Here is a 144,179-nt window from a genome sequence, read left to right as displayed (position 1 = left end):
GCCTGTCTTTCTGAGTTTGCACCTCAAAATTAAGTCTCTTAACAATTGAGTTCTAGCCCTGAGGGGGCACAAATAGTTTTTTTCTCCTGTCCTCACCTGCCTATTGTTAGGAAAAGTCTAAGAACTTAATGTCTCTGAGACCTCTATTCTGTCACATTTGGTTTAATTTGGTTAACTGATTCGAATGTAGTTTGTCGGGGAAGTCAGACCTATTCAGACTTTGGGTCCTGTTCCAGCAGTCACCATGCTCATGGTTTTCTTAGTGCTCTAGTTGTACCATAGACTGTGTCAAAAACTAGTGCAATTCTTTTAATCTCTCTTTGTATGCATCTTTCCTGTATGGAAAATCAGAAGAATGGTTTTCCATTCTCATGAAGTGTGAAAGAGCAGGAGGCGTGGTCAAGAAGTGAGTTTGAGGTCTTTGTAAATGAAAAGTAAAAGGAGTAGTTGTAAAATTTTGTCTAGCAACATTTCTTAAAAGGCTCTATTAGCACTGTACATTATGATGAGATTCAACAGTATGGTTTCTTGGGGATAAACCTGGTTTAAAGCTTTTCATCAGATTACCCCCCTCAGTAGTTTGTTGTGTGTATGTGCTATGCTAGGTTAGTGAAAATAACTGGCTTGAAATTAGCCTTCTAAAACACGGAACAGCAGCCTTGGCAACTCATTGTCTTTAACGTGCACTTGATGAGAGTGACTTGTCCTGCATCATAGAGGAATTCTTTAGTGGTAACAAGTCTTCTCTGAGTCCTAAGCTGCTTCCATTGCCATCTTTTTGTTTATTTTCCCCTTGCCCTGATTCAAGTCCTTTTATGTAAGAAAATTCTAATCCCTTTAATTTCTGGGAGAATTAAGACCAGGCTTAATTTGTTTCATACCTCCAATACCTTGATTATTTGTACATTATTTTGAGAATTGATTAATTTCCATATATAAATTCTTAATATATAAAATAAGGAAGTTACATCAGTAAATGCTTTACAGGCTGCTGTCTAGGCTGTTAAAAGTGGTAGCAGAAAATCTTATAAATGTGGGATCTCATAAACTCATTTTCATTGCTCCCTTCCTTGTGGTCTGTCATCGGTGCTAGACAAGATGTAACATGGCAATTGTGTTAATTACACTCTTTGAAATGTATAATAATAACTAAAGGACTGAAGTAAAGTATTGGAATATCTAAGGGTATCAGACATGGTGGTCATCTCAGACTAAATAAATAGATGTAAGAAGCAAACGATTTCCAGCTACTTTCATGATTCCTCCTAGGACACATACTTCTTCAGACTCTTTTCCCTTAAATGTTTTTAGCATGAATGGTTTGAAAAACTTTAAAAAAAGTAAAGAAAACTTTGGTATCATGTAGAGAAAACAAGCAAATAGAAAAAGGAAATTACTGCAGGTTTCATTAACTATATATATGTGTGTGTTTATATATGGTTGCACATATGTTTTGGGGGACTACCATATGGAGTCTAGGGAGGTTTATGGGTCACAGAGGTTTCAGAAATTTGGCAATTGGCAACTTCTATGTCAGAAGTGTCAATGAGTGTCTAAAGTCGCTATAAAGCATAAATGACCTGTATGGTATCTCGTCCAAAAGACCTGTAACAGATAGTGGCTCAACAAAGTGAAATCAGGAACTTTTTCTGCTGGAATTAGGATTTCTGGCTTTTTAGAAACAGTCCAACTGTCCTAGGATGTTAATATTTATGCAGTTTATGAAGATGTTGTTGTCACTGGGTTTGGATTTTAAGGGGGGTTAGGGGACTGCAGGGGCTGCCCATGACCATAGTGAGAGTACACTGGTTCCTATCTGTTCTTCACATGTTGCTACGGTCCCTAGTTTCATTGTGTATCTTTTGTGTGAAGGCTTTACAGTGTTCAGAAGGTCTTCCTCAGGGACAAGTTTAAAGCAGAGGTTTCAAAATTTTATTCAGGGAGGGCCACATAATGGATAGGACATTACAGTAGGGAGTAGACAACAGAACGTTTTCTGCAATGCAACTTGGGATGGCTAAAATTTAAAAAGTACCCTTCCCAGCTGCATGCAAAAGTTGTGCAGCCCATGTTTGGGAATCCCTGATCTAAGTCATCCTGAAGAAAGTGTTTACATTGCAACAGTTTTGACTCAAGGGCATCTGTGTCTAATTCATTAATCAGATAAAATACTTGCATGAATAGGGATTGCAGGATCAAGCATCAAATGAATATAACTATCTTCTGACAACTGGAAAAAATATTCAAGTTTTAACATTGGATGGGTGTTGTCATTTTTGACGGCAGCAGAGCTCTAGAATTTGCAATAATTGTCAAAAATGCAATGACTGTACTGTTTTACCAGTTGGCATAGGGGAGACCTCATTGAGAACAAATGAGTCATAGAAAGAACTACGTTTACACACAGTAATTAACTTCTCTTTGTCCTGGTCTATGATCTGTTAGATGCTGGCACTGGGCCATTATGATAAAGAAGATCAAGATACCTGTTAATAAAAAAATGCCTCCCCCTTCTTTTTTTTCCCCTTCTAAGTTCTCTACATACTCTTAAAGTGCAAAGTTTAGACATTTAGTAGCAGAATATTCTGTTAGTTAAAAAACTGTAATGAATAGAATAGCGGAAGCTGAGTGCATTATAAATACAAAATTGTGTGTATGTGGTACTATATATATGATTTTGTAAATCCTAACATATAAGCTAGTTCTGCAGTCAGTGGTTATCTTGAGTAGCCCTTCTGAGAGCAACTTCATTGACTTCTGTGAAATATCTGTATATGTAAGGAGTATTTAAGTTAAAAAGAGACTTGCAGAACTGCATTAGTAAATTACAGTTTGCACCATCAGACAATAAAACATCAAATTTAGATTTATACTTTATACTTATATTTTTTTCTGTTTCCTTATGGTTTATTTTAATATTAGATACAATATAAACCGTTTACTGTAGCTCTCACCTTTGAAAGTTACACAGATACAATGCCAAAGTTTTGTAGTGTTTTTTTTTAACTTACTGTGTTTCTTCATTTGAGTTGCAGTTGTGCTTGTCAGCACAAATTTTGTTTATTAATGGATAGCTCTGGCATTATTTTTTGACCAAAATGATTCATCTGACTCAATTTAGAAGAATTGGGGTGCCTTGTTTAGAAGAACTGGGGAGAGAGAGAAAAAAGAGAGAGGACAAACAAATTTCTATGAAATATCATATAGGTTTTCATATACAACTAAAATATTCATATATTTTTGTACCTGTGAAATGAAAATGGTTTAGAATTCCTGTTCACTAGTGGCAAGTGAAAACTAAAAACATGTTAGAATTAAACTGATGAGAACTTACATATCTAGTATATTTGCATTGTCTTGGATGAAATCTAAAAGAGAACAATTTCGTATTTAAATTGTAAACTTTTGTCTTAATTTTATATGCTGTACTTAGTGCCAAAAGCAATGTGTGTTTTAACACACATTTTTTTCCACATGCTGTGCCTTAACGTTTTCATTATAATTCTTTGTTTAGATCAAGAGAAATAACATATTCAAGTTAGTGATATTTTAGACAGTAAAGTATTATCAGGATACTTCTTGATTTGTATTTGTGACCTATCTGAACCACTCCGGGAAGAGGCAGGTTGAAATCAGGTGAAATCTTCTCAGGTCCCCATGGCCAAATGAAACATTGTACTGAGCACTAACAGTCCTGTGAGCTGAGGTTTGGCATTTCCTGGCAGGGATTCCTTTGAAGCAGGGCCTTGCTGCTGCTGCCAGCAGCTGTGGTTGTGCAGGTGCAGGATCTCGCTGAAGAATGATCATATCAAAAACAATCAGAATTTTCAGGACAGGGCATAAACTTAATACTTGGTTTGGAGAAAGCAAAAAGATAGCATTCTGTTCCCCACTGAGACGCAGTGCTTTGTTTTTTAATAAGGACCTCTACTGACCTTTGAAATATGGGTTGACTTGGTTTCTATGTGTAATTGTTTCTTTTTTTAACAAAGCGTCTCTGTATACTAGTGTAAAGAAATAAATGCTGTAATAACCTTTTTTGTGGGTACAGATTTTACAGTGTATGACTGAATTGTGTCCACCAAAGCCCTTAAGCACACCCCTACCTATGCATATTTCTGTTGTGGTGAATTGGACTACCATTGTCCTTAAAGTTATGAACATATTGAAGTGCTTTGCTGGATCAGGGCCTAATTTTGGAATCATTTTAAGTTCTTTATCTAATACTGTTGATAACACTGTGTATGAAAAGTAGCTCCATTTTGTTTACATGAAATGAGCCACATTGTAGGCATGAACTTTCTGGACCTGTCTGTACTCTTTTTTTCTAGATGGTAGTCTATATTTTTGCCTGTTTCTTACACGTGCTCTTTTCCAGTCAAAGTAACAGTAAAATGTTATTGCTTCACATGAATTTAGAAATCTTTTCCTAATCTCTGTAGCAGTCATGAACCTATCTAAATGACTGCTGTCTCTCTCTCTCTTCTTCTGAGGTAGTTTAAGTTGAACATTTCTGTTATTGGGTTTGGGTTTGGATTTTTTCTTTCTTTTGTCAGAAATACTCCTTTCTGATCACTAAAACTAATAGAATTGCTTTTAGTTAATTCTTTACTTTCTGCTCCTCTCAGTTTGGAGAATTAACTACTTAGAGACCAGGTCTAGGTTCTTCTCTAAAGTTTCTAGATTATTTACTTTTTTGCATTTGTGGCAATATTTGAATTATAAATGCTCTGACAGAATCTTTGCTTTTTAATCAGATTCTATTTTAAATTACAGACAGATTTTTACTAGTTTTAAGCACTTTAAAATTTTGTTTATACAAACTGTCAGTTATGTACTGACTTAACCAATTTTCCTACTTTAAGAATCACAGCAACTGAGTATACTGATCTTTTTGTTTCCCTGAAACAAAAAAAACCACCAAAAATATAAGACAAAAATATTTTTTAAAAGATTAGGAAGGGAAAATTTCAATATCTGAAATGAAGATGAAATAGATATAAAAAGAGTAGATTGGTGGAACTTATGAATGTAATTCCTATGAGGTAAAAATATATTTTTAAGCTGAAAGTTAGTGTATGGCTTTCAGATCTATGCTCTAAACTTCAACCACATGTAGGAAATATGATCTCACCAAAGTCAAGAGCGAAAGTGCTGCTGGCCTGACCGGGCTCAGGGCTCCCTGAAATAGGAAAACATTATGTAAGAGTTACTCTCCAGAGTGAACAATCTTCAGAGAACCCACCGACTGCTGTATCCTCTTTACCTTAAGCATATGAGGCATCTCACTGAAACTAATATTGTAAAATAACCTTGATAGTATCTCCTTATGTTTAAACTTAGTGTACATGTGAGACTTGAATCTGCATTTGTGCAGTATGCTTTAAAAAAAAAAAGTAAGATTGTTTTTGCCTCTGATTTTGTTGTTTAATTCTACATACTCAAGCCTAACAATGATAATAGTTTCATTGCAATAAAGCCATCTTGTGATTTGTTCTGTTCTCATAAAAGTAGGCACCTAGCAATGTAATGCAAAGTCAGGTATCCATTTCTTGAGAGCAGTTTCTATTCATCTCAGACTAGTTAAGACTAAAAAAATAGAAGCTCGTCAGCACAACTAATTGCTGACATGTAAACCAAGCTGTTTATACCAGACAGATTATTACCTTTTCCTGATGATTTGTTGATTCAATTTGTTGAACATCTCTGTTCTTTCACTGAATATAATAGTTTACTAAAATATAGGCAAAAATCATTTTTTGCATACAAGTAGCTTGAAAGCAGTTCCCTGTAGGTGTTCAGCACTGGAGATTCAGAATTGGCACCACCTTGCTGTGATGTTATTTCTCTTTGCTGACTCAAAGACATACATGGTAAACTGCTATTGCACAAAATGCAAAAGGAGAGAGTTGGATCCTGAGGTAAAAATGTTCTTATGGACTACAGAATTCAGCATTTTCTTTGTAGTTCACCCTTGTGCAGAGCAGGCCTACTTAATATGTTATCCCTCTTGTAGGAAGCTTACGTGGAGGTATACATATTGCAAAAATGAATTGCTGGACCCTGCTCAGGCTTGTATTTTACTCATAGTTAATATTCCAGCACTGGAGTTTAATATTTGCTTTTCTTGAATATTTGTGCCAAGAAAACACAACATCTCAGAAGTGAATGGATAGTTAAAAGACTTCTAACGTTGAAATGAGTAAAAGTGTTTGCTGTAACTCAGCCTTATCTCAATTCTTTTCTTTCTTCAGCAGAATTATGTTTTCTTTTGCAAAAAGCTTATTTTTGTGACATTATAGAACGTTTTTCAGAACTGTTTTGTTGTATGTTCCTGCCAAGTAAATGTGTGTTAGCAGTACTGTGTGGTGTAATAGAGATCCATGTTCCCAAATGCTATCTAATCTGCTCAAGAAAAACTGTGGATCTAAGTGTTTGACTTCAGTTAACAGGATTAATAAATTTCTGTGAGTTAAAAGAGAGTATGAAGAAGCTTCAAGGGCTGTTAATGTACAGTTTCTTTCCTCATTTGTCTATTCTTCAAGAAGTCAAATGGAGATTGTTTCTTTTTACAGGGATATATGTAGTAGAAAGTGTTTATGTCTAAATACATTGTAACTGTATGATAATTCACACCATTACTCAACTGTACTATTTTCCACACTTTGGGCTGCATCAATTAAGAGGATTTGATTTCAGCCATTGCCCTCAGTCCTCCAAGTCATCAGTAATTAATTTTAGAGACTTCAGAAACAATTGAAGGGCAGTGCCAGTTCAAAGCAGGGACACAACAGTTGTCCTGTGTTCTTCAGTGGAAAATATCATGAATGTGTTGTCCTTCCTATAGAAAATCCCCAGGAAGTTTTTGCTCAGGAACCTGCACTAAATGACATGAATCACAGCCACTGATACTTTCTACTGTCTCTCACTCTGAAAACCAAATTTCCTAAATATGTGAACATTGCATTTCCACACGATAGTTTTTCTGATAGTGATGGAAAATGAGAAGAATATTAAAAGTCAAGAAGGACTGGACATCAGTAAACTATCTGATGCTGTTATTCATCAAATGATTAATCTAATAGTGCTTGAACACATTAATTAAAAACACTGATATAGATCATTTTAACTGCTGAAGAATATTCTAACACAAATATTCAGTAACATCTGACTCTGAGCTGGGTGCCTTAAACCAAGGCAGGGTCTCACATATTCATTCCTAAATGTGAGAAGAAGATTCCTGAAGTGATTCCAGTTCTTCTTCTGTCTGTCTTTCTCAGCGTTCGTGTATTTAGCAGGAGGAGCAGGAGGTGATACTAAACAAGAACACCCACAGGCTCAGGCTATATGCAGGCAGCAGCAGCGTTTCTGAGAACAAAGGAGATGCAAGGGCTCGGTTTTTTTTCTCTGTACTCTTTTAATTGCAGTGCAACTTCACTGGGTAATGCAGCAGGGCTGTCCCATAGGGCTACTAGTCATTGTGCGCAGTGGTAATTTTGGAAAAGCGACACATGTTCAGACAAGGGGGTTGCATGGCAGCCTCTTGTTTGGTGCTGCACTTCTCCATAGGGCCAGTTGCAATCTGTCCTTAAATAAGGGCCAGTGGTCTGTTCTTTAACCAAGCTGCAGTGGGATGTAAACAGACAACTTTTCCTTTTGATTACAAGATCATAATTCATTAATTCTCCAGTTAATCCTCATCTGTTGGAAACTAGGAGAGGAAAGTGCTTACACTGATGATGGATGGTATAAATGTATAAAACTTTCTCTGTAAGGACTTGTGATGGCATTATTATATATATATTATTAATACAGCAGTCGGCAGGCCTAGGATACCTTGTACCAATGGAATTCAGGAGTTCAGGAGGATTTTTCCATTTTTCCTGAATATATTTTATATGTTGATTTTCTGGAAACTTTGGATTACTTTGAGTTATCTTTGGGCTCCTTCCTGAAGCTTTGAATTAAGAGCCATGTTGTCTAAGACCCTATCTACAGTCCATAGTGAGAGACACAAACCTTCAGAAAATGACTTAGATTTCTAGGTTACCAAATCTGAATTTTTAGTCCCTTCACCAATGACTTTATATCCATACTTTGCCACCCACAGATCTTCTAAATCTTCCTCTTCTCCATCTCTTCTTGCCAGATCACATCTCTGCACTAGAGTCCTTGATTTTCCCCTCCCTTCCCTCTGGGGGAAAATCTGTGTTTTCTCTGACTCACTGTCATGTTTAGCCCCCTCATGCTGTTGAGCATTTGACCTACAGATTCAAGGTGGTTTCCTCACTCCACCTCTTGATTTGTGACTGTAACCATTGTATTTCTTGCATTCAACCTCTCTCTCAAAGTTCTTCCTATACCTCTTTGAAGATTACCCATGATTAAAAGTCATAATTAACATAAATGATAAAATATGAGGGAGTAGGAGGCAAAGCACATACTCCTAAGTGCTATTTCATACTGACTATGTATCTCAGTTTTCAAGTTTCTCCTGCAAGTCCAAGCAAGCAACTCAGTAAGCTGAAAGTATTTAATATAGTATACGGAGTTCTTTGCCTTGGTTTGCATTATTTGACAACCAGTTTTCAGGTTCATTTATATGAATCTTTCAGTTGTGCCAAGTTCTCTTCAAAACTCAGTACACTTTAGTGAAGCATTTTCTGGTATTTGTCTGTGCATGTATGCATATATACATAAAAATATTACATATAGACTTACACATGTACTTATCCATCCAATATGTTCAGATTTTTTTTTTTTTTCAGATTTCCTTGTCTAAGCTAACTGGTGTAGATATTCAAGCCGTTGACAAAGTAAACTGAACAGTAGACAAAACCGTGCAGTTTCAGAGTAATTACTCATATATTTCTCAAACAGTTTATGTGGTAACTAGCTTTTTAGAATAAGGAATTATCAATTACCTAAGATATCTGTTGAGAAATGGGCAAAATTCACTGAATGAGGTCATGGTCTTTAAGTTGCAGGCTCCCATGTACCATACTGCTAGCAAGAGCTGTTCCTTTACAAACTGGAATACAGTTTTCTTTATAGAACTTCTCTTTTCTTCAAATAGTCTTTCTCAATTATTTTTTGGATAAAACATTTCATACTAGGAGGAAGCTCCATTGTTTCCCTTCTAAAAGGCACAATTTGGGACCTGCTTTTTTCACTCTGGATTTTCTGCTGTGCCTGTTGTGGGGGGAGAGCAAAGGAAGGTCCTTCTCCCAACGTAATTTGGGTTCAAGGAACTGTTCTGACTTACTGGTAATCTTTCCAAGCTGACTTATGGACTTCAGTTTTTTTGTGGTACCTGTATGTGATAGTGCTGCTTCCGACACATTTTTCAAAGCTTTTGCTAGGCCACTAATCTGGGCTTTTCAAGAAGGTCCTTAAGGTGGCTGGACAGAATTGTTCTTTTTTTCTTTACGGGGAGACAGTCTGTTTTTATAGTTGCTTCATGCTGTTCTGAACTTTTTACAGAAATGAGACTCTCATCTCAGCCTTTGTGTAGTAGCATCTTATTTTTAAGAAAGATTCTGTTGAACCAACCTCATTCTTTCTGTTTTCTGTCTCCAGTCTTTCACATCCCTCCCGAGAGTGTTGTGCTTGCATAACTCGGCATGAGTTAAGAGGATTCAGTTGAAACTCAGCTCTTTTTGTATATCTCCTTTTGTATATCTCCTTGCAATCTAAGGAAGAGACTTGTTTTAAAAGAATCAGTCTATTAGTTTTGGAGCCATGAACCGTGAACTTATTTTACCTACAGGCACAAAGTGAAGTTTTCTTTCTTCCTCTGATTGGTCTCTAGCTCAGAATATTTAGGTGCAATATTTTGGTGCTGCTTAATAATAGTCACCAGAATAAACGAAAGAAGCTATATGCTACAGAGTTTAACACCCACTGCCAATGGCCTCAAAGGAACTCCCCCAAAACCCTTGGCTGACTTGGACCCCCAGGATGTCCCAGGCACATTTCCTTTCACTGACCCTGCTCCTTACACGAACGACTGGGAGGCAATGCATAAAGTTTGACTTCTGGGGATTTCCTAGGCATCATTTGATGGGCAGCTGAGGTAGGTTTTGAACTGTAAAATACCACTGGAACTGGGGCAAAGCAGGTGGAACAGACCCAGGCTCAGCCCACAGACTTTAATTGCATGATGATTAAGATAATGCTTCTTAGAGTTATGCTTTTACTCCCTGCTACATACCTTTGAAAAAAATTGTGCTCCATATTTTTATTTACTTACCAAGCCTTAACTGCCCGTACTGGGCCATTTCAAGCTCTGCTTAATCTTGTTTAGATTTTTATTTGATTTTTACTTCTTTTTTTGCCAGGCAGATGTAAAAGGGGATATTGGTTATGAGGTGGGTTGGATGTGTATTGATGGAATTAAATGACTTAGGGCCTGGCTTCTCTTTTAGAAGATCTTCAACCTGATAGTGTCACTTGCAATGATACAAAAATTATATCTGTGTCTTTGGCCTTTAACAAGATCTACCTCCCACCATAATGTTTTCCAACAAGAGCATCAGGAATATATCTGGGAAATGAGATAGAATGCATTAAATTCCTCCAAAAAGTTAAACATATTGATTTATGTTGATAATGATGCTTGAAAAACAATGATTTTTTGTATCAGTTGAGATGCTTTAGTAGCATCAAAGCACTTCATATTGCTTTTGACCACTTAAATATAAAATAATTTTTAACTGGAAAAAATTGAGAGAATTTAAATTTTTTTTAGGAAATTCAGAGTAGTTTGACTTCTGAACAATATAGGTTTACTTTATTCCAATTTAGAGAAAAACTTTTTCAGTTACAAACTTTTAAATCAAAGGTTTTGGAAACTTCTTCTGAGTAGACAGTCCTCAAAACTTGCCTTTAATCTGGCAAATATTTGTTTTCAATAAACAGCATGTTCTGATGTAAAATACAGCATGTTGAAAAATTCCCAGCTTGGTCTCTTCCGGACCAACCTGCCGTATGAATCGACTGTCCACATTTTTGCAAGCCATTCTTTAATCTCCCGTAGCTCCAGATTCCCCTTCCTGCAGTCAACAAACATTGAGCTATGACATCACCTGCTCCATATCATGACACTTCTCCCCAGGATGCTTCTGATGTTTTCTCATCCCCTAACACCTTACAGTCTGCTGCTTATCATACTTGCATAATTTCACGCGACAATGGACTTCCCTCTCTTCATATAGGTGTTGCTTTTCCTACCTACCCTCCAACAGGTTTCTGACTTCCCAGTAGACTGCTTTTTTTTTTTTTCGTTCATCTGGCCTAGTTAACCAAATCAAGGTGAGCTATGGCTGCCTTTCTACTATGGAAAAAATCTAGTAAATCTCACCTCCTCTTCCTTCCCATGTTCACATGCTGCTACCCATGACCTTCTTGTCTCTTACACACCCTTCTGCAGGAATCTCAGCTCCCCCTTGGCTATGCCATGACCCAGCTCATTTGTAGATTTACTTAATAGATGTTGCATGCCAGGAATTTTCATGAATATGAGTCACCAGGAAATCTTGCAGCTACTGGACCTGTGGCCTTGTCAGCAGTGAGTACATGGCTTGGGACAGAAGAAGAAGGCTTGATGCATATCCAGATCTTCAGATTTAGATTTTGGACTGGCAAACACGCTGGTTCTGTTTTGACAAATCCGTTTATCTATCCCTAGTAATTACAGTTTTGAAGGGTTGTTTCTTATTTTTATATAATTCATCTGTTCTAAGACTGTCAGAGAATACATGCAATTGCACTGGAACTGCTGGTGTGTTATATGTTGCCAGTCAATAGTTGTCCCATCAGCTGTATGTCAGTGGTGGCAAGACAATGGCTTTATTTACTTACTGTGATTAAAAAGTGAATCTTCTCCAAAACAGTTCTGTCTCTATCTAGCATTTATTTATCAGTGGCGTAGTGCTGAGGTGCAGTGAGAAGGGCAGAACAATCTCTTTTTACAAGGAAGAAATTGCACTGCAGCCTGAAAGTATTAAAGACAAACCTTAGAATAACAGAAGTAATCTTATAAAAATCCCCAATATTTCCATCTGCTAACTGTTATTTGTTTATGGCTGTTGATAGAGGTAATGTTTAAGGAATCTCATTCTTTCCCTGTTCCTGCACTGCCATGCTTTTTCAAAGCAGAGTTGTCTGGCTGTCTTGGCCGAGAACAAGACATATCCAGAATATTCAGTACAAGGGAGAAAACCTTTATGCAGAAGAACCAGAGACTGCAGAGTTCTTCTGGGCACAGGGAAGGGTCCTTAACAAGGTGCTTTGAAAGCTAAGGTTTGGCTCTGTTGTTCTTTCCGTCCCTGGCCCCATAAATTTTTGCTGTTCACAGGAAAGACTTTATAAACTGACTTGGAGCACAGTTTAATCAGTAGGAATTACACCTGAATGCTTGTCAGGACCAAACTGAAAATATTCTTCAAAACTTGCAAGATTCAGCATCCAAGGAAGAGGTCTTAAGATTATGCTGTTCTCAGGTGATTTGAAAGAGACCTGGAAACAAGCATTCTTTCAGGTCACTCTGCACATAGGGGTTTTGAAGGCAACTTGTGGCCAGTTAGTCTAAGTGAGCCTGATGGCGTCCAAAAAGCATGAGGCCATCCGTGCAAGTCACATGCCAGGCAGAGTCTGGAAGGCGGTCCTTGACTGGATTTGGAGCTGCACTTACAGGTTTGCTATTTGGAGAGACAGCAAATCTGGCCTTGAAAGTGGACTTGGACCACCTCTGAAGGGACAGCCCGTATATATCCAGTAGGCCTAAATCAGAATTCATTCTGCTGCTTCACAGCTAGGGAGTTACATATGGCTGAGTGAAGTGGTTACAGCTCAGAAAGGACAGGCTGGGGAGTCTTGATGCTATTGTGAATCACAGAGACTGTGTTCCTGTGAAACAACTAATGCGACCTCTGCAAAATTTCCCAATGCCTTATGTGCACTGGCTTGACTTTCTGTGTGGGATGTGACTTCAGGTGCATTAAGCACTTACAGAATGATGAATGGATGCTGTGATGTTCTTTGGGTTGAAACATGATTTTTGTGGAGTGGAATCTATCCTCTGTGGTTTTTTTGGATTTTTTTTAACAGATTATTTTTTTAAGCAGTGGATGATCAGAAGAGCAATATTTGCAGTGCCTTTGGGTGTAAGGAGGTAATTCTCTGTTCTGTGAAAGAGAAGTCTCCAGAAGTCATTGCATATAGCAAATACACTTCTGAAACTCCAGCATGGGCAAAATTTCCCCTTTACTTTCTTCACAGAAGGGCTGCTAATCAGATGAGAAGAAAAAAAATTAATATAAAGCATACCCACACTTGGCTCCCTGCCATCATTTAGTAATGGATGGCCTTTATGGCAAAAAAAAAAAAGCAGAGGAAATATGAAGGATTTTCAAAAGCAAAGGCTTTTCAGTTTTAAGAGAAATTAAAAGAGGAGGTCCAAAGGAACAGATGTCTGCTTTTCCCAGTCACTGGAACGATACTAGTATTTTTGTCTCCTCAACCATGAAAAATTTAAGGTGAGAAAAGAGTACTAAGGACTGAAGGGACTATAAGAGAGAAATATATGTACATACATTAGACGAAGTAATGCGCCATGTCCAGTCCCCCTGCAGCCAGTGATATTTGCAGCTGTATAAGCAAACAGATACAACAGTATATAAATTGGGGGACAGTAAGCACAGAAGTGGTAAGCTAACTTTAAAAATATCTGCTTGTATAAATTCAAGCAGAGAAATGTGTCAGTATATGTTGGCAAAAAATGGTAATCTTTTGCAAAAATACATGGATGTCCCAGTTAGTTCTCCCAGGGTCTATACAAAAACTGTAGGAAGGAATTCCAGCCCCTAAGAGAGAGGGAGAGTCAAAAAGTGAGAGGGGAGAAGATACGCAAGAGCTTATTGATGAAGCACAGGATAAAATTCAGCTTTTGTGCCAGGGGTGTCTGTGGAGGGCCCTCACTGCTGTGCACTGGCTTTGGTTTCATGGTCAATTCCAGGTGCACCTCTGAACACTGTTGTACTGCAGCAGATTTTATCAAAGCAAAGAGCAACTTGGAGCCTTTCAGAATTCAGCTAAGTTTGATCACCTTGATGAGAGTATTGCTGAGGAATAAAAACATAATCTAGCCCTAAATGAAATATGCTGTGGTTAGAGCAAACCTCCTCACAGATGTGGCACCTCTGACAGGCAGCTGAGCACTCAGTTGGTGGTGACGCGCTGTCAGAAGCAGACGGTGCCTGGGGAGCAGCTGGGTTGTTCAGAACATGCTCTAAGGGCGAAGGGAGGCTTTTTTGCGGTAAAAGGGAAAGATTCTGTCCGAAGTTTTAGTTTAAGCTCTGGTCTAGTAATCTTTTTAAAAAATCCTATTAGTTTCCATAAGTCTCTCTTTCTAAATGAGGAGAGGTCAGGGAGTAGTTAGAATGATGTTTGGTGCTTATAACTAACATTCACCATCATGGACACACAAACCCAGCACTAATATTGTGTTCCTGAGGGACTGAAACACAGAAGAGAAATCAACTAATAGCCAGCAAGATTGTTTTTGGCAGCCCTGCTCTGATGGGCTGCCTTAATTTTAACCATTTGTAGTGGGGGAGCCTTATTCCTCAGTATCTTCCCTTAAGGATTCACCCCTTCCTAAGAGATGGCTCTCCCCGTGGAGCCTTTGTGTGAAGGTGATTGTATTATAGTCAGAGTTCATTTGCATCTTGATGAGTCTGGGTCCCTGCATGTTTAGGCTGAAGTCCTGGAGTTGGAGATGTTGACTGGAAAGATTATAGTTCACATCTTCACATTCAGCTGTACTGGGCTGGAAGCCTGTTATCTTGCTAATAGGTTAGTAATCACTGTGTCAGAAACATCGGTGGTTCTTAACTGTAGACTGAAGTACTGTGGAAGGAGAGCAGAACAAGTATGTACTCTGATGAATGAAAACTGGACCGGACTGTGCCTCAAAGGCATGACCACATTTGGGAGGTAATAGTGCCTGGTAAGGAGTCCAGGAAAGGAGCCATGGCTTCACCTGTCTCCAGAGAAGCATGAACACTGCCTGTCCCACCCCACACTGCTGCCCAGCACCAGCTCCTGGAGTCTGGGGCTCTTGAACAGGGACTAGGCTCCAGCTGTGCTACTCAAGAGAAAAGTGCCCAAGAAATTAATTTCAGCTTGGCTGCAAACTCAGAATATTTCCCTTAAGTTTGCTTTCCTGGGTTAAATTTCAACACTTAACCTTAGCACTAGTTTTCATCCTGTTCTTCCTGAAATCATTTTTCCCTGCAGGTCACCCTCTCCTCTGTTGTGTAGGGGCAAGGGAACGACCTGTGAAAACTAAGCCTCCCTCCCACAGGATATGTCAGCCTTGAACCTCTGTCACAGCAGTAGTGCAGGCACCTCCTGCCTTGTAACAACTGACTGTGGTATCCTGTAACTACTCTGCATCAAGTGTGCTCCAGAGAGACTTCTTCTCTTCAGCACATTTAGTGCAGTACCCACATGTGCTCCTGAGAAGCTGCTTTTACAGACTTCCTGTGACTGGGATCTGAAAATGGTTCAAAGTTCAGTTTCACCCCAAGGAAAGCTCTTGTATTATGCTGTGTGCATATGACTATGGCTTAAAGTTCGTGCAGTCATCAGGGCTGAAGCCAGTGCTGATTTTGAGGGACATGAAGAGATGCAAAGGTGGCAATGAGAAACAAATTTCGTGTTCTTACCACTTGAACAAGGTTCACGTCTTCTTTCCAAAAAGTCTAATTTTCTTCATGTGTAATTTTATCCTCTGCATTGTACTCACTTTTTACATTCTTTCTTCTTAGATTTGTCTATTATAATGTTGTTGTTTGGAAACTGTGACAACTCAGTTTATGCTGCTTCTGTGTGGTTATTGGTCTGCTATAATACGTTTCGATGATAAGGACATGTAGCTGCTCGGTGTTTGGCACTGCTTTTGCCTGGAACATCTATTAGCAGCAGGAGCACACTCCAGAACATAGTGTTCACATTCTCAGCAGGTCGGAACTGATTTTAATTTTCTTTTTATAGAATTGTATAAAGCACCATTTACAATTTAGTTCCTTGTAAACATTTTTGTATTTCCTCAACACTTTTAAAAGAGTTTTGCTAATTAAGGAGAAAATATATCAGTTGTAACTCTCAGTTGGTTTTGGTATCTTAAGAAGGCATTGAATGTCCCAAAGTAGAAAAAATAGCCACTTCACAGTCAGAAATTTGTTTTTTCTAAAGGATGCAAATATCATCTGATTTGAGAGTATCATTTGAATATCCACATTGTAGACTGGAACGGGCAAATAAAACAGGCCAATTCTGCGAACTTCTGGTTTTAGAGGAAAATGCATCTTTGGGATGGTACAACTCTGGCCCTTACATTTATAATTTGAGATAATTAAATAACATTCAATAAAAGGGCTATTTTTTCTATGAGTATTTTTAACCTCTGCCTACAGCATATATCAGAGAGATCTTAAAGTATCTCAGCACATCTGAGTATTTCTCAAATTTTATATACCCTATAGAAGATAGAGCTAAAGCACATAAGCAAGTATTACAGTCTACTTAGTAGTGACAATTGAAGATCTCATTCAGACCATCGTTCCTCTTGTTTTTGCATGTCAGTATCACTGGCATCATCATTTAGAGTGCATTTACAGAGCACATGGAGAGCAAGGACACCAAACTTGCCTGGGGGGATTTGACTGAGCTTTTTTTTTTTTTTTCCTGTATTTGTGCAAGCTAGAAATGGTGTCTCAGTGTTGAATTGTATTTCCTGTTGTTTATCAGTTTGTGAAAAAACATCCGTGCTATCTGTGTATTGCATAAAGCCTGCACTCCAACTGGCCATTGCGCCTGTGATAAAAAAGCCTATAGACCTTTTAATTTGTGTCACTATTGTTTTCAAAAGTGTGATACTACTATTTCAGTAATTCTGCAGTGTGTTATTTCTTTTTCCTTTACTTGTGTAGATCAAAACAGTACTGTCTTCTGTGAAAATTTTTACTTTCTTTGCTTTATGTTCTGTAGTCACTGATCTTTACCAAAGAATTTTGAAATCTTCTACAGCAGCTATCTACCAAAAGCTCCTGAGCTTTGCTGTTTATGCTGCTTCAATTTTCTCTCCTACCTCCTATTTCACAAAAAGTTTCCAGATGCATTTATTTTCAGGCAGTTAATTATCCTCAGAGATCAGATGTTTGGCTGATTCATAGAGAAACTTACAGCCTTCCTCACAGTCGTGATTCTTCGAGTAGGAGCTAGCTTCCAGATTTCACCTTCTCTCCTCTTATGATCTGATTCTCCTTATGTGTAAAAGGGCTTCATCTCACTCCATTCTTATACGACTGCAAGATTTTCAATGTAGGTAAGGCTGGGGTTTATTTTATATATATAGAAATGTATATATCTATATCTATATATATAGAGAGAGAAATTTCTGTAAAAATAGGTTGTTGACCTGAGTAGTTCTTTGTAGAATTTTTTTAATATAGTGTAATTTTTCTTTTAATGTGAGATGATACAAAAGAATTGTGATCCTTACAAGTAACTGTGACAGTTTTGTTTTAAGAGAATTCATTTTAACCATGGGCACTGTGGTCTTGTTAACAGTAAAACTTGAACATACTTAGCTAAAAACATAGAATTTTATAGCTGTTACCTAAGTAACTGCAGTTTTCAATTGTTTCATTTTTTCCTGTCTTTTGTATTCTTTCCTCATATTGCCCAAAGCTGACATTATACTGTTAGAAAAGTAAGCACACACTGCCTCCTCTTCAAAGCATACCTGGAGTAAAATAGATTGTGAGAAGATCATTGCCTGCACTGAAAGGATTTAGGATGAGTCCTCTGATCAGACCCTTTCCTAAATAACAAGTTTTCTGACTGATATCTGCAAAGGGGTATTTGCTTGTGTGAAAAATAGAGTGCTTTGTTCTCGGCTTGCACAACACCCATAACTGTGTAGCAAAGCACCGCAAAGACCCTGAAGTACACCGCTAAGCCTGTGGCAGGTACGTCCTTTCCGTCCCGCCTGGGCAAAACGAAGTGCAGTGTCTGACAGCATAACCCCTCAATGTCGTGTGCTCTCATGGTTAGCCATTTTAACTGGGGTTTTATCTTATTGCTGCCATTCAGAGAGTTCTGCCCTTCCTATCAGTGATTCAAAATTATTTCTAATTGGCAGATGCAGAATTCCCTACATTACTGTGAATCTATGCAAGCATTTTTAATATGATTCTGCGGAACATTCTTTTTTCTTTTCCTGAAAAACTGCAACAGACTTTTCAGACTTCAGCAGAACCATGAGTGAACACAGGCATATTGTTCTTGATAAGTGATATGCAGTGTGCTTGGAACATCCCTGTCTTCTGTAGGCGGCATAAATAGCTTTTGTTTTGGTGATTTTCATATTCAGAAACTCTCACTTTAAATAAGGGGTGGAGTGCTTTGTGGCAGCTTTGCATGTGTTGTAACAAGAAAACAACACATAAACTTTCTGTTTGGCACCTAGGATCAGCATTTTAAGTAACATTGATGTTTCTTTCTTCACCCAAAGCATTTCTTCTTATACTTTCTCTTAACACTCAAAGAACAACAGAGTGCCCAGTTCCCAAGGAGTCGTAGATCTCTTTTCTTTGGAGAGGTAGTCTAAACTGAATACGTCAAAATGAGCTTCACAGGCTCATTCTGGATATAAAAGTGACCACTGTTCTAGGAGGATTTATATTTGCTTGGCTCATTCAAATCGGCAGTAAGCAAACATCTGAAAGTTTTCTATTAGCAATAAAGTCTCGTCCAAAACTCAGTTTGAAGAATGACCATCTGATGGGTCTCCAAATTACATAACCATGTTTGTCTCCCACAGTCTCCCACTTGTTCTCCTTCTATCCAGTCCTTCCCTGGAACAAATCCTGTATCTCACCCACTTTCCTCCCTTCATCTCTTTTCCCTTCTATCGCCATCGTCTGCCATGAGTTACATATCTCTACAGCATGCTACCTGTTCCTGCAAGGATCTGCTCTTCCAGAGGGCCAAAAGCAAACCACTGCTCAATAGCCGCTCTGTGATTGCCTGACTTTTTTGCCCCTCTGGAAATGGTGGATAGAACTATTTTCCCTCTGTTGGCTAGGGTGAAAAGATTTTAGCCAGGACAATTGTAAGACAATTTTTTTTTTTTTTTTACGGTAATTTATCTTCTTCGGCCTACCCTGAAACAAAACTCTGTCAGGAAAATGTATTTTCCAAGAGTTTCAGAATTTCAGTCAGGTGTTCAGAAAGCAACCAGAAAGTTAGACACTGGGGGCGTTTTTTATGCCAGCATTAACAGTTTTCCCTCTCTACTCTTATATAAACATTTTTCCTCCAGTAGAGTTTTTTTCACATTTTCAGAAAATTAAATCTTTATAATACTGTGGGAGTTTTTCTCTTGTAGTTTTCACTTATTCTGTGGGGAGTTGAGCTTCCTGTGATAATATTCCTACTATTTTCTGCTCTATGCCATGGATGAAAATGTTAGATATCTACTGGTAGACAACAGTCAAAAGATTCACTTTTTTTCAATCTAAAATGGAAACTATTGGACATCTGTGGATTGGTACAGGCAGTATGAGAAAGTCAAATATAAAATTAATGTATTAATGATGTTTATAGTTTTACTACCCTGTAATTATATCATACCACTCGTTGTTTTTCTTTTCATCTCAGTCTATAAAATGTAGCTGCCTGAACCTGTTTTGAATGTCTACACTTCTAGGGTTAGACCTAGTGAAGTTTTGCCAGGTTCAGTGAAGAAAAGCCAGTTGTAGGGATGGTATTGTTACTCTGGAGAGTGTCAGTGCCTGCCAGCCATCAGAAGGGTGAACTATAGAGAGCCAGAGACTCGTTTTAGGCCAACAGCTGTGTTTGGCACCCTTTCTGTCACGCTCAGTGGAAGGAACAATTAAATGCAACCTTAAGTAGCAATAGCTGGAAAGTTGGAGCAGGGCTAAGTTATGTAGTTTCAGGGGTTTAACTGGTACCAGCTGCAAAAAACAGGGATGAGGAAATTGTTTGTCAAACATATCACATTCATCTAAGGCAGCAAAGAAAGCAGTTGTGAGCATGGACCTTGTTAATGCAGAGCATCCTGAGCATTGCACTGACAGAAATTTACCACTGCTGTTCGTATCCTTTGAATTCTGAGAATAAACACTTAGTGCATATCTATAATAAATTATTAACTAAATATCCAGCAAACTGAAAATGACTTATATCATCAGTTTCTCTTCCTAACTGAGGCAATTCTAGAAAAACTAGCATTTTGGCTAATGGAAGATGAAACAGTATCATTATTTGATCATAGCAATAGGATCCTTCTTTTAGCTTGATGTTCCACTGTGACTGCACTTAGCTTTGTTTACATTTGCATTACAATGTGCAATGGCTACTTGGTCTTAAAACTCTACTTCCATGCCATGGAAGATATTTTATTTTAATTACTTATCATTTTTTAAATTAAAAGAAAAACCACTAACAAGTATTTTATTTTCTTTTATGACCAAATTTAAATTGTAATAAATGTTAAAATAGAGATTATGCACTGATTATTTTAGACCTGCTTTTCTTAACAGTCATAATTCTTTCTGTTTATTTTGGACAGCAACTTTCACAATGAATATTCCAAAGAGCTTCATGGAAAACAGTTCCATTATGCATACAATTTCATAGAAGCAAGGTATCATTTTGCCATTGCTACATATATCTGCTGCAACACTCTGCAGGATGAAAAATGGCAGTTTTTTGGCATCAAAACAATTGTGTGGTAATTTTTAGGAGGAATACAAAACAACATATTCAGCTGACAATAAAGGAAGGATAGATGGGGCAATGAAGTAATAGAGAGATGCCTCCTTTCTGGAAGAAAGCTGCAAAACCTTTAATGATTGCTTGTAAGCAATATTTTGCTCTTATATTCCACCTGACAATTTCTGAAGTTTTTGTCAGGTAAATCTAAAAGCTCGTATTAAAAGTTTATAGCAAATGTGCACAGCATCGGTCAACCATATACACCTGCTTTCAGTGAGGACAAATGCCTCCCAGTAGACAGTAAAACACAGCTGGAAGAGAAACGTATCAATTCTGGTTGAAATATTATAACAATCCTGCAGGTGGGGGCTACCCAACTTTCTGGATTGAATCTGATATTAGAAATCTGATGGTGGGAACTACAGAAGAACATGTGAACAGATATCCAAGCTTGTCTCAGTTGCACTGGCAGTAGAACCACTTCCTCTGAGGACTGAGAACCAAGGTTTTTTTTCCAGGTGCATTTTCGTAAATTACCCACTTAGCATGCAGGAATGGCAGAAAATAGATTTTGAGCATTTAATGGCCACAATACCTTAGTTGTCCAACCATAGTTGGACAAAATTTCTGTGGCGTGACTTGGCCATGGGTTCAGGGCTGTAGCTTGGAGGAAGGGTTGATAACCAATGCATAAACTGAGTCATGGGATGGAGGCAACGTGTTTCCTCATCTTCCCCCACCCTCCTCCCAAGAGAGTCTATCAGGAGGGTCTCTAGCTGGGACACAACAGAGCAGTGGTAAGATGTGCTCAGCTACTTGTTCTTTGCAGAAGACTAAGCTCTGACATTCACACAAAAGAACGAGCTCTGCAGATCTTGTTAAAGTAAAATTTCCACTCTTACCTGTGGGAATTTTACCACGGGAAAGAGTACAGGTCTGGGCCCAGCATGTGAGATTGGTCTTTGTTTGCCAGGGGTTTTATTGACACTAAAGTTCCTCAAGAGAGATAACCATTATGATGGCCAATTGATACATATCAGTATCCTGTCTGGGCTTGTCTAGATGTATGATTCACTTGAAATGCCTTTTGCTTTGAGTCAAGCATGTGGCTTCTGGCGCTGCAAATTTTAGCAAAGAAAGACATATGCTGGTTTTGAGATCTTTTGAACATCCAAGCATTGCAATATTTTTCAGGGTACAAAGGTAGCTGTGTCTTCTCATGAGGCTGCAAACTGGACACTGTCTTCTCAGAGGTGGTCTTCTTGAGCCCTTGATCCTATATGTGGTGGAGTTGAGAGAGAATGTGATAAGTTTTAATGGTGTAGCTCAGGGCTGTAGTTCAGGAAGCGACTGCTGCTTTGGCACCTCTACCTTTCTGACCACGTTCCAGTCATTACTGTGGAATTTCCTCTCTTTCCTTTCTTATGCATGTAATTCTTGGCCTCCAATCCAGCCACACGTTTTGCATGAGAGTTATTTTATTTGCTGTCATTGGATTACTAACATGCTTAAAGATATGCATGTGCTAAGTACTTTGAGTCCCTGAGATCTGAAATCCTGCTACCAATGCTGCATTAAATTACCAATCAGAAGAATTTGAAAGCTGCCAAGTAATGTGGCCTGTGTATCATTAATTGAAAATTTTGAATCATTGGTTTCTTCCCTGAAAAGTAAATGGAATATTAACAGAATAATGTAGGCAGACTTCCTAGACAATTGTGAAATTGCTCATTCTGGTCAATCCTTTGATCCACCTTTCAATTATCATGTTAAGTAAAACTTTTGCTGAGTGCAAACATAAGAGAACGGCTGTGTATTCCTTTGCTGTTTCAGCAAGAGTATATGTCTTCTTCCCAAGTATTCAGCAATTTTCCCTCCTGTGTCATAGTTTGGAATGACTGCTCATTTAGTAGCTTGGTTTGCAGGATAGTAGTCATAAATTAGTTTTTGCTAGACCTAATATAGTGAGGAAGAGAAAATGACATGTTATTTAGATATGGAGTATATACCTAAGAGGGGTTAATGCTCTGGCATTTTCTTTTTACTAAAACCTAAAGAAAACTAATGTTAATATATTAATGTTGTTTATATATTAATATATTTATATATTAATGAGAATTTTATATATTAATATGAATGTTTATGTATTAATATATTAATATGAATGAATGCATTAGTATGAGTGAAGTATATACTTATAAACTAATTTTAAACAACTTTATTTTAAAAATTGGTTTGCAATAAATATAGTACAGTATAGTTCAGCTTCTGAATTTTAAAATCTTATTAATGCCTTTGTAATAAGATCCCCTTTGTGGTGTATCAAGCAAGAGATAAATCCTCTGCCTTTCAATTCTTATATTCAGATTGTGATTTGAAGTCCTGGTCTTTGAAAATGTTTCCTTTTGGCTTCCTTACTCACGCAAAAATCCTACTAAAATTAGTAATCCTTTGGGTGACTGAAAATTGTTCACAGATAAACAGATTTGTAGGGCTGGAACTTTACTATGTCCCAGTTAAAAAAACAAAAAAACAAAAAAAACCCCAACTGTTAGAGGCTAGTTTACTGTATATGAAAGGACTGGATAAAATGATTTCTCCTTAAATGAAGGGTTGATTCTACAGTCCTTAACCAAGTTAAAAAATTGTGTTGGGAGAAAGTGAAAGGGGAAGTAATTACAAAAGAAAGTTATTATTAATCACCTATATATCTTTACTGGGAAAGGATTATGTGACTTTGTTTGGACCTACAGCTTATTTTTCATTGCTTTAACCTTTAGATTAAAATCCTGAGAAGGGAAAATGTTAGAACGTTTCCTTAGATTGAATTGGTTTTGCTTCACTGATTTAGTAAAACAAAGAGCATGAACGTTTCTCTCTGTTACATGCTGAAATACACAGTTGTACAATTTTCATGCATTCAGATTCTGAGCCTAAATTAACTGAAGTCATTGGCAGTATTTCCCGTGTCTTGACTAGATTTTTCTCTGACTTACTGCTGGATCATAGATTTGAATTCTGGAAATGAAACAAATTATACATATGGTGCCCAATCTCTGCTGCTGTAACTGTAGTCATCCTCAATGTCTTTGAAGGAAACTCTCCACAGAAAAGGTTTAAGATGCAGTGAAAGGTGTGTTATGGAGTCAGAAATGTAAAGGTGGAAGATCTTACATGAGATGGTCCTTGCTTAATTTACTGTTAAAACCTCCAGTGTAGGCGATTGTGGTGTGCCTAGGATAGCCTGTTGCACTATTTCATTACTCCCAACACCATTTTTTACTATTTTTTATCCAGATTTTTTTGCTGGTAATTAAGCCACCCTCTTCTTTCCTAGGCATGAAAAGCAATTGATAACTTTATAAAAAATTTTGCATGGCGTCCCTTCGTCTGCCATGAATAATCTAGAATAAAACCTCCCATGTGTGATATATAGCACTCCTCCGAATAACATCCCAGGATAAATTCCTTTCCTAATGCTTTTTAAGGAGCTTATGCTGTGCTCTGCTCCTGGTATGTCCGCCAGTTTCCCCTGAAAAATGTTTAATTTATTGGTCTACTTGAACCAAATTTGACAGAGGAATGCATGGACATCCACAGTTCTTACAAGTTTTGTGAAAATCAGCAGCTGGGCAGATAACAGAAAGCAGCTCAGCCCCTCTTCTAAAGAAATCTAACTGGTTGGTCAGTTGGTAGGTATGTACTGTCCAGTCTGCAAGTGTTTGAGGGGGCAGCTGCTGCTATTGGTTTGGGAGAGAAGAAATGCAATTTCAAGTATTTCATTAGCTTCACCATTGACAAGCAATTTGGAGGAGATTTTGTTGGTTTTGATTTGTTTTGCATATGGTTTCTGTTTGGGTTTTTTTTGTGTTGTTTTTGGCAGAAGGTTTGCCCTGCTGGCTTGTTTTCAACTTGTTATCCACTGTAATCCCCATATAATTTTCTTCAGTAGCACTGCTGGACTCCCTGGTATTTTATGTCTTCTTCCTAAATGTAACGTTTTGCACTTTGTAGACCATATTCTCTCTCAAAAGAGAGGTTCAGGAGAATTATATAATGTTACTAAGTTGCAGCATTTAGATGCCGCTCATGAGGAAGTGTTAGTTACTGTACACTGCAGGACAAAAAGGAAAAATGTTGCAAAAAGTTGTCTGCCTGTACCCCAAATCTGCTGTACTTAGCACCTGGAGGACTTCCCTTTAGCAGCCTGAATTAAGTTAGATTGTTTTTGTACAATGTTGGTACCAAATTTTTTAACACACACTGTTCCTTGCTCATTCCAGAAGGTATTTTTACTAAATAAAAACCACTCTGCAATATGAAAAGACTAGGTTAGTCTACCAAGACTTTTGTTGCCCTGAGGAGTGAAACAAAATGAGCAAGGAAAGAGATCGACTATACTCTTGCCACTCTTACAATGATCTCCTTTAACTCCAAGCCTTACCTTTCACTTGGCATGGTAGTGCAGAGACTTTTACTCTGCTGCCTATGAGGGATGTGTTGTTTGGATGGAGAATTTCAGTCTCCTGAACTTGCTGGTTCCAAAAGAGTAAAGCTAATTCAAGTCTTACAAAAAGAAGGAACAGGGAGTGTAGGTAAGTCACTTACTGCTGTAATGTAGTGGTTTAATTGTTGAGGGTTGGTGTAAGTTAATTGCCGATTCCTCTTGACTGTATTCCTCCTCCTTCTCTGTATTCTCAAACTGATGCTCTACCCATAACTCAGAGAAAATATAAGATAAATATGACAATCTCTCATCTGTGTTTGTAGATGCCAACTGTAAACAATAGCATGTGCAGATGCTGTATGCAATTGCAAAGGCAATATTGGGATTTACAGTGCTTATAAAACATGCCAGAGCAGACAGAAGGTGCACAGTTGTTTTGTTCATGGCTTAGTTTTAAAATTATGATAACAGAATGTTTGTTTGGTTTTTGATGAGCTATCTTGTAGAATGTTAAAACTTTTCCCTAAATACTATCAGGCAAAGAATCAGTTAAAGACCCAGACTAAAGAATAGCTAGCTAAAAGTAGGGGTTTTTTTCATATGACATGAAACAGTCCATCTGTTATATTAATTACTCAGTGTGGTGGGAAAATATCTGCATGTTTCATGTATCTTTTAATGTGAGAAGTAAATTTGAAACATGTTGCATGGTCAAAGGCAAAACTCCTGATGCTTTTAAAAGAACGTGCATTGGTCTTAAATGTCCGCGTTCAAAGCAGGCATCATCGCATATCTTGTGGGTATTCAAAAGGAAATTGGGAGGATGTGAATTGCCAAACACATTCAGTGCTGAAAACTTGCTTGCACATGTGCAGTGTCAAAACAATTGACAGGATTTTCATTTTGTGTGTATAATGTGGTGGTTGGTTATGATGCACGGAAGTACAGTAAAAATATGTGATCATCTAAGATTCATTTAAGTCATCAGAAAAGTGTATTGAGGTATTAATGTATTGAATAGAGAGGGTGTTCTGACTGCTGGTCTGAGGTCGAATTTCCTTGAGCAGGGAATCACACAGAGGCAAATGTTCCATCCCTTTTGGAAGGGAGCATGTGCATGTGTGTGCACATGTATATATATATATGTAGTGTGTGTGTGTGTGTGTGTGTGTGTATGTGTGTGTGTATACATATAGATATTTATTCATGTTATGCAAAATTCAGACACAGCATGGAAAGACCATAAAGCTTGGCAGAACCATTTGTGCACCAACAGTTTGAAGTCTAGGGTTATGTACGTAAAATAATTCATGTTTTTACTTGATGGGCACAACCCCTTCAGTATAAATGTAACAAAACCTGGCTTGAAGATTTCCTTAACATGACAAGTCTCATTAATTTCCATAAGAATAATGGTATCTTTCTTAACGAGCATTTAAAAAACAAGGAAATGGCATGCTAATTTGATGCTGCAGCAATGCTGAGGGCCTGATAAGGTTTTCACAGACATTTTCTTGCCACTGCAGTCTCTGTTCATCTGTAATTGGCCATTTTTAGAGGATAATGGATTAATTTTAGGGCAGAGGTTCCTGAAGAGATTTCTTGGGATCCATATATGGTACTGGCTGTCCACTTTATTTCCAGATGTCAATTTTCATAAAAACACTAAAAATAAATTATATTTCTAATGATTATTATGATAAGGAGTTTCTTTATAAGCTGTTGTATCAGCAATTCTCTAAATAGGGAAAGGAAAGAATAGGAGCCTATATGCATGTGTGCTTGTGTGTATGTGCCAAACACAGAGACACACACACACACGCACACGAATACGTATGTGTACAAATAAGCATTTTTTAAGTATATATGTCTGTAGCATGAGCCAAGTGGTCTAGGCTGCTCTTTAGCGTCAAGCAGTGGCTCAGCCGGACCATCCTCACTGGTGCTGGGGAAAGAAAAGACCCTTCTCCACCTGTGCACATAGCCTGCAGCAGTGCATGATGTTGTGGCTCTGCATGTGCTGGAGCCACCATAGGGTGTCAGTCTGGAAGGGGGGTCTCTAACATTAAATGGTTCCCATCTGCACTTGGAAGTCGAGTTCTGCTCCCAGACTCTTCACTGGCTTTGGTATGTATGTTGTGTGCAAAAAAATGTAAGACTGAGCTAGTGTTATTTGCCCTATAATAGGCTCTGGTGTGAATTTGTTGGCTGTGTTTTTTCTTGAATGCCACAGCTGATCCTGTATTGCTTTCTCCATGTTTGCCAGTGTCCATACATATGTTATATTTGAAATAGGTGATTCCATCCTTTCCCCTTCTTATCCCAAACTGATCATTCAGGACACTGAATCTTGGAAGAGTTCTCTTTATGCAGTATTTTTGTTGTGTTTTTTTTCTTCATTGCTTTCTTTCAGACTTACAAGCAATAATGACAAAGTATGAATGCACTTACAGCAAAGGCAAAAGGCTTTTCAAAAATAATTGTGTCCTTTCCTTTTCTGGCATATTTGATATATATTTTTCATGTGCACAGTAGGTCTCCCTTATCTCTCAGTCTTTGCATATCATAGAAAATACAGTATTTATTATTTCACGCCTATACTATAATAAAAGAGAGTACCCCTGTGTGGGAGTAAAGGTGGTCTGTTGAGTCATCACTGGATATTGTTTGGTTTGACAGATCTCCCATGATTCTCCATGAGGCTATACAACACTGTAATTGAATTTCATATTCCCCCTTTCATATATTACATTTTAAGGCTTATTCCCTCTCAGCTAACAAGTAGGCGTATGGTAAACAAGCTAACCACTTTAAAAAAAAATCAAGAACATAAAAATACAGTGCATAAGTCTACCACCCCTTTAGCCACCATTAAAGCATATGTGACTAATCCTACTAAAGTCAGTAGGCCAGCTTCTGTTCTCAGTTGCACAGGTATAAAACTGTAGCATTTCTATGCTTTTGAGTTTCTCAGATTTGCACGAGCAGAACTGAAAACAGGCTGCTGGGGTGAGTAAGAATGATTCATGATAAGGAGAGTCTCTTGTGCTAGCTTACTAACGCTTTGAAAAACTGATGTTAAATGTAACCTAAATTTTAAGCAGTAATCCAAATTACCATTGTATTCTTGATGAAAGAAGTCATGGTACGTAATGACTGGGACTGTCTTAGGTCTGGATTACACAGCTTGTTTAGGTATGTTTCTCCTCTCCTGCTTAGAAATTGTTAATGGGATACGATGCAAAATTTCTCCTAAAATCTTAGACCTTTCCTTGGAAGCTTGGTCACACTTTCTCATTACTCTGTGACTGTAAATATAAAATGACCAGTAAACCTAGTGATGCTTTTTCTAGTCTACTGTGACATCAGCCTTCTAATTTCTTTTCTTTAGTGGAATTCTATGAAAGCTTGAAATTGAAATATGCTTTCTTAATAAATAATTATTGTGTGTGGCTATTGTCTAGTGTGGCTTTTGAAAACTGCTATGCCGATTGATTAGGTCTTACCTCTCAAAGATTAGGTTTTTCCTTAAGCATTGAAATAATTTTTTAAAAGAGGAAAGAAAACATTTTGACTGTCTGTGATTATGACTTATTTTGGGATAGAACAAAAAGAAAGCAATACAAGTTTAAAAAATACAAGATTAAAAAAAGTGAATAACAGACTATTATGTCTTTTAGAAAAAAAAAATCTGTTTTATTTGAACCTGTCCTAAAACTGTAAATCAGCTGCAATATTACAGAATGCTGAGTTTTGACATGCAGAGTATCAGCCTCAGGAACCACACTTTTGTTTTAGGGAATGTAAAGAAATTTACTCTTTACATTCTGAAGAAAAACATTTAGAGGCTTGTACTTTACTTTTGAGCTTTCTACTAGTATCTTGTCAGCCAGGTTCCCTGTTGGCTTCAACTGAGGGATCTGCCAAAGAACCAATGACATGAAGTGAAAGTGCTTTATGTTAATAGGAGTGCATAATTTATAAACAATGTTCTATTAGTAAACAGTAGTTATAGAAGCAGAGGTTATTGTCAATCCTGTTTGAAGTCAGTAAGATTTATCTCTGATGTTAGTTGATGCATAACAGGATCAGGCCCGTTCTTTGTAGCATGGTGCTTTGATGCTGCACAGATTTTTCCTTGAGACTCTTGCTAGATAGCAATAATTAAAAATCAAAATAGCAAACATCCCTCCAGTTAGTTCAAATATTCTGTATATACTTGTTCTAAAACAGCAACAGGTGGGTTAGAATTTCATAAATACCATGTTAACATGAAAAACAAATAATTTCTTCTTATAGTGTTATGTATTTGCCACTGGTTTCTGAAAAGAACAATTTATAGCTTATCTCTGCCCTGATGTGCCTTCAGCAAGATGATTCACAATAAGCCAAGGAATCTTATTTTCTCCTTGATGAGTGAATTTGCTTTGCCCTGTATGGACAGCAAAACTTAAGTTCTCTGAAATTTCTTGAATGAGACATTTCCAGGATCAAACCTATCATCTTTGCAAACAGGTTCTATGTAAATCCCAAAACAGAAAAAATGACAAATCTTCATTCAAGCTTTCATGATTGTGGGTGTTGAGTCTGACTCAAAAGTATACAAAGATGGGCAGACCTGATTTTGAAAAATTCAAAATCAACTAAAAAAAAGTTTTCTGGATTTACTAAGTCTAGTTCTGCCAAAATATGAGTTTTGGACAATTGAAAAATAGATAGGTATACTTTGGAGCAGATTGACAATGAGGATATTTGTTTATACATGACCAATTTTAATGAAGTACAATAGTATTGTGCTCAAGACATCAAACATGACTTACGCTGATTGAAGATGCTCAAATATGGTAGTAGGGAAATAATTTGTACCAGCATATCTCAGTCCAGTAATGCATTTAAGCACATCCTTACTCTTAGCACTTGCAAAGCTGCAGGGAGTCTGTACTTGAGTGTTCTTTTGGATCTGGAGCTTTTACTATTCTTTTCTAAAAATAATTTGAAGTTACTCATTGCAAAGCATTGTGAATTAAAATCAAAAAGAGGCTATTCCAGGCTAAGTCTTAGCATCTTCTTATTTGCACACTGCCAACAAGACAAGGTTTAACATAAAAATGGTTGGAGGAAACTTAATAATCACCACTGGTTTTTTATACTGCTTATTAATCACTAAGTTCCTAGGCAACAATAAACCTGCTGGTAAAAATCCTATTTAAAACTATTCAATAGAAATCCAGACAAATAAAATCTAAAGACGTCAATTTAGTGTCTAGTGCCCAAGGCACTCCCAATGAGTTTTGAAAGACTTTAAGCCAATGATGGAAGACTCTTTTTCTTTTTTTTTTCTTCTTCCTTTTTTTTCCCTCCCTAGTCACAGAGAACTCAAGGTCACAGGAGCCACCCTGGAAGCTTGTCCCTGACTATGTGTCAGATAGATACCTCCAGCTGAAGGCCAGGCAAACTGGTGGACACTTCCAGGCTACTGCCTGCTTGCTGATCCAGCTTGGGGATTGCTGTTCACAGAGGCAGGGAACCTGCCAATTTTCACAGATCCGTACTTGTAAGAGGAGCGCTAGACCTGCAAGGCAGTGCACCACCATCCAGCTCCTGCCTGGCAAACAGGCACTGTGAGTAATCCCTCTGATGGGGGACGCATTCCAGCTGAAGGGAGCCGTCTCCTGGCCCAGAGCCCCCATGCAAAACTTGAAACAAATGGCTGTTTCCACAGGAAGAAGTAGGAGTTCAGCAGTCACATGGAGCTGTGGAGATTGATTCTTCTCAAGGCTTTTGAGGGGGAGTCGTACCATAAAATACTCAGGTAGGAGACAGGGGTTGGAAGGAATTCCCCTAGTGTGAAGGAACAGAGGAGGCAGATTTGATGGTCCCACTTGCTGACTTGATGGCCTCAGAACTGATTTCAAACACCCACTGGAGTAAAAGAGTTGTTCCCCGTTCTTCTTGGAATTAGAACTACAACACACTAGTGGGGACAACTACGCTAAGTCCAAGGCAAAGGGGAAACAGGGTTTCTGGTGCTTGCCACTGCTGTCACCCAGGGGGCAGGAGCTCCTTGTTGTCCACAGAAAAGGGCAAAAGTGGCAGTGGTCGTGGTGCCCCATGCCACCTGCACCCAAGAACCACTTCGGAGCATACCATGAGGCCATGCTTGTATCAGGCAGAGCTTGAAAGATGAGAAAGCAGTTCAACCATGCCATCACTCATCCCTAAACCTGCAAGTGAAACTCATTTTCCATGTATTCTTCATTCTACTGCCAGTCCTCTGAGTCACTTTGTCCTTTCCTACTTCCCTCTCCCTTGTATGCACACCTAGTTTGCATAATATTTTTTAAAAGATGAAAAAAATCAAAGTTTACTACCTAAAGATGCTTTGGGTTATTCCTTCTGTAATGCCATATTTGCATTCTGCATTAGACAAGGGACACTGTCTAACAGAAAAAAATGTGCACTGTTTTTCTTGACCTTTATGCTAGCAGTTTCATACTGACTGACAGGAATAACTTCAAAATACCAGGAAAGCAATTAAAAGGAAAAAACAAACTTGACATGTAATAAATAATCTAATGCCTCACCCTAACGCTACCTGCAACATCTTTCAGTCACATTACGGATGTATACTAATCAGTTTATGTGGTGTTTTGCATAAATTTCATTAGTATGAGCAGAGTAATATTAAAACACAAACATATACACAGTTTGCTGGCTTTTCGGTTCATTATGAAATACTTCACCTCTGGGCAGATGACTAATATGCTATTAAACTTCTCTATCCCTGAGCAGTGTGGTAGCCAAAAAAGGGGTGCAGTCACTCACAATCTTTATTAAATGAGCTAAATACACCCACTCAGGGAAAATGCTGTCGTATGGCTTTAATGTGTCCTAGGGCAGCATTAACATGCTTTTGGGACATTTAGATGTTGGCTACAGCCAGTAATGGTTCTACAGTGAAAACTGTGGAAAATGTTCCCATTATAATCCTGTGCTGAATGGTTTGGGAGACATTGTCCAAAAGTTTTAAATCTACAATTAATGGAAAGAAAATTTCAGACTGCACGTCGGGTTGTGGCAGTTTGTGTTTGGACCTGGTGCTGTGTTTAGGTCCAGTACAGATGACAGATATACACTGCCAAGAAAAGGTAGTTGCCTTTCTTTAGTTCTAAAAGGGAGAAATGGACAGTTGTGCCCCAACACTAGCTGAATTTGGGTGATCGCAGTTCAGTTCCTCTGTCTGCTAAAGACTCATTGCATAATCTTCCTTATTTTTCTGAAACTTTGGTTTCTTCCACGTAAAGCAGGATAATGAAACTGCTTCTTTGCCACTGCAGCTCACAGTGTGGTGTGTAAGGCTGATCTGCAGAGGCTGGAGGGTGCCAGGGCTGGTGTGCCGCCCTTCCCAGGGCACTCGGGCAGTGCCTGGAAGTGCAGGGCTGGATTGCTGCAGAGCTGTTGAAGTGCTGCAGCACTGCAATTAGTTGTGTTATATTACTGCTCAATGGAGTGCTTGATGTGGTTGATCAGCACTGCAAACTATGGAGTTTGTGCATTAGATGCATATGGTGAACTCCAGCAAACCATTCATATGGAGCAATATAAATCTAAAGGCATATTTGGTATTAGTTTCCATGTTAGAATAGTATGATCTACTTATGGATTAGTCTTTATAGAATGGAAATTAAACTTAAATAATTTCCTACTGGTTTTATTATGAATTCTGTTTAGAACTAAATTCCTTTTTTAAAAAAAATAAGTCTTTATGAAGGGGCAAAAACAGTGAACTGTTACTTCCAGTGAATTCACAATGAACTGTGAACAGCAAATCTAAATGCTTATATAATACACAATACATTAGAAAATTTTTGTAAATATATTTTGTAAACTGCTGAAGCCTATTTACATGGGGAGGAATGAGACCCTTTTCACCTTCCTGCCCATTAAACTTTCTCTGTAAAATACTACATGAATTAAATGAATCATTTTGACAGGAAACAGTTTTCTCTGGTGAATAATACCTGGTTCATGTTTAAGAATTTGCTTCTTTGTCACCCTAACTTCTTTGCCTACCCTTAAAGCTGCCCCTATTAAATGTTGCATGAGAGTGACTCAAAGGCATTTAGAAGAACATGACTCTAATTACCCACACAGGACCAAACATGATAGAAATTTGGGGTATTGTTCTGGCAGTAGCTGACAGTGACGGCACTGACAGTAAACTCCCCTTATGAACGAATCCATTCAGTGTGGTGTTATGAATGGAGAATTATATGAGTAGCTTGTGTTTATGGATATGTTCTTTTTTGGGTGGGAGAATACTTATTAAATTAAAGAAGCAACATACATGAAATTATTCCCATGTTCTTTTTTTTTTTTTTTTTTTTGCAAGCATGCACCTCTTGATACGAGCTTGTGGAGTATTGTAGGCATTTTATTTTGCAAATGAGGTGTCTTGTTGTCTTCTCATTGAGGCATAGTCTAATCACAATGCAGTAAATTCTAGTAATTCTAGTGATTCCAATTACACAATGGTGTAAATTCTAGTAATTCTGGGAAATGTCTATTACAGTAAAAGAACAATATAGAAGCTAAATTTAGAATCTTTCCAAGAAAAAAAAAAAACCTATGTATTTCTCTGAGCAACTTTGTCAGTAAGAACTCCTTCCTTTATCCTTACTTTTTTTCACACTACATTACTATGTTAGTACCTGAATTGAAAGCAGTCTGATAAATTATTACTCAGCATGAATAAAGATAAAAGTATCAGGATGATAATGAATCAAGTGCCTGTTCTGTATTGCTTTCTGGGATGCATATTTATTGTGAATGTCTCAGCTTTCTGACTCAGAATAATCTTCAGTTTTACCGTGCTATGCAACAGCAATGCTCCAATATTTCTCATTTAATTCCTGGGACATAAATTGCCTAGGCTGATCTTGAACGAACTTTTGTGTCTAACTGCTTAATGGGAAAGATAAAGCAATACAACTGTGATCAGAACTGCACTGAGATAAAAGTGCTTAGATCACCATAGCTATTCTGATAATGGAAGCTAAAACCCCATCTTTATCCTACTATAATTGTAACCACACTAAAGGCTCTTGCCACGTAATTAATTTGATTTAATTCATATTTTTGTAACTTGCACCTCTAACCAAAACAGACATGAAAAGGAAAAAATTCCATGTGGACCAAACCAAAGTAAGTACCCTTTTTTGTTAGGGTGCTCTGTATTAACCAATATCTTAAAAAGCCAGGCTAAAGATGAAGACAGCAGGAGTTCAGCCATATGATGATATGACTATTATTAAAATAAAAAATCAACAACCCACAACCATGTTAGTAAAAGATGAATAATTTACAGGTCAAGCTGACACATAGTGGACTAACTTCCTTCCTCCTTAAGATTCATAAGTCTATACAGGTCTCATAGTATGATTCAGATCTTATCATCTAATGAAACAAACTTAATCAGAGAGGTTCATTAAATAACAATTCTGATATGGAGATCATTTAGAATGACTAATTAAAGACCTACTTTCTTTTCCTCTATGATTCTGTGAAAAGTCCTAAAAAGATGTAATTTGCTGATTAAATCATGAGATCTGAATCAATGTTTCAGGCACTTAATTGCTCAGCTTCGTGCTTTTCTCTAAGAAATCATGGAAATTTCCATGAGAATTGAGGATGTTCCTTCTTTTTATTAGTGTTTTTAACCATCTTTTCAGTTAAGAAATTGATAACATCTTTATAGTCTGAAAAAGAACTGGACTACAACTAGGAAAAGTTTCGAATTTGGAATATACTGAAACTGAGTATGCCAGAAATTGTGCGTTGGGAAGCATCTCTTAAGAGCAAGCTGGTCATTAGGTAAAGTGTAGCAAGACGTGTAAGTGTACCCTTATGTCTGTCCCTGTTCAACAGAGGACAGAAGCACGTACTCTGCTTTAAGGATATGCTTCTGTGTTCTAAAAAACTATTTTTTCTTTGTTTCTGTTTCCTTCTCTACTTGCTTCTAGATGCAAAATTAAAGCCTTAAAAATCATAGAAAACAGCCTAGACTCTTTCCTTGTTACTTGCTGTTGTAAATAATTTCTGGAACCATGACAAGAATAAAATCTGATTTAAATAGGTGGTGATGGTGAATGGAGGTGTCTATTATTTATCTTCGAGAAGCTCCATCACCAAAAGTTTAGACGATAACTTAATAAGTTAAAAAATATTTAATGTGTTAAACTTCTTTTCAGTTGCAAATGTAGAAGTGTTAGAAATGTAGAAAAATGTCAGACTGTTAAATCAGCTTCCAGTACTGTCCTGCATTTCCATCTAATACATTAAATTTCATGTGAGGGATGTCTGTAGGACAGGAACCAATAGCAAAACTCCTATTGAAGTATTCAAGGCTGCAAAACAGGCTTTCTAAGTGCAGCCCAAAATTCTTAATAATAAGAAAATGTGATGTTACAGATACGCATTTTTATAAAAACACCATAATCACATTTTTAGAACAGTCCTTAAGGGATTTCCCTCAAGCTTCCCAGTTTACTTTGGAACAGAGCTGAATTTTCTGCTTAAACAACATAGGTTTTCTGGTTTTAATTCACCATGATCTGTGTTACTGTGTGCAAGTTTGTATGGCTTACAGGTTTCTAGCATTACTGTCGTTATACAAAATAAATAATTCTGACAAATCATATGTGACAAATTATTTGTGACAGGACTAGAATATTAATGAGAAGGGGAAAAAATCACTGTGTCTCACATTCAAACTAAAATTGAATTTTTATTACAAGAATTTTTGATTTATCTGAATATAAACCAGTCTGCTGACTGCAGGCAGTTTTCTTCCTGCCACGCTGTTTCCCAAGTAGTAAATGGAAAAGCTAAAAACAAGCGGCATACAGACTATATAGTTTCTGCGCTTTCCCAGAAACTTTCTCCTTGCCTTAGTGCTTTATCTTCATAATTCTTTTGTCTGGTTTGTCATTGACTTCTTGTATACTCAGGAGATTTCAGAAATTACCTAGGTAGCCAAAGCTTGAGTTAACACATCTTTATAAATGTGAGTAGCAATTCAGCAGTATTTATTTAGCTTCCAATTGGTAGCATGCTCCTTAAATAGTCTCTGCACATTGGCTAAGCAATTTTTTTTTTTTTTAATATTTGTGAAGAAAAGTTGGCTTCTTTTCTGTAGGGGTATTTTGTCATCTGAAAAAAATAATAATAACTGGTCCTGGAATAAGTGATTGAAAATGTTAAGACCTCTTCCATGGGAACTTTAGTTAGTTAACTTACTGAAGTGGGTGGGAGTTCAGCTCTGTGTGAGGCAGTTTTGACATATTTTCTAGCTGTTAAGGAAGTTTTTCAAAGGCAGTACTGTTATGGGCCGTAGGGGTTCAGAGCTGACAGATCCTCAGCCTTGAGGCTATTTGTGTGCTGTGATGATTTTGAAACTTTGCCTCACACCTCAGAGATGTTAGATACCTAGCCATCACAGCTGTGTTGGGCCAGTGTTATTAATCCCATTTCTCTAGACTGGAGAGAAGTTGAAGTCAACGTGTTCATACCGGTGTATTTGAGTTGCATTGGGGCTGCTCTAACATATCTTGACAGCATTGGTGACCACCTCAAGTTCAAAAGTAACAGCTTAGCAGTGGCTGGACCTGCCCCTCCTCCAGCCTTGCTGTCTTCACAGACTGTACCAGCAGTTGTCAAGTTGAGTTAAGCACAGGGTAGAGACATTACATTGGAAACCCATGAAACCGGGATATCCTAAGAGCCATTCTGATGGCTTTTCATTCTCTTTATGCTTTTGAGCTAGAAGTAAAGGACATCATTGACAAAAATTGGGACACTGACTTCATGTCTCAGTGCCTCCATTACTACAGAGGTGACATGAAGATGTACTAGCAAGAAGTCATTTGTATATTACCATGATGGGAAGCTCCAAAACCCTTGAGTCACGACAGTATGACGCATTTACAATGATCCGTATGTGATAAATCACTTTTCTGTAGCACCCATTCGCAAAAATATCTTATCTGAAAATGTTTTAGCATGGTATCATGCCCTGAAAACTGTCATCCAGCTATTTCTGAAATTCACAGGGTTAATGTGAAGATGGCAGGATTAACTATATCAAACCATCTCTTGTTTTGTACGAACAATGATACCGCCCTAAGTAGTACTAGAGAGCCAGCTTTATTAGACATGACCTGACCAGACTTGTTCTTCTATTGTAGCTCAAGATGAAAGCATTTTTTACCACCACATTTTTTTAACTAATCCTCTCTCTGGCTGACTCATAACAGCTGTTAAATAACTAGATATTTAGCTAAAGATGAACTGAACCTATAAATTTAAACATGTGATATAATAACCAACCCCTTTCTGCATAGCAAACTGTTTCTGTCATCATTTGAATGCTTTATGCTGACTTCACTGTCTGCATTTGATTGAACTGATCTAATGTTATAGTTGATAACAGGTGATAACAATGGCGATTAGCTATTAGTGATGCATTATGGAGGAAAACAGAGACCACATAGGAGTTTGAGACCTTGCGTGGGGGGAGATGGAAAGATTGACATAACATTTTTGAAACATTTAAAAGGTTGGTTGAAGTTTGTTCCTGAATGTTTCAACAGAGGCATGTGCAAAAGTTCACAGGTCTTATTTTTACTTATTTTCTCTTCTCTTTGCCCATTATCCCATAGTCCCTCTTTCCTCCCACCTGACTGTGTGATGAAGTCATAGCGCTGTTTTGGATGTAACAGTACTTTCACCATATTTCTCTGCCTTCTTAGAGGTTTTGACTTGTCAGAAACATAATAACTACTAACTGGTGCTCATGGAGCACTTTATCCTCCCTAGACCACAGTGCTTTGCAAATGTTCACATTTTCTGGAGAGGGAGCCTAAGGACCAGAGAAGCAAAATAACTTGCCTGAATTCATATATGACAGACCCAGTCTTTTTATTCCCAGCCCTCTCCTGCTTTATATTACATGGGCCCCTCACACTTTTTTCATGATGAAGACACAACCTGTGCTTTTATTCAAACAAAACTAGACAAAAACTCAGCTGGAAGGATAAAACATTTTTGTCCTTGTTGGAGAAAGCAACTTGCTTCCTCTTTACATATTCTTTTGGTTCAAGTTTCACTGATCTTGAAGTCACCTTGAAATAAGAGCTTTGTAGTGATGTTTTAAAAGAAATCATCTGTTTCTTGTTGGAATGAATTTTAGGAAATGTGAATTTGTCCAATGTAAAGAATTTCATGATAACTGAAGTACAATGGCACTTTTTCACAGGTAAGCCTGTGAAAAGTGCCCTAGGGCTTAAAGTTAATAATGTGAGTGAGTGTTGTCTTGGTGCAAATCTGAATTCATAAGATCATAATTCGTAATCAGAAGTGCAAATGCCCTGTTCTGCTCTTCCAGCAGTAAGCACAACTCCTGTGAACACCAGTGGATAACAACCTGAAGAGATCTGAGGTCCTTCTGTTTCTGGGTTTTGTTGTTTGTATTGTTAGGGAACCTAAGAAAGCTTACTGGTGCTACACCCTGTGCAAACACGGAGTATAATGATAGCCTTTTTTAGAGCTGACAAACAGCAGCATGGCTTCAGGCACACAAATATAAAGAAGCAGCTATCATGCTACCGCTCTGATATAGGTAATGGTACATCCCATGGGTGTGGTTTGCTCATCTTTCCTCTGAGTCTCTCCCAAGTGTAAAGGCCAATGAGAGAGAAGGCCTGAAGATGTTCATTTGAAAATGAAATGTATTTGGATCAAACTCTGGCATGTGAGCTAGTCTGCAGTGTCAGTCACCCTACTGATATTAAATGAGAGGAAAGGTAGGGTCTGGAACATGAAGAACCTTGACAAGGGAAAGAAGTTGTCTGCATTTGGTGAGAGCAAAAAAAGACAACCAGCGTAATGTTACAAAGAGTGAGGTGGTCTAAGCAGCAAACTAGGAAGCTGATTTTTTGCAGCAGCAGTGTTCTGGAAGGAAAGGGTTCATTTAAGCCTTTGTTTGCTGAGGTCACAGAAGATAATATTGTGATGAAAGTGTGACATTTTAAGAGTCTGGAAGAAATGAATGGGCATGTCCAGTTGGAATGGGCATATCTTTGAGGAAGAGAGAACATTACACAGTGCAACTGCACAAGTTTTAGATGAGTAGACTCTCAGACTTACAATTCAATGTTACCAATTGAGAGTCTAAGTGGATGGTAAGTATAAAGAAAGGAAAGTGGGAAAAGCCTGTCAGGACAGAAAGATGGCTCAAAACCTTGTTGAATTTGAGCTGACAGTCATACAGAAAGAGATGTCAGAGAGACAGGACAAGATTTCATTTCTGGGTATAAATCTGACCTGGAATAGTCTTTGGTTGCCTTACCTGTCCCATGTAGCCTTCTCTTTGGAAACCCTTAGTGGTTAAATGGGAAAATCTCTTCTGACAATATTGAATCAAATTTTCTGCAGACTTCTATCAACTCAAATGGTTGATACATCTCCTGATCAGAAATATCATCTTTTTACCCTTGTGAGGACATATATGCGAAGTAAGTGTCAGCAGGAGCTTGGTCATGACAAGGGTCTTGACTGGTTGTGTTAGTAACGTTTTAACCAAGAAAGGATTAAGCTGAATCCTATCGAAAGCAAAACTGGAGTGCTTAACACTAGATGCAGTCACTGTGGTATTGCAGAATTGCACCCCCTTTGTCGTCATGAAAAGCAATGGGTGCACTGGGAGACTCATGGGCAGACTGCAGCCTTCTAACCCTCTTTCCCTTCCCTGCCTCACTTGTTTTTGTTGTGTAGGCACTGCTTCTCTATGTTTAGCCTAGTTTCCCTAAGAAAACAAAGCTGAAGCCACATTGCTTAATAACAATGGTACTAATTCTTCTTTTCATCTGTTCCTTAATGACCTGTTGACTAAACTCAGCAGTTCTGGCAGGGTTCACAGATATGCTTCATATAAGCCGAGGAGAAAGACTGATAGTGACACTACAGAGAGACAAGATTGCAGACATCAGTGATTGCTGTCAAGGGCCTTCATGGCTATGTGCCTGCCCTCTGCTCGGTCACAGCAAGGGTCCCATTAGGACTGGGTGTGTCCCTGGCTGGGAGAGGACAGGAGACTGTGGAGAGGAGGAAAAAAGGACATACCACACCAGGCCAGAGGAAACTGGGCTTGATTGCCTGTGCTGTTCACAGAATGACTTGTTTGAAGCAGCAGTTTAGCAACAGGGTGAAATATCCCAAAGGGGCTTGGGCTATGCTAAAGAACTGATATTTGTAATGCAGTAGCAGCAATGTGTGGGATTTATCACAAAGAGTGATAAACAGCCTGTACAATCTGTGACGAAGAGCTTCTGGAAAAAGAGGAATAGTTTTCTTATAGTAGTAAGTCTTCCCAGCTTTCGCTCTCTCCCTTTCCACTCCTTCACGTACTGCCAAGTATTTCCTCTTTAAACAGATCCACATGTCTATCACAGGCTCAATTCCTGTCATTGGCTTTACTTATCTGCAATCATCATGCTATTGAAATCACACTCTCTGAGGCACCTAGTAAAAAGTATAAACAAATTTCTGTTCAAAATATATTTTACAGCCAGACATGCATCCAGATGGCTTATAAATACAGACTTGAAAAGAGGAATTTTTCAGCCCATTAGTGCCTTGCATTTTTGCTGTATGCAGCAGCTGTGCTGACATCACTGGTACTTGTGGCTTTGGAAGACCCAATGTAGATATCTTACTGACATCAGGAACTAAAGGTAACCACCTCAGAGGGTTGCGCACTCTTTGGCCAGTCACTTTGCTTGCTGCTCACCTGTTTCAGATGGCAATACCAGCCTCTGACTCCTGCTCTGCTCTCCACCCTCCACTTGGAGAATTTAGTACTCTTCCCCTTCCCCAGACATAAAGCCATGGAAAAACACAGACCACTTTTCTTTTCTTTCTTTTTTATAATATCAGTATGGATCAAATTCACACAGATTTGAAATATCGTGACTACCTCTAGTTTCTCACGTCAAAGCTGTACCCCTTTGCACACTCACTGAAGTGAATTTTGCATCTGTTTTTCAGCGGAGATGTGCAAGAGTTACATGTTACGCATATATTTCTGGTGATGATAGAGCCAGGTAATGAGCTGACACAGGAGCAACCTGAGCATGTAACTGAACTAATTGTAATGGTGAAGTGCTGAGGTTGTTCTTCACAACAGATAATCTAATATTCATCTTCCTTTTCTTTGGAGATGGCTTCCCCAGGAAAACCAGGAAATACTGGCAGGCAGCAGAATGGTGGAGGAAATTCGTCATGGGCTGAAGGATCCAGAAGCATTGGTGACTGAGACAAACCACAGCACAAGCTTCACAGTTGTAGCACATACAACTCCCAATACTCTTTCTGGCCCCTTCTCTCTGTTAGGCTAATGTCAAAAGGTCCAATATTGGAGAAAGATAAGGAAGGAAATAAACCTCATTTCCAGGCTCAAGCCCTAGGCTATCACAGTGCCTGAGGAGCACTGTTATCAAAAGAGGGGTGGTTTAAAGGAAGAAAAATAGCTGCAAATGTGCTATGTATGATACTGCAAACCAACTGATTAGAGCTTGATTTTGAAATGGCACACAAGGATAGTCCTCTGCTTAAAGACTATTTATTCTTATCTGTGTACAATGACACAGACATACATATATGCTGTGTATACACATGGCCATAAGATACTGTTAGAAGGAACATGTAGCAACCTTCCTAAACAAGTGAGGGTGTGCGTTTTGGTCTCTGCTCCTGCCACCCACTCTGCTTATCTGTAGTCACCAGGCTATCCGTATCATTCACTCCAAAGTGGTCCTAATGGTTCCTCTGACTATTGAATATATATATGTTTCCAGTATAAGCAGTATATAGAATGTAAGCATGTTCCAGTTCTTAAATCTAATCAACCTGATAAATACAATTACTGATGCTTTTAATTTATGAAATACACTGGTGGTAAACTGCAGCATAAACAACATCACAGAAATTTTTAGACATTTATATATTTAGAAATACGTGGAACAAGACACTTGGCAAATGTGCAGTCATGTATTGGGCTTTAGTTAAAGCAAGACGAGACACTTTAACATTGTCAATATTCAGGAGAAAAACTTGATATCACCAATTTATAACCCTCAGCTATTTCAATTAAAAAATAAATGTTTTTACAAATCAAAAGGATCTTGCTGCCTTTTTAAAATATATCAGTTTAGCTTCTCTTTAAGGTATGACCTAGCCATTTTTGCTAATCTCTTGATGCAAAGCACCCCTGAAGTTAATGGTTTGTTGGGAGGAGGTGGATAGGGCTATTGTATTGTGACCTGGCAATGCTTGACTACCCCAACCTCCCTTGGAAAGAGGGAATCACAGAGGTCAGGCAACCCTCTGTTTTGCAGCTGCTCATCATGAGGCCAAGCCTCCAATCCCTATGCTTGCAGCAGATGCTGGTTGGATACAGCTGGGGAGCTGGGCCTTTTCTTATGGATGGTGGGGTTCATGATAAAGACTGAAAGAGTACCAAGCTCATGAAGATCTTTGCATGATGAACCTGTAATTATACCTAAAATGTGTTTGCTTTTTTTTTTTTCTTAATCTGTCTGGCAGAAATAGACATCATATCCACCTCCAGGTGGCTTAGAATCTCTTTCTTTTCCGTTTTTTCTTTTCTTTTTCTTTTTGTAGGCAGAGTGCTCTTTTGTTTTATATTTTCCAGATTCCATTGTAATCATTTTAATCTTTCTCTGTCACTGGGTGAAAATTCTTCAGGCAAGAATTCCTACAGCTGCAGCATCTGTTGCATGTTGTAATTATCAGTGCAGAATTCAATTATTTTTCTCTTAATTTTTGTATTGTTTATGAGAACAGTAAAAGCCTTAAGTATGCAGGGAATCCTAAAGGAAGCTTAACTTAGTCTTTCAATGTTCCCTAAGGAACTGGAGAGATTACTTAAATGTTAATATGGCATCTTATGTATCCAGGAGGAGCACAGAGGAACACTTGTTGAACAAATCAAGGGTTTTCCAGGTTTGCCGTGAGCTTTCTAGACTCTTTTCTCAAGCACTCAAAACTATCAGGACATTCTCCTCCCTTCTTTTACCATCTAAAAAGAATGGAGAACGTCCAAAAAGGCCAAATTTTCTCTTCTTTATGCAGGCAGGGGACACATGCTTTTAGCAACTGACCACTCCATTACCGTGTTGAAGATGGAGCCAAAGTTTTGTAGCCAAAACTCTGAGTGTTGGTTGTGGAACAATTCAGGTGTTGGCATTACTCTCTGAGGCAGTCTGTGGTTAGCTTGACTCTCCCCTTGTGATCTGTGTCAGCATTGGAATGCGAAGGGTTTTAGTTAGATGTCCTTTGGGCAAGTGGAAAACTCAGCAAAGACAAATTTGTTGCTGAAATCAAGACTGTACACTGGAAAGCCTCAGGCTACTACTCACTAAGCTATGCTAGAAGATCAATGTAATAGCCTCCAAATAACCATCCCAGAAAGTAGTCGGGTTAAGAGTCATTCAGTCAAGCCAACTAAGAACTGTTAAATCTATCTGGGACTTAGAAAATTTTCCACATTATTGTAAATTTTTTAATTGTCTTTATGCATCAAGAAGCTGTCTTCATAGATTAGAGCAAATAACACATCTGTCCACAGAACAAACATTTGAGTCTGATGTTCATGTCAGTATTTGCAACTCCTCCATCAAAACAAGTTTCTCTAGTTATTTAGAATTAATTGGTAAATTTAACATGCAATGAGACAAAACAATAGGTCCATCCCTGGTATTCAAGGCACACCTTCTTCCATTAGTCTTTTCATTTCATAATTTTCTTTAGGTTGATGGGTTTACATCTCCTTTTTTAGACCACCTCAGGCATTTTGGAAAGGCAGAACTTGTTTACAAACTGTCTGCTCACTCTGGCATGTTGAAATGTCACTCCACATGCTGACACAGTAAAGGGGATATAATTTATAGATGCCTCCAGGGATGGGTGGAGAAGGCATCATCAGATATTTTTACACAGCTTGTCCTGGAAATTAACTATGGTGTATGGATAGCAAGAGGAATTCTGATAGCAGGGAGGTGAAGCAAGCGGAGTATCCAGAAAGGAAAAAGACTGTAACTATGTCAGGTCTATATAATGATTTTTAATAGCTTGTGTAGTTTGACATTTTATACAACTGCAACATATTATAATTCGAGCATGGCAATAACAACTACAGTTATGGTTTAGAAGTACACTGTAAGATAACTATGAAATAACCATAGTAATGGCAGTGGGTAACTGTAACAAGCAGAGCAGCCGGCAGTCATGGAAGCATTAGCAGTACAGCGTTATGGTTACAGCAGCTACTCCCAAATACCTGTTTTCTCCCAACGTGTCAAAGTCTGCCAGACCCCTCTCTTGGCCCTGAGGGTCCACACTTGTAGCACAGGGGCCCTGGGACTTCCTGACAGGTGACCTGGGAAGAGGGATTGCCTCCATAGCAGCCAATTCTCATACCCCAGGGTCTTCAGTGCTGGTCTTCTTCTGCTGACCCCCCTTCATCATCTTTGAGCTGTCCTCTTATCCCCTCAAGATGTTGTGACCTCTGGTCCTTTGTGCTTCACTTCCTTAATTTTCCAGACAGATTCATTGTTCCTCTGAGTCACTTTTGGAGCTAACCCAAAGATAACCAGTCACAGTGTCCTCCCATCACTGTGTCCTCACCCTGCAGCCTTCCCCTGGGAAGTCCCTTCCCTGAAACTGACTTGGAGACCGCTGCCTTCACCATTTGTCCTGTAGCTGTCTTAACCATGCTGCTATTGCATTATCTATCCTATGTTCTACTAATTATGTTAAATCAGCAGTTTGCTAAATCTGTTCATGACAGTACATGCCAGCAATTTTGTTGTGGTCTTACAAATACAGTAAGGCTTTATAATTATGCTGGGTCAACAATACAGCTAGTCTTTCTCTCACCACAGACAATGTTAAATCTATTTGCTCAGGGCTAGCAAAGTTATATTAAGGCCTTATCTTGGTTCAGTGGCCCCTTTCCCCCACTTTGAGCCTGAGAGCCTTTGAGTTTCCTCTTACAAGTTCATATAATGATTGTTACTTTACATTATCTCTTCCTCTGTATCCTTTGGTGAGAGTGGGGCCGGTGACAGATATAAGGTAAATTGGTAAAGGCTTCTTACCTACCTGGAAGTCAAATCCTTTCTGTAGTAGTGACCTGGGCTCTTAGGGGATAAGCCAGAGAAACCAAAACTTTTAGCAGTTTTTTTTAATATGTTGCAGAACTAAAGAAACATCAGCATATTAATTTGCTTTGTTCAAAGACCTGCATTTGAATATAAATTGTGATAACTTGAGTAATTGTCTGAGCAGCTGAAGTTTTTTTTTTTCATAAAAATTTCTTGCAAGCCAGAGGTATCTGGGCATCTCAAAACTGAACTGACTTACAACTTGTGTGTGTGGAGAGTTGGTATTTTATGCAGCAATGATTAATTTGACCATTTGACACTCTGTTTGTATCCTACTTAAAGGTTAATGTCTAATCATGTTTCTAGTGAAATAAAACAATGAGATATTTGCAATATACACAATTTTACTTTTAAGAGCCTTACATACTATATGACATAGTATGGACCATTTAAAGTGAGATGAATTTCTTCTTTCCTGAGTAAGTATTGATAATAAATCAGACACAGATTTGCTACTCCCTGAGCTGTAACTACATAATTCTGTGGTACCCATACTAGTTTCTTCATCACAATGTATTTTTGTCCCATTTCATCCCCAACTGAAGGTTGAGATGTATATTTCTGAGGTGTGAGAGAAGAAGAGGGCTTCTCTTATAACTCTTGAGGAAATACACTTTGAATGATTTTTATTACAGAATGCTATTCCGATGATCTGATTTATAACTCAAAACAAAGCTTTGGAAGGTTTTCAAATCAGCCATGATATTTACATGTGCAAATTCATCAGCCAAGGTTGGAAGCACGATTAGATGACTAAGGGCTGCCTCTGCGCTAATGTATGTTCTATATGGAGTTGGGCATGTGTCCAAGCCACTCATTTGTTCCTGTTGTTATGCAGGCAAACAGCATATTTGCTATAAATTGCCATTGCTTGGGATTTGCTGAGTTGTGGCTAAGCAGGGCAGAACATCTACAAGAGAGCCATGATTCATCAGCTCAGTTTTGTTATGACTGGGAAGCAAGGGAAGGCCGCGGGAAGGCGCGCTCAGGGTGCAGGACCTCTGGCGCCGTCACCCCCGCAGGACCTCTCAGCCTGATTGAATTCGCTGGTGTGTATCTTCCTCCCCTCACCCTACCTGAACCCAGCAAGGCCCACTGGCCTTCAGACATGACTTCAGCTACCTTCAAGTGATGTTCTTTATGTACTTAGTATTCTCTAATGACAACAAAAAATAAACTTAATGGAAAATGCCCCCCAGACAGTGTTACTCAGAGACAACACCTGAGCAACTAGTTTCCTGTACATAATCTTCCAGTACTCATATATTATTTTTTCATGTTCTTGCCTAGGCTCTGGAATGAATGTGTTTCCAAGTCACAGTCGATAAAGATCCTTGTATGAAGCCAAATACAGTTTCTAGGAGCCTAGCTGATTTTTTGGTACCTACTAAAATATATGGCATATATTATATATAATATATCTTTTCCAATATGTATGTAATTAAAGATGTTCTGGGTTTTTTTCCTTTTTTCCCTCAGTAAAGAAACTATAAGATAAAGAACTGTCTGCTTTTTTACCCTCATTTATTACCCCCATTTACCCCCAGAAACTGAAAATTGCCCATTTAGTCCTGGTGCCTTGCAGAAGCTTTAATTTAGCCACCTCATAGCTTTCATTCCATCTGAGCCACACTCCCGGTTGGCACTACAACTTGCATGACTACCTCCCTCTTGTGGAATAACTGTAGACTTCGGAGGATATTTAATCCATTTTGGGACTGTAAACTATAAGGGGGAGTGGGCACATAAACAACCCAGCAATAACCTCCAGCCATTCTATTCCTTCAACTAGAATATTTTTGGTTTGTGTGTTTAATTAAATATTTTGATTTTTCCATTCGAAATGATTATCTAGCTGTTTTTTTTCAGTAAGACTTTCTAGCTCTCCTACCCATTATCACAAAAAAAACAACTTTTCTGGAAAGTATATCCTTTAAAATTATTTGATTTTAAAAAATCAGATGAAAAATAAAACCATTAGAAAAAACAAAAAACATACAGAAAACTAAAAAGTTAAGCCTACCCTTAAATAGTTTTTTGTTCAGATACTGAACTGCACACATGCTTCAGACCTTTGTTGCTGTAGTAAGGTGTGTTTGATGGAAGTAGCCATTTTTTCAAAAGTAAGGAATTTGAGCTTTTTTTTTTTTAATTTCCCTACTAGAGTATTGTAGCATAACTATGTTTTATTTACACTTTCTCATAAATGTCTCCCTGCAATAATAATTTCTTCTTGGGGAAACTGGTGATTTCATAGTGTAAAGTACATATAATACTAGAGGGGTATGTGTTCAATTTGCACAGAAGACATTAACAGGTCATTGATCGCTTGAAGGCACTTACTGCTAATTTAGCAATTACATTTACACCAGCATTACCAGAATGAGACCTCATACAGAATTGCTCTTCTTACACTACTTTGGAAAGTAGCAAAGGACGTGACATCTGGGAACCGTAGAAAATCCAAAGTCTTCACAGTGGTGTTGACTCAAGTCCTCTAGCCCATATCTTCATAACTGCACTTCTGGATAACAGCATTTTTTTGGTGTTTTAGAGAAGAGATGAGCATCTTAATGCATTGGCTTTTAAATCTGAACTGACTGTCTTAAAATTAAGTTTTCCACCAGTGCTTTATCCAGTCATTTACCAGAGTCAAGATCTGACCTTTGAGCTGTCAATAATTGCGTAAAATCAATCACTGTCCCCATTTTACCAACCCATCCTTTCTAAATAGGTCTCCACCAATGATTTCAACATTTCAGTCATGTAAATCCTGCTACTGAATCTCAGTAGTACCAACTATACAACGATGTCATGTATAAAGATTTCCAGTTCCTCTGCATTCTTTCTTGAACTTTATGCATTAGTACAAACATAATTTATATTCATATTAATTGCTTATTTTGATTGTATTATTTTTGTTTTCAGTTATTACAATACTACTGTTTTTCATTCACAGATCTCAAGCTCCAGCAATGCAATGGAATAGCTGCTGTCTGGAAAAGCCAGATGTGAATACAAAAGTGATCAATTGGTAGTTATTATGTGACTATTTTAAATAATGTTTTCAGATTGCGTTTTTAAGATCACACATTAACTAGTATGAACTGCTAATAATAGTTCTTTCTTGTACTGGGTAGTTTATCCACATGTAACAATTCATTTAAAAATTGTGTGACGTGCTCTTTATGTACATAAAAAAATTATGCTCTTTGTGTTTAGAAACAGAATTTCAACAGGTGATCTCTGTAGGTTCCTGTTATACAATACCAGTCCTTTAGAACTGTTGAAAGTTAGTAAATATATTCTGTAAACAAAATCAAAAAAGCATGGGTGAGACTGCTTTGAGGAAAAGTCAGCATTAGGCAGCAAATGAGGCCATACCATACTGCCAGCACAGTGTTAGTTCTTTAAAGGCATATTTTACAATTGTAAAACATGCTGCCAGTTACTGATTCCATGTCAGTGTATGAAGGCACTAACTACATGTATGGTACTTGTCAAACTTCCTGCTCTGCACCAGCCAAACCTATTTCATCAAGTTTCCCAGTGAAATCCAAAGTAAGTACCTGTGAAATCACGCAATAGATGATAGTAATTCTACCTACTGTAGCTGAAAGGAGAGAACAGGAGCACATACTGATAGACCTGAGCAGCTGGGGTCTTTCAGCATGTGCTTTGGTAATCAAAGCAGACACTCAGAGCAATAGCATATCCTGCAATAAGTGCCTACTACCAAGCCTTATCACTCCCTGTTCAGGACAGTATTTTCAAGTTGCTTAGCAAATCAATTTAAACATTTCAAAGCACAGAAGTAATAACAAGTTCTATTTTACAGACTTTTTTTCCCCGTGAATGGTAACATATCAACAGGCCTAAGACCTTTAAAATCCAATTAATCCACATGGCAGGCCTAACAGAGTCAGCAGCCAACTGCTTGATAATAAATCATGATCCTGCTTTGGGAGAGCTCATAGAGGGATGAGAAAGTCTTGGCCTCACTGCTTAAACTACCAGTTGTCAAAGAACTTTTGTAGTGAGATTTCTGTCTGCTTGACAAGGAACTGTGATTTGCCAGCTACACTTTCTACTAACACAGCGAGAATCTTTGAAACCATCAATGTGAAGAGACGAACGGGTCTTTGTGCCAGTCCCTCAAGTACTGTATTTCAGTAAAGAACACCATTAATTTTGTACAGTGGGTGAGGATTTTTCAAATACCATCATTGTTGACCCACTTCTGTTGAGATGGGGGTCAGTGCAATACAAACAGAAACTAATTTTATGGCCAAACAGCTAAACTTACAGAATTAGGAACCCTCCCTTTTTCTAAGGCAGACATAGTTAAAATGTAGCCATGAGTGAGCCATTCATGGGCTTTCCCCCACTCATTTTGTTTGCTGTCACACGAGTGCAGACACCGAGTTCTTTTCCTACTTTACAACCAGACATTTAATGCTTGGTTTTCAAATAACTGTGAATGGTATTCATAAAAAACACCAGGCTTTATTTTAAGTTCAAGAATTTTATACTGTTTTGTGGAGAGAGGGTATATGACTTTTTCCTCCAATTTTGCTTGAATATATATTGCATGAATGGGGGACAGGTTGATTCAACACATAACTTCAAGTGCTGAAGCCAAAATGACTACTTCCATGCTTAAAATTGACGTGGATTTAATACTATTACTGACTCAGTCATATAAAACAATTGTTTGGACTGTTTGACAAGGAAACAAAAAAATTTATCAATCTTGTTTCAAAAGCCTCGACAACTGCCAAATACCTAGGAAAAACCCCCTGATAACATGAAACCTGAATCTTGTAGATGCCCATGGTTTCAGAATAATGTAAAAAGAATAACGATTTTTACAGCAAGTAGCCTGGAATAAAAGTAATAAAAGGCATATATGTGCAAACAAAGAAATGATTCAGCTCCTAATTTAAAATAATGTTATCCTCTACTGCTTGAGATATCAAATCAAAGGAACTCACAAACAGTGCTGATTGCTTTCCATAATGCAGTCTTACATAATTAATACCACTAATGAATGCTTAGAAAGTGTTGTGGATTGATGTCAGAGCCAAAGGTTTGGATATATGAAATATTTGTGGAATTTTGGGGGGTGGGGGGAGTTTGTGGAAGAAAATTTAAGGCAATTCTGTCTCTGTTTTCCATTTTAAACATGGCAGATTCTTTGGACCAAAGTACTTCTTACATGCAGAGATGATTAAGATTTGGAGAAGCAGATCCTAGTTTTGCTAATCATTCCTCTCTTATTAACTAAAGTTTCTCTTAAACGTTAGGTATCTTCAATTGAAAGGTGAGAGAGTGGTTCTTCTCTGCTCCAGCCTTAGCTTCTATAAGCAGCTGGTGGACTGTATTCAAAAAGATTCATGCAATATTGTTGCTATTTGCCTACACAAAACTAGTCTCTTATTAAGAATAGTTTCTGTATCTCCATTATATATGCGTGAGACCAAATTATGTTTTAAAGAAAAAAGACAGCCTGAGGCGTCTCTACCATAACAGTCTTTATCATGGCATTTACACTGTATTTATGTGCAGGGAAGCCTGTTTCAAGTTCTTTAGTGTAAGCCACCTGTTTCCCTAAATACATGTTCAGTGTTTTGCAAATGTAAATAAAGCTGCAGATCTTAATAGTCTAGTCATGCTTTGCAAATGAATGGCAGTTATGAGCCATATTTGTTTGAATAAATTATTTGTATGTATTGAGTCTGATTTGTTTTTTGTGTCTGTCTGATAAACTGTCATTTTAGCATAAGCAATAGTCACTTTAGCATTAAGCAATTAGCACATTAGCATTAAGCACATTAAGCAATATGTAGGCTAACCATAACATTCATTTATGGGCTGCTAAAACTAGGCAGTTGCCTTTTTTATTTTGTAAAACCCAAAACTTATGTAACTTCCCTACAACTATCCACCAGCTATTTCATGATACAACTGTTAGGTACCCCCTTTTCTTTAAAGATCTTAGATTTAGCCAATTGGTAAGTTGTGAGCTAATTAACTGCTTAAGGTAAATTTGTTGTGGTTGTTTTGCCCAATAATTATCTTCAGACTTGCCTGGAATTCTGTCATCTATCATGTCTAATACGAGCCCTTCTCTAGAGCGGTTGTTCTAACAAAGCAAAATAAAATGATAGCATTTATTGGTAATATAATAATGAGAGGCTTTTAACACTTTTTGCATCACCCCTATAGCCAAGAATATCTTGACCAGAGACAACTTCATTTTTAACAGTTAAGCAAAGACCTTATCCCTTGAATTTTTTTTTATTATTATTATTATTATTTAAAGTCACTGGAGTTTTTTTCTTGATCATGGCTGAAAGAAAAAAAGCTGAAATAACAAAATGCAGTTTAAAATTCAATTTCTTTTTAAGGAAATAAGATTTTCTTAGGAAGAAAAATTTTTCTCCTTCTATGCTCTTCCTAATTAGAAACATGGAGAAAGCATGTATTTTTAGCCATATTTATGAATAATATTAATTTCTTACATTTTGCAACCTTTCATCAGCAAATACTGATTAGTCTGCCAGCTACATGTTCTGCTTAGAATGATATTGTGATATTATGATATAGTTGATAGCTGAGTGGACAGACAGCATATTTCAATGGCATGTCAACTCCATTTCTTCAAGCTAGTCAGAAAATAACATATCTAACAAGAAACATCCTCCAGGCCTGGAAAGGCCAGTAAAATGATGCCATGTAATTTGGTTTCATGAAGGATTATCAGACAGAGAACTGTGCCTGTTTATTCAGACACAATATGCCAAAGTGTCAACACTGTATTAATACAGAATGCCAAAGATACAGGAATTTGTTCCAGTGAACAATCCAAACTAAAACTTATTCCAGTATGGAGTTTCGGAGAAGGCTTGCTGCACAGATGTATTTGCCACCACTGTGGAAGCAGAAGGCAGTATAGTGGCAGGAAATTGTTAAAAAAACTGTTGGCTTTCTCTGCTTTTCTTGAGTTTTTCCTTTTTTTTCCCCCCAGCAGCTTAAAAAGAGAGGAGATATGGAGGCATTCAAAAGGAAAACTGGGAAGATGGAATGAGACTGACAAAACAGAAACCTAGAAACAAAGAAGAATGGGAAGAATATATGAGTAAATGTGCTAAGCTCTACAATGAAAGGTGAGGAAAAAAGGTATTAAAAAAGTAATAAAACATGAATTTTAAAGTAAGGACAGGAAATGTGATAAGGCTGCCCTCTTTGTGCCTAAGGATACATTTTTTCTCCAAGTATGTCTTAGCTTGTGGGTTAAAACAACAAGAAATGAGAATTAATTTCCAGATTTTCCATTTCCTTTCATGTTGTCCTGTTATTTAATCCTATAGAGATGGAAAACATTACTACCTTTGAGAAAGGGTGAAGAGAATTTGGATAAAGTGCCTCTCTGAAACTGGACCTTACCCAAGGGGTCAAACAGCAGTTATCCCTTTTCTTAATGATAGATACACACACAGTGCTGCTGACTTCAACATAGTGTGTTTTAACTCAGCAGAGGCACACCTACTGGCGAGCTTTAAAAAGATGTTGAGGTGCCCAGCTACTTCTTTGACCAGAGCCTAAGTAACTGCAGTATTAACTGCTGAAGAATATATGACTCCCCTCAGATTTAAGAAAACAGGACACCACACATGCATGCATGCGCATGCACATGCACATGTGCGCGCGCACGCGCGCGCGCGCGGACACACACACACACACACACACAAACACTCTGCACCAGTTAAAAAAAAGAAGTAGCCATCTGAATAGTAGAAATACTGTAGCCTGGTTTCCCGTATGTTTCATATGAATTTTCTGTTTGATAATAAAAGCACTTTTTTTTAGCCTTATCCTTTGGAAGGAGTGATGGGAGTATTAACTGGTTCTTCCTCTTCTACCCAGCCACATGTTTTCACAGATCTTAAAGGAACTGGTATCATTGAGACCTCTATCACTCTTGGACTGGATTGATATTGGTCATTAATGTGAAAAGTTAATGGAAGGGGATGAGAAGAGAGGGTAGAGATAGACACGAAGATAGAACAACCATTTCCTTAGGAAAGTAGGCTAAAATAATTATGTGAAGCTTAAGAAATATTTTGTCTCTCTGCATCTTCCTCTTTGTTCTTCTTTGTAGGGGAATGTTAAGATCTACAACTATTAGATGACCATACACATCTATAAAGAGCACAAGCTTTTTTCTTTTCTCCTTTTTTTGGTGGCGCAAAGGGACCCAGTGTGTGATCTATTTCCATATGCCTTATCATTTTCTTATTTTGTCCCAGAACAATAGAGCACATAGACTGCAGAAAACCAGAGCCCTATGACAAGAATACTCTGTTTTCTCTCTTTTCAGTTTCTTATTGACTTTGAGAGAAAAATAAATAGATAGTTCACTTTAATAAGAATATCAGCTAAAAAATACATTAGATGATCAGGCAAAAATAGCTAGATGTGGTAGCTATGTAATCTAGTTTGTTCTTTGTTGTTTTTTTTTTTATATTTTTCATGGTCATTATCTTCTGTTTCATATAAAAAGCCATTATTTTGAGTCCAACTTCACTTAAAAATAAGGTATGTCTATGATACAGCTCTTAATAACACCGAAGATAAAGGAGCATTTACTGCCGGCCTTCAGATGGGATTAAAGTTACTCTGTTCCCACTGAGTCAGAATATCTTTGCCAAGAAATTTTGAAATCCCCCACTTCTCTCCTGCCAAATTTTTTTAACAAGCACCTTTTTCTTAACAATAGAAGGCAGTGCATTCAGGTCATCACTATGTACACCCACACAGCATGGGATAGCACTGTGTCACACAGCCTGCCCACACATCAAGTTCTATTTATTTTGTTATTCTGCCAACCTTTCTTTATTCTCCCAGTCAACCTTCCTTTCTATAATCTAAATGAGTCATGGGATAATGCAATCAGTTGCAGTGTGAGCAGTTCTCCTACACACTGGTTGAAAGTGGGTTCTTCAGCAGCCCCACCAGAGGCAATGACTTTAAGCACTTTCTAAATAGCGCATTGAGAATTTCTTTAAATGCCTCTTCATTTAGCAAAATATCCCAGCTCCATTTTGTATCCTCCAGCAATAATTTTGTCTTTTAGTTCCTAGCTGAATCCATAAACTGTGGTATATCCTGTTTCAGCCATGCCAAGAAAAGCTCTTCAACCACGTGATCTCTCAGACTGTACATCTCTTAATCTTCCACAAATCCAAACCACAGGCCCACTGTGAACATCCCTACAGGGGCTTGCAGTATGCCTATGCAATACATTGTTTCCTCTAGCTCTATGTTTTTTTCTTCATAGCAGAACTATCAAGACACAAAGCTCCTTTACGGCTGCAGGGCTCTAAACCACTAATAGCTTTTGACAGTTTGTGAAAGCTTGTTAAACTCAAATAATTTTGATAATGCATGCTAGTAACAAGACAAACCAGTTATCCCAGCATAACTCTTTCTGTCTATTCATCAAAAGATTTATATTAATTGCTTAGGAAAAAAGGATGATATTGTTACTGAGTTTTTAATTAATTTTTTTTAAGTTTTTAATAAATCTACTCTTATTAAATCAGAAAACAGGAAAGATGGCAATTTTTAAAAGAGCAGTGGTGATTGCACAGTGATCACAAACCTGTTAAACAGTTCCTTCTATTTATGAGTTTTTCAAGTGCCTAAAATTATTACTATTTCATTTAACAGACACTGATTCATTCTAGAGATGATCATGGTTTTCTCCTGCTCTCTCTGCCTTCCACAACTGTCTGAGAATTTTCTGAAGTCATTAAAATTTAAATGTATTCTTAAGCATTGTCCTGAGGAAAGCTGGGGAAGCTTTGACAAAGTCCTTTTTTTAAACTGAGAGGAGCACAGATGGTTGAGCTGTTAGGAGGGTGGTGGGACAATGACTGAATAGTAGCATCAGGATGATTTCTTAATGCAAGTGAGCTCAAAACTAGTATTTCACAGAATCACAGAATGGTTGAGGTTGGAAGGGACCTCAGGAGATCATCTAGTCCAACCCCCCTGCTCAAGAAGGTTCACCTAGAGCACATTGTATAGGATCACATCCAGGCAGGTTTTGAAGATCTCCAGAGAAGGAGACTTCACAACCTCTCTGGACAACCTGTTCCAGTGCTCTGTCACTCTCACAGTGAAGTTTTTCCTCATGTTCAGGTGGAACTGTCTGTGTTTCAGTTTGTGCCTGTTGCCTCATGTCTTGTCACTGGGCACCACTGAAAAGAGTCTGGCCCCATCCTCTTGACACCCTCCCTTAAGATATTTGTACACATTAACAAGATCTCCTTTCAGCCTTCTCTTCTCCAGGCTAAACAGGCCAAGCTCTCTCAGCCTTTCCTCATAAGAGAGATGCTCCAGTCCCCTAATCATCTTTGTAGCCCTTCACTGGACTCTCTCCAGTAGTGCCACATCCCTCTTGTACTGGGGAGCCCAGAACTGGACACAGCACTCCAGATGTGGCCTCACCAGGGCTGAGTAGAGGGGCAGGATCACCTCCCTCGACCTGCTGGCAACACTCTTCCTGATGCACCCCAGAATACCATTGGCCTTCTTGACCACAAGGGCACATTGCTGCCTCATGCTTAACTTGGTGTCCACCAGCACTCCCAGGTCCTTCTCGGCAGAGCTGCTTTCCAGCAGGTCAACCCCCAACCTGTACTGCTGCATGGGGTTATTCCTCCCCAGGTGCAGGACCCTGCACTTGCCTTCCTTGAACTTCATGAGGTTCCTCTCCGCCCACCTCTCCAGCCTCTCCAGGTCTCTCTGAATGGCAGCACAGCCCTCTGGGGTATCAGCCACTCCTCCCAGTTTTGCATCATCAGCAAACTTGCTGAGGGTGCACTCTGTCCCTTCATCCAGGTCACTGATGAAGAAGTTGAACAAGACTGGACCCAGTACGGACCCCTGGGGGACACCACTAGCTACAGGCCTCCAACTAGACTCTGCGCCACTGATCACAACTCTCTGAGCTCTGCCGTCCAGCCAGTTCTCAATCCACCTCACTGTCCACTCATCTAACCCACCCTTCCTGAGCTTGTCTATGAGGATGTTATGGGAGACAGTGTCAAAAGCCTTGCTGAAGTCAAGGGAGACAACATCCACTGCTCTCCCCTCATCTACCCAGCCAGGCATTCCATCAGAGAAGGCTATCAGATTGGTTAGGCATGATTTCCCCTTGGTGAAGCCATGCTGACTACTCCTGATCACCTTCTTTTCCTCCACGTTTGGAGATGGCCTCCGGGATGAGCTGCTCCATCACCTTTCCAGGGATGCAGGTGAGGCTGACTGGCCTGTAGTTTCCCAGGTCCTCCTTCTTGCCCTTTTTGAAGACTGGGGTGACATTGGCTTTCTTCCAGTCCTCAGGCACCTCTCCTGTTCTCCATGACCTTTCAGAGATGATGGGGAGTGGCCTAGCAATAACATCTGCCAGTTGGACCAGTATAACTTACTGTTTCTTGAGGAAGCTTGGTAGGTATAACTTTCTCTGTGGTTCAGTGAAAGAAGCATGTGGTTGGGAATCAGGAGACCTGGATTCTGTTTCAGTGTTTTCATTGCTCGAGTAGCTTAGGTCTCTTTCTGCCTCATTTCCTCTTTACCGTTTAGATCTGTGTAAATAGTAAAAATACTTTGAAGCAGACTTTCATTATATGTGGAGCATTTGTGCAGCACTGTCATCATAGTTAATAGCACTTTTGCTGTCTACACTATAGACTTTTCTTTGTACAAGTACTCTGATGGCTACTACCAGACAGTAACAGAAAAGAGATACTCTGCACAATAATACTGTTAATCATGTTCTATTTATTACAGCTACGAAAATCAACAGTACAAAATGTTGATCCCAATTATTTCCAAAGAGAACTGTGATTTTTACCTTAGAGCTCTCTCTTAAATCTCTGTGCTCAGAGGCAAATAGTGAGGTTCACCTCTGTACTGGAAATTAGCTATACTTTTCTTCACAGACAAAATTTCAGCCTCTGAAACCTCTTTCTGTCACATGAGCATCTGATGGAGATTCCCCGTTATAATCAAATGTTTTTTTCCTTGTCACTCAGTCTAAGGAATGACTGGGTGGAGATTTCTGAGGATGCACCACTGTACTCCCTTCACAGGTGGGATGCAGACAATTCTCCTGGAAAAGGCTTTCTGAGAAATTCTCTCCCTTCTCTTTGCAGACACAACAGAAGTGCTCTGTGGGATTATGCTGCATTCACTCTCTACCTTTACCAAAAAACTCACTTGGTAGCAGAGACAAGATAGAATTTATTCAGCTAGCTTTCGATGACACCTCTCTTGGTGTCTCGTTCTGAGGCGCACAACTCTCCCCATGTACCTGATCACCAAGTTAGAGTTCCAGCTGAGGCCTTTGGCATTTCAACACCAGGCCTCTTTCTTTATCAAGCCTTTAGTCTATCATCTGTAAATATTTTTCCTATCTTGCCCGGCTTTTGTTAGGAGAAATACTTTTAACATATTGCATATTTCTCAGCTATAGTAAGATAAATGCCATACACATAATAGGTATCAGCAGACATGAACCTTTTGCTAAAAGCACTGCCGCTTTACTAACCTGGAATGTCCTTTGGTTTTGGGGCTTTATTTTGCTCCTCTCACTGCAGTGTGTCAGTCATTCTAATGAGACCAACTAAAATATTAAGTGTAAACTTTTAAATACTTATCTTCACTCTCAATATTTTACAGTAGTTACTGAATTAAAACTCTTTTTATCACCTTCCTAGCTCAAGCATCTGTTTTATTATATTGGAAGATGGCAATTTAAAAGACATACACAAAAATCCTTTTTCACGTAACATGCATGGGCCTAATTTTTATTTGCTATTTAGAGCTGGATAATGAGTTGGGAGATGATATATACACCAAAGCTTAACTGGTCTAGCCACACAGGCTACATTAGCAAAGAAATACCTCATACAAGGAAAAGGAGTTATTTTCCTACTAGAATTAAATCACGTTGCTGAAGGACATAAGCTGTACCTGCAAAGAACTCACATGAAAGTGTGATGTGCGTTTTATCTGGCACAGCATGGCCAGATGTTGGCTAGAAGTACCAACTTCTAAATGAAGCCATAAATACACCCTTATTCACCTCTACAGAGGACCCACTGGACCAGGGGTCTAACTATACAGATACAAAAAGTACTGTGGGCCTACATAAGGGCAGCAGGTAGAGACAAGAAGTAGATGAAAGTTTGGCCCCACTCCCACTACTCACTGGCCATAGCTTGTAGCAAGACTGTGTGGGATGGGCATGTAGTAATTGATTGACGCATTGGGCCAACACTAAGCATCTGTAACCCTGCAGCAATGAAGGGAGGCAGTCTGAGTCAGACACATCTCTGAGTCATGATGCCTCCCAGGCCTCGTCCCCTGGTGGGGCAGTTTATAATCATCATTTGCGGGGGGGTAGCGCCTACCTATCTTTTAGTCATGTAGGTCATACAGAAGGTCTGTCTGAGCAGAGCCAAGGAAAACACAGGAAGTCAAGATGCAGTCAAATTACAGTTATGTGTAAACTCAGTCCATCTCAGGTCCAAATAACTCCACCTCAACGCTAATCAATGGAAAAAATGTCAGTCATTTTCATTCTTCCCCTTTTAATTTTCACGTGATGCATGTAAAACTAAAGCTGATGCATCAGTTAAAATATCAGAAGTAAAAGCATGTTGTAAATCAGGACTGAGCAAATTCCAACAGAGGCAGATGGGGAGGCAGCTCATGCTCTAACTAACTAGACTAATTTTATAAGCACTTTTATGAACAGATGATAGGATGCTCTGCCTGTCTAGGCTGTGGAATCTTAAGCTCATTAGGCTACTTAGTGTTCAAGGAGTACAGAACAGCTTTAAAGGAGATGAAGTTAGTTTCTTCATGATTTCTGCTAGAGAAAAAATCATGCTAGGGAAGGGATTTCCTGGCCCTTCTGAATTGCTAAAATGGTCACTTGAAGACACTTGGCACTACTTGCCAATAAGGGAAAAGCCAACTGTTCATTTTAGAAACAGATGGAGCAATAAAAACTGTTAAGAGTGCCACAGCAGAGTCAGTTGTCCTCTCTTAAGCTGCTGATGAAGGCTGCTTGAACTTACCTGGTTAGCCTTTTACTGGCACACTTTGGGAGAGTTCACAGACATTTCCACTCCATACGGGGGGCTGTAGAACAATGAACTCTAGGTAGTGGATAGTAACAAAGAGCTGGAAACTAAGCTTTTTAAATATTCCTGACCAGGATGTTTAGATGCTTCCATATAGCAGCCTTGAAGCTATTTATGCTTAAAAATCATTAGTTCTAACACCAAATACCTCATCTCATTTTTCTCTGAAGTCAGCTGAAATTTATAATGATCACCTTGAGGACTGGGTCCAGCAAACCGTTTCCAGTATACAGGAGAAAATAGGTAATTTACATATACTGTACAAGAATGAGCCTGCTTTGTAATGCAGTGTATGGTGAATATGGGCTTCCTCTTTGTCTCAAGTCAAGGTTGCTGTAGAAGCATATAAAGAATGCTCTCCTTTTGACACGTGTGCAATCCTCCATTGCTATTGAAATAAACTGTGTAAATCTGTGGGACAGAAACAACAAAGTCTACAAACAGTACAGCATAATGGGAACTCTTGACACTGAGATCTATGTCAATGAATGTAGAAGGTAAATTTGACTTGATCGAGTCTTTATTTTCCCCTCTCTTTAATGTGAATGTTTTTTCTTTGAAGTAGCTTTAGCAAGAGCAATTCAAAGTTCGGTTATGTGTACACAGCACTGTTATTTCTTCACAGCATTTTTCGTTATAATGAAAAATAATAAGACCTTTTGCCTTGATATAGTGCTTTTCATCTTCAAAGCATTTTCAAAATATTCTCTAGTTAATCTGAACACCCCTTCAAAGTAGTTATGGTTGATTATCATTATGATTATCACTATACAGAAGGGACAGATTTTAAATTACTTAAATCCACAGAAGAATTTGATGAAGGGGGATTAAAACTCAGGAGTCCCTGTGTCCTCATTCTCTGACCACAACATGGTCAGAGCTTCTCCCCAGCTAGATTTGCACTGTGAAGAACTATCTTCTTACACACAGACTAATTTTGTTTTCTATAGATATTTAACTAAACAATATACCTATGTGTAGTTTAGGTACTTATTACACAAACAGGAATGTTACATATTCATTTGGACAGGCTTACACAACTCTATCACACATATAGCCAAATCTGTTCAGTAGTTGCAGGGACCTAAAACTGCCAGACCTTGCAGTCAGTACTTCTAAGAAGGCCAAAGTTTTCAGTTATTTGCTACAAATGGACTCTCACCATGACTCTCTTCAGGCATAAAAATGCCACTTTATGTTTAACACTCTGAAGAGCCTTAATCTGCAAATATAAATGATTTATTTCCATATCAAGGTTCCTCTGTACTTTGTGAGTGGTGCAAAGTACAAATGAGATGTGGTTCTTACACATTATTATAACTTATGCCATGGAAGCACTGCCCATGAGCCACAACCACCTGAAATACTGAGAAAATGAAGCAGAGAGTCTCAAAATTATTGTATATTTCCCTCCTTTTTGTTAAACTGAAATGAAACTTCATTGGATGACTTTTATTTTTATTCAGATAAGTGGATTTACATTCCATCATTTACAACATGAAGTACAAAGTATACCCTCTGGGAAAGTACAAAGCTATAATTTTATTTCAAGGGGTTCTGTGATGTCATAAATGAAACTGTAAACTGAAATTATAACCTTTCTAGTAATCCTGTAAGTAGTGTCATTTTAAAAATGTATGTTCATCCTGAACTCAAAACTTTTTTGACTGCCTGCTTCCAATTTTACATGGTTATTGGAGAAAACTGATTATTCTTCAAAACATAGATATGTGATAGCTGAAACAGCCCACAGTGAAAAATGCTAGGTTAAGAACTTCTACATTACAGTTTACTGATGAACTGTCACTGAACTGGATTCCACCTTTCAGTTCTATGATAAGATTTTAAACTATTCAAAACTGACTTACCAAAAGCATATTGTCACCAGAAAAGAAAGCATTTTAAAATGATTATTTCACAAAGCAGTATTTCTTACCTGTTACAGAATACTTAGATCCTTTCAAAGGCTTAAATGCATATATAGCTTCAGCTAGGTTATCAGCTGATGTAGATGATGGGACTTCACTGGCTGCTGGTTTACAATCATTTGACTTCAAGAAATGCAAAATTTCATATTGATACAGGTTTTTATTATTGGTTCTGTTAAAAAGAAATAAGCATGATATTAAATTTGAAAAGGTACTTACCTTGTCTGCAAGAATTCAGTGTTTCAACTCCTTTTTCTGGTTCTGAATATGAATGTGGTTCTGAATACTATCTGCAATGTGCCAACAGTGGTTCAGATAAGGCATCTTCTAACACTGCATGTAGTAAAGCTTCCTTTGAATTTCCATCTCAAAATTTCTCAGTCTGAAGTATTTATGTCATTACTAATTCACAGTGAGGAGAGTCTTCTGATCACTGTTCTGTGTTCTGATTTACACAGGAAATATACAAAGCTTTATATAGAGTAATACATCCATAAAAAACATATAATACAGAGAGTTTATATGCATAAAGTTGGAAAGCTGATACCTCTTTGGACGGTTATAGAACAAAACTCCTATATGAACATCCTGTGCAGAAACAGCTAGCATAAATTGCAAGTGGGAATAAGAAGAGACTCTTACTTTATCATCCCTGAGAGTCAAAGTAATGAATAATTTCAGACCATTTAAACAAGGTGAGCTCTCATATTCAAAGAGGAAAAGCAAAAAACAAACCAAAAAAGTAAACGGACTGCATATATATACATAGTTGTGGTAAAAGATGAATACTGCAACAGCACTAATGTATTTTTTTGTAAGCAGTTCAACAGAAGAAAATTATAACAGAATTAAGTAGAGGGAATTGCCAAAATTATTCACAAAAATGTTCTGTGCAGCAAAGAGTAAAGTTAAATATACACGTTGAACAGAGAGGCCAAGTTAGAAAGAGAAATATAAGATAGATTTCAATACTAATATGATATTATTACTATATTGTGCTGCATCGAAGATGTTAGCATGTAATTTAGCTGTCTCTTTCTTTCTCCCTTTGTTAGCTTAAGTATGGTTTTCCACAGTCCATTTTTTGTAAGTAGTCCAGTGTTTTGTACTATAGTCAAAAGTTTTCAGCATCTGTGACAAGCTTCCCATCTGTGTACAAAGATCCCTAATATATTGAAGATGAGGAAAAAATGTTGAACGCTATGCAAAGCACAAATTCCAGCTGAAACAAGGTCAGCACTAGCTGTTACTGTGTCGGTTGTAAAGAAGTTTCTTTCTGCTTCTTCTGGTATACAATGAACTGCCTCCCAGATCTCTGCAAATTTCTGAGCTGCGATACAATGCAGGATGTACATTTGGTAATCAATCTGAGTCTACATTTCCTAGCAGATATGTAATATTTATTAGCAAAGAGGTAGCACTGAGTAGCATGTGAGAATGGCACCTCTGGACAGCTGAGGTACTTCTGGTAGACAAGTACTATTAAAAATAAGTACTTATCATTAACAAGATACAGCCATTTTTTTTCAAAGTTTTAAATGTTGTATATATATCTGTATCCATACATATTAATAAAATGCATATATGAATCAAGACTACATATAGTTCTCAAGATGTAAGATTATATGTCATGCTGAAATGCTCTGCTTAAACATTCAGATTTGTTGAAACAAGAAATATACCAAAAATGGGAAAATTGTAATTATTAATACATAATGATAGTGCTTTTACCTTTTTAGATCACTGCTAGCTATACTAAACTTGAAGAGCTAAACATACACACTTTGTATATGCGTGCATTTCAGAAGGAAAATACAACATTTAATTCTTTTTTTTAAAAACATGTTCAATTTTGTTCTCAGAATCATTTCTGGATACTGAAACACCACCCTTAATATAAACCATAATGAACTTTTAAATGCTTTTAAATATTTTTAATATTTTTAATTTCTTTTCAATTAAAAATAAAGTTCTTCAACTTAGTTCCAAGCAATATAAAATTAAGAATTTATCCAGGTCAGAGCTCGATTTTTTGCCCTTTTTCTTGACATTTCAGACAAGCCAGGACTAATCAGAACTTTTGCTTTATGTCGTTGTTCTATAGCATCATCCACAGAGCCTGCAGTGTTATTTAGTAACGTGCTCTGTTGTGAAATTGAAGGACTTCGGGGGGAAGGCAAGAGCGTATCCAGGAATATGGTAGGTGGTCCGGTTGAAATACGGACAAGCTAAAACTTAGATCTTAAACAGTCAAAGCCAACGATTAGGATCTTTAGCAGATACATTTGAGAAGATAAATATTTTATTTTACTATACTGTGACATTTGTCGAAAACTCTCCTATGGAACTGTATAATAGCTTAGAAAAGTATTTATGTCCTACCAGATGCAGATCGCTCTGTGTACATCCAGTGACAGAAGATTCACTGAGAGTTTCATGAAAGAAATATCAAGAAGAAAGCAGGATAGGTATGCTGGCCCCGATTTCAAGAAATATTTAAACATAGCAGTATTTTCATTGACTTCAATAAAAGTGCTTTCAAGATGAAAGCTTTTAAAAATGTTAAAACTTTGTACGGAGAATATGGTTCAATTTCTCAGTTTATGGAATAGATGATAGTTATGTTTCAAAATATTCTGCACAGGTTCTAATTATGTTATTCGGAGCGTAGAATAGGACTCTGAGAACAATGCTGTTAATTACAAAAACTCAGAAATCAATTGGGTGTCAATATCTATTTTTGGAGAGAAGATATCCTAAAAAAAAAAAAAGCAGTCTTGTTATATGTTCTGATGCAAATTCACAATAAAAGAGATTACCCCAAGAGATCACTCTGCATCTTGTTTTCCTAATTATCCGCTAAAGAATTGCAATGTTTACTGTACGCTTGTTTTAAGCGCCTATACGCTTATCCAGCCCACGCAATTCAGTGTTTGTAAAGGACGAAAAACTAACGCTACGTGAGGTTTGAGGACTGCTGCAGCTCCGCTGTATTTCTTCCCCGCCACTTGTGCCTGGCCTCCGCCGTCCTCACGCCTCCGCGATGCCCCCGACGCGGCCTTAGGTACCGCACGGCCGCGGGGACGGCTCTCTGCCGGCCGCCCCTCGGGTGACTTAGCGAAGCCACAGACGCAGAGACCCGGCCGAGCGACGCCCGCCCCCGCCGCTGGGCTCCCCTCTGCCCGCCCTGCGCGTTCGCACGCCGCCACCTGGCGGCGAGCGCTGGCTCGCCGCCCGCGCGCCCAGCGGCCAACGGCCGCGCTCCCAACGGCCAACGGCCAACGGCCAACGGCCGCGCGCGCGCGCCGGGCCCCCCTGAGCGCGGCCCCCGCGTTCACTCACGGGCTGCGGCGCGGCGCAGCGCGGCGCTGCCGGGGGGCGCGGGGGCGGCCCTCAGTGCGCTCTGGGCGGCTGCCAGCGGCGCCGCCCCGCCCTGCCCCCCGCCCCCGTCTTTCCGCTAAAATGGCCGCTGCCGCCGCGGCTGTGAAGGTAAGAGCGGCGCCGTGTCCTGGCGGCCAGGGAAGGGGCTGAGGAGCGGCGGAGGCGGCGCGCAACGCCGCCGCCTCCGACCCCACCCCGCCTGTCGCCTCCCCCGGGGCTGGCCGCGGGCGTGTGGAGCCGAGCCAAGCCGAGCCGAGGGGCGGGAGGACGCGGGCCACGCCGCTGCCCTGCGTGCCAAGCGCGTGGGCGGAGGCGCTGCCCTCTCTCCGCGGCCGCCCTCCCTGCGCCGCGTCCCGTGCTCTCTCCCGGCAGGCCCGTGCCCTTCGCACCGGCCCCCGCGCCGTCTGCGCCTTCTCGCGCCTTCCCTTGCCTTCCCTCGCCCCTTGCCGGTCGCCCGCCCGCCGGCGGGTGCCGCAGGTGGCGGCGGCCGCCGCCGCCATGTCGGCGTGCGCTGCCGCTTCCGCCATGCTTAGCGCTGCCGAGCGCCGCTCACACCAGCCTTGTGCTCCCCCCCCCCCAAAAAAAAAAGTCAAGATTTCTCTTCGCAGCAGGTTTGTTTGCAGCCGTGATCGTTTCTGTTACGAAGCTTTCTGCGTGCTCAGCCGTTTCTGCACATCTGCCTGTCGGCATCTGAGGCGCTGGGCGCGGTGTGGGTGCTCGTGCAGATCATCTGCTCCGGGTTGGCCCGAAGGCCCTTCCCGTGCTGTGGCTTCTTCGAGGGAGTGGACTGGACTGTCTTTTCTTGAGCAGCTCCCTGCGCAATTCCTCTCTTCTGGAATGTACATGGAGGAGAGTGACTATGCTGGAACAGCACACTTTTTTTTTTCTTTTTTTTTTTGGTATGAAAACTGATAGTTAAAGAACTCGACCACACACAAAGTTTTCTGCAGTAGCACTCAGTTTATTTCTTCTAAGTCAACAAAAACTTGTCTATCCTGTGCTTTAAAAAAGTTACTTAAAAAGAGCTTGGCGTGCGTCACAGCTGAGCAGACCAAATATGCTGAAACTCTGATTTTATTAACTTTTAACTGTAAATTGCTTATGGCTTGCTATTTTTTGCCCTTCTAAGTAAAAGCCTTTTTAATGCCATCCTCTCCCTCTTCTTATTATCTCCAAAATAGAAGGGAAGAATATAGATGTATTCATTGTTTTATAGCTGTCACAAAGACTCATAGCTGATCGTGACAATGCTTAACCTTTATAAATGTTTAGAAATCCAGCCTTTAAATGGACAAGTGTGGACTGAGAATTGTGTCTTAATGACGAATGAGTGACACTTATACTTGAAGCTAATTGTGGAACTTCAACAAATATTAGGTAAAGAAAGGCATAAACTTAAGTGTGTTTAGTATTTAGACTCCTACAGAAAAAATGTTTTGGATTTTCTACTTACTGATGTGATAATTATCTGACAGGTTTAGATTTGTTGCTCTTCATCCCAATGTTTAAGATAGAATATACTGTGATGAATGACTGCATGTTTAGTTCCACTGTATGCCATCTTCACTTATCTAAATTCCTGATTACCTGTAAAAATCAATGCAGGTTGTAGCTCAGGTTGTATCTTTCATGTGCCTTTGTAGGATGCTTTGGAATGGAACATACAGTCTTGCATCTTACTCTTCTTGAGGTCAGTCCTAGACATGATTTTTCTTTGCCTTTTGAGAAAAGGTGAGACTTTTCTCCCTGAGTCAACTTCTCTGCCATTCCTTGCCTTCAAAGCCTGGGCTGCTCTCTGGAAGTAGACCTCAGCTCTCTTGGCAGGATATGTCCACACTGACCCTAGAGCAGCTGTTTTCCTTTTGATAATTCACTAGAAGGTCTGTAAAGCAGAGTTTACTATAGAATCGGATTTTTTAGGTCTCCTGCCCCCAGGCTCAGCTGATGTTCCTGGGGATCAGGTAAACAGGAGGAAAAACAATCAGAGTCTCTTGCAGAGAAAAAGAGTAAGTACCAAGGCTAGAGGTGCCATCTCCAGGTTGGTTTCCAGGTTTGGAGAAGCAGCTGCTTTAATGAGTGAATCAATGCTTGCCAGTCTTTCCTTCCAGTGTAGTTCTTTCCTTGTTAAATATAGTAAGCCTGTCATTTCTGTAGCCATCAGTAACACTTGCTCTGTACTGATAGGGTTGCCTAAGGTGGCCTGAAGGCTGACCAGGCTGCTGGTGAGGTGTTTTGCAGGGAGGAAGAAAGAAAAAGCAAATTCAGTTGCTCTTCTAGCAATTGGAGTGTAGCTCTTATTCCTGTGTTGTGGGTTCTCTATCCTGGGAGTTGTGAATACTTTGCAAGCCCTTTGCTGGCATTTCGGACAGCAAGACTATTAGCATAAAAGCCTGCACTAGAATTGCATAATGCAACAGGGGTGCTGTTGGCAGTATAGCAGCAGAAGTATAGGTAACCCAAGAGTTAATGTGAACCCCACCTCAACAGACTGCACTGATCTCTATGCTGCAGTGGCTGGATGCTTACTGGTACAGGAACTAACTCATTAAAAGGCAGATACATTAGAGCGCTGTTCTGATGTGACAAAGCTGCTTGCAGTGTTTGAGATAGCTCGTTTACAGTTTTATGCATTTACTGTGCAGTTGAAAGCAGACTAACAACAGAGATCTCTGCTGATTGGCTTTCATGTATATGTCTCTGAGCACTCAGAGTAACAGGAGTGACTGCAAGTTAGGATAGCCTCTTAACTTGTACCCCAGACCTCCTTAAGAATTTGAAACAAACAATTGTAGCTGCCAAATGTATGTTTGAATTAATTTGGGGAATAAATAGATGTTTTCTAATTGAATAAAAACGTTGTAGAATAGGTAATTTTAATTCATTAACACCATGACTTCTTCTGTTAAAAATTATTATTGGATGAGAAAGTGAATATATGCATACTGTTTCAGTTTTGTATGTGCATGCATTATGATAATTTTGAAGAAGGTAAAAGCCACTGCCTGGCAGGAGCACAACTTACAAGCTTATGAAAATATGGTGTACTTTAAAAATAAACATATAAGTCTTCTCATGATCAGGGTTTGTGTTTTTAAACAAGTATTGCAATCTTGGCAACTTGTGAGGGGACCCTTCACAGCAAGGATGAGATTCTGTTGGAAGATTTGGTATGAATTGTCAGCATGACTCATTAATAATGGCAAGCTTTAATATGAAGCATGTTGTTGGGTAAATCTTTAAATAAACCAGGATTGTTGAATATGATGTAAGAGTGCTTGATTTGTGTGCTTTTAAAGATGTAGCATTTCAGTTTCAAATTAACCTTTTGGTCATGTAGCTGTAGCTCATGTTTCCATGCTTTGCCATGCATAAGAATTAGACATACAAGTATTCCCTTCTGAATATTCTCAGTCTTAAATCATGGAGCACTGATAAAGCAAGCAAGCATCATACCAAAGTAAAGCCAGTTCAGTTACTGAAGGAACCATTTTTTTTCTTTTTCAGAATTAGAAAAAAGAAACTTCTCACACTTTTGGTCCTAAGTTCTGTTGATGTCATAGTCCTCAGTGTTTACTAAACACATGTGAGCAATGTTCAGAACAGTTTTGTTGCTTTTGATATTTATCATATTTTTTATTGTTGCTTTTAATATTTAGCTCCTCTGGCTTAGCTGTTAGTTTTTCTTTTCTGTATGTGGATGACTGCAACTTTGAAATGAGAAAAAATAGTAACATATCCATTGCACACATTTGGTACAATTTTTAGGACAAATCATTGTTCATCCTAAAATTTACATAGTCTTCAGGATTTTTGTGAACAGTCTATGAATATTTCTGATAAATAAGCAACACGAGGAGCACCAGGGCAAACCCATCAGTACTACTGCAAAAAATGATCCCTAATGCTTGAATACATTCAGGGTCGGGTTTATGGAATTTTGCTGGTGTTTTCCTTTGCAGTACTCTTCATGCTCCACAGTGGGGCAGCAAAAGGAAACAGGATATCTGTTACAACTACTTCAGTGTATCAGCGTTTGCACCATCTGCTGTGGAAAGTTTTCATGTAGAGAAGCATTTGGCGTGCAGAGAAGACCACACAGTCTCCACTTGTTGAGACTAAATGTTTGATGAGCTGACTGTAATATAACGATGGAACCAGTGAGGTCTTTATGAACATGAAACTTAAGAAAGAGCCAGAATAAGAGACAGTTGTGTGTGTGTGGGGGGGGGGAAATACATTTAAGACTTCATTTTTTCTTGCGATACTTTGTACCTTTGTAAGTAAAAAAAAATCTTTAACCATGCAATAGTACTTTATGCCAAAATGGCTCCAAAACAGTGCTTTTCCTTAATATAGGGCAGTGCAACCATAATATAAATTCTTTCATTTAAAACTGAGACAAATTTTTCAACAGCTGGTTGCACTGAAAAAAACAATAGCATTTTCCCTGTGTATGATGAATGGTGACTTTATTTTTAAATCCCATTATGAAGCTTGCAGTTGTGAAAGGCTGAAGAGCTAGAAATTTACTGAAGTCAATAGAAAGTTTTGTATTGACTTATTGAAAATGGGATTATCCCTAGAAAGACAAAAGGAAGATACTTTCCAATGGTGAACTAGAAGCAAGAAAACTCAGATGTGTTTTTCTTTTGCTGGAGTATGAAGTCACAAGTAAGTTTAGATTCAGTGAGAATACATGATTCAAATTATCTTTTTTCTCTTTTTTCTTTTTTTTTTTTTTTGCAAAAGAACTAAAACAGGTCAGCAATGAGCAAGAACAAGAAATCAGCAATTACTAAAGCGTGACAAATACGTGGTATTTGTGGTTCACTTGATGTTTAGTCATTGCAAGTTGTATCAAAGCACAGTGTAAGGCTTTTAGCCTGGTTTCCTAAGGAAATAAGATATAAGTGATTAAACTGGCTCTTTGCTTGGCCCTCTGCTTTTCCTTTTTATTGTGCTTTGAAACTGTTGGTCAGTTTCATAAAAATTTGAAAGAGAAGTAGCTACCTGAAAAGGCTTCCTAAAAAGTAGGTGAAGCAAGAATCCATTAATGTTCCTACTTAGCTTGTGTGTTGAACAAAATCCAACATCAGCAGATCTACATAGGAGAAAATTAGTGACCCTACTGCAGGCAACGCACTTGTACCTTCTTATATACCAGAGGATCTAACTGCAAAACTGCAAAGAAAGCTAGCAGTCCTTACATTGCTTGTAGTTCTCAGCAGATTCCTTTGACTTGCACTTGCAAAGTTGCTACTGAACTGTCCCCCTTTTCAGAAACTTGTGCAAATATTTCTCACTAGTTAGAGGTGCATTCCCGAATAGTACTCATTATTTTTGTATTGGGGTTAAATGATGAATTGGCATATCTTTGTACTTTTTCCATATCTTTTTTAATTTGTTATGTTTACAGAGGAGAATCATAGTGATAGTGCAAAAGTGAAAAGTTAAATTAAATATGATTGTTGAAAATCACTTGTTGTAACTTTCCTTTCTGGGAAACTGTCCTGGGGATATAATAGATGTTAGGTTGATCCATAGTCTAGATGCATCTCAAGCAGAAATTTTATGTTGTTACTGCCTAGTTAGTTTTTCAGTTATGCTAAGTGGATTGTAATCTCAAGAAATCTAATACATACTTTTTTGTTTAAGATTGGAATTATTGGTGGAACTGGCCTGGATGATCCAGATATTTTAGAAGGAAGAACAGAAAAATATGTTGATACTCCTTATGGCAAGGTCTGTATAACCTATTTTTTTATTACTAAAACTTTTTAATGTTGTTAAAGACATTTTTGTGCTTCAAGAATTTTCAGACTAGGCTTCTGTGTTAAATGGACACATAAAGGAGGTACAGTCACAAGACTGTATTTCCGTTTCATTGCTATGCATTTTCTGATTCTTAATTTGTGGAAACAAGGTCTTACAAGTGGCAAAGAGAATATAGCTCTCCTTCTTCGTGCATTGGATGAATTTGCAAATTCAATACTGAATTTGCAGTCTAAGATGGGATAAAGTCTCTCTTTCAAATTTGTGCTACTCTGTGGCCTGCAGTGTATGTCAAAACAGTTCTGGGAGACTTTCTAAACGACAGAAAACTCTCCTTTGACATATATGGGCCCTATTTTTGCTGCAGTCTCTGAATTATCACTTTACATACCAGTGTTCTCCTTACAGTCATGCCTATAAGCGCATCATTTGAAATTGATTTGAAGATGAAGCCCTGTGGCTGTTTATGTGGCGCGGATATTCTTGATCATCTCTCCTTCACATTACTTCAGCATTTTTCCTTAGCAAAAGGGAGTGGAGGCTAGATATCTGTGCTCTATACACTGTGCCTAGTGTGTAGTGAGAAACAACAACTGCCCCAGAGAGCTTGCAGTAGGAACAGGCAAGACAAAGGATGAAAGAGAGTTCTGTAGGTAGGAAACCAAGGCAGAGAGAGGTTCTAGTTAACACAGGATATTTATAGCAGAACTGGATCTTAAGTATTCTGTAATATCATAAAACCAGAAGAGGCTGAGTGCTTTAGAATTACCATCTGAGTTATGTGTTAGGAAAACTACCAGTATAAGCTAGTGTACATACAATGAAACATCTTGCATGTGGCAGTGAAAGTCATTTTATGGCAAGAAGCTTGCCAGAAAGCTCAGCTCTGTGGTGTGTGATTCAAGATCTGAACTGGTGCCTGCATTCAAAATGGTTTACAGGACAAACAGGAGTGTAAGGAGCAATTGGAGTTGGTGTATATACAGTTCAAGAAGAGGAAGGAGATAAACACTAACAGAGGAGAAAATGTAATCAGAAAAGTATATTTGAATATATTCAAAATATATATTGGTATCCAAAGTATACTTTTGGAAAGTATATTTCCACTATCCTGCAAAAACTGCTAGCATACTGCAAGAGAGTATCAAGGGAACTTTCCTTCTCTATTTTCTATACCATGATCTCCAAATGGTAACCAGTATTGATCTGAAGTAGAATCCACTAGTCAAACCAAACTGGTTGCCATTGTGTTATCTGTTTTTTGAGACTCAGCGGTGGTCATAAGATAGCTGTTTCTGGAGACTGCTCACAAAGCAAAAATACCACTGCACTTGTAGCAGATATGAACTGAGGAATTATATAAAGGAGGATGAAACACTCTTCTCCTCTCTCACAAAGGTCTGTTCAGATTAGAGTTCAGGGAAGCATTTGGCATTTTGTTCTGTTGCAGCACTTGCATGCAACAGAATTTGGTGGCCCCATGCAGTAGGTGGTGCCCTTTTGGCATTCAGTTTCCAGAAATGGAAAATACTGTTTCTCTTGCAGGAGAGGGAAGTTGCTTGCAACAGCATTTATTTTCATCATGGAATATTGAAGCTACTAATAAAACTTACTTTGTTCAGAACATAATTTTGATTAGATTATTTTACTTTCTGGTGAACAGAACTTGGTTCTGAAACTCCTTTCCCCAAATCAGAAAAAATCTTCATGTTCTAGAAAATTCTAGCAAGACCCATTTAATGTCTGTTTTAGTCATAGGTGTATGTAGCAAACAAGGCACTTTTTTTCCGACCCTCTACATAAACAGTGCTTAATTTCATGCATATTTATGTTGCAATCAAAGAGGATTTATTGTTTGTTATTGTCATAATTTAGGGTTAACTGCGCAGGGTTCTTTGTTTCCTTTTCCATTTTGTAACACTAAGTAATATGTATCTGACTTGGATTTTTTTGGAAGGAGGAAGTTGTGAACTATAATTTTAAAATAGGTGTTCGAGTTACTGATGTTTCAGAACTTTTCATTAGGTTTTTTATTAGATCCCGCTTTAAAAATACTGTTAAATTCAGTTTGTTCACTTTGAAGATTTTATTATTTTATAGGCATTTCAAAGCTCTAACTACACTGAGATAATAGTACATCATTGCTAGTGATAATAGTACAGCACTGTTGCTGGAAGGAACTTTCTTGGGAGAACGAGTGGAACTGAAGCATACACTAGCACTGTTAAGTAATCAACAAATAGTTTGAAATGTCTGTATCTTTCACTTCCTTGTAACTTTACGCACATTGATTTATCCTTATCTCCTCCGTTTTATTGACCTGTGATGCACTATCTTGTAAATTCTTTTATTAAACTATCAGCTCATCATTTATGAGTGCATTCTTTGTTCCAAATCTTTCTTTTTCTCCATCATGTTTCTCACCATCACGTGCAAGAAATGTCTTCAGGCAATTATCTGGAAGAAGCCCTGAATGCATGCTGTAGAAATCTCTATAGTGATAGAAACCAGTCCTGATATATGGCCAGCTTGAAACCTTCCAAAGTGATTTGGATAGTGGCAGATAGGGAAGGAAACCCTGCTGCTGGAACTAGATTTTGAAGCATTTTGGATTTGAAGGTTGTTATGTTTCTGCTTTGTCAGCAGTGTATGCCAAAATTTAGTATGGTTCTGTGATATGAATGAATATCAAGTAGCAGTTAAATTGCACCTTTCTTCCTCACATCTTTGGGAAATTGATATAAACGTGAATATGTGCTTTGCATAGCAAAGGATTCAGTAGCCAACTTACTGATCTTATTTTTCATTTTGCTATGAAGTACAGAGTTTCAGTTGAAGTTCTGTTATTTTTTTAAAGTATTTTTGTATGCTCTGCTCTGAACTGAGTTGTGTGCTTTTTACTTAACACAGCAAATTTGCTTCTGTGCTTCCTAAACCAAAAAAAAAATATATATATTGTGACCTGTCATTGTTACAGAATGTTGTAAGAGCAAAATACCTTGGTAACTAGACAGCAAGCCTTTTCTTTTTCCGTGTCTGTGGAAAGTTCATTGTTCCAACCACATCTGGTTCAGATTTGTATGCATAAAATAAGGTAAATAGATTAAACATTTAAATGTCAACAAGTTAAAATTAAATGGGGACTTTACAAAAAATCAGAATATGTAGTTCTAAAAATAAATTCCCTGGAACATTCTCTTTTTCATGAAAAAAAGTAGGAAATCTGTCTAGCAGAATTTAAACCTACATGGTTCAGGAAATTATGATGCTTGGAAGACATACCGCATTAAAAATTACCAAAAAGAACTGCATATTGGGTGGTGGAAAGTGCCATTTTTATTAGAGCTTAAGATCTCTAAAATGCAGCTTTGTAGGGCTCAAGTATCACTTTAATTATTCCAAATCTCTGCGAATTTTCATGTGTCTAATAAAATTACAGCTGCAAAATTAAATAACAATTAAAATCTTGTAGTTAGCAGTAAAATACAAATAAAATGATACCAAGCAGCAAGGAACAGGACATTTCTAAATGTGAATGTGTGGGTCTTTCCAATCACTTGCAAATTTACCTGGTGTGATCAGAAAATAAATGGCAATTTTGTTAAATAGCTTTTTCAGCTTTACAACCCAGGGTATGGAAGGAGTGGCTGGCACAGAAGTGGCTTCAGGCTTTGTTACCAGGTTTCTTCTACACTGAAATAAGTAGTGGAATGCTTGCCTTCTGATTTGGGCAGGAGAAGCAACACATCCAGCTGCACCACTGTTCAGCAGCAGCACAGTTCAACGTCTCTTAGACAGAGGCCTTACATTTTTTAACAAAATATTTTGAAGATGAGAAGCTAGAGGCACTGTGTATTTCAGGTCCGTGATGCGTATAACTCAGGAGCAGGATACAGCCTACAAAACAGTATATATGTTCTCATGGCAGTTGATGACTTGGTGATTGCCACAGGCAGGCCTTCATGTATCCATCCTCCAAGGCAGGGCATGTCTCCCAACTGGGCAGCTAAAGACAAAATGCTTTTGCCTCTAGGCTGGTTGGTTATGCAGGAGGAATGCAATGTTCTCATTGTATAGCTGTGAGAGGAACGTGCGTGCTGCATCTTGGTTCCTGGGCTGGCCAAATACAACTGTGCTTCTGCAGTTAGTGTACAAGAAGCTCTTTGTCACATCAGAGTTTTTTTCCAAAAGGTGAGGCTTCCAGCTGCAGCAAAAAGGGAGTTTATCAGGAAGTGTATGGGGGTGAGGGGAGCAGAAGGGTGGTTTGGGGGGAGTCTGGAACATGAGTATGAGCTAGGTAGTTCTGGTAGAAAGGGGATGTGGAAGTGGATGGGGAGTGCTAAGGGAATAGACAGATTTGATTTCTTTTGTGGAGGGCTTTCAGTAGGGAATGACACCTATTTTGCAAGAAACAACTAAAGTTAACTGGAGAGAATGAGATGTGCTAATTCATTTAAAGGCAACGTGTGCATGTTTCTGTTTTCACGTTCATGTACCACTGTTGGAAATACTATTTTTAAGTTGAGGTTTGCAGTTTTAGAGCTACTATGAACACAGTAAAGTTGTGATCATCATTCTTGAGTCAAGTCAGTGATCTTCCAGTTCCAGATTGTTTTACTGATCTGCCACATCACATCACAGGTTTCTTCTGAGTTAAATAAAATGTTGAGACTACAGTGGTAACCAGTATTTTCTTCATTGTATTCTGTGTATTTTTAAGTAGTCATTACGGTTTCCAGTGTGACTGGCAGGCTATAACACATTCTTGTTTGCTTGTTTTGCAGCCATCAGATGCTTTGATATTGGGAAAGATCAAAAATGTGGACTGCGTGCTGTTGGCAAGGTAAATGAGTATTTTAAGGGTTTTTTATATTAATTGTGTCTTGAAAAAAGTGGTTTTCTCAGAAGCTTTTTCTTTTTACACTAAGTGAATTAATTTTTCACTCTGACTGCATCTTGCTCTGTGTGGTTGCTGACAAAGCCCAGTGGGAGTTTGGACTATTCCGTGAACAAATTTGGTACTCCAGGGACTGAGAGTATTAACAATACCATCTAGGTTTGGGAAGGAAAAATGCAGTGGAGGATGCTGCCATAATGAGAATGGTAACCCACAAGATTGCCTGTTTTGGTGGTAGGTAGGTGGTACCTGATAACCATGGTAATTTGGCTGCACCCTTTACTGGCAAATTTCCTTTGTGAAACTGGAAAATTGCCTGTTTTCAGATTAACTGTATATACGACACCAGTGTAGCCTTTTTCAAATCATCCTGTTTGATTATTCAAGGCTGTAGCTGCTACCATCATTGCTTAGAAGACTGCATCCCATGTAATTGTCCCACTGGGTCATCTGTGTTCAGATATTTCTTACTGTATGCAAAAGAGATCTGCAAGCAGGGTCTGCAGAAGAGTGCACAGAAATTTCATATTGGCTAATGTAACAGTAGATATCTAGGACTAATGTGCTACTAGATTAAACACAAGAATACTCACCACATCTGAAAAGATGCTTCATGAGTGATTAGGCAGTCATTAGGTCAGGCAATCATCAGCCAGATGGGGAAGGATCAGCCTCTGCAGCAGCCTTGAACAGGCTGATTATTGATATTTTATAGTTGCCACCTTATGATTATCTGCTTTTTTCATAGGGTTTTATAACCTTTTGTGTGGGGACAGCAAGAGCAGGGCTGCTCAAGTATGGAGGATGAGCTAGGAGCTGAAGGTGACCATAGCTCAGACAGTGCCCTCACCAGCCTGGGTACAGCTCACAGCATCTGGATATTATGGGCTATCCAGATAGGTGATGGTGACAGGGGCATTGACAATTCCAGACAAGCTGAGATGATGACAGTCGGGTCCAGGGTCCATGCAGAGAGTCCAGGCAGGAACAGTAGAAGACAGGGCCAGAGACAAGGCTACAATGTGAGTCCACAGTCCTTTCAGGAGACAGGACTGGAGTCAGGGCTGGAGATGAGACCCCAGGCACAATTCTGAAGGCCATCCAGGAACAGGGCTGGAGATAAGTACACCTGCAGTGTAGCTGGGGGAGGGACTGAAGGCCCTGGCCTGAGCTTAAAGGGAGCACCTGGGCTCACAGGCGCTTTGGTGCATGCCTGCAGGCCCAAGGTGAGGCTGGTCAGGGCAATTAACAGCTGTTGGTGCACTAAGGACTCTGTTACTTTTCATGCCAGTACTTTTCCCTTAAACTGCTGACTGTTACCACCTCAACAACTACTATTCTGCCTGTGGTTTTACTTTTTTTTATCTTGCATGTATTTTGCTCATGTATTTTCTTACATCTGGACAACGTTTTTTCATTTTCTCAAATGAAATGCTGAGCCAAGGTTACATAGCTGTCTTGTATCAAACTAGGCTGTGGATTACAGTACGCTTGTCTGTGGGTTACTTCTTCATTGGGATTTATGACTGTTCACGGATGACCCCTGTGAGCTGAGTTTTGGGACTTAAGTTCCTGCAACTTTACTTTGTCTGTTGGGAAAACAGCAGCATTGCACATGAACATCAGATTTTAAGAAAGTCATGGGTATTCTAGAACACCAACTACAAAATGAAACAAATGTGCACACTTGCTAGCTTATCAGAAATGCTGATGATAGCGTGCGAATCCTGACTGACAGTTCTTAGTCACACCAATCAAGTTCTTTAAACCCTTTTCTCTCTGTAAAAGAACTAATTAGGATATGCAGTTCCTCCTTTCCTCTCGCAAGTTAGGGAATAATTTTCAAATGTGTTTACTTATTATATGTTTGTGAATTGCCCTTCCCCTCAGCATTTTCATTAGTACACATGCTCCTTTATCACTGTGTAGTTATTGCAGCCATTTTGAAAGTTTCGTTTGTCTGTAGTGTCTAATAACTTCACTGTAAGAGCCTGAGAGGTTATGCTGGCTTAGATACCTGGGGTGTAGGGTGTATTGTGCTGCTCTACCTTACAGTTGGGTTCCTCCAAACTTGGTTTGCTTATGGCAGTCATTGATAATGTTGGCAACTCTGTTGCCTTAGCAGGTAGTGTGCTTGTGATGGTGTAGAGCCATTTAAACACTGCTTGCTTGCTTGCTACAGTGGAATAGTTTGTATACCACCCTTAGAAACTGTAAGTTATTCCATTCAACAAACAGAAGTAAGTTGTTGCATGCTATCTTGTCACTCAGAGAGGCATCAGTGCCAGTCTTCTTGCTCATCCTCCTTGACAGCTTCAGAAGGCAGTTTCTTTGTGGTTGCTGACTGGTTCTGAAGCTGTCAACACATCTGCTTGAGTTTATGGATGGATCTCCCTGCAATCTGTAGTCCAGCAGCTTATCTGCTTACTAATGGTCTTTCAATTTATGCCCTCTTTCCCTGTATCCCTTCCAGTACTAAGTGTGTACAAGAGTGTAGTCCTCAAGTGTAGATGTAGCACTGCTGCTGGGTCGTAGATAGAGTGGATGTTGAGGTTGTCCTCACAGTTCCCTACCTCTCTGTCTTCTTTCCAGGCTGTGTTGCAGTTAGGGGATGTTGTGGCATAAGTTTAGTACAGCTGTTTGTTCCTTTAGGATGGTGGGAAAGATTATCTATGTGGAACTGTGTTGGAGGGACTTACCTTTTTTTCCTAAGTGACAAAAAGATAGAAGGGGATGCTGTCAAATCATCTGTCTTAGTAGTCCGGGAAAACTTGAGCTTGCCTGTCACCTCCACTCCTGTAACTGTCTTCCTCCACAGTCATCACCTCTGACATCTGTTCTGCATTCTCTCTCTTCCAAGACTCCCAGTAAGAAAATTCTTCTGGGAATTTTCTCCTCTAGGAGAGAAAGAGACCCAGTGTTCAACTCTGGCAACTCATACAGAAGTTTTTGCAGAGGGCCTCTGTCAGCATTTTTAGATCAGATGGTCTGAAGACAAACTTGTGCAACATATACATAAGAATGAAACTTGGGTGTGTCTGATCATGCTTCCTTCTGTATCTTTGTCAGTGCAGAACAAATTGCCCTAGATGTGTGAGAAGAGAATACCTAGACTTAAATTGTAGTTGGGAATACCACTAGTTCTTTTTGTGTTTGACAGCAGATAGAAAATCTTAACTCTTTTGTATTCAACCATTGCTATAGCTAATATGGGCGGGGCTGTTCTGTATCCTTCTGATCCAATGTATTTGAATACTGTCAAAGACGATATCCTATTAATTTCCAGCAGAGGGGGCAAAATGATTTCTCTCTTGGTCTGAGAGAATAGAAGGGATAAGAGAGGCTGCAGAGTGTTCTGACATTTCTGGTTAGAGGAAGACGACAAGATCAGGAGGAGAAGTTTGAATGCTTTTGTTTCCACTAAGTGCTGTAGGCACTGGAGAGGAGAGACTGATTTTTAACAAGCCATTTCACTGAATACTGCTGATTCCTATTTTGTTTTTGAAATCTGGGTATTTTTTACTTCATCTTTACAATACTAGAGATGGAAAAAGTGGAAAGAATACTACTTGAGTTTCAGTTCACCATCTGATACAGCAGTGATGACAGATAAATTGAATGTGCTTATAAGATTGAATATGTTCTGTGCTAGTTAAAAAATAAGAATACTACAGTAATGCACAGTCATTCTAATTTATGAAAGCTGTGTCAGATCATTTTAAGAAAAAAATCTGGCAGTCCTATTGTTTTCTTTGGAAAGGGGATATAGGTTGAAAGAGTGGGCTTTTCCTGTTTTTTATTTCTCATGTTGTGCCAGTCTTTCCTGGGTGGAAGGATGGAAACAGCACTTTTGAGCAGAAAATCTAGAGAGCTGATTATATATCCTATAAATCTGTTGTAGTATGTAGAAGATTTAGTATCACCAAGCCTGGGTTTTCAGAATCTATGAAACTGGCTCAAAAATTTACAGAAAAATGCATTTTATACTCTTAAGATGCTGAAGTGTATTTGTGTTGTGTTTTCAAGATTTTTTTTCATTACAACCTTGAATTTTGAATCCTTGAATTTGCCTTTAAAACGAGAATCACAAAGTACTTCTTCAGAAATTCATGCCTATAAATATAAATGAAATATTGAGAGACCCATAATATAGTCAGGAAAACAGGCTAACTGTAAGTTGCTGAAGTTCCATTTCCAGTGTGGTTAGGGAAATTACATTTCCTGGCATTCTGTTTATTTGGGAGAGGGAAGGCAATTTCAGTCTCATTTATTTTACTCTCTTTTCACCTTTATCTTTGCAGGCATGGAAGGCATCATACAATTATGCCATCAAATGTCAATTACCGTGCCAATATCTGGGCACTAAAACAAGAGAATTGTTCACATGTTTTAGTAACTACTGCCTGTGGTTCATTACGAGAAGAAATACAACCTGGAGATCTCATCATGATTGACCAATTCATTGACAGGTGGGTGAGCAACATCTGTTCTCTTCCTCTGTTCTTTGGGGAGAAAAGAGGGAAAGAGAGGGGATTAAACCATGCAGTAATAATTAATGTCAATCTCAATTTTTGTGGAATGAAGCGATAACCTCAGTTCTTATGGCAAAAAAAAATTATATTCCTATGCGAAGATGTGATAGGAATCATGAATGAGATAATAAGTAGTGCAGCTCTAACAGATACACAGAAAATATCAGGCTTTGAAGAACGGGCTGAAATGAAGTGAAATACAGTTCCTTAGGAGTAGTCTCCTGAAGACAAGAGATCTCCCATACTCAGATACTGGGGAGGACCATGAATAAAAAGCACAGGCCACTTACAGTTTTAAGAAGAATCTGAAACACAGTGAAGAGATGCACGAAACAACTCAGTATAATAGGAGCCAGACAGGAAAATATATGCAGTAATAGTGAGGCTCTGCAGAAGAGAGATCTAATGTAACACAGTGAGAGAAGAGAGAGAATTGCTTTAAAACAAGGAGAGATGCTAAACCTTTTAATTTTCTAAAAATCATAAAGAAGTACAGCTTTTCCAAAGAAGTGTGTTTACTGCAGACTGTTCCCCTCTCCCTGATTGTCTAATGCTTAGAAAAATCCAAGCAAACAGCAACCCCCCCGCAACAACATCTGAAGTCACCCAATTATACAAAATAATTCAACAATGTAGTTGCAAATTTTTACAAGTGAATTTAATATTGGTACTTATACGTGTACTGTATATGGAAGTCTTATTTGGGTGTTTTATCCTTTTTTAAGTATTTGAAATGGTTTATGAGGCTTCTTTGTGCTTTTAGCATGGCTGCTCATAATATTTGACTGCCAATTGAGCCTGAATGCTTGTTTGCCTAGGTTTGTTTTCTGCAGTACAGTACTGTTCAAGTTTTGACTTACTGAAGGTTTTTTGTCTGTAAACCAAATGCTTTTTCTTGTAAGAGAGTACACTTTAAATAGAAGGTATCTAAATGAGTAAGTACCCTACAGGAACAAGCCCCATATAAACTGCTTCCTGTATTTGTGGGTTATACTGGACTTGATTTATGGGTGGAAGAGCAGATGTATTCCTGACAATGGTCCTTCTTTTGAGTCTAAAAATATTCTGGTTGATCACTTTGTTTATATAGACTAAATCATATTTGTCTTTATTCTGCCAGTAGTACTTGGAAATTAGTAATTTTAGTATCGATTGCAATTTGTGGAAAAAAAGGTATTAAACATACTTTGGTACACAATTTGGATAATTGTGTTAGTAAAACATCAGTTATTTTGACAGTGTTATCTTGTGGTAGGCTGCTAGGTGATAGAATTGGAACCTAACTGTGCTAAACCATGAATTCTGTGCATGGTTAAGAAGTAGCCTCTGCCCTGGACAGCCTGCAGTTTTGAACAAGAAACATTTGGGATGAAAGTAGAGTTGTTATCTGCTACGGATGAGGGGTGGAAGTACAGAGAAACTAACTCCTGCCAAGGTCAGACAGAAAGGCATTGACAGAGACAGGAAAAGAACCCAGATGTGAAATCTGAGACCATCCTTCATCCAACATGTCTGAATTAACAATTTATTCTGAAGATAGTTAATCTCCTCCCACAGCTTTACATTTCCCAGCACTTGTGAGTCTGCATCATAACCTCTGAGCTGGAAAGGAAATAGTCAACTGGGTTAGGTTTGGGTTTTAAGAACATGTCCCTTTTAAGGGGAAAAAAAAGTTATAGAAACTATTAGTGTATATATCTGGTGTGAAGAGGAGTGAAGGGACAGAGAGAACAGGGAACATTTACATGGTATCTTCATTTAGAGTTTATCTAGATGACCAGCAGGCAGCTATGGCATAGCCCATACATGAGCAGTGTTTCCTTTGTGCAAATAAGTTCTCTTTCCCACACAGAAGAGCGGGAACACATGGGGGCTCGTTTCATGGCTTAAGGAGGCCAAGCAGCTTCTCAGAAAAATAATGCAAGAATGTTTCAAAATGGAAAATTGTAGGTAATCTGAATTTAAAAAGCATTACTAGCTCTCCCTACTGCTTGGAAAACCAGCGAGTCATAACAGTCTATTTCATCAGACAATTCAATTTCTATGATGTATCTTTTTTCTGATTTTTTTTGTGAGTGGATTTTAGACCATAGGTACTTTGAAGTTAGGGCCTGCATTTTCCCCTTTCACAGGGTCTATCATCTGTAAGAGTGATTCCTTTATACATGATAAAACTACCATCTAGCAAACAATGTTGCTGACAGACAGATCTTTTCATGGGACAAGTTAGATGAATTGTCCACTCTACTCAAGTTTGAGGATGATGTAATTTTCTGAAATACCTTCTAATGATGGATCGGTGTCCTGTGAAGAGGCTATACTAGCAGCCCTGGAAAGAAGGTGGTGGTTAAACCCGCAAAAACGATTCCTGTTCAAAGGTATCCTTGCTTCTACATGGTGATTGATCAGTGCTAGGCACTGCATAGGAAAGAGGTGCAGGTCTAGATGGAAAGGATTTACTTAGGCTGCCATTAAAATTAGTGCCTTTTGGGTGCCTAAGTATGTTTTGTGAATCTGTGCTCTTGTTCTTAGCAGGAGCATGTGTCTTAGGTGTGAGGCAACAAGTAGAAACAGTGAATGGGAGTGGGAGGAGAGCTAGAACTAAGCAGAAAGCCACAGCCAGCAATATTAATTTGCTTCCATTGGGAATACACACTGTGGCATTAATTGCGTGATCTCAAAATATGTGGAATTTTGTAGCATCTCTGCCTAGTTTATGTCATAGATTTGATTTATAATCGGTCAACACTTGACTAGGTTTAACTAGAACCATAGCATTTCCAAACTTTTGAGATCCTAACTCTGCAGGTAATTAGCATTCCTATTAAGTGTCTGATTACATATATAAAGTGTCTCTGTATTTAAATTAATATTATTCATGCTTATCTATTTGTGTGTAAACATGAAAGTATATATTTTGTTAAATAGGTACCAAAATAATTGACTTGTATTCACCATACTTCCAGTGTCTCAAGGTAATCACAGGTGCCATTATAGGCAACAACAGTTGTTCTCTTCTTTGAAACAAACTCCTAGAAAAAAAGATGTCTAGAAGAGTTTTTAGGATGCCATGGGCTCCTGTAAGCATATTGTGGTGCTGTTAGTCACCTGGCTGGATCAAACTGCCTAGGGGCTTTTTAAAAGTTTCTGTTTGGGTTGCTGCTGAGGTTTGCTAGGAAAGGAAGAGTAAGAAGGTAACTAATAGTTTACTTAGATGACTCAGCTCAGTGAAGAAGATACAGAAAATAACTTCACGAAATAAATTCTGTAACAGCTGCCAGCTTTGTTGTTTGAATTTTTTGTGTCACTTACACCATTACAGTTAGTATAATATTATTACACTAGGTTAGCAGAATTTTAAAGGTGGGAGAGTTTTCTTTCAGTGTCCCTGAAGAAAGAAAGCACACTGAGAGTGCTTTTTATAAACCAGATGCCAATGTAAGTTTTCATTTTGTCCTTTTATTATTATTAGCTTGCTGGTATTTTAACACTACTGGAAGAAAGGGCGAAGTGATGCCAATAGCAAAGGACTGTTAATCACAGAGTGAAATGAGTCTGTTTGTTCACTTATTTTAGTTGGATTTTGATTCCCAGCTCCAGTTATAGTTGTTGTGGCAAGAAGAGCTTGCATTTCTATAAGAAAATTGAAATACTTAACTTGTCTTAACTTGTTGGGCTGTAAGTGTGTCTTTCGCCACAGTGGGGGAACATAAACTCTGGGTGCGCCTTCAAAATTTTAGTACATGCAACTTTTAATTCACTGTAATGAAAAGTGGATAAGGGCAATGCAGCAATAGCAGAACTACAGAACAGTGCAAGGGTTTGCTTACACTACAGATAGATACACCAGTCTCCTTGAGCTTGATATACAAGGTTTTGTGCATAAAAACGTACAGGTGCATGCATGACCCTTTCCCAGTGATGGAGTCCCCACCTCCAGTGTTCTGTCAGGATCCATGTGGCTAGTAGACAGGCTTTGTTTCTATGCTGACACCTGATGACTTCTCCCTTTTTTAGTCTAAACTGTCAGAACAGATGCTGTTTGAACAGTGATTGTTGAGCTCCGTATTTCTTGTCCACTGGTGATTTTGTTACAAAGCCACTCAGGGTACATGGGGAAGGCCTTGAAACTTCTGCAACGCAAGGAGCCCTACACAAGTACTCCTGCGGGTCTTTGCTCTGGTAAAAGGTCCAGGCAGTTCAGCAGGAACTCTGACTCCTCATGGTCTCTGTGAGCGCAAGACAATAAAAAGGAGCTGTGGATTCTGTAAGCTTCATTCTCTTGGCAGGTGATACAAATAACAGTATAGCAGCTATGAAAGGATTTGTGCTACTGCCCTATACCTTGCAGACAGGTTAATAGAACAGATCAGGATGGCCAGCTCCTGACTTGAGTGACAGGGCTGCAGAAAGGAGGAAAGCCCAAAAGATATTCCTCTGCGCCAGCCATTACTTCATAGCAAGAAGCAGAAACTGGTTCAAATCTGCCTTTATTCTCACCCTGAGCCTAGCAGCATTCTGACACATCAGCTGGCCCCATATCAAATAGCTGTGGCCTTTGCAAAACTGAAACATTCCATGAAGAAGGGAGATGATTGCACAAGTGGTCCATTGCTCAGAGCAGTCATAGGTCTCATCTTCGTTTTCCTGTTCTCACACGGTTTGTACTAAGTATAGCAGGATTTCTTTATTAGTGCTGTGGTCATTCTCTCCAAAAAATATAGACAGCTGAAAGGCAGAGATTAATGTTGTATATAAGTGGTCTTTCTTTAGGGCTTTTCCAAGTGAAAGTGCCTGACTAACAATATCTGAAATATTATAAGGCAGGAAATGGATTATGACTTTTCCCATTTCCTTCAATTCTAAATAATTCATTAGCAGACACTTAACATAAAAAAGGATGTAGTATCAGGTGGTTTCTGTTTGCAGCTCTTCAGTATCCCATAAAGGAAAAATTAATATTACTGTTTTGGTAGATTTTATCATCAGTATCTCATTATGCATATGTTTTTAATTTGCCAATTTATTTTCCTACGTTATAATCTCATCCTTAAGGGAACTGTATTATTTTTTTTTCTTTTCTTTCCCAAATCTACTGTAATGTGCAACTTGTATTTAAATTCTCATGTAAATTTTTGCTGGTGACTTGGATGGGGAACTTTTGTGAGCAATTTTTGTGAGCAGACATTTCGCTTCATAAGTGTGGATTCCATTTGAACAACTACACTAAAATGATAGTGCTTAGTTTCCCTTACTAACATACACCAAAGTTTGCTAATGTTGTCACTGAGTAGACATATGATGATACAAGGGCTAATGAACAAATTGTCTATCCCATTGCCTTTGAGGTCAGATTATTCTCAGTCTACTCAATATCTCTTGAATTTACAGTCTTGTTTAATGACTGGGGACTTCCTATATTCCAGCCACCAGAACCCTACCAAAACAATGGAGAAAGCTCTTTCTTTAGCTTTAGCCTATATTACCGAAGTATTTTCTACCTCAGTAGGTAGTTCTTAAGACTTAACAGTTGACCTCGTTTTAGTCTGGGAGGAAGACAGGGTGCTTGACAGCATATAATGAGGTTATACGTGATAAGACTGAAAATTACAGTAAAAAATCTACCACTATAAAGCAAAATTCATGAGCTGTCAGTAAATTAGAAGCCCAAGTCATTGTATCTGTTCAAATGTACGTTTGTAAACTCTCATTGTAGTTGGACATGATGTCCTTTTTGTTTCCTGAAATGAATGATTAGGGTGCAGCTGTGTCCAACCTAGGGAAGGTTGGGTCTTAGGTAGAATCAGTTTGGGGGTGAATTAGAATGTGTTTTGGCAAAACTGAATTACCACGTAAAAAATAAAGTACTCTTCATTCTGGCTGTTTTACACAAGCATTCTTTAGTGTGCAGCAGATCATCAATCATCTAGTGCAGGTGTGAAAGTCATAGATATATATAAATTTCTTTTTTTTTGGATTTTTAAAACTGAAATAATTTCAGACACAAATCTTACAAGATGAAGCTATCATTTAAATTCAAACGACTTCATACTTTAATAAAGCTAACTGATTGGACTCTTGCCTTATTTTTCTCCTACAAAGTGCAGTATGTAACATGCTGGGGAGAAGAAGGGAATAAGTCTCAGAATTTTGTTTCAGAGGGTTTTCACCATTCATTTGGTTGAATTAACTGAGGCAGTCTATTTGAGGGTAAAGTGATAACTGAGTGACAATTCCAGTAGATGGAAAAATTGTGTCTGGGATGGTCATTTTTGCAGCATGTTAGACCATTTTCATGCAAGGAAGTTGTTTCACAATTGAGAGAATGGATAAAAATCATTTTCAAATGCATGATTCTTTCAGCTGCAAGCTGCCAATATGTCTGTATAGTGTGTTGAGAATATGAAGACATCCTGTTCAGGGATGTTTTGTTTGAATTCATCCATCTTTTGTTCAAGAGGCTCTTCCAACAAATTCAAAAATTTTCAGTGTAAGAATGTAATGTGATGAAGTAGCTCTGTTTTGACTAGTTTTGCAGACTATTCAAACTTGATTCCTTCCCTTACTGAAAGCTCACTGTGCTCTTTTTTTCAGAGATTACTTATACCACAACTACATTTATCTGTTTTCTTTCATATAGAATTGCAGCTTAATATGGCTGTTTCTGGCACTTAAGAACAAATCAGCATTTCAGCATCTTGCTAACAGTAGATGGTCTCTAATGAATTGGTAATACACTACTAGAATAACAGTTTTGTACTCTTGACCTCAATTCTGAAAGGTCTGTACATTGGCAAAACAGGATAATGTGGTCATTAATAGCATGCTATGTTTTCATTCCCTTCCAGGAGCACCTTGTTACCAGACCTCTGATTTTGTTGCTTTCTTTTCTCTTTTCTCTTCTCTCTCTGCTCTTTTCTTTCCTCTCTGAGCATGTGTTCTGCTTTTCCAGGACTACTAAAAGACATTATACGTTATACGATGGGCAGTGTTCCTCTCTTTCAGGAGTATGCCATATTCCAATGGCAGAGCCATTCTGCACCAAAACCAGAGGGGTAAGTGAATTTTGTAAAAGTATTTAAAAAGTTTAATGTTTTTTAATGGCATCTGTGGATTATGGTTTAATTATGCACTCTCAGAATACACAGTCAATCTCCACTCCTTCATTCCTGTTTCGCAGGTGGTATTAAACAAAAATGTAACATTTTGAAGGCATGGGAAGTAAAAGATCATGTGACTGTAGGAGCTGTTGTCTTAGGGTAAATAACAGAAGGGTCTAAGAAGGCAGTTAGCAACCTAGATTTCCTAGGGACTTAATAAAATGGCAGAAGATCTTTATTTATCAGGTAACAAGCCATGGGAACAGCAGTGTGGACAAAACGGAGATAGAATTAGGGGATAGTTCATTTTTGTTCTGAATGGAACTGCAGGGCACCTACTGCAGGGCACTCTACACAGTTAAAATATAAAGAATTAGAGGTAATACTCCAGCATTCACAGAAATACCAGTATTGCATTTGTGCTTTTACGTACTATAGCAGTTGATCTTGGAGGGTGAAGGCTTTGTTTAAGGGATGTTAAACATGGAAACAAGCCAAATTACAGCAATGTTTTGTTCTTAAATACTGCTGCTCTTAGTTTTGTTGCTTCAAGATTTTCAGGTTTTGAGAACACTTAGACTAAATAGAGTGAAATACTATTCTACTTTTCAACCCCTTTATAACCTTTTGGGAGGAGTGTATCTGTAATTAAATATGCCTTCTCAGTGAATCAGTGTATCCTTACATCCGAGCAAAAGGGAAGGTGAGGATGGAATTCAGCATTTTGCACTGTTGTGGAATGATCTGGTCGGAAGATGCAGGGTAGTACATTCTCAAGGGGTACAGGAGTCTTTAAAAAATTAGTCATACCCATCCAAGAGACTTACTCTCTGTGCAATTGATTGCAACACTGAGCAGGTGAAAACACTGAATTATGAAGCACGTGACTCACTCTGTACTCAGAGTATATTCAAATGTTAGTACTCCTGAGCCGTTCGGCTGTTATCACCGATTCAGTTCACTGTCATTATAGACTATTTCTGTTAATTAGCTAGACACAATGTGGTTTGTTCTGAGATGTCCACCAGTAAGACCACAGCACTGCTAGCAGAATGACACTTTAATGCACTAGGAATCTAGACTGTTTTGTAATGAAATAGAGACATTATAAAGCTGAAAAGGAAACAGAGCATTACGTATTATATATCTGCATGCTCTTGCCCTTCTGTCATTGGGCAGCAAATTATGCAAAATTCCTTGCATTTCCAATGAAACAAGAGCCTCCCCCACGCTATTACCAAGGAGGAGTTGGCATATAGTAGCTTGCTGATGGTGAGCATGATGCCGTGTCATGATAAATACAAAGAGTTTACTGAATACTTACTGCACGCTTTCTGTAATGAATTAAAAAGAGTGTTGTTACTGAAATGATTGGCTGTTCTTCACACTGGGCGTCTCTCTCTTAATTTTTTTTTTTTTTTAAGTAAGTAGGTAGTCAAGTATAAGCCATTTCCTGAGGTTGAAGGAAGCATACAAAAGCTGGTTTTCATTTGGTTATTAAGTAGCTAGAAACAAAGCTCCTTGGGAATTTAATTTTTTAAAATGGCAACAGAGAAATGGTCATTTTAAAATAGAGAACAAACATTTAGGTACTTCCCAGTCTCACATGTGATCATTATGTCATTAGCCTGTACATTCTAATCAGCCCAACAGATGTTTTAAAGAACATGTGTTTTTGAGCTCCTAGAGGGGCTGAAACTTCTTTTCACTTCATTTGAAAATATCAGATAAAACTGATTTAAAATATTTTCCCTGATCCAACTCTGAAAATTGCTGCAATCATTTTAGCCCAGATTGTCCTGATTCAAGGAAATATCATAGAAAAATGCAATCATAATAAAGCCAAAACTATTAATGTAGTAGAATAATTAAGGAATTTTCATGATGAATATCTGACAATTGCATATTTAATAGAATATTTTTACATATTTTCACAAATGCTATTTGGTTTATGCACTGTAAATCAAATAATCTGAAAGGAGTTTATCTTTTTTTCTAATAACCATAAACTGTTTTGAATAACATAGGCTATCTTGGTTGTTACTACTTTAAGAAAGTAGAGCTCACTGCAACATTTTATAGGGAGTAAAGCTGAACTTTTCTAAATGTTGCAGGGCAATACTACTCAACTCATGTTTTAAATCAGGATTTAAGTAATTTATTGTTTTATTAACAATACACAATTAACTGGCAATCAGTGAATTACACATTCAGGATTGATATCAGTACCTCAATACCACACTTGCAGTACCACAGTATTGGACACTTGCAACATTCTATAAAAACCTAAAAATTTCTAAACATCCTATTATAGCTAACCCCCAAAAATTCTGATTTCCCCCCACCACATGAGTAGTCACACAGCTGTGTGCACAAACACCGTTCCCCAGCATGTGTGAGTTACAAGGATACCCACCCTCTTTCAGAAGTTCAGGTTTACCTATTTACAGACATCTGTGGGAAATGTGGATGATCCAGCATCATATGTACCTGTGCTGTTCCCTACAATCCACTGATCCACATGCCAGTGAGAAAGTACCCCACAAGATCACATAGGATACTCAAGGCTTGGTCATTACTTGTTGCACCTTGTATGACAGTCTAGTAGCTGGAGTGCAGGCTCCTCACAGCGTTTGACAGGGAGGCTGCTCCAGCAGGCCTGGATGTAGGTCATGATGCTGTCAAGGCAACTTATGGTAATGTCAGAATAGGTTTTGACTGCTGCTGTGCTACCAAGGTCTCTGTTGTCACAAATTTTCATGCTTTTTTTCAAACTGAATCCTTTTCTCAAACATCTCTTAGCAATCCCATGATTACTATTAAGCCAGCTGACAGTCATCTTAAGGAATTTTCATCATTGTTACTTCCCTTTTCAGCATTATTGGTTTTGGGGCTAACACCTTCTCAGAACAGTGTCAGTGTCCTATTCTCACACACCATTACAAGTCTCATTCCTGTTGTATCAACTGTTGTTACCAAGGCCATTTACCAAGAGAAGAAGTCACAATGATTCCCCCATATGCAAAGTCCTGGTTGGGATTGTACGGACTAATACTGAATAACTGGTATGTGCAAAGTATATGCTTCGTCGCTGGCATGGGAAAATGAGGTAATAATTTTTATTCAGAGATCCCAAAATACTCTTTCAAGTATATGCTTGTAAAATTTTGTCACTAGTAGACTTTCAGAGGTAAATTTCCCACTGTTGGTCTCATTTCATCTTTGTGGCAATGTAGTGCTTGGTGGCATTTAACCTTTAGTGTTTTCACCGTCCTATTCTCAATGTAAGGAAAGCCAAAATGCACGGACTATCTGCTTTTCAGTCTGCTTGGTCTGTGCTGAAAATAGTAATCCAACTGATACAAACAAAATCAGATGAATTCAACATCATTCCTATTGGTAAGACTATTCATTTCTCTTGTTGGATCTGGAAATTGAAACAATTTTTTATTTTTGGACAGCTATAGCCATATTCAGCCTGACTGGTTAGTATAAGGTTAATTTTCCTGTATGTTCATTTTTTGGTGGGATGCAAAAGCAGTGCACCAGGCAGGGAGGATTATTTTCTTTCTAACTCTGTACCAGTAAGGGAAAATTATTTGCTTTTGTTGACATTGACATGTTTTGTAGGTTCTTGTTGAGATTGCCAAGAAGCTTGGGCTCCCGTGTCATTCCAAGGGAACAGTGATCACAATCGAAGGCCCACGTTTCAGTTCTCGAGCAGAAAGCTTGATGTTTCGCAGCTGGGGAGCTGATGTCATCAACATGACCACAGTTCCTGAGGTGATTCTTGCGAAAGAAGCTGGATTGAGTTATGCAAGTATTGCTATGGCAACAGATTACGACTGCTGGAAGGAGCATGAAGAAGCAGTGAGTGAAACTGATTTTTCTCTGGGTCTTGTCTAGAGGGATCTGGATGAGAACCTGTAGCTTTCAATGGAAATCACATATTAAACTAAATCTGTTCTTATGTGCGCCAGTATCACAGTTATTCTGGATTAACAATTCTGAAAGCAAGAACAAAATCAGACATTGCTACCTCGTTCATTTTTATAAACTTATCTCACGATAAACAGACCTTTTAGCTCTTCTTGTGTGAATCAGGGGGTCTGTATGTAAAAGGCTATTGTGACCTTCTGTCTTATAATTGGTCTGGTTGTATTCTTTTGCAGCTTTGTGTGAAAGGATATATCTTTTCTAGTTCTTTTGTCTCATGGAATACATTTGGGGAGCAACTACCAGCAGAATATTTATGCCAGTTGCCAATTAAATTTTAGTCACAGGAAACAGCAATGCAGTTTTGGCACTTGAGACGATAGAGACAACTTTGTAAAACACTTGTTAATTTGTCCAAGTAACTTTGTAAAACTCCTGTCTCTCAGTTTTTATGTATATATGTCACCTGCAACATCCTTGTACGGTATTACTTAATTTCCTTTTAATTACTTAGATACAGTCTCAACCTTACCTCTAATTTCCTACAGTACTGGTCTGCCTGTTTGAGTGCTGATTTGCAGTAAAAACACAGATGAATAGTAGAGGTGACATGGATTGCTCTAGGAGTTGTTCAGTCCATACATTACCTTGATATTATGGAAATATATTTTATCAGATACAGCATGGCTCTGATATTGTTTATTATTCTTCAGCTGAATTTTTGAATATCCAATATAAAAAAGTTTATCCTCTAAATATTCATTAGTATACAAGAAAACAATGTGAGCGAGAAGTGTCTGGTTAAAACTAATACACAGACATCTGTACCGTCACTGTATTAAAGGCCCCCCTGTGACATTTTATGTAAAGCTATCTATGCCACATTGGGAACAGCACTGGGGATTTCTTTGCAATTAAAATTCCATACAAATTTGTTCAGGATATCCAAGATTAACTTTTTCTGTTTAGTCAGCTCTTGCTTTCTTTTTTTCAGTATATCCATTTGTATTTATTTTTGTTTATTATTATTATTATGATAATGCATAAATATGGCTAGAGGGCATTATGTATCTTCACCAGTGACTTCTCTTCTAATGTGTTCAGATGAAAAGTTCCACTGAGATTTTTTTTGAGTAGGAAGTTACAGAATCGGACCCAAGCAATAAAATATAACCAAATGCACATCCACAAAAGAAAAAAGTTTTTACTAGCAAAACAGATGGTGACTCTTTAAAATACCTACAGGGTTTTTTGTCTGTACTTCAACTTTGCACTTACAGCTGGATGAGTTAAATGAGTTTAGTTGGGGATTTAAAATGTGTGCCACCAAATTTGAGAGATACCACAGTTTTCTTGTATTTTTAGGTTTCAGTGGATAAGGTTTTAAAGACACTGAAAGAGAATGCAAATAAGGCTACTAGCATACTCCTTACTGCTATACCTCAGATAGCTTCCATGGAGTGGACAGATACCCTGCACATCCTGAAAGTAAGTATATGAGTACAATTAGTATTGGGGGGAGATGTATGTATGCACATACTATAGGCATATGTTTCAAGATGTTTCTATTTAAAATGTAACTTTTTAGAGTATATGCTTTAACAAACCCATTCTATTCAACATGGGCAAGTAAATTCATTAATAGACTTACAAGCTTCATTGCAAAGATCAAGCATCAATCTTACAAAAAAAAAATATTTAAAAGCTAGAAAGATTAAAGACATCTGTATTATGGATGATGAAATGTTACCCTTCGTAGTACAGGTAAGATAAAAATCTATGTGAGGCTCCAGATGAATAACCTGTACCTCTGTTCAGCCTTAGCCTAGATCTTAAAACAATGGAGAGCCAAATGGAAAAGACTGAAGAACAAAAACATTGTACTCTTTTGAATATGTGGCAGGTGAAGAGTTGTTTGCAAGATACGAGTATTATCCAGTTTGAATTTATTAGAATTGTATTCTCGCACTCACTTTCAGACCTGAAGTGCACAAAAAAGAAATGGAAAGAAGAAACATTTCAAAGTATCTTGATGAGGGAATTTTTAGGTAGGTTTTTTCAAAGACAGAGTTTGCTTAGGTGTTTTACATCACCTCCATTTCACAAGAGTGCTTGAGATTCCTTTTTACCAATAGTGTAGAGGAAAAGAACAATGTTAAAATAGTTTGGATCTCTAACCAACTTCTTTCCAAGCTTTCTGCTACAAATAGCCACTTCCAAGAGGACAAGAACAGGCAGGGTGAAAGGAACTGAGGATGTCACTAGGATGGTTTGGCAAACAGAGAAAGAGAATTGGAATGTGAGGGACAGAAAACAGGCAGAAGTGGTCCACAAAGAGCTATGTTAATAGAAGCAGTGGTCTAAAAGGAGGAAGCCATTTGAGGAAACAAAGGAGTATCTCTGACTCTCTTCACTCTCAGGTCCCTTCTTTGTCTTTTCCTTTATAAAGAAGCTGGAAAACACTGTCTTTACTGAAGCTTCAGTGCATAAGAAAGATAAAAAAAAAACAGATGTAAGTCGTATCATCGGATATCTGAAAGTGTGTCCCTGGATTTCAAATTCAACTACGTAAAGAACCGTCTGTGCTGTAAAAATTATTTGTGTCTTTGGATTGGGATCAGATTTTCAATTCTATTTCCAGTCTGGTTCTCTTGTCAGTGACTCGCATCTCCTCCAGTTTAGTCAATAGCCTGATATACCTAAATCCAAGAAGCATTACGAAAAGTTCACCACAAATCCTTCTAAGCATCCTTAAGCTTGAACAGGTCATGTTCATGGGGATCCAGCCCAAATCTTTGAAATGGGTCTTTGCCTGATCCTTCATTAGAAAACCTATTTCTCCTTAGGAAGCCTTGGATTACACGTTTATCACCCTTCCTCACACAGTTGTCTGGAATAGCAATTAGTTATTTTTAATCCCCACTGCCAACATTTGTGAGAGGCAGGTGGCTTTTACCCTTTGCTTTTGCAGTCTTTGCATGAAGTTGGGGCATGAATGGATAAAGGAGACAACAGAATCAGTATTCCTTCTCTCCTCTAATCTCCAGAAAACATTTTTCAGAGGCCTGGGCCAGCCACACTTTGTGTTTAAAACAGATGGCTAGCTATATTAAAAAAAAGAAAACTCTCAGACTTCAAATAAATTTAAAAAATGCACTGGATGTTCCTCAGCTACTGTGGTCATGCTGGCATGCAGAGAACTTTCACAAGTATATAACTCTTCTTACAGACTGAGAGATCTGCCTCCATAATTCTGCCATGTGTTCTTCAGTAACCAGTATACTGTTGCTTTCTGTCATATGCTTGTTGTCTTCATTCTTTATAGAGATTGAGAGAGCTGCTGGCTGGAAAGAGCTGGCCCTGAGTTTGAAAGGTTCCCATTCTTTTGTTAACACTAACCCTTCCTTCAGTTCATTGGCAGCTGTTTAACACAACCATTCAAGTGCTACCTCCAGCTACCTCCAGCTCAGTCCCTGAACTGCTTTTGGCTGAAAGAGGAGATGATATACGAGAGGAAGGGTCACTCTGTTCTAATGTTGCTTCTTGCACTCTTTCTCTAAGCACATGTATCAGAGAGGAATACTGAAGTAGTTTTACCTTGACGTCACAACTCTTACATGTTTGTGCTTCTGGCAGAAAGTGGCTTGGTTTGTGACAGTGTACTGAGAAAATGGTTGGGTCCGATGGTACTAAAGTGGATGGGAACAGGAAGTAGGGATTGGCAGTAGGGGTTGAGAAGGAAGCTGAAGTGTGGGGATTGAGATCTGATGTCAGGACAGCATTCTGGAGAAGTGGCAGGAAAGTCTGAGGTTTTAGAGACTTCCTCTGATTTTCTTTAGGAAGGGCTGAAAAAGCTAGAATTGTTTTTTGATGAGGCATTAAATAGTGGTAAAATAGATGAAGGATTGGACTGGGCCCTTGTGTTTGTGAATAAGGAAGGAGGTAATTATGCAGTACAGCAAAGACAGATATGTGCATGCTTCTTTACATATATGCAGTTGAACCATAAAGATTTAGATATTTTCTTCTCTCTGTAGATGTAAAGTTTACTCGTGTATGTTTTGCTCTGGCCATTGTAAAGGTCAGCTGATTGGGTTTTTTGAACTAATCTTTTTCAGAGGCACCTTTTCCTAGTGCTCTCCTCTGGGAGAGCTGTGTGGTAGTGTGGGCAGGAACACAGACAAGGAGGAGCAAGATTGCAGCTGGTACACTGGGAACAGTGACAAAGTAAACCACCCCAAACTATGCCCAAGCTGCAGCTGGGCAGCTCAAATGGGCATCTGCCAGTGTCTAGTGTTTGGGGAAGCATGTGAAACCCTAAAGCTCCACAAGGTCAGAACTTTTCATTTTGACCTCCTTAGTCTGGCTACTGTGACTGGAGAAACTTGACCAGACAGGAGAGAAGGTGCTGCCAGGTCTTTTTCACAGTAGTATTTGTCTTCTTGCTCAGAGTTGTGCACTCTACCCACACGCACACAGTGTCCTCTCTGAAGTTCACAGTAGTCCTAGGAAGCTTCAGGATGTTGAAGCAAAAATGGCCAGGGATGTTTTTATATTTAGGCTGTCTGCCATCCATTCTGTTTCATGTATCTTTTCATCTGTAATGTGCCAGTTTAAGTCTAGTTTGAATGTTACTATTTTAACTGCCATGATGTCTTTAGGTCAGTGTCTCCTGGTGTTACGTAACCTCATTGCTTTAAAAAAAGACCATTCTCCAGGCTCAGGTTGCACGAGCTTTAAAAAAAGATTTGTAACAATCCTCTATGAAGGTACAGCATCTTCCCACAGCCTGCCATTTTGAGGCATGACCAGGCTACAATGTTTTTCAGAACAGGGTATGACAAAGTCGTACTTGTGTCACTGATCAGGAAGCACAGAGGGTAATCTACTGATCACAGGCAATCCAAGTAATTTCTGGGTGGTGTCAGGGAAACTTCTTGATAAGATGGGCGAGCCGTGGGTGATGCATGGCTGGACCTGCTGTTCCCTGACGAGGAAGAAATGTTTAGGGAGTTTGTAATCACTGACAGTCTTGGCTATAGTGGTCATGAAATAATGGTGTTTGAGATCCTGCAGGGAGTGAGGAAGGCAAATAGCAGAGTACAGACCCTGGACTTCAGGTGAGCAGACTTGGGATTAACCAGGTAGTATCTCATGAGAGGTAGCTCTGAAGGGCAAAGGAGTTAAGGAATGCTGACTGGTTTTTGAGAACAACATCCTCCAAGCACAAGAGTGATCCACCTCAGGAAAACAAGTAGTCATGTCAGGAGACTGGCTTGGCTATACAGGTAATAGAGCTCCAGTGCAAAGATTCAGCATGCAGGAGGTGGAAGCAGAGATAAGCTACAAAGGAAGAATTCAGAAGCAAGCCTAGGCATGCAGGAATGGTGTCAGGAAAATCAAAGTTCACCTATACCTGACATTGCAAGGAGCATCAAGGGCAACAAGAACAGCTTCAGCCACTACATAGTTATCAAAGCCTGATTAAGGGAAATGTGGGCCCATTGCTGAATGCGGTTGATGAATTAGCGACAACAGGTACTTCCAAGAGGAAACTGCAGGCTCTTCTTTTGTCTGTTCTTAGGAAAAGCATTTGTGAGAGGAAAACTGTTTTTTTGAAAATGGTTTTAATTCATGAACTAGTAACAATGGAGAACTGGACTCTGTACATTTATTGCAGTGAGGTTCAGGAGAGAATCTGTACTAGGATGGTAAAGGAATTTCATGTTAGTACTGGTTTTCCTTACAGTGTTGGTGTAAGAAAATCAGCCTCTGATAAGGTGTCAGAGCTTCCATGAATGCCACTCAGGTTAACTTCTTGCCTCTGTGAGCAGTCCTGTTGGCACTGCCTGCCTTTTTTAAATTTATGTACTAGCCTGAGTGAAGTGATACTTGTCAGAGCTCTGGTACAAGGAATAGTGTTGTACTCTGAGGGGACTGCTGTGGGAGGTGAATACTATGGTATAGTTTAGACTGGGTAAGATGTGCTTAGGTATGTTTTAGCACTCTTCATCCTCTGCATACTTGGAATTTAATGTTTGGTAGCTAACAAATTGAAATTTAACTTTTTCCCCTCTAACTAACTTTCCAGTGGAAGGTTAATATTTTCTGGTCTAACTTCACACAATACCTACATTCATAATTTATGCATGTAGAGCTCTGATTTTATATTCTTGAGTAATTTTCTTCTTTGAGATAATCTCAATGAAATCGGTGAACCTGCTTGTGTGATTAGAGTGAATTGGATCAGATGAGTAAGGTGGTGGAGAAATTCATCAAGGATTTGCTTCAACTGGACTATGTACCGTGGTCCTTGCAGGCTAAGGGCCTCCCAAGAAAGCTGAGATTGAAAATTTCTCAGGTCCTGCCCTTAAATGTGGCCTCCTCTAATGTTGCCTGTCTCTGCATGTCCTGAGCATTTCATTCACTCCCAACCAATGCACTTTAGAGAAAGGTTTCTGTTCTTTGACAGCTGTACTTTAAAATGGGTGAAAGAACATGCAAAAATCGCCTTTTTAAGCAACTTTATTTTCAAAGATTTCTGATTACGTTTGTATAGAGCTTTCTATCAATCCAATGCATGTAAGACAATATGTTAGTCTTAAAAGTGAAAAGCCAGGTGCACAATTTCTCATCAGTAGCCTGTAAGCCTAAAAATCTTAATTTCAGTCTAGTATTTCTATATGTGATTTTTGGTGCTCTGTAAGCCAGTATATAAGTATAAAAAAAATAGTCATTGAACTATTGTAGGGTATGTGCTCCCTGCTATTCTTTTGGCTTCTATGATGTTGGGTGGAATTGGAGATAACTATTCTTGTGGAGTCAGGTACACCTGTTTTTAATCTGTATGGAAGCTATGTAGTCTGCCTTCACATTGAAAAAGCTCTGTATTGGAAGTGGGAGCATTCATCTACTTTGATTCTATATTTCAGACAACCGTGCAATGTTCAGTCATCCTGCCAAAGCACTAACAGCCTGGATGGACTCTGAAGTTTCGGTACTCAGAAAGAAGAGTGGACCGCTTTCAAACTTCTAGAGGTTATCATATCTTTGAGAGATGTTATAAGCATGAAAGAATGCTTTCTGTGACTAATAATGATAATAAACCATGACTGATAATAATGTAAAAGACAGTAAGACAGTCTTTGTCATGCCTGATAATGAATAAGATGGCTAAAGTTAGATTTTTGAATACATCTTGTCAACTTGGAGTGGCTTTACTGCATAACTGGATCAGACAGTGATCAATAACAAGTTAGAATCTTGTTACTGGGTGATTCATCAAGCTATCATGTATTATCAAGGATATCTTTTAACTGATGGATGAAAGGAAAGGCTAGGTAATGCTCTGTTACAGTTTCATAAAGTGCAAAGAAAGCAAATCCACAGATATTTAGCTACTTTGCTATTTCTGCCTCTCTTCTTTTCCTTCCAGAAGGAAGGTGGCTACCATTCACTTTAGAACATACTGTAAAAATGAATGGATAATTCAGAAATAAAATTGTAATATTTTTATACATTATCTGTATTTTTATTTCAATTATTTTTTCATTTTAATAAGCAGTGTTTTTTGGTTCTATGCAAACAAAATTTGGTTTAATAATTGCAGCAGTTCTTTCACAGCAGTTGTATAATGGATGAATATTCTCATTAAAAATTTTTAGCTGATAGCTAAGTCAAATTTGTGCCTGAAGATCTATGTATGTGACTAAAGGTAGTGCCAATCCTTGAACGCTGTGCTGACCTTTTTCTGTTACATTGATCTGAACAATTCTGGTTTTAGTTTCTGTTTTAAGTGATGAATGTACTTGATCAGTTGGTTTGTATGCATTTCATTCGTTAATACCATTTACCTTCAATAAAATAACCCGCTGCTTCTTGTCTAGAAAATAAAACAAATGAAACCTGTGCTTCTCCAAATTGTGTGGGAATGGATTTTTGATTTACTCCTGATCGTTATTCAGTGAGTGAATTTTGTGTGTCTGGAAGTACTTTTACCATTCATGGAATAAGTTGGTATGGTAGTTTGAACATAGTTTTAGAAAGGCTGAAGGCTCCAAAATGTGGTGTCACTTAGAACTTAAGGTCATCTTTCATAGTTTCCTGAAACAACAGGGACTGCTGAAACAAAAAGGGATCAGAATGCAACGAAGCCAGGCAAGAAAAAGATTAGAAACGTGAAAGGTACAGATTCATGTGCAGGGGTAGATGATACCCATTTGCTCTGAACACATAGGCTTGATATCTGATGTTCTGAGGTGTCTCATCTAATGGGGGTCTTGTGGAGTTAAAATAGAGAAGTCAGTAACACGGTGCTAGTATGTGGTATGTTCTTACAAAGTTCAGCATAGATTTTATTTTTGAAATGTAGGGGGACCTGTTTATTCAGGAGACTATAGGATGAAGATGGTAGCTGACAAGAGAAACATAGATTCATTGTGTTTAATTACATAAAGATAGGCCAGATAATTGGTTCTAATAATCTTTCTAAGCAGTCCTAAGAAAAGCATTACATTTATTGTAGGAAATACAGCATGTATGATAGGGAACAAGAAGATACAAATTTAAGGTACCACTAAAATCAAGTAAACATTCAGATGGAGAGTTGAGGCAGTTCGTAGACTCAGAATGCCTCTGATTTGACAAGAATGAAATAACGACACACAGAAGATTTTGTTCATGGAAATGACTTCTCTTTCATTTTGACTGTCTTGCCATGCTGTTTCTATCTTCTACAACCATTATTCAGTCCATCTACTATGATAGATTTGGAATACTTTCTTCTGGTGGATAGCATTTATATTGCTCCTATATCATAACACCAAAATCCAGAGTGTTATCAAATCCTAACTAGAGGTATATTGGCCTCTTAAATGGTTTACCAGGACATACAGTGCTAAGTTTTTGCTGTTGCCTAGTTTTCAAACATGGATTCCAAAATTAATACATATTAAGGTTGATTGTTGTTATTGCTTCTCTTACAGAAACTTTGTGCCTTCCCTGTATTAAACCATTATATGCTTAATGGCTGTCGTTTTACCTCCACATCTCTTATGCCAGATATTATCCATCTTGAAAAATAAAAAGGTTTCAGCAAGACCTTTCAGGACCTGATGGATTTCTATTTGTGTATTTCCCTAAGCATTATGTTTTAAAGCCTCATCTAAACAATAAAGACCAACACAGCTATGAAAAAATTATGAGAAATGAAGCAGTTGAAGCAGTTGCTCTGTGAGTGAATTGCATGTCTCATGGGAGATGGTTCAGACCTGTGAAAAGCCTAGTGAAGTGTTAGCTAATGAAGCTTAACCTTGTGTTTTTCAATGCTGCTTCTCACTCTCCAGTGGAATTGTCCTAAACTAACTCATTGATTTGTGTGGCCTGAGTACTTTCAAGGCTTTGGGGGAAAGGAGATCACTTCTAGAGCAAGCAGGAGCTGCTAAGGAACAGTTTTGCTTCATCATGCTTATGTGCAAAATTGAGCTGGGGGAAGAGAGGAATGCAGCTGGGAAGCAGTGTGTATATTAGAAATTAATACTGAAAATCTTATTCTCTTCCCCATATACATGGAGGGGAGACTGGAGGGAAGTGAGTGATTGTATGGAGCACAGTTGCATAAAGCAAAAGATATGGCAGTATTAGCTAAGGACTGGGAAGTATAAAATTGGGATCCAGCTGATTCCTTGTAAAATTTTCCATTGGGCACCAAAGATTGCAACTAAATAAACTGTGCAGATCTACATAGACCAGAGGCAGAAGTGTCACTGAAGAGTAATTCGATATGCAAATAAAAAATACAAGAGGAAGAAGTACACCCACTCACAGGAGCTGTCGTTGGATTGTTCCTCTAATGGCAATCTTTCCGAGTTCTGCCTAGTCTTGGAACATGCATCACAGGGAACAGATCTACCACTTTAACCGAAGAGGCTGCTAGGTCTGGACTCAATAGCATTCAGTCCCAAATATTCCTTGTCTAGGTTCCAAACCAACACCCCACACTTATTTGTATCTTGAATGTTTGCTCTCTCTAAATATGGAGATGCTGTTGTGTCTTATCCTGTTTCTCATCAGTTGTTTAGATGCTGCTTTCCCCAGCTCTCCCTGGCTTTTAAAGCCATGGTCTTTGGAGGAGTTGTCTGCTCATTTAGTTTGCACTGAGCATCCCTCCAGTGTGTGCTTACAGTGTGATGTATTGATGCCGATATTGTAAATCCAGATACAGTACAAGCTAGACCATGAGGCAGGCCATTAGACTGCCATTTTCCCCCTTTCCTGTCTCCTTCTCTCCTTTTTCTGTCTCCTTCTCTAAATCATTTTCCCGTGCTGCTTAAAACGGATCTGCCCTGCTAACACAAGTTTGCCAACTCATACCTCATTTTCACTTAGCACCTACCGCTATCTAACACTCACACTAAAAACATTGAAGCATGTCTCAGTGGGAGTACAGGTGGCATGTGACATCAGTAGAACTATCTTTAGTATTTACATTACTGTTCAAAACAGATCTGAAAGCAGTTGGGGTTCTCAGAATTCTAACTGGTGCAAGAGAGTATTCTGTTTATTGAAACCAGCTGAGTGCTTGTCAGTAAGAGGAGAAATTCATTCAGGAGATGCCTCAGCCCTTGGCAGCATCAGCCCTCTAAGACAGAAACTCTGGCTTAACTGTTCTAACGTTTGCTTCCTCAACCCACTGTCATTGCAGTACCGACTGAAGCAGGACAGTGCAAGAGAATTGAAATAAACATTTAATAATAAATTTATGAAAGTATGCAATTTTTTATTTAGATAATTATGCAATTCTTCAGCATCTTTAGTCTGAATTGACTCAGATTACTTGTGTTGTAAAACCATGTGTGATTAGGCATACTTGGAAATACATTTTCTATTCTCCATCACACAGCCCAGCTGTGTGAATTTAGAAGGCTGACTCAATCATGTGAAATCTGCCATGAGAGGTCAAGGGCTATTCTGAACTGCAGAGTAAGCAAGGCAGTTCTTAGTTGAACTTTAAGCAAGCCTGGATTCATTAATGCTTCTGCATTAAGATAAAAAAGTGCAGAACTATTACAGAACCATAGTTCTTACAGTAATTTCATTATATTAATGCATTAATTTCCCCTTCTTCTGCCTGTAAAGACCACCTTTTGGAAAAAGAAGGCAGTATCCTGTTGTTTCCACCAATGTGGCTGAGTATTATATTAATTTGCTGTTACAGCCTAGGTCATTTTCCAGGACCACACAGTACCATTCCAGAGGTGGGACAGCTTCCATCACATTAGCAAGTTAAAGCAGGTCATGAAAGGGTGCAATGTGAAATCAGCACAGCGAGGCTGCATGGCAAAAGCTGCAGGAGGAAAGGACCTTTTGCTTCTCAGCAGCTGTGAAACGTTGTCTGCCAGCTGCCCCTAGAATTGCACTCTAAAGAAAGCAAATCAGTTTTCAGTAGTCTTAAATTCATTGTGGAAGTCACCCTATTTCTATGGGAAAATGTTTAAGGGAATCTTAAACTAAAAAAACTGAAAAAAATCAACCTTTGGATTATCTGTTTTCTGCTAATTCTTGTAAGTGAACAATAAGGTCATTGTTCAACTGCTAATTCCTAACATAGAGCTGGCCATTCTGGAACTCAGTCTGTATTAGTTTGTATGAGACAGAATAACACTAAGTTGGTGCTTTCACTGAAAGAAGGTGAAAATACAGCATGTAAGTAAGAAATTGCACACCTAAGTCTGCATTTTCTGTTGTTTTTCATTTTTGCAGTTTCATTTCCATGAAGGCAAAATACAAGGAATGACATTATTGCTCTTCTGACTTTCACTGAATATATATCCAACTTTCAGAAACTTTAGGCAGGTATGAATGACTCTATGAGTAGAAGGGCAGAGTAAGATAAATGCTTTACAGTGTCAGTAATAATACTAGAAAACCCAGAATCTTTTGAATTTACTTGGAATAAATCTCAGAAATTCAGAAGACACTACTTCTTTGATTAACACCATCTATTTTGTCCATGGCTACACAGACTGAGATTTTATGGAATATATTGTTGACTGACATTAAATGAGAAAACAACTTCTGCAAATAATTTTTGTGACACAGTTTGTCGGACTAGTGCAGTTCCGGTCTCTTCTCGTTGGATGCGTAGGTCTCTCAGTACTTCCAAATGTCCTGTCTTAGATTAATATTCCTCATAGAATAAGGTTTCCTGTGCAAATGATTTAGCAATACTTACTTGACATTTGGTGAAACAGTTTGTACTGCTGCCAGCAAACAGAATTGCATGAATGTTTACTGAAAATAACCACAAAAGAAGCATGTATGCAAATCAAGTACATTCAGAAAATATAATATTTTGTGCACTTTTATGCAGCCTCAGAAAAGAAATGGACAGCAGAAATCACATCTGTGGTGTATAAAGCATTGCTCAAAGGAACAAAATGAGCTAAAAAACAGAGGTTTCTACTTATACCTCAAAAAGGGGGGAAAAAAATGAAGTTCAGTCACAACCTTCCATCTCTAGGCTTGGTAACAGAGAACCAAGGATCATGCCTGTAGTAAGTGAAATGTATCTTACAGGACACATGAAGCCCACCCTGTTGTTTGGTTTTCTACAGTAACGTTCCTCTAGCAAAGGTGGAAGGTATTTGATCTAGGGAAATCTTTTTTTTTTTTAACCTTAAAACCTGCATTTCATTCATCTGTTAAAAGGTGAATTAGGGCTTTATAGGAAGCAGCTTTTGTAAGAACTTTTATCTACTCTGTAAGAAGGTTCTGAAATGTGTTTTGTTTGTTTTCATACCACAACCAGTCATTTAAAATCATTGTTTCATTTCGGCCTGAAAATAAACCAGTAAGTCTCTGTAGGAGAAGGGCAATTGTAGGAGTTGCTTTCCCTTTACAGTGCATGTGAGGAGATCTGTGGAAGCAGCTCTGTCCTTGAGCTTGATCAGCATTGTCTCTGGCACAAATTCTCCACCTTGTGGTGTTATTAGTACTTTGATTTGACTCCTAAATCCCTCTCTGGTCTGGTCTGGCTCTGTTCCTAAGGTGTAAGCAGATACAAACAAACCGTAAGACTTGCAAGGTGAGGAGCACCCCCTTGCCTCATGATGACTGCCAAGATGGGGTCCGGTGACCAATCTGAAGCACAATTACTTAATAGCCACAAGCAGAGGACATCTGCAGGGATGAGCTTTGTTTTAGAGGCTAACCCAAACTGTCAACGCCTGTAAGGAAAGCCAAACAAACAAATATCTGCTGGGGATACTGACATGACATGTGTTCCCAGCTGCGCAGAGTTAGCAGAGGAATTAGCAACATCCTAAGCTAGGGCTGATTGTACAGTTTGTAACAGTGGCACTGGTGAAAGGCTGGAGGTCAGGGGGAAGAGAAGGAGCTTCACTCAGCACAGACTCTGAGGGCATTTATCCCCTGCACTTGGTTTCTGAGAGGATCATAGTAGCACTTCATGCTTGCATGTACCCAACCAAGCATAGCGGGGAGGTAGAGATAAATACACTTTGTGAATCCTCTCAATCTTAGGCAAACTCTACTGTTTGTCTTCCCTTTCTCCAGAATCCTATTCCCTGATGTGGCATGCTCCCCCACTGCTCTGGACACTCATGTCTCTACCCCATATTTCCAGTTCTCAACCTGCTTATGTTCTGCTAACAGTCAGCACCTTATATAGTGAAAATTGCTCATCTCGAAAATTTTCATGCTTGAGAAATCAAACTTTTATGTTTGATTTCTCCCCCCACCCCTCAAATAGTGATGCCTCTGTTCAGTGAGCACATGTAGGAGGCTACTTCCTGAGATGAGTGACCGCATTAATTACAGCATTAACTACATAGTTCAATGGTAGGAAATAGAGTGTTTCTAATACCTTGGGCTCTACCAACTGTGTGAACTGGACTCTAAATGTCTTGTCCTACTTGGTCCTTTGTGGAAACCCTGTCTCCGGCTGCACAGTTCCTAGTGGGAACTGCAGGTCAAACAGGGCTTCTCACAGCCCACATTCAATCCTGAGCATAGACTACCAAGGCTACTTGCTACCACGGGCTGTGCTGAATCTAGAGGCAGATGTCTGTGTACCTTTTTGTGGAGCAGCCCAAAGCCTCTAGTTGCAAGGTTTTTAAACTCTTCAGGACCATCCCTCCTTTCACTCTTCTTGGGATTTCTCCAGCAGTAGAAACATATCATTAGCATGTATTTCTACAAAAAGTATGCATATGCGTAAGGTATATGGTAATAAAGAGACAAATGTGGAGAAACTTGTCCTCTGCTCTCTTTTCCACAGAAGTGTTTTATCTTGGCTTCTGTTCATATGATATCTGAAAGAATTCCTACCTCTTTTTCATTTTCTTTCTTTCCTTTTTCTTTTTTCCCCAAACTATTGAGAAAAAAAAAGGTGAATTACTTCAGTGTCAGATTAGGATCGGCTGAGATTTGATTTAAAAAAAAAAAAAAGCTTGAACTGCTAGATAGGTCCTCCCTCATCTCTGCTACTGGTGGCTGTAGCCCTGCTGGTGCTCTTTCAAGATATGATTGTGTCCTCAGAGGTCCTCTCTCCAGCACAAAGTCCTTTGGACTGTGGCTTCCTTGTCCTGTCTTCAAGTTTCTCACTTACTTCTCACCTGCTTCTGTGAAGACTCCAAGCATGTATGTTTTCCTCCTGAGGGTCTTGAGGCCTATTTGATGTGCAAGTGAGGGGCTGGGTTAACGTATTTCCAAACACTTAGCCCAGGCAACATAAAGTGATGGCTTTATTTTCTAAAATGCTGTTCATTTTTGTTTCTGTGAAGCACTCAAGGACTGTGAGCATGATATACAAAGCCTGCAGACACAATAAACTTTGGTAAGTGTAGGCGAGTTTTAGGGGAATGGTGCTTGTCCTAAAGCTTGCAAGTCATGTTTTCAAAGATTCAATTTCTAGATAAACTAAAATTTATAATAGAAAACACTTTTTTTCCTAAGTGTTATTATCAATATAGCTGAATGACCTTCAGCTATTTTTTTTATGAAAAAAAAAAAAGCTTGGCACAGGCAGCCACAAAAGAAAATATCTAGTCAAATAGTTTAGATGCTGGCACTCATACAAAATTGAAAATGTGCTTTGTGGCACGTAATGCTGCTAGTTCCCTTGTCTAAACAGTGATCATTTATCACAGAAGGGAAAGCATCATAAAGTTCTTATTTAGATGTGATGAATTTATCTTTTTATAGACTTTTTATCGAGATAAAAAGATGTCAATGTTGTTTCATGTCTATTTGACTGGACTTTTAAAGGGCTACTGCAAGGAAAAGCTTTTCTATATACTCCTAAGCAGTGTAAATTCTTCCATTCCTTTCCTACTAATGGTGGCAGCAGTAAAAAGTATTGCTCAATTTGTTAAATATCTTTGACAAGGTCCATTCACTCATATACTCCACCCTTCTCCAAAATGACTGCGTATAACTTGGTCCCAAAATCTGCCTTTTGTCTCTGAATAACTTTCCAAGTATGAGTTTTGGCAGCTCCAAGATACAGGGAAAAAGGTCCAGCTCTAGCAATACTTTCAGTTTATGGTAGAAAGGGTTATTTGTCTGAAACTCTTTTTATTTAAACTCTCCCAGCTCTGGGGAAGGTGTGCCTGAAGATGAAAATACGGATAAAATAGCAAAAGCGGTGAACGGTCCCCTCCGAAGCTGGTCCTGCAGGCTAGAGCCGCTGTCCGCTTTTTTTAAAAACTCGGAGGCAGCAGCGTCTGGCTTTGAGGGGTTTGCAGGGCAGGAGCGCCCCGCAGCGCCGAGAGCAGCAGCCCCGGGGCAGCGGCTTGGAAAGAGGCTTAAAGGCAGGAATATTTCTCCTTTCTTTTTTTTTTTTTTTGGGGGGGGGGAGGAGGGGGGCAGGACAGTGGGATCCGGACCCAAAAGGGGGCTCGCGGCGCGGCACCAAGGGGACTGAGCGGCTTGGGGCGCGGGGTCCCGCGCTCCCCCGCTGGACGTGCTCGTTTTCGCCGGGGGCGGCTCTGCCCGCGGCGGTGGGGAGCGACCCACGGGGCCCCGCGGGGGGAGCGGCCGTCGGGGACGTGCCGAGCCCCGGGCGGCCACCCGCGACGGGCCGCGTCCCGCTGCTGGGACGCGTTTCCGAGGGGAAGCCCCGCGGGTGCGGGGGCTCGGGGGGTGCCGCCTTCCTCGGCTCGGCCGTGGGGGGACAAGGCCCGTCCCGCGGGGAGCGCTGCCCACGCGGCCGGATCGCGGGGGGCCCGCGCGCGCGCCCGCCCGCCCGCCCCCCTCCCCGGCCCCCGGGGAGCCGGTCCCAGCGCCGCCAGACTCCCTCTGCGGCCCGCCCGCCCTCTCGCTGTCCCCCAAACAGCTAGGGAAAGGTTATCGCCCTTTTCTACACGGTGATGGCTCTTCCCTTTTTTTAGAGAAACGAGAGGCAGAAAGTTAAGCCGTTTGCTGGTGAACCAGAGCCGAAACGACCGGGCTTTCCAGCGCTTCTCCTGGTCTGCGCGCTAAGCGTGGAGCAGCCTCTTAAAGAAAAACAGGAAAAAATTTCCTCGTTTGCGGGAATCGGAAGAAAAGTCTTCAGGAGCAGCACGTAGCGCGTGCGGAGCCTTACGCTACTGCGTGTGTTTACCGTGAGTTCTATAGCAGGAAAAAAATCTTGAGCTTTTAAAAAGCTCGTAAAATCATGCAAAGGCATGAAGTGGAGCTGAGCTCTCCTGCTGCTCTGTAAGCCTTGTTTTAAATAAGGAAATTGCCAGATTTCATGAATGTTTTTAAATCCTGTGCGTGTGTGCGAGTGTTTGTGTGTGTAATAATACACATCTGCAATAGAAGCGTGCTTATTTTACTTGCGTGTACATATGTTGTATTATATATATATGTTGTATATACATTATCTTTCTAGCTATCGAAGATATTCAATATCGAATATCGAATATTTATATATTTATATACATATATATATATATATATGTACCCCCACAAAATTGTCAGAGACGATCAAAGTTGAAATAAATAACACTGTCCAGTCTTGAATAGTGCTGTTTACGGAACTCTTTAATAGTTGAACACGATGACGTTTATTTTAAGCCATCCTCTTTAATATTTCGCTATTGAAAAATAACAGGTATTTGATCATATATAAGTAGTATAAACATTGGGAAGACCATGTAAATCGCTCAGGGAAACCAGAGGCAATGGGTGTGAAGAGATACAGATTTATAGCAAAATGCGGTTATTCATTTTTGTTTCCCAATATCTGGTTTAGAGAGCCCAGAAACTGTGTTAAAAATAGCGGTCTCACTGCCGGGATCTTCTGAATCAACGGGGTACCTCCAAATATTAAACTTGTGCCAGGAGTAAGAGATTGTCAATTGATTTCCCACAGGGAGACTGTTCCCTGAATACACCTATCTGAAAAACTCGTAGTTGTTCCGAAATGCTAATTTTGGACAGCGTCAGACATTTTCAGACTCTCTAAGCTGGGGGTTCTGGGGAAGAGAAGAGAAAGGAACACGAATGAAATTTCTGAAGGAGGTGGCCAAAGTGTTCGCTATTTCAGAGTGCTATACTAAGACTATATAAAGGGATCTTAAGGTAACACTGAAACGCAAAGCTTTCGCGGATAGTGCTATAAGGAATAAAATCGGCACCGTCATGAGCAAGACGCTCTGACGGAGATCAAGGCAGTGACTTGCGGGGCAGTGAGGAAACTGGTACGTGAACAGAAGCACTCTAGCTTTTCTAAATGACACGAACTTATCGCAGAATGGGGGGGAAAATGCCGAGATCTTTTTTGCCTCCCTCCCGAGCGCAAGCGGATCACCTGCTGCTGTGCGCTGCCTGGCGTAGAGCCTGCTGGGCAGGGAAGAGCGTGGGACTCCGCAGCGCGGAGGGAGATTTTTTTGTTCCTTTTATTCTTTCCTTAGAAAATCCAAAGGCACTTGTTGCCCCGCGGAAGCGGGACACGGGAGCGGGCCACGGAGGCGGCGGCGGCGACGGGGCGCCCGGGACGCCCCCGCCGCGCGGGGCAGGGGCGGGCCGCCGCGAGCCCCGCGGGCTCGGCCCCGACGGCCGGGCGAGGGGGCAGCGCCGCGGGGCGGGGGGCGCAGGTTGGGGACCGGCCTTGGACTGGCGGGGCCGGGGCCGTCGCGGGTCTGTGCCTCGGCGCAGGGCTCCCTCGCGAAAGGGGAAGGCAGGCAGCGAAGGCAAAGCGAGGGCCGTCTTGGCGGATCGCGCCCGCCGCCGCGCCGTCCCGGGGCGCTCAGCCCAGCGGCGGCGGCGGCGGCGGCGGCGGCGGGGGGGCGGCGGGCAGGGGGCGGCCGCCCGCGGCGGGGGGCGGCGGGTGCCGCAGGTAGCGGCCCACGGGGCCGTGCGGGCCCCCCGCCGCCACGTCGAGGGGGAGGCGGCCGCGGCCGTCGGGCAGGTCGAGGCGCGCCCCGGCGCGGTGCAGCGCCGCCAGCGTGTCCAGGAAGCCGGCGCGGGCCGCGTCGTGCGCCGGGAAGCAGCCGGTGCGCGGGTCGGCGCGGTTGGGGTCGGCTCCGCGCTGCAGCAGCAGCTCGGCCACCCGCGGGCTGCCCAGCTTCATCACCTGCGGGGAGAGACGCCGTCAGGGGCCGCGCAGAGCTGCCGCCCTCCGCGCCCGCCCCGCGTGGCCCCGGACCCGCGTGGGACCGCAGAGGCTCGTCAGGGCCTGGGGGTTGCCCCCCTCCCCCCCTTTTTAGCATAATATTCCCACTTCAGCGATTTGCAGCAGTGAGCTGCATATATACACACCACTGAATACAAATATATGTTAATATATTTTATATATATAACGCATATAATATTCATACATACTCTATGTATTCTCTTCCACTTATTCTGTTCTATAGTCTACTTACTATACACATATAATATATCATGTACCATTTATTTTGCAGCAGCCCTGAGGAGCCTTGCTAAAACGCGCTGCCGCGGCTGATGTGTTATGTATTTTATCAATCAGCAGCGCAGCTCCACAGCACACCAAGCTCGGGCAGAGAAAGGCAGCTGCGTTAAATCGCTCTTACAGTGATTTAGCATTCTTCAGCGCCCTGTGTGGATTTCCTCTCTTTTGAGCTCTCTTCTGTGCTAAATTCTGTTTGAGCCGTTTTGCTCTGCCCCAGCAATAGTTAAGACCGTACTTCTTTTTGAAGGAGCAAGGAAAGCTAATGAACACAGATGTGTAATGCAGGAAGCTTCCTTGCAGAACATTAATGACACTCGGTAACTGAACTTACCAAAAGTAGCAATTTCATCTCACTAGGCACAATTAAACAAAATAAGCCACTTGTAGTGTTATTAACACAGTTGATTAATCATTTTTCAGTGGAATTTTAATAACTGTAGCTTGAATAACTGTATCTTAATACTGCAGTTCTTTTTTTCTTGAGACAATATTTTTTTCTTATTTTTTAGCCCAGAAAAAGAAGACTTTGGTTATGGACTAAAAGTATTTGATTGTGTTTATAATGCCAGTGTGAAAATGCTCACAAATTAAGTGAGTTTCTATTTCGATTAAGTTTTTCAGAAGCATAAACAGAGTCCACATGTTGGAGTGGCAGCCATTTTGCAAAGATCTAATAATGGGGACAGAACTTAGTCTCAATCTGAAGAAAAAAAGAGAAAATTTACAAAAATTTGGAGATCATTTTCATCAGGGATTTGAACCAGGAAAAAAACCTAAACGAATAACTTTCTTAGTTGCCTGTCCTCTGTTTCCATCTGTAATTTATTTTACAAACAAGATCCCTTTCCCATATAAAAAGTGCAGGGTCCAAAATGGCTGTTCATCTTATTTTGTGCACCGTTAAATATATCAGTAAAATGAAAACATGAGAAAACCTTTTCATGAATAAACGAATGCAATTTAAATCATAACATATTAATCATTCAATGAGCATCTTAAAAGATCCAGTTTAAATATTTCGATTAATAAAATTCCCTGTTTGCTCTGAAAAAGCCTGGAAAACAATACCTATAAACTGGTATTCATAATATCTGTGAATGCAAAGTATCCTAATAGATACTACTACTACTACTGATAAATAATAACAGAAATAATAATAGCAATAATAATAATAATACATAATAATAATAATAATATTTTCTAATAATGCACGCTTCCAAATTAGAATTTCTATTTAGCGACAATTTCTAAGTGATACCCTGAGCTGTTCTTTCAAATGGAAATACTACTGTGAGATCCCACTTCGATTGCCTTTGGGAAATAGACCCGTTTAGGCAACTTTTTTTAATATAAGAAACCGATCGAAACGCAGTCACCTCCTCAAATCTATTCGGAAGCGAATTCTGCAGTCCCGCTTCCCCTACTAAACACCCACTACAATAATTCGTTTGCTGCGGACGAAGCCCCTCTAAAGTCGATCCACTATTTGCACAAAGATGAGGGCTGCGATAGACGCGAGGCTATATTCGGGCAGTGGGATCTTAAAGCCCGATTCCGGTAATAATAATAATAATAATAATAATAATAAATAAAAAATATCCCTCTTTCCCGCTCCCTCCCCCCCCCCCCCCCCGCGGTCTGGCTGGGCCCCGCCAGCGGAGCAAGGCGCAGCCCCGGCTGCGCTGCCCCGTACCTGGAGCGGGGTCCTCCCGAAGGAGTTGGTCCCGTTGGGGTCCGCGCCCGCGTCCAGGAGCGCCCGCACCTCCTCGACGTCGCCGCGGGCCGCGGCGCCCGCCAGCCGGTCGCGGGGGTCGCCGCCGCCGCCGCCGCCCTCCATCCCCGCCGCCCCGGCCGCCCGGGCCTTCCCGGCGCCTCTCCGGCCGCCGCGGCTCCTCCTCCGCCGCCCGCCTCCCGCCCGGCGCCCCGCGCCCCCGGCCGCCCCGACGGCCGCGCCGCAGGTGCCGCGGGCCGCCCCGGCGCAGGTAGCGCGGCCCCGACGGCCGCGGCGGCCCGGCCCGGCCCGCCTTCCCGTGTCGGCGGGGCGGGGGCGGGGGAGGTTCCCGGGGAGGGGGCGTCCAGCCGCTCGGCCAAGCCCGCGCCCCCCTCCCGCCCCCCCGGCGCCTCCGCACAGCGCCGCGGCGAGAGCCGCGACCGGTGGCCGGAGGCAGCTGGAAGGGCGGATTTCGCAGCCTCGTGTGCGCTGCCGCTCCCGGGACCAGCCTCCCCGGGGGCCCCGTCGGGGGGTGCGGACCGCGCCCCCCCGGCCCGCGCTCCCCTCCGCAGCTGCGGAAGGGGAGAGGGCCGCAGCCCCTGCCCGCTGCCCCCCTCCCCGGGGGGGGACCCCTGCCTGTCCCCCCCCCCGCCGCCCTCGACAGCAGCGGCGGCGGCGGCGGGCGCAGGTGGGCAGCGCTCGCGGGACCGTGCGTGGCGAGTGGGGAGAGCAGCCGGCGCCGGGTGCGGCTAGAGGGGCTCCGCGGCAGCAGCCGGATTTCACTTCTGCCTCCGGAGAGGAGCCCTGCCCTTCCCCCACCTCCCCCCATCCCCCGGAGGGCGGATTTGGGGTCTGACCCTCCGGTGTCCAGCTCGCTACGGCCCGGCTCCCCTCAGGCAGCCCGGATGAGGAAGAGAGAGCTGTGCCCTGCAGGAAGTTTGTGATCCATCTAGTGGCACTCAGCAGAAGAGAGCTGCCTCACTCAAGCCATCTGAAGAAGGCTCTAGCAGACAGAAAAACCGAGGTGCGACCAAATCTGGGTAAGGTGCAAGCCAAATCTGACCCTAACGCAGGTTTGCAGCAACCGGAGGGTGTGACAGTCCCCCTCGTTGCACTGCTGAGGCCTGCTTTTCCCCACCTGACTCCCCAAGTATACGGCACGCAACTTCTGTCACTGCTTCCCCACCTCCCTCCCTCCCTCTGTGCCTGAGTAAAGCAGCTTTTCTGCGCGGGGCCGTCGGGCCGCCCGTGGGCCCCGTCCGTCCCGAGCAGCGCTCGCCCCCCCGCGGCACCGCCGGCCTCCGCCGCGGGCCTGGGCAGCACCAGCCGCACACAGCTCACCCCCTTTTAAAGGCTTTATCCCCCCCCCCCCCCCCCAGACCTGTGCTTGGGTAAATCACAGGAGGCGATTTCTGAGTTTCTGAACCCGAAACGTGGCTGTGAGCTCGAAGAGGCGCTGCCTTGCTCACAACTACCGGCGGGCTCCGCAAGGCAAACCCGCGTTTTGGTGAAGGTGGGAAGAAAGAGCAAGTGAGCTGGAGCCTGTGAGCAGGAGCTGTGGTCCTGCGGGCTGTGATGGCATCACGCGCTCACACACGGTGCTCGAGGGAGCAGCCGGCCCCGGCGCCCCGAAACGCTGGTGCAAGCACGGCAGCGCACCCACCGCGCCCGCCACCGGCCGTGCGGAGCTTGTTTCGGGGGACACCGAAGCGGGCCACGACGGCCCCTCGCTCCGGGGGGGGACACCCACCAAAGCAGGCGGGCGCTGAGAGCAGTGAGGGCTTTGCATTCCCGCTCCCGATCAGCTTTATTTTCCTCGGCGGCAGGAGCAAAGCAAGCCCTTTGCAAATCATCTCGGCAGAGAAGTGCGGATAACTAAACGTTTCGGAGCTACAGCCAAGGTTCGTCAGTGATAAACTCCAGAGAAACGAGCAGATACAGAAAATAGATTAGGGAAGTTTTTTTTTTTCTTCTTCTTTTTTTTAACGCTAGTTCCCTAATCTCTTCTTTTTTTATTGCAGAAAAAAATGGTGCGATTCCCACAGAAGCGGTATCTGCCGTGGAAATGTACCTTTATTCACCTCAGCATTAACACCCCTCTTCCCTCCCCAGATGGCTCGAGCGAGGCGCAGGAGCGCGGCGCGGACAGCTAGACGTGGCGGCGAGCCCGCGCCTTCGGGAAAGAGAAAGCGCAGGGGTTTCGTGCCTGCACAGGCTTTGCCGACGGAGGTTCAGGGAAAAACTTCCTGATTCGGGGTCCCCCCGAGCGGGTCCTCCCCGACATTTCCGGGAAAGTGGCTCGGCTGGAGGAGAGGGCGGCATTGGGGTGGTTTGGGCCTGGGTCAGGCGCGGCTGCCGCCCGGCGGAGACCCGCGGCCGGGCAGGCGCCGGCGCTGGTTGCGCTGCCGCGCACAGTGCCGAGGGCCGCCCAGGGCTGACGGGCCATAAAAAGTGACAAATAAACTTTAAAAGTGGATTGAAAAAAAAAAAAACCGTAAGGTTTCAGCTATTAGGGCTCAGAAAATAAGAGAAAAGGACCCCCCCCCCCCGCCCCGACAGGCGAAGCACCCTTTGCACACTCCTTTCCGCTCTTTTCCATGCGTCTGTATAAATGACAGGCATGAGGAGATAAATCCAGGGAAAAACTCCTGGGTTTTATCTGTCAGGTGTTCTGAAACCTTATATCAATACTGGGGCGCGGCGGGGCTGCATATTGTCACTGGCTGATCTCGATTCCTGGGAAATAATATTGATAATAGATTTTCTACTTTTACGTGTTTTGCAAAAATACGAGTATATGTGTGTTTTTGTGAATATATAAATATAGTTAAATATACACTCACGCATCAAAATATTTGAAAGTGAAGTGGCTACTGCGGGAGTCGGATTGCCCGTCTTAATTTGCGCGTCTTTATAGGATCCGTTAAAACTTACAAAACTGCAGGGTGGTGTCAAACAATAAATAGGAGACGGTGCTAACGGTTGCTGACCCTCCAAATCAGTTATCAACCTGTTAGACTATAAAAGCTACAGTTTTAATTTATGCTCCTAAAAGTTGTATGTATTTTTCTCCTACAAATGCAGGTCCTACTTTGTGCAATTCTAGTGCCAACAAACGACCTCAAAAGTATCAAAAATAACACCCAGTCATATCTGAAGTTACAGAAATAATAGCTGAGTCAGTGCTAATGCCTTTTAAAAACGACCCTGTATTATACTTACAGCACTGGGGAAGAAGGACCCCTCCTCCCCCCAAAAACCTTACATTTAGGCAATTTTCAATGCGTGTTCCCGGAAAGGGCTCGGGGAGGGGAAAGATCAATCTACAAGAAAAAAAAATCACCCCGTCTTACTTTCCTCATCTCATTTCTTTTAAAAGTCACTGCTTAACAATACTGGTATTTGATGCTGAAAATAGATCCATTTTAATACTACAGTACTGTAAACCTGAAAATTGATCTGAGATATTTTGATATTAGCACAGCATAGAGATGGTAATTTCAGTTATGAAAAGCAGTCATCTTTAGCAAATCGCCTTGTTTACAATTCAGCAAGTACTATCCTTTTAGCGAAAAAAGATATTTTAAAATATTTACATGAATTATTTTATGTTCTATCATATCCTTCAGCAAAAAGGTTAGGGATGAATTAAATATTATTAAAAATACAGACTATAGAAACAGAGTATTGGGATACTCTTGTCTCTAAATAGACATGAAAGGCTCGTGAGGGGCGAGTGTAGGGGGTGGGTTGGAGAGATTGCATAGAAACAACTTGATTAAAAATTAGGGGGAGAAAAAAACGCTTTTTCGCAGTTATGCTAGAAATGGAACAAAACTCGGATGAATAAAAATAGTTAAACACTATCTTTCATCTTAAAATCTCAGGACATTTGCAAAGATAATTAATTTTCGTTACACATATTGTGTAAAAATATGAAAAGCTAGCACCTTAATTTTAGAGCCTCAGAAATTGAGCCAGAGAGATTTCTTGTTCTGGGTGACTTAAAAATTAAGAAATCCATGCAAGAATACTTGTTTTTCTGTTTTCCGAGCTGTAAGTGTGTAAACATTCACAGGGAATAATTCCTGAATGTAGTCTGCTGCCTTAAATACATGTAAAAATATACCTAGACACTTATTTTTCTTACACATCAAAAAATTTATGTTCATATTATTCCTGTCTCTCATTTTGGATTATGGAGTTATAAAAAAGTGAAACATCGTAATGGCTCTGGAAAATCAGCTCACAGCTTACAAAACAGCAACAAAAATAATTATGCGTTTGACAGGCAAATATTCCTTTCCTTAAAAACTAAACAGCAAAACAAAAAGACAAAGAGCAAAAAAAAAAAAAAAAGAAAAAGAAAAAAAAAGAAAAAAAGGGGGGGGAGCAAAACAAGAAAAAAGAAAAAAAGAATTAAGTTTACATTTTGCAGAAAAATAAGTCACTGCACGACTGATTTTCTGTCTGCGAGCATAGCTGCGGGATTGCCTCTATCAGCCATTTTATAAGTGTAGTTGCCTGTCTCGGACACACTCGAGGTTAAAAAGCAGCTTCTTTTCAATTTCTTTTTCTGTCTTTTTCAGACACTATTTCAATGAAGGACTGTCTCTCTTTCTCTCTACTCCTCTTTCTCTAATTTTCCTCGGGGAGGGGTGTCCTTTTTTCTCTGTTACATCTATTTAATTAAGTGACTTAATTTCGAACAAAGATTGAGAAAGGAGTTGTCTCTCTGAATATGAAATAGGGGCAAAAAGAGGTATTTTGTATTTGTGCGCAAGCTAATATCTTTCCTGATTTAGATATACAAACTAATCTGAATATGAAGCAACCATCTTCCTACAAACTGTGTCCCGAAATATTATAATTCTGAGGTTCGCTGTCTGCGAGCAGGCAAAACAGTTATGCATTATTTGTGTGACTGTATTATTACATCCTATCGTGGATCGAACACAGTTAGGCGAAAGGAGGAAAAAGTCTGATCTTTTTTAGATCAAACTACACAGTCCTCTTGTCTCCCCCCCTCAACAGTCCCTTCAGAATTAGTTTTTCAATATGTTTTAGCGAATGTTTTAGAACTAACTGGCAATTTTAGCAGAATACGACTCCCCCCCCCCCCCCCCCAGTGAGAAGCTCAATAAACAAGGCAATATGTATAGCAAGTGTGGAAATAAAGTGGTGGTGGTGGTGCAGAAAGACCATGCTGCCTGATCAGGGAGGTTTTTTTTGCCTTGAATAGACCGAATTTACCTCAAGGTAATCAGTACCTACAGATTTGTGTTTTATTTTCGACATTGATGTTTTTTCGGGGTCAGCCAGAGTTTATGGGTGCTTTTCCCCCTATTTAGTGAAAGCTGAAGAAATTAGGCCTACTAAAAATGCAGCAAAGTAGGTATTTGAATTTAGTGAGGAAAACTGGATATGACTAAAACAAAAGAAATCCCCACAATCGATGCTCAGAAAGAGCTCGAACTAACCTAACCAGAGCTTGGAGCAGCTGTGCTGTGAATTACTTTATCTCCAAACTTTGGGTCATGTGTCATTACGGGTTTTCTTGTTTGTTTGTTTTTATCAAAAAAAAAAAGGGGGGGGGATTTATTTTGTGTAGAGATTTTCATGCACTTGTTTCCACTTTCCTTCTTTTCTACCTCTGTTTTTCTCTGTAGATCCAGTCTGTGCTCTCGATTAGACAAGGCTGGGGATTCCTCTAGTGATCTTCTACGAGGATTTTGCACAATAACTCCCAAAAGCTCATCAAACTTAACAATCTCCCTATTTTTCATTGCGTATCTAATTATGTGTGAGGACTGAGGCCTAAGCTGCGCTGTATGGATCCTCAGAAATCCAGTTTTTCATTCTGAAATCAGGCAAAAGTCTTTAAAGGCTCCTGAAGTTTGGCTGTCTGTCAAGGTCCTGCACATGTGCCTTTTAATTACTTTTTCTATGGCTGTTCGGCAGCTCTGCCCCTTATTGTGGATGTTTATGTAACAGCAAGGGAGCACAAAGTAGGCCAATATATTTCACTGTCAGTTACAGCAGAGCGAAGTAATACATGTTCGGAAAACAGTGGCCATTTTCTCTCTTCAGAGCAATAGTGCTGTTCCTGTTCGCAAGGAGCTGTCTCCAAATGCTGGTGGAGCGATTTTTTTTTCCTTCTAAACGAGCCTTACCGAGAGAATAAAAAACACTTCGCATGGGGGAAAAAGGTGGGAAAAAAAAGTAATCGCGCCTGTCCAAGAACCTGTCATTTTCTATTGAGGAGGAAAAAAAAAAAAGCAAAGCTGCTAGAGCGAGGCAGCCCCGCGGGTGGCCGATGCGACCTGAGCGCGGACGCGGCCCCGCAGCGGCCCCGCAGCGCCGCGCGCTCCCGCCTCCGCGCCCGCGCAGCCCCGGGGCCGGGCCGGGCCGGGCCGGGCCGGGCCGGGCGGTGCCTACCTGCTCCCGGCGGGGCCCGCTCTGGGGCCGCGCGTCCTCCGCAGCACCAGCACCAGCGCCAGGCGGGGCGGCCGCGGCCGCGGCAGCGCCCTGCGCAGCCCGCGCAGCAGGGCCCAGCCCAGCGCGCGGGCGCGGGGCCGGCTGCCGGCGCGCCGGTAGCGCACGGTGCACGTTATCCGCCGGCCCATGGCCGCGCCCGCGGGACCGCGCCGGGGCCGCCGCCGCCGCCACCGGCACCGCGGCGCGCAGCAGGCGCGGGAAGTCCCCCGACGTGCCGCCGCTGCAAGTGCCTCCTCGCCAGGTCCGCATCGGTGCATCGCCCTCCATTCATTGGGGAGGCGTTTCTTTCTTTTTCTTTTTTTTCCCCCTCTCTCTCCTTTTTTTTTTTTTTTTTTTTCCGTTTGGCTGATCGCGGCTCCCCGCTTCGCCTGCCCTCCCCCTCCCCCCTTAACGCCTCCCATGATGATGGCTCCTGCGACGAAAGCAGGCGCGGGAGGCCCCGGGGGGGCCGCGGAAGGCGGCCGCGGGCTCCGCGCCCTCCCGCCGCCTCGGCCCGGCGCCCCCCCGGCCGTGGACGGCGGCCAATCGCAGGGCGCTCCGGCGGTTTCAAATAAAGCCTTGACGACACCGCTTTGCCCTCCCCCCGCCCCCCCCCCCCGCACACCGCCTCCCGTTTCAACGCTTTCCCCCCCTCCTCCCCCCCCCTTTTCCCCGCTGCCCCGGCGCGGGGGGCGGGGGGCGCCCGGCGGCCCGGGGTCCCGGCGCGGCCCCCCCGCGCGGCTAGCGGATCCCTGCCGCTTTAAAAGCGCACGCCAATATTGGCCCGGGCAAGCAGCTATTTCCTTGTCACATGGTCATTTGAACGCGACGCGGGGCCGTTGCGTAGCGGAGGGAAAAAAAAATAAAAAAGCGGATCTCTTCTCCCCCCTCCGGTAACAGAAACGGGTAATTAACTGTTTCCTCGCCCCCACCCCGCTCCGCTCCGCGGTGCCGGCCCGCCGCGCTCTCGGGCCGAAGCGTCTGTTTTTGGACGAGGGAGGGAGGAGGGGGGCGGGAGGAAGCCGAGCGAAAACGCAGAAAAGCCCCGCGCAGCCCCAACCTGCCGCCCGCGCGGGGGACACGGGGCCGCGCGGCGCTTTGCGCCCACGCGCCCGCGCGGAGCCCGGCCGCGACCTGCGGCGGCGGGCCGGGAAGGTGTTTTCCTCCGGCCGGTCTCGGGGCGCATCCCGGCTCGGCCCGGCCCGGCCCGGCCCGGCTCGGCCCCCGGCCGGCGGCGGCGGGGAGGTCGCGGTGCGGGTCGTGGGGGGCCCCGCGGGGGCGGGCGGAGGGGCGACAGCGCGGCCCGCGGCCGGGGGCAGCGCGGGGGGGCTGGGGAATGTCGCCCCTCTGCACCCCCCGCACCTATGTGTGTTAGACATCTCCTCCTTCTCTCGCTTGGGCAAACAGTAATAATGCCAATATTAATAGGAACTTCCTTCTTTTGCCCGGGCGCAGAGAAACAATAACAATAACGCTCGTAAAAGGATCTGTAATGGTTTCTCCTCGACCGAGTCCGATTTCGAGCCTGGGAAATGAGTGACTGAAAACTGCCATTTCGAAATGAAAGTAGCTCTTCTATAGATCCTGTTCTTCTGGAGACACCTCCCCGACAGAGAAGGCAAAATTGAGAGAAATGAGTGTGTGAGTGTATGATGCAGGTGCCACAGCAGCGGTGGGAGGATGAACTTACGGTTTTGTCAATAGAAACTAAATACCCGCAAACACTGAATGCATGGCCGAGCGAGGGCCGAGAGCGATCTCTTTATCCCCTGGGCGTCCACAGCCCTGCTGCAGAGCGTTTTGTTGTTATTGGTTTTTTTGTGGAAATACGAAATTATGTCTGCGATATTGTCTGAGGAGTAAACTACGAGGTACCCACCTGCTTAAACCCAGTGATTTTAGGGCTTTCTCGGAATATTTATTATTGCTGCTGTTCGTTGTTGTTAATTATTATCATTATTATTTTTAGGGAGAGTCCAAGCGCTGGGGCCGACGTCGATGCCACGGTGAAATGTGGTGCCCGGGGAAGCTCCTCGCAGGGCGCTGCGGCCGAAGGGGACCGGGCCGGGGACCCCCCTCCTCCTCCAGGGTGAGTCCCCTCAGCGGGCCTGGACCAGGCAGGGGACCCGGACCTGCTGATTGGCAACAGTCAGGGATTTAGCTCTGCTGAGTGTGAGGGCATACCCTGCTCTTTTCACGAGCCTAGGGGAGTTGTTTATTTTCCTGCCAGTTTTGTGCGTCCTCATCGTTATTGTTATCGCTACTGCTATTATTTTACTCTGGATAATCCTAAAGTGTAATGGCAGTATTTGGAGATTTTAAATCGAATTATCCCTGCAGCCTGGCAGAAAGGACTTTTTGGCGCAGGGATCCCCGCCTCACCGCAGCTGTTTGCTGGCGGAGGGAGCCTCACCCGCGCGCTCCCGTCCGCGGAACCAGCCAGGCTGCAGCGCGGAACCAGCCGGGCTGCAGCGCGGTCCCGCCGCGCCGCCGCTCCCTGCCCGCGGGCTCGGACGCGGGCTCCCGCCCCGCCGCCCTCCTGGCACCTGCCGCGGCCCCGGCACCTTTGGCCCTGGGCCTCTCACGGCTGTGCCATGTGCTAGGACACAGTGCAGTACAATTTCATAAAATACACCATCCTGTGTGTTGAGACTGGGGATAATCCCTATATGAACACGTGTATTTATGTTCTGAGAATGCTTACACTGGATATGTATATATAGTTAATGTGTTATGCTTTTTTTATAAGCATACAATGTAGTTCTAATTAAACATAAGCATATTACATAAAGTAATCGATAAGCAGATATTTATTTTAATACATAATTATAATTATACATTTTACATAAATACATATTCTGTATATCTTACATGTGTATTATATATGCATTGCATATATAAACGGCATAACTATATATTTATGGAGATTACCAGTTTTCATGAAATAATCATACGGTATGCATTGCAACAAATTATATTATAGTGAATCATATATTATAATAAGTTAAATATTATAATAACACATGATATTATTGTTTATGTATGAAATATCAAGTAGAAAATGCAGATCGAAGAATAGTCTTTTTCCCTTTAATTCTCCACGGGTAGCCCTACAAAGTGCTTAGGATTTAGTCCGGGGAGTAAAACGAGAGCGCTCTCTGTATTCCTCCTTGCTTACCCTTCTCTGTCCCTAACACGTTAGAAATGTTAACGCAAAGGGATCCAAGGTCCGGTGGCCCTTTCCTCTGCGCAAAAGGCCCGTGAGATGCTCTCACGCCGCCTTGCTCCTCCTTGCTCTCCCTTGCAGGGATTTCCTGCTCTTTCTGATATTAGCGCGCTAAATACAGCGCCTGACGCACGGGCTAGAAACGCAGTCTTTATTTTGCTTCTCACCGTCCTGCCCATTTGCGCCGGGCCAGGTGTGTCCCCCCCCCCCCCCCCCCGCTGCAGATATGCAAAGGCAGGAGCACGCCCGCACCTCTGCAGGGGCGATGTGTTTTTCATGGCCACTCTCTGCTGTGGGAGGAAGGTCTTCTCGGTCGGGAGCTTTTACGTGGCCGGGGTAGGTTTTTGCTGCGGCTTGTTGACTTCCCTGAGTCAACTCCCAGCTTCCTCATGCCGGGGCAGCCAGTGAAATATGCATCAAGTCTGAAATAATTAATTGAGAAAACAAAGGCCCCCCGCCCCGGGAGCGCAATCGTTACAATGCAAGAGCTTTCTGGCTTGATTTCTTCTTGGCCGAATGTGCCACACTCGAGCAGCTTGAGGAAGCCCTGGGGCTAAGTTTCGACGTCCAATTTTTAATTTTCAGCGCCGTGAAGCCTTCGTTTTGTAACCGTCATGATTTCTTTCAAAATATTGTTAAACTTAAATTAACTCAGGGAAGGTCACCTGCTAAGTTGCTAAAACACCCTTCACTTCAAGCGAGGGCGATCTCGGGCTTGCAGAGACACACATCATGCCTTATTTTCTCCTTCAGGTCCCATGTTTACTAACACTGCCTTCATGAGATGAGCCACGGATGCGCCACGGGCCCATGCACAGACATGCACAGCATCTTACGTGGTTTTAAGAAGGTATTTACAAAAGCCGCGATCGCAGCAGGAAGCTTTAATTCCCCGCTGTCCCAGCCAGTTTTGCTAGGAAGAGACAGTGATCGGGCTTAGTGCCGTGAGTCCGATTCAGCTTAAATCAAAATCAGATCGGGAGCAGCTCTGTCGGGCCCGGGAGAGCCCCCATCCTCTCCCGCCCCTTCGGGCGGCGAGCCCAGCTTTCCACCGCCCTCTCGGGAGTGCGGGCGGGGGACCTGAGCGGAGGAGAGTGCGCAGAAAGCCCAGACACAGCACGCAGGGTTTATTGTGTCATCCGTGGGGGGGTTTCCTTCACATTTATTTCTTCACAGTGTCCGGACTCCCGTCTGAGAGGGGCGCGGAGAGGGGTGCGTAATTTCGAGGGCAAGCTAACGTGCAGACATGTGCAAAGAATATAATGTGAAAAATACATACTGCGCTTGTCCTTAGTGCATCCAAGTAGAGAAACGCACCGCGGGGATTACTTACAAACTGTTACTACCGTTCCACCTCGTCCCTCCGGAGAGGAGCGCGGGCAATAAATTAGGGGCGAGTGGCGAGGGGGCACCGCGGGGGGCTGCGGCCGGCGGGGGCGTCCTCCGCGGCGGGGGGCGGCGGGTGCCGCAGGTAGCGGCCCACGGGGCCGTGCGGGCCCCCCGCCGCCACGTCGAGGGGGAGGCGGCCGCGGCCGTCGGGCAGGTCGAGGCGCGCCCCGGCGCGGTGCAGCGCCGCCAGCGTGTCCAGGAAGCCGGCGCGGGCCGCGTCGTGCGCCGGGAAGCAGCCGGTGCGCGGGTCGGCGCGGTTGGGGTCGGCTCCGCGCTGCAGCAGCAGCTCGGCCACCCGCGGGCTGCCCAGCTTCATCACCTGCGGGGAGAGACGCCGTCAGGGGCCGCGCAGAGCCGTCGGGGGAGGCCAGCGCCGCGCGGGCTCCGCTTCCCCCCCGCAGGAGCGGGGCAGCGCCAGGCTCCTCGCCGGGAAGCAAGCGGCGAAGTCGCCGAGGAGGCCGGAGACGAGGCGAGAAAGCGCCGCGGACCGAGCAGAGGCGCTCCGCGGACACGAGAAACCCGCTTTTCTCCGCGCCCCGGGACCCGGCGGGGCAGGTGGGGCAGAGCGGCCGGGCGCGGAGGCGGTGCGCGGGGAGGGGCGCGGAGGCGGTGCGCGGGGAGAAGCGCGGGGCAGAGGAAGAAACGGGCTCTTTCTTCCAAAACCGTCCCCACTCCCCAAAGCCGGGGGCGATTCCCAGACTGCTCTTCAACGGTGAGCATGCTGCGATGTCCCTGCTGCGGCTGGCCGCGCCGGGAAATCGTCTCGGGACATCGCCGCGGGTCGGCTTTTACTCGGGAGGCTTTTCCATGAGCTGCTCGGCACGGGGACGTGAGTGTACGGGGAGGTGCCGCTCCCGGCAGCGCGGCTCCCACGCTTCCCTTTGCCCTCGGAGAGATTCAAAGCGCGGTTCTAGCCCCAACCCCGTCGCCGCTACGGCACCGACATGCCTAGGAGCTTCTTGCTGGCAATAGCTGCTTTCTAAACCGGATCCTTCCCAGTGCAGCCTGTCTAGCGCAGTCTAAATACATGCTGCACAAAGGTACAGAAAAAACATGTTGGAAGACAGTGTCATATGCATATTTCGTGTGAAATACTGCACTGGCATTTTATAGGAGAGACTTTCACAAACACTGGCCATGTATTTTAAATACAGCATCTCGGATTATGCCAGTTTCGTTTTATTTTGAAAACTTAAAACGAAGCTGGCTAGAACCGCTCCGGAAATTTCCTTAGTTGTGTAAATCTAGCTTCTAGTATTCCTCGAGGCACTACGTTCACGTGTGTGTAAAATGAGGCACACTAACCCCACAGAGAGTGCTAGCTGCTTACCTGGAGTGCTCTGCTGGGGAAGACTATTGCACCCGCATGTTTCTGCTCATAAGGGTCAGTGAATATATCACGAAGATCAGTGAAGATATTTGGTGTGTGAGAAATTAGGGAAGAAAGGTGTATAAAGCAGAAGACAAGGTATGGCAGAAGGCTAATCCTTTCTGAAAAGGTGACTCGTTACTTCTTTTTACGCATTTATGGGGCGATGAGCATTAAAGCTCTCGGTTTCGAGTCATACCATGAGTTGGTTAAAATAAAGTCTAGGGTTGCTAAAACTAAAACTTCTCTGATGCGGCCGTCACAGACTTTCACCTTTCCGAAAGGCTAGAGCACTGCTTCCCCGCACCGCCTCGAGAGCGCCAGGGCACCGCCGTCCGCCGCCGCCTGCCCGCGGGCGGCCGCGGCCCCCGGAGCGGGACGCGGCCCTGCAGCCCGCGCCGCGCCCGACCGTCGCTGCCATCTCCGCGCCCGCGGAGGACGGCGCGGCCGCGCGCCGGGGCCAGGCGAGGCGAGGCGGCGCGGCGCGCCCAGCCCACCTGCGCCTCCCCCGGCGCCTTCCCGGCCGGGAGCCCGACGCCGGGCTGCCCTCGCGGGGGCGCCGGCTGCCACCCTGCCTGCGCCGTGCCCGCCGCCAGCGGGGCAGCCCCGCCTTGGCAGCGGCGGGCGGGCGCGGCCGCCGCGCGCAGGTGCGGAGCGGGGCGCTCGCCGCCGGGCCGCGGGGATGCTCGGCCGCGGCGCCCCTCGGGCCGCGGCGCCCCCGGGCCGCCCTACCTGGATGGGGGTCCGGCCGTAGGAGTTGACGGCGTTGGGGTCCGCCTCGTCGTCCAGCAGCTCCTTCACGCGCTGCAGGTCGCCGCGGGCGGCGGCGTTGGCCAGCTCGTCCGCCACCGCCCCCCCCGCCCGCCGCGCCATGCCCCGCCGCGGCGCCTCACGTCGGTCGGCAGCCGCGCACCGCGGAGCCATGCGCCCGCCGCACGGCCGCCCCGCGCTGCCGGGCACTCGCCGCGCTGCCGGCCCGCGCGGGACCCCCAGCCCATGGGGGCGCCCGGCCCGCCCCCGCCCTCGCCCCGGGCAGCGCCCGCGGCCGTGTCGCCGCCGGGAGCCGCCTCCACCTGCGGGGACGCGAGCGCCGCCGCGGCGCCCGGGGCTTGTTTTCTTCGCGCAGCTGGTGCCGCCCCGCCGCGCCCCGCCCCGCCGCGCCCCGCCCCGCCGCTGATGTCACCGCCACACGCGCGCTCGCCGCTGGGGGCGCAGGGGGCCGCGGCCGCGCAGCGCTGCCCGGGCAGGGCGACCCGGCCCGCCGGCGCATGCGCCGCGGGAGGGGGGCCGCCCGGCCTCGGGGCGCGGGGGGCGGCGCTCGGCGCGGGGGACGCCGCGGGGGGCCGCGCCGCTGGCGGCCTGGCAGGCTGCGGGGAGCTGCTCACTGTTGCTCGCCGTTTTCTTGCTTAACCGCGTCCGGCGTCGGGGTTTCTGCTCATCTTTTTCTCCCTTTCTCCTCTCTTTTTTTTTTCTTTCTCCCCTCCTTTTCCACCTTTTTTCCCCTTTTCTCCCCCCCCCTTTTTTTTTCCGTTTCAGAGTTTTTCTCCGCTTCTCCCGCGGCAGTGGCTTAGCCCCTGCCGAGAACCCCGCGCACGAGAGCAGAGGAGGGGCGGGGACGGGGGTAGGGGAAAGCCGCCGCAAAAAAGTCTTTATTTAAAGCAGCTGCTCGGCGGACGCCGTCGGCGAGCGGGCGGCTGCCCCCCCCGCCGCCCCCCGCTCCGGGGCCGTGGGGCCGGTGGTCCCCGGTCCCCCCGGCCACGGGAGCAGAGGCAGCGGCGCACAGGTCCTCAGACGCCGGCGGGGCAGCGCGGGGGCTGGCCGTGGGGACCATGGTCTGCTGCCCACCCTGGGTCCCTCGGGCTCCCCCTCGGGCCCCGCGGAGCCGCGCTCTCCCCTGCCGCAGGTTCACAACGCGGCACCCCCAGAAGCTCGGGGGGAGGCGGTGTCCGCTCTTCTGCCCTGTTTTCCCGGTTCCCGTTGCAAGCTCCTTTGAGTGGGGACTGTACAAACGCAGGGCAAAAGGCAGCGTGCAAAACCACAGAGAGCCTGTGGCCATAAATGAAATGCAACTGCGAGGTCTCCGCCTCCCTCCTGAATCAGCTCTTTTTAAAAAGCAGGCTGAGACTTTGAACCTTTCCTACAAACAAAAGCATAGAGAATGGACAAGTTTTCCTTTTGTGTGTCAAAATGCGTGCGCAGTTCTAATATCCGCTGGTCAACTAATAAACACGCTGCCCGCCCTGAGCCTAAATATTTAATCCGCAGAGGGTGACAAGCAGAACTGTGTGCTGAGTGTATTCATGTATGTGTGTGCACACGCGCACCTGGCATACGGCGGCGGGGCGGACGGGTTCAGCTGCAGGCAGAAAGGACTCCAGCCCTTTTTTCTGCGGCCCCAGACTGTCCTCGCCGTGGGGAGCCGCGTTCCTCCGCCACGGGCTCGTAGCCGGCCGGCAGCAAGAGGCGAGCGGCGGCGGGAAGGCAGCCGCCTTCCGCGGCGCCGCTGCGGGTGTCGCGGGGCGGGCCGCGGCCGCGGGGCGGGGCGGGGCGGCGGCCCGGGGGGGGGGCGGCAGCACCAGGGACAGCTCCGCGGGCGCCGCGCGCGACGGGGCGGGCGCGGCGGGACGGGGCGGGCGGGCACGCGCGCCTGCCGCGGCGGCGTGGGACCGCGGAGAGACGCCGCTGCCGCCTGCCGCCGCGCTGCCCGCCGTGCCAGCCTGCGGCACGCCCGCCAGAACGAAAACTTATCCGTGCACATTTCGGGAGGCAAAGCACTGGTCTGGACTAAAGGTCTTCGCTTCCACAGGCCCTAAGCCTTGCTGTATGGACTATCGCCTTTTTGGTCAAAGTTCTCAGGAAGAAAACCACGGAGGAGCCGAAAACAGAAACAGCCCTTGCTGGACCACAGAATCATTGTGTTGATGAAGGGCACCGCTAGGCAAGCTTTTATTGCTTGTAAGCTTGCTATAATAACAAATAAATTGAATGTTTGTGCTGCAAATCTTGCATTGCTTTGTAAGTCTCACTGTACTTACAGATAAATGAAATGTTTGCGTTACAAAGGCAATTCAAGATTTCTTAGGTCTCATTGAACTTGGTACTGTACAAATATTCAGAGGAAGCAGGAGCTAGATAAAAGTGCCCTTGCTTCTGTTATTGTGACAAGTCATGAAAGTGACCTATTTCATCACCTTAATACACCTACATGTCTGTTTTAGGATACGTTGGCTCTCTAAGCTCATTCTCTTGGGAAATTTGCAATGCTAATTCTACTCCGTAGAGGCATTCTGTGTTTTTCATTCGTTTACCATTCATGATGCCCACTTGTTTACCTACATCTTTAGTCGAAATAATTAGTACATATTATCAAATAATGAAATTACTTTCTTGGCCTAATACTTCAGCAAGGCATAGCCATGCTATTAAGAAAGCTCTCTGTTCAGTAATGGATGGTGCTGACAATTTCCACCAGCAGCAAATATAAGAATGCTGCTTTGTCTATGTGAAGTGTTAAGTTTGTTTCTGGTTTTATTTGCAGTGCTTGGCATGTTCCTGTAATTTCATCAGTCTAGCACCAAATTCTGCTCCTTCACTCACACTGACTAATATTTTTATATGGAAGTATATAGAAATGAGTGGAGTTCCATTCATGATAAAGTGCTTCATGATATAAATACTTGCCTCTGGCTAAATAATTGAGCATTTATATATAGTTCAGTGGTTTCCTAATGTTCTGGTTTACTCTTTCATTAATAGTTGCTTTGCTTCTGAAGTGCTGGCTGGCATAGAAATGAGAAAATAAAGGTATTTCAGACCTTTATAGTTAAAAAGAAAACAAAAGAAAGAGTTAAATCTGTATACCCTGGTATGTAGACCACTATACAACGGAAAACCTCAAGTAGTTAAAGTATAGTTAAGTCTTAAAAAGACTAGAAACCAATTTTAGCAACAGCTGGAGTGAACAGTAACATGACAGAATCAATTCAGTAGATGCAGTATTTTGAGCCTGATTCTCAGTTACAGGAAAGCAATGCACTAGCAACGGGAAAAGGAATTTTCAAGGGTCTTTGTTGTCGACAGTGTATTCATAAGGTAATGAGAATCAGCCCATGTTTCCTGGAACTGTATGAATATTTTAAGCAGGACACATTTTTTTCATTAGCAAAAAGCATGAACATGATGGCTAAAGAAGATAAGCTTTCCACTCATTTGTTTAAGTCACTTGTTATTCCAAGGCTATGTAAATAAGATAATTGAAAACAAAAAAAAAATCTTTTTTTTTCATTGCTTTCAAAAGAGGTTGGTATTTCATATAAGCCTCAAGAAGCAACTTTGTCCAAGCATATACAAATGAAAGAGCAAGGGATGTTTCCTGATTTTTTTCAGAAGTTCAAAAAACACCACACTTTCAGAAGTTCAAACCCTACACTTTCATGAAAAAAAAAAAAAAGGCTAAAACACTTACAGGAGCTGCCTAAGCAAATTCACAAATTCTCCAGGCCAAAAAGCAAAAACCCACCAATGACAGAAAATATGATATTTCAAGTGAAAACTGTTTGGCTTTGGAGTTGAAGTCACAGACATTATTTTCCTTCTGCTTTGAATATGCTTGTTGCTGGTTGAAGGACAGTTTCGCTGTCCAATCAGTGATAGGTTTTAAGGCTTTCACACAGGTCAAAGTGATTTCTTCCGGTTCTGAAGTTAATTGTGCAAAGATCAGTTGTGCAATAATGACCTTAAAACAATAATTTAGGGATGCATCATACCTTTCATAACTGTATTAGAGATGTGTACTGCAGGCATATTAAATATGCATAAAAACACTGACAAAATGCCAATTAAACACAAATCCCACGGCAAACTGATGTACTTTACAAGCACTGCAATAATACCAATATTTACAGTCAAATGGAAAAAAGAGAATTGTTGAGAGATTCAAGAAGATAACTGTTAGTATGATAATGTGCAATCAGTTCAATATTACTCAAAAGCAGCTTACCACAAAGGAAAAAGTTACTCACAGCAAATTTTCACAGTTTTCACTGATGTGACTGAAGAGAAAGTTCTTCCATAACATTGTTTTACAATTAGATCAAACAACTCAGTGCCATAAAAAAATTTAATCGAGGTTAAAGACATTTAGATTTTGAAAAACCTGAAAAGTGATATTAACCTGCAGGATAAGCTTAATATATCATGTCCTGATAAAGTAAGTGTTGGTGTTTGTAAGAATTACAATTGTCAGTTATGTTACTGCTTTCAGTGTGGAGAATAAACACCGTTGACTCCTGTTGGAAAGCACCACAGATATCTCCTGAGAAGAGCAGAGTAGCATAGGATAGCAGGAATATTTGGGGGTACAGCAGCAAGGTTTTGAAGCAAAGCAAAACAAAACAAACAAACACCAACAAATGAAGAAAATAGGTTCAAAATCTTCAAGCTGTGATTCTTAGGTGATCATGTGACTGAAAGGGTGGCCGTGTCCGAACATCAGCAACTCCCAGGTCACTTCTCCTACGGACTGCTGCCAGCAGCAGTGACAGGTCAGCTATGGGAGCCTGCTTACCTTTAAACAGGAGGCTAGTGTTCAGTACTCCCCTCAGTAATATGTGCTTATATCAGAGAGACTTCACCTTAGTAAGGAAGAATCTGACTTTCTCTTCCTTGATTTCTTCTGCCTGGTCTGGCGAAAGATTAGGCTAGTCATCAGGTTTGTCACAGATTCATTTTCTTCCAGCTCGCACCCTTTAGGAAGGTATGTTTGCAATAGGGTGCCCTGTTCTTTCTTCAGCTGGGTGTCTCTCACTGGAAAAGAGGAAGGGAACCGGACTGAGGCCTGGGAGCTGTGGTTGCTGCTGACTCACACTTCCTGACTGATCAAAACGTACCACTGAGATTCAGGCTTATTGCTGGGCAGGGTTAGAAAGATAGACAGTACCAGTGATTTAACATTCCTTGTCATGGATCAAAATATGTATGCAAATAGCCAGTTAAAGATCAGAAGGGATGCACACGTAGAATTTGGATTTCTTTCAGATGGCAGTACAAATGCTGACTCAAATTAATTTAGTCTCTTTTTAATAGTATTGACACTATTATGGAAGTGACTCTTTTTTTTTTTTCCCTTCAGTTGTTCTTTATGCTTTCTTTCAAACACCACATGGACACACTTCTAGCCATTTTATGGCTATCTACCTAGCTGTGTTTGCGATGGGCTGTCTGTGCGCGCAGTCAGTGAATGTGTAAACATCACATGTTCAGTGAAGGAGACCTTAAAACTTGTTCTCGTGTTTGGTTACCATGTTGGATATGACATTTGTTTTCTCAGGACTCTTTAACTAACCATTCTCCCAGAATAGCTCAATTGGTGATACAGGGACCACTCAAACTAGCAAACAAATCAATGACTTCATATGTCAGAGATGCATAAGCACATGGAGATGCTGGTTCTGATACTATGGATAGTGGACTGTCTCCTTGTAAGCTATTTCTGTTTTTGCTATAAAGTATTTAGTTTTGTTCTACCAGAAACAGTTTCCTGACCTACAAATGGCCCAAGGAGATTATCTTTCTTTTTCCTGTGATTTGCAGTATGGAAATGCTGATGAACCACAGCATCAGGAAGTGTGCTGTCTGAATCTAGGTTTTTGATTTTTTTCCATATGCCTTCAGGCTTAGCTGACTACAGAAGAAGACAGGTATGCAGAATGTAGGATATATTCTCCAGTTAAGAAAATCTAACGCACCATCAGCTTGCTTTTGTGTTGTCTGTGTAGCAGAATGACTGGGAGACTAAGCAGTTATGCTCAGCGTCTCACCACATAACTATAGTATGGTCCTGAGCAAGTTACTTCATCTCTGTGACTCACTTACTTTTATGTGTAAGGATTGTGCTGATGAGTCTGTGGGAGAGAAGGATGTTTGCTGTGCTCGCAATATATAAAGTCAAGTGTTAAATGCTACTGTGTGCCTTGTTCATGGGCTTTGCAGTCTGTGGTTGCAGGGCACTGTCATCTTCTGAGTGCCTACAGCAGGAGGAGAGTCAGGTAACATAGAAATTGAGAGCTAAACTGTGCTTCATACATGCACATGTCAGGCATCTTCCACAATCAGTAGGTATGACATTGAATCACATAAAAAAAAAAGAAAAGATTTACACTGAGTAGGTCTTCAATTAAACATCTAATACAGTCCTTGAGTATGCATACATAGATTTATACTGTTAATGACAACTCTTCTGCTAAGTTTTAGTGTATATATCAGATTGACTTGGAGAATCAGTAACATGATGCTTTTAATTAAGTGTACTGTAGTCAAGTTCAGCTTGCTAAAGGCTGCTGATTTCTACTAGCATTTAGCTGCATATAAAGATATGTTGGGTATCTGCAGTTTAATCAGTTCAGTTTAATCTTGTAGTAAGTTATCATTATCAATAGCTATATCACTTCACCTAGGTATTTGTATCTCCACAGGGAAAGAAGGAAAATATTTCCTAGATATAGAGTCAACTCATGCTCACATTAATGTGAATTATTCCAAAGGGATGCACTTTAGCACTTTATTTCAACATCTAGAAATGTTTGAATATGAAATTTTGATTTCTCTGAGACCATGGACACCAAGGATTAATTGTTTTCTTCAATTTTTTTTTCAGACATCTTGTCAGCTGATTGCAGAGTGAGTTTTGCTAGCTGAGAGTTTAGTGAATGTTTCTGGATTTTTCACTTGGTGGCTGAGGAGAGAAAGCAGCCTCCACCTGCGCTACCTTTGAATAAGAAACATGGCGGGGAGGCCAAAACATTTTTTTAAAGTTGACCTGCAAATTATTTGTATTAAATTAGTTTTGTCCTGCTTTTGTAAAGTCCATGGATTTATAAGAAGAAGAAAAGCACCAGCAGTTTTCTTTCCCTCTAGCCCACTTACCTTTGTAGATCATCTTGAAAATTAATCATTAGGAATACCAAACCTGATCTTCCCAAGCTGGCTGGCAGACTACTGAGAATGCAAAGATATGTAGACTGTTAGTCCAGGTATTGTCAAGCCCAAGCTGTGAACGATCATAATACATGCTTTGAATTATCACACCTTAAAACACAAATATTTGGTCATACTTAGTTTGTCTATTATTTATATCAGTTCCTGGGTTCAGATTTTAAAACACACTGTAGAAAGCTAACTTTTTTTTTAAAATCTAATTCTGTAAGTCCAGAAACTGGGGCTATTAAAACACAGGAAATAGGATAATATCACTCCCCAGACTGGCAACACCAGAGCACTCAAAAACTGATCACAGCTGTGGAGCAATAGTTTGACCTTAGCCACAGCATCCTTTCTCTGAAACATTCACTAAGTGCTGGAACTAAGTGAGTGTTTAACTGAAAACCAAAATAAGATTTTTAATTGCTCAGGCAATTTCTTTCCAAATATTGAAATTTTAGTTCCTTGCCTCTTGGCATGTCATAATGTTCTTCATTCTCCCAGCTTCGTACAGCCTTTCAAAGTAAGAGATGGATGTCTAAAAATCAAGTCTGCATTTTTTTTGTTGCAAAGTAGCTTTCCATTGTGACTTACAAAAGTCAAAAAAAAATCTACCTGCTAACTTTACCTTTTGCTATCTGTCGTTCAAAGCCCCTTTGCAGTGACTAGAAGGCAGAAACACAGCTGTGGAGACTTAGCGGACATTTGAGTCTTTGGTCAAAACCGAAGGCTAGGCAGGTCAAAGCAGAGGTTTCCGTGCTCTAGAAAGGAAGACGCAGAAGAGAAGAAAGCATAGTGTGAAGTTTTAGTTTCTGTTCATCTTGCAGTCCCCTTCTGATTATGGACTAATTGCTCTTTCTTTCTCAGGAAGTATGTTAAAAAATGTGTACTATAGCTGCAGGGCATGCTGCCAACACTAACAACAGGCAGCCCTGGAGGTAGAGTGAAGGGCAGAGAGACGAGTTTTGAGTCTGAGACTGAATCAAAGCCAAAACACTGGAGGAAGGGAAAGCAGTAGATTTAATTGAAGACATTTACTATTTCTTTATGATTAATTGTGGGATGGTGTTTGGCATTTGAGTGCCTTTGTTATTCTACAGTTTTGCCTACAGTAGTCTACTTGATAAGCTCTGTGGTCCAGTTAGCTTGTTCACAAAATGCCTACACAAGCAAAATAAGGCACAGCAAAATATTGAATGCATATCATGAGTGCAGTATCTGTTCATGCAAACATGTGCTTTGTAGGGCTCATTCTTACTCCAGAGTGTCTACGCTGAATGAATTGGGCACTGTAAAGTCATCTCTACATATATAAGACCTGACTTTGTCCCAGTCTGGACACCACGTTGGTTTTAGTGATGTTTCAGGTTTGGTGACCTAGAACATGTCCTTACTAGCTTTCTGGACACAGTTAAAATGTCCTGTCTTATTGGTAAGACTCCTTTCTGCTTAAATAATTTTAGGGGATGACAGCGTTATGATTAGGTTTGTAGACATAGCTGGGGATGAAAGTTATCATATCTCATAGTAAAATAAGCCTAATCAGGCAATCAAATCTGGTCTAACATGTATAAAAACATTTTAATCCTCAATGAAAAAGTACATTCATCTACACAAGAGTCCCTAGAAACAAAATTAGATTATGAAAACTTTTATTGTTTTTAGTTGTCATAATTATGGATAAGCAAGGAAACACCACTTGGTGAAGAGATGCCTACCTTGACATCCTGACGGTTTCTAAAACACATGAGGTTGGGCCTAAGATACAATGGGTTTATTTTTAAATGAGAACACAGATGTTTTCTGTAAATAGATTAATGGAAGTGATTTACTTCATAATTTATCAAGGGTCAATGAAATGTGGGTAGATGAAACAATAAGTAGGTCAAATATTTTAAGACTAGCTTGGCAAAATCAGGATGTGTTGGCACTGAATGTTTTAAAATAACTTCAAATTTATAATTTGGCAATGCTGCCACTCTTGTATTTTGAATAATACAAACATGATCTCATCCATCAGAACAAGATATTTTACAGTATATGTATAGCTGAGATGGTCTTGAGGGATAAAGAGAGCATGTTAAGAGATGGTTTAGAATGAAATTGTTTCTACCTGAAGAGATGTCTGCTATTTGTAATTTATCCTGGTCTTGTTAGACCAGATAAACTGTTAACATTTCTGTCATTAAAATTTTGACAGATGACCTTTCCATTTGAATAGTAAGGCATGTTAAACTTCTATCACACTTGTTCTAAATTTCATATATATGCAATGTTTCCTACAAAAACTTTGATAAGACTATTCAGAAGAACAAGCCTGTTTAGAAATACGGGTTAAATCATCTCTATCAACCAGTATAGTCTTCTAACTGTGGAAGAGGCACCATGATGTTGAAGATCCTATCTACTGCGTGATATGTGAAGCAGATTCCTTATTGAGATCATTGCAATCTTAAGATACTCTCTTAAAAAACAGTTACCCGCCCAGCCTCAGTTCTCACCCTACTGAATTACAATATGCTTCTTCATATTTCCATTTATCTTTAATTAGATGTAGCAATCACTTTATAGCATGGCTATCTATTGTTAAACTCAACCCACTAAAGCTGTTTTTCCTGGTTACAGACCACAAACTGCACTTAAAGCTGGGAGAAATTAGAGGTTTGACACTCCACATGGATCACATCTACGAACAAAAGATGTTCAGAGTGATTTGTGTTGCTGAACAACCGATTAGTGGCATCCCATTTCAGGAGAAAGCACAGCTTCTCATCCCTTATTGCTCTCCTGCAGTGGTGGAGCCCCATCCTCAGCAGCGGCTGAGGGTGGCTGCCTCTCATGGAGGTCAGATACGGCTAATCAGCTGCTCTCGTTGTGCCTGCTGATGCTGCAGTGCAAGCTGCCCTATGCTCCAACGAGTTATCACATGCTGTCTTGTTTTTTTTGGGACAGCATATGATGGCTGCTATCAAACGCATTCAGGAATGTGTTTGTTTTCAAGTTACATATTCACAAAAGAGGCTATTGCCTAGGAAACACAGGTGTTTCACTTTCTGCTGCTGTTGGAATGGCACAGTGCTCACCTGTGGTAGCAGGCATGCACATTAGATAGCATTCCTATAGATTCAGGTAGCTCTAACTGTCTTGCAGATGCCTATAAAAATTTACACATTTTCTTCAAGATTTTATACAGGAGTGAAATGTGATTGAAAACACCTAATTTTATAAAAAAAGTCATTATTATTTGCAGCTGCTAATTGCTAAGCTTGCTAATTTTTCTTTCAGTTACTGATTGCTGTTGTGTCCATCATCCAGACCATGTGTAATCTCATATTGATCCTCACCATGTACTACTTTAGCCCATCTGCCTGATCATACCCCACATATTGCTTGATCCCTTCAAAGTCTACCATTTTACAGCTCTGGAGTCTTTCTTCTGTCGTTCCCCCAGCAAAATTTTGTAATTTGAGGTGCAGGTCCAAGGCTGACTGCACACTGATGAGTAACAGTGTTTCTGCAGCTGGCAGAACAGCCCCGTTTGCAGAGGCATATCATTTAATACCACAGCCTAAGCCTGCTTGTCATTTCTTCTCTCATCAGTTTTGCAATAGCCATCCTGGTTTAGCTCTGAAGCAGCGTCCCTGCCGAACAGGAGGCAGAAAACCCAGGTGTTTGCCTGCAGGCAGGGCCAGTGGGGGTGCCGGCTGGAGCGGCTCTGCTGGCCAGTGGCATTTTCGAGGCATGTGATTTCCTTCATATGTTGTGCTGGACATAGTTTCTCTGGCTGTTCAGTTGAATGGAGAGGGTTTCTGATTAGGAAAGTTTTATGTGGTTTTTGAAAACAAAATTTAGAAGATCTTAAAATGATTAACAGCACTCTAAACAGTCCTGGAACACCTGGAGAATTGCTACTTATCATCTTAGCGTTATCTTTTACACTTTCTGATTATATATGTGTCTATACGACACACATGTTGGTGTCATGACCTATGGTCATCCTAGCTTTACATGTTATTAATTAAATCTATGGTGTTGCTTCCAGGTGACAGCCTGGAAGACCACTGCTCTACGTGCTGTATAAATAAGGCCTTTAATAATAAATACAATATGGCTGCTAACTTATTTTTCTTCTCCCCCTCAACATTTTTAACAGCTGTATTCAAGAACCAGGAATAAGAATCAAGATCTGCAAACACAGAGATAAGAGGACTGGGGTGAAATGGTTAAAAGGGCTACTGTGAGACAACAGCTTGCTGTAGTACTGAAATAGGGTGTGTAGTGAATTTGCCATTAATCTGTGTATAATGCCTGAAAGCAATGAGATAGTACTTTTTATGAGATTAAAAACTGAATCGAAGTCTTCTCTGTGGCTCCTGATTGTAGAGGCTGTGAGGACGCAGTAGGTGAGTGCAGCAGACACGGAAGTGTGCAGCCTGCTCCAGCCCAAGAGGACACGTGACTTCTGCTGACAGGGCTGATGGGTGCATCATCTCTCCAGTCCTGGGAGAGAGGGCAGAGCATGTGGTGGCAGAATTAGGCTTTTTTCAGGCTCTCCAAACAGTTATTATATTCAAATTTCCATTTTTTTACTTTGTAAGTCTGACTTTATTGAACAGTTTCATAGTTTCCATTGGGTACAGCAGGTTTCAAGGCTACCAGCATTTTTCAAGTGCATTCTTTTAGCTGCCTGATGACCTTTATTCTTTCTACTCGTTTTTTATCTGGGATGATAAACAGGGCGTCCCACCTTCCATCTGCTGCCCTATCTCACACCCGCCTCAGGGGAGCGAGCAGCTACATTTCCATTCCCTGCTGGAAGAGTGGTTGCGTCCTTCATTTTTATTGCAAAAGTCCATAAAAAAAGGGCTGCCAAATGCAATCTCCACCGTGGAAGTGTGTGCAGCGGGCCTGTTTCAGATGCTCTGAATTTTAGGAGAGGTGAGTGTGCCACCTAGAGGAAACACGACCCTTTCGGCTGAGTGCACCAGTGCTGCCTTGCGCTTGCTGCGATCCTCTGATGCAGTGGCTGCAGGCCCTGCAGCGACAGGTCGCTCCTGCAGCCACCCTGGGCCTGCGGGAAGTCCCTGAGTTATCCCACGTCCGCCCGCCGTTCTGATGACTGCGAAGAAAGGGGTAATCTCTGGTTTTTGCCTGAAGTCTGATGCCTAGAGGGGCTCTGCAATAAAAGAGCAGGGTTTGGGTTCCTTAGCAAGTTGTATTAGGTGACTTACTAAGCTTGCCTATGTGTTTGTAAAGCTTTTGCATAAAACACTGTACTTCCTTCTACTCAAGTAAAACAGATAATGCCTCTGTGTGCGTATTTTAGTAGTTCTGACATTTATTAGTACTCTCTAGTTCCTAAGACTTAGGAAGAACCACCTCTGTCTTGGCTTACCCTTCCCTCTTACTAGAAGCTTCAGTTTAAATTTTTGTCCTCTTATTTTTCAGACATTGTGTTATCTAAGCCATGTGGCCATTTTGCCATGTACCAGGTTTAGGTTAGCTGATGGAAATTTCAGGAGATCTCCAGTTCAGGATGATACCATGTAGGCTGGAGCAGAGCAGGAGGCAGAAGTGGGAAAGTGGCTGCAAGAGGTTGCTGTGAGGAGTGGAAAACCTGAGCCAGTGGAAGAGGGGAGAAAACAGAATGCAAAAGGGTATGAACAGAGGGAAAAACGGAAGTTACAAATGCAAAACAGAAAATGATAAAAAAAGGAGGTGAAAATAAAGAAATTCACTTGAGAAAATATTGTATCTTCCTGTACCACCACAGGTCCCTTGCAGATCAGCTTCCCCAGGAAAAGATGACCATGACCCACATCCTTCAAGCCCTTCCTTATAATGTATCTTACGTTATTAAGACAGAAAGCAACTCCTGGATCAGGGTCACAGGCATCCAGACTGTCTCCTCCTCCAGAAATCCCACTTTACATAGCAATGTATTAAAACCCTTGTCCTCTCAAATTTTGGTTTCCAGTGTTCATTTCTACTGTGCCTGGTTCTTTGTGAAGCTGGAAATGAAGGGGTAGCACCTGTAGAAGCCATCCAGTTTAAAGCTGTGGTTGTTTGTGAGAGTGTTATCAGCTTGGGAGGGAGACACGAATCCTCATAACCTCATTCCTCATTCACTTGCTTTTGCAATGTAGCAGAAAAGCATTGTCCCAGATCTGGATTCTTTCCTCGCCATTCACTGTAGTTCTGATACTGAGATCTTGGTGGCTGACTAAACTCTGTTTTGCATAAATATAGAGCCTCAAGTGTGGCTGTACTACCCATGCTGTAAACACCTGTTCAAGTCGGGCCTACTTGTGCAAGGAGCAGCTTCTGCTGGAACCATGTGCACAAAGTTTCTTGTAGGTAAGAGTCCCTCAGCAATTTGCAGACATGAATCTTCAAACCTGTTAGAACTGCTAAGCAGGGACTCAGCACAACAGTCATTGCCTGACAGTGTCAACTCTCTAGTTACAAATCATACATTTGATTTAGTGAGCTGGACTGGTAAAGGGAGACAGTTCTATCCCTGCGCCATAGATTCAAGCTAAAGTAACAGGGGGAAAGTCAATTCCTGCTCATTGGAGCTACAGGGAGCATTCGCTCTCTGGAGACATGTAATATCCAAACACTGAACCCCACTGAAATACCCCATGATTACTGCTGCAGAATAAACAGACATTGCTGTAAGGCCAAGATGTCATGTTTGCTAACTTTACCCCTGATTGCATTGCACCAAAAGACTTTGAAGTCTCATTTAAAGATTTCTGCATAAAACCTACAATGACTCAGTGGCTTTAAAGTACTAAAAATTTTCCTGAAAAGTCATTGCCATGTTGCTTATGAAATAATTCAGAATAACAGTTAATGAACAGCATGCTCTGTCCACATCTTGGAACCTTTCACGACTTCTATGATAAATGACTAATATTAGGAGATGACTAACCATGGTCAGAGTGTATCTGGCCTGGCTTCTTTTTTGTGACCTCATTTGGTCTCATTTGGTGCCATCAGGCTCACTCACAAGGATGCTCTGTAATATCCATTAACTTTTTGACTCCATAGGATTTCCAAGTGTTTACTGCAGTGCACAGTGGCAGATAGGAAGTACTTTGACCTGTAGACACATGCTCACTGAGAAAAGCTGATGAAGATCCGAACACAGTCAAGCAAGCTCAGGTGAGAATATGTAGCTTGTCTGTTGCTCCATGGTACCATTTTACTCTGGAGTAAATGTGATGCAGCTTCACCCTCCACGGAAGAGAAACGGGCTGCCTCACCCACTCATTTACTCTGAATCATCTATTTATGTGATTATCCACTGAGGTCAGCCAGGTCTGTGGCTGCTTCAGTAGCGTTCTGTGTAGCATAAAAATGATCTGGATCTGGGGTGTTGCAAAAAACAGCCAGCAGCAGTGCGGGGCCATTCTGCCTGCAAGAGCAGACACCTCATGACAGCACCAGGCCTTTCGGGATATTTCTGCACAATGCATAACTGTACTACTCTTGAGCTAGCTGGCCTGGTTATTGAAGTCAGAGCGAGAGTGCCTTCAGTTACTAAGCACACAGCATTATGGTACTGCAGACTCATTGTTTCCTGAACCCTGGCTAGCTAAAAAGCACCTAAAGCAAGTTGGAGCTGCACATATTGCAATGGTGCCTCCTTATTGCAAATAGGTGTAGTGTAGACTCTGCTATTTTTCTGGAGTGATGAAACTCAGTAGCCTCTTGCATTGCGCATAGAGGACAGGGGTAGAGGGTTCAGCTTCCCACTGCAGGGGAGAAGAGAAATACAGCTGCGATAGCACGGCAAGGTGTGTAGGATGGAAAGATGATAGATTTGTCTCTTCGTGGATGAGTGTTGAAGTTATGAATAGAGGAGTCACAGGCAGATGAGGAGGTAGCTGTAACCTTGTATTCCTTTCCAGCACCTTTGGGTCAGATGCTCTGGTGAGGAAGTCATTGCTGGGTCAGCTTTGATATTAAAAATGAGGTGGGGGGAAAGTCCCTTTTTATTTTTAACATACACAAGGCTTCCCACATGGGGAAATGTGGTTCTGCAACTAAGCCATCATGGGTCTTGCATCAACAGGCAGAGTTTTCAGTTGAGTCACTTTGATGTCAGATCTTCCTGAAGAAGAGACAGTTTTGATACTGGCAGGTTCATCTCATTACTTCCAGGCAGACTCCCAAGGGGTTCATGAAATTTGGCAACGTAGAAGAGGTACTCACTAGGAGCAGTGGTTGGAGTTTGCTTTTTTGTGATTTGTAGTGACAATAGAGACAAAGCTCAGGGAAGTAATACCTTGACACTACATTTGTTTTGAGATTTTTGTTTTGGGTGGAGCTAAGAAATGGTTTGCATTTATGCAGCAGTAGGTTCCAGCAAAGCAGTCATGCTTCTGCCAGTGAGAGGAGTGGGACTCTGTATGACTCTAAAAAATGAAACAGTATGCAGAAAAATTTATTTGCAAGATCAGTGCCATAGTCAGCTATAGGTCTGTGCCCATTCTGTTGTTGAATGTATGTTAAAGGTAAATGTTTCCCAGGGTGTGTCACAGCTCCTCTTTAGAACATACAGAGATTAATCTTTTATTTTTTTAATTTTATTTTTTACATCTCAGACACTCTCCATAGGAAACCAATGGTGTAAAGCAGCTGTATCCACACAGAGATACTGTCATCTCACCTTCTATTCTGAGAAAGAACCTGTTGCACAGTGAAATAAGAGCAAATATGAAAACGTACATTTTGGACAAAAGTGTTTACTTAGCCCTGGTTGGCCCTCTCTAGCAACATGGAGTGGTTAAAAATGATTAAGCATTAAAAAAAAAAGAATGTGTTGTGCATCAAATACCAAACTTAATACTGTACATAGTGAATCTGCAAACTATGACTAAAGGGGAAACATTTTTAAAATGCCTCTGATAATGAAAAGATTTATTGTAAAATATGTCTTAAATGGCTTGAACAAAATGCCCATTGTGTGTGCATAAAATGGCTTTATTCAGCAGTCATTCTAGGATTTAGCCCTTGGTGGGGTTCAGATGGAGGAGGAGCAAAGGATTTGACAGCAGGGGGGCTGGAATCCGTAACAAACACCTTTTTAATTTAGGGCAATAACAGTGATGTGATTTGGTGTGGGAGAGCTGAATTTGATTATTTTTTCTGAGTGCCTGGAGCTACCACCATGTGTGCTGATATTCTCATAAAAATGTCTTTAGTGTGTTAGATGTTGAGGTCAGATACTGTATGCCACAACAATGAGTGGCAGGTTCCATCTCTAGATTCAAGAGGTCCCTTTTTTGTCAAGTGATTGCACAGCATGGGGTATTGTCTTCTCTCTTTGTATCGCCCGTTATATCCTGTTTTGTTGCCTCATTCCTTGCTGACATGTATGTTCTCAGTACTCCTGAGAAATCAGGCCTTGTGAGTAGCCAGCAAGGCACCCAGATTCAGCAGATGGTTTTGGAAACTTGCACATATGAATTTTGTTCCTGATTCCACAGCATGAAAATCTCTCTCACTTTGCTTGTTCGTGCTCTGTAAAATACCCCAAAACAAAGAACTGCGAAATTTCTCACGTGGAGTAACAAATAAGATATTTTCTGTATACTTGCTTCAAATTGATCAGATTAAGCACTAGAAATTGCATGTTTCTGAGCAGTGTACTAAGGCCTCTTTTCTTTTCAGCTTTCCTCTCACACAGTCTCTTTTTGAAAATGTGTGTGTTGTTTTCCCTTATAACTTTTTATCCTTCAGCCTTTTTGCTGTTTGCCTTCTATCCCAGCCTTTTTGCTGTTGTTACTTAGTTTTGCGGAACATTGGTGGCACAGCTAGAATGCAAGGAAAATCACAAACTAGAAAACAGATCATAGATCAAATTAACCACAAAACAGACTCTGGAATAACAGGTTCTGTCTCTTCTTCCAGAGAAACAACTTTAACCTTGTAAGAATTTTCCAGTCTGATATAAAACCCTTTTCCCTCTATTTTAGATAGAGCGAAGGGGCAGTCAATGTCTTTCTAATCTGCATCACTCACTGGGCAGGTAAAAAAATGACTTAGGCCAGAAATAACTTCTTTTCACTTAGAGTTGTTCATGAGAGGGGAGCGCTACCTTTCTTGTAGCCTTGTCTTCCTTACCAGCTCTCTATCAGAGACTGAAATTAGTACTTCTGGTCTCTGTTGGCAGCTGGACTTGCAATCACAGCTGGGTAAATGCTATGACAATCTAGTTCTGAGTGATTAATTGTGCTGTATTTACATACTGAAAGAAGTTACTCATCATGGTTAGTAAAATGTGTCAAGGCTCTGCTAGCAGACAAAGTGGAAGCAGCTGTGTTATCAGAATACGGCTTAGATCCCCACTTCTTATAAACCACACCGAAGATTAAGTCAGACCTAAGCTAACAGACCCTAGTGATGGATCCACCCTTCCATTTCCCACCTAACGGTTACATCAATCACCTGCTAATGTATAAAGTTCAGAATCCTAGAGAGCCTACATTTTCACTGAAGTATTTGATTTTAAAGTGTCATTTCTTAAAATTTTGACTCATTTCTATATGTGTGAATAGGCAGCTTGAATAGAACAAGAAGAATCTTCAAATACAACATAGAGTTTAGGGGCATGATCATCATTACTGGTGGGTCCTGTTGCTTGATTTTGCCATTAATAGGGAGTAGCAATTGGATAATAATGAAATGAAGTCCATTAGTTGCTCCAAATCTTGCAGGTTGTCACCAGTCTTCTTTGACCTGGGGAAGACTGCAGTTCAGTAGATTTGCTAACTCTATTAGACTTCCCAAAGAAACAACATTCTTGCTGGAGGGAGACAAATCTCAGCGAAGCCCTTAGTTAGATGTCATTTGAAAATGACTGGAGTAAGAAGGCATTGTTATTTAACTCCAAAATTTATGTTCTAAATATCCCTGCTTAACTGATGTTTAGCCTTAGAGATATCTGAGAACCCTTGGGGCACAAGTTTGTGTTTCAGAAGCTCTTTAGCTCTTTAGTTTGCATTTACCAGAACCTGTATCTTAAGACACAGTGAATAGATAAATGTGTCAGCCATGTCTGATCTCTGCTGGAATAAACTAGGCATTTCTGTGCCAGTTTGTTCCAGTGGTATTATCAGAGCATTGCTGCTAAAGTAGGAATTTCACAAAAAAAATCTGTATGATGTGATGCAGATGGAGACCGTCTACCCAATAACCTGACTTCTAATCCCTCCCTCCTTTCTTGAAGTTGTTTGACCACATCTCTTACTTTCCAGGTGACTCTGACCACTGGCTACTCTCTAACGGCTGTCTGTCAGTTTCTAGGTTCATGGGACAGTAGAGTCAGCATCTGTGTTACTGAAAGGTAAGGTAATATTAGGAAGAGAGAAAGGATTTAGGTTCCTGTCCTGGTTTCACGAAGTGGAGGAGCTTCAACAGGAGAGACTGAAAAGTGTCAGGTTCTTTCACATCTAACTCTGGCTCTGCTTTGTGTAAAAGTGTATAATTTTTATGTGTTTTAAGGATCTTTATGTGCTTAGAGCTGTGGTTATAATTTGCTTTTTTAAACAATGAGACATTTGACAAGAAGAAGATGCTGATGCCCTATAGGAAGGACGTGAGCAGCCTGGGGTTCAGCATGGGACAGCTTAGGGAAGAATTACAGAAAGGCACCCTGAAATCTGAAAAAAGAAATTTTATTGTAGGTTAGGACACTAGAAAGGAACATAAAATCAACAAGGTTAAACCTGAAGTGGAGATTAACAGGAATTTGGAAGAATAA

At 41.3% G+C, this 144,179-nt stretch overlaps 3 protein-coding genes across 4 annotated transcripts; 1 reads left to right on the top strand and 2 right to left on the bottom strand.

Moving 5' to 3' along the window:
• The first annotated feature begins 65,131 nt into the window (after positions 1-65,131).
• MTAP (methylthioadenosine phosphorylase) lies at positions 65,132-99,292 on the top strand. 2 transcript variants are annotated; one of them, XM_067315957.1, is made up of 8 exons: positions 65,132-65,203; positions 70,751-70,837; positions 75,652-75,710; positions 80,066-80,233; positions 87,249-87,351; positions 91,027-91,266; positions 92,698-92,820; positions 98,265-99,292. In XM_067315957.1, the coding sequence occupies exons 1-8, from the start codon at positions 65,177-65,179 to the stop codon at positions 98,301-98,303; spliced, it is 846 nt and encodes a 281-aa protein (XP_067172058.1). In that variant the 5' UTR covers positions 65,132-65,176; the 3' UTR covers positions 98,304-99,292. The 2 variants fall into 2 exon arrangements, with proteins under 2 accessions (XP_067172058.1, XP_067172059.1); XM_067315958.1 differs by lacking the exon at positions 65,132-65,203 and adding an exon at positions 69,629-69,766.
• Positions 99,293-109,588: 10,296 nt separating this feature from the next.
• Positions 109,589-112,091, bottom strand: LOC136995373 (cyclin-dependent kinase 4 inhibitor B-like). The gene is made up of 2 exons (XM_067316038.1): positions 111,948-112,091; positions 109,589-109,915 (listed from the first exon to the last, which is right to left on the bottom strand). Exons 1-2 carry the CDS (start codon positions 112,089-112,091, stop codon positions 109,589-109,591), a joined length of 471 nt encoding a protein of 156 aa, XP_067172139.1.
• A 10,964-nt stretch (positions 112,092-123,055) lies between these two features.
• On the bottom strand, positions 123,056-125,299 carry LOC136995372 (cyclin-dependent kinase 4 inhibitor B-like). The gene is made up of 2 exons (XM_067316037.1): positions 125,159-125,299; positions 123,056-123,376 (listed from the first exon to the last, which is right to left on the bottom strand). The coding sequence occupies exons 1-2, from the start codon at positions 125,297-125,299 to the stop codon at positions 123,056-123,058; spliced, it is 462 nt and encodes a 153-aa protein (XP_067172138.1).
• Positions 125,300-144,179: the final 18,880 nt, after the last annotated feature.

The sequence above is a fragment of the Apteryx mantelli genome, chromosome Z (assembly GCF_036417845.1).
Source record: "Apteryx mantelli isolate bAptMan1 chromosome Z, bAptMan1.hap1, whole genome shotgun sequence".
Taxonomy (NCBI): Eukaryota; Metazoa; Chordata; class Aves; order Apterygiformes; family Apterygidae; genus Apteryx; species Apteryx mantelli.
This window is presented reverse-complemented; position numbering and strand designations above follow the sequence as displayed.

Coding starts and splice junctions, on each gene's coding strand:
- LOC136995372 (XM_067316037.1), bottom strand. CDS start 125,299: ATGGCGCGGCGGGCGGGGGGGGCGGTGGCGGACGAGCTGGCCAACGCC. Junction 123,377..125,158: donor ACGGCCGGACCCCCATCCAG/GTAGGGCGGCCC, acceptor CTCTCCCCGCAG/GTGATGAAGCTGGGCAGCCC.
- MTAP (XM_067315957.1), top strand. CDS start 65,177: ATGGCCGCTGCCGCCGCGGCTGTGAAG. Junction 65,204..70,750: donor CTGCCGCCGCGGCTGTGAAG/GTAAGAGCGGCG, acceptor TTTTTGTTTAAG/ATTGGAATTATTGGTGGAAC. Junction 87,352..91,026: donor TCTGCACCAAAACCAGAGGG/GTAAGTGAATTT, acceptor CATGTTTTGTAG/GTTCTTGTTGAGATTGCCAA.
- LOC136995373 (XM_067316038.1), bottom strand. CDS start 112,091: ATGGAGGGCGGCGGCGGCGGCGGCGACCCCCGCGACCGGCTGGCGGGC. Junction 109,916..111,947: donor TCGGGAGGACCCCGCTCCAG/GTACGGGGCAGC, acceptor CTCTCCCCGCAG/GTGATGAAGCTGGGCAGCCC.